At 46.4% G+C, this 117,781-nt stretch overlaps 2 protein-coding genes across 6 annotated transcripts; one reads left to right on the top strand and one right to left on the bottom strand.

The window, feature by feature from the left end:
- Positions 1–19,253: 19,253 nt before the first annotated feature.
- CCDC69 (coiled-coil domain containing 69) lies at positions 19,254–62,684 on the bottom strand. 5 transcript variants are annotated; one of them, XM_074379006.1, is made up of 11 exons: positions 62,549–62,636; positions 53,160–53,331; positions 41,172–41,241; positions 33,452–33,901; positions 31,874–31,980; positions 29,279–29,366; positions 23,523–23,596; positions 22,175–22,276; positions 21,571–21,690; positions 20,491–20,588; positions 19,607–19,784 (listed from the first exon to the last, which is right to left on the bottom strand). In XM_074379006.1, the coding sequence occupies exons 4-11, from the start codon at positions 33,576–33,578 to the stop codon at positions 19,607–19,609; spliced, it is 894 nt and encodes a 297-aa protein (XP_074235107.1). In that variant the 5' UTR covers positions 33,579–33,901; positions 41,172–41,241; positions 53,160–53,331; positions 62,549–62,636. The 5 variants fall into 5 exon arrangements, with proteins under 5 accessions (XP_003934090.3, XP_074235107.1, XP_074235109.1 ...); XM_074379008.1 differs by having other exon boundaries at positions 33,452–33,696; XM_003934041.4 differs by lacking the exons at positions 33,452–33,901; positions 53,160–53,331 and having other exon boundaries at positions 19,254–19,784; positions 62,549–62,684.
- Positions 62,685–92,721: 30,037 nt separating this feature from the next.
- GM2A (ganglioside GM2 activator) lies at positions 92,722–107,401 on the top strand. Its single transcript, XM_003934044.4, has 4 exons — positions 92,722–92,943; positions 99,655–99,807; positions 106,593–106,775; positions 107,156–107,401. The coding sequence occupies exons 1-4, from the start codon at positions 92,863–92,865 to the stop codon at positions 107,309–107,311; spliced, it is 573 nt and encodes a 190-aa protein (XP_003934093.1). The 5' UTR covers positions 92,722–92,862; the 3' UTR covers positions 107,312–107,401.
- Positions 107,402–117,781: the final 10,380 nt, after the last annotated feature.

Genomic DNA, 117,781 nt, shown 5'->3' with positions numbered 1-117,781 from the left:
TGACCAGGAAAAGTGTGAAAGTGAGAAGCAGTGGGAGCTGCTGTTGTACCAGTGAGGAGGACCTCAGCTCAGTGGGGCCCGGGGTCGCATGTCTGGTGGGCCAGGTGCATGCTGCCAGCAGCCAGCCTCCAAACCTGGGCGGTCCTTGTCTCTAAAGGACACAGGCTGAGGAGGCTCTCTGCCTGGGGAGGTATCGCAGCAGAAGGAGGGCTTGTGTGTGTGCCTTGGGATCGGAGGGCTATCCTGTGAGGTCAGCTGGAGAGGGGCCTCCACTCTTGCTAGAGGCACAGTTCGGGGGAAGTCTTTATAGGGGGTTTCCAGAGAACCCCAGGAGAGCCCGGTAGAGAAGCAGCCAGCCCTGGAGCGTCTGCCCCCAAAGAAGACACCGCCTCGGTCAGGTGTCACCTGGGCCTCTTTTGCTATCCTTCTCATCACCCTGGAGGAGCAGAAGTAATTAGGGGAGGAGGAGGGAGTGGAGGGGCCCCCGGGAGCACAGGATGGCACCGCTGGTCTGCGGCAGCTCCAGGCAGGCCTGGGCTCAGGGAGCCAGAGGTCTGAGAGGGTTGTGGGTTAGAATTCTGATTCAGAGACTGGGCCTGGATTCCTGAGAAAGGCTCAGGACAAATGCAGGTCTGCCTGGAACGGGGCTGGGGCCAGTAGGTGCTGAGGGTGAGGGCTGAGGAACTTCATGTTTGACCCCCAAGGGTGGCCTGCTTGGTTTACATTCACCCTGGCAGGAAGAGGCTGGGGCAGTGTCGGCCCTGCTGGGGAGCATGCTGGGCGGGGCTGGTGACTTGCGTAGTGCCTGTGCGGCCAGGTGAGTGGGGGGAGAGGTGAGCACCAGGCAGGTGAGTGTGGAAGAGGTGAGCATGGAACAGGGAACCTGAACAGGTGAGTGTGGACCCGGGGGCATGGGAGGGCTGAGTGGGAGACAGTGAGTGTGTATAGGTGAGTGGGGGAACAGGAGAGCACAGGGCAGGTAAGTGTGGAATAGGGAAGCTGGACAGGTGAGTGTGGAACAGGTGAGCATGGGATGGGTGAATGGGAGACAATGAGTGTGTACAGGTGAGTGGGGCAACATGGGCATGGGTCAGATGAGTTCGAGACAGCCGAGCAATACACAAGAAAGCTGGACAGTTGAGTGTGGAACAGGTGAGCATAAGATGGGTGAACACGAGTGTACAGGAGAGTGGGAGACAGGTGAGCATGGAAAAGGAGAGTGGGGCAGGTGAGCGGGGGACCAGCGGGCTGGGCAAGGGAATATGGAGAGGGACACAGATGTCATCTCCTTCACAGCATGATCTGCCTGCCCTTCTCCTGGTGTTAGAGCCTCTGGGGAAGGGGAGATGGAGTTTCTGCCCCCATCCTGGCAGGATGGGGCAAGTGTGCGGTGGAAGGATAAGGATGATTCCCTTTCCTGCAGGGTTGTGGTTATGAGTTAGGGATGTCACCAAGAGAGGCTCCTCCTAGGCTTCGGTGACCTCTGGACCCCCATGGAAGGTGGGAAAGAATTTAGGAAGACCCTGATTTCTCACTGGGCATTGGGGTGAAGCTGGTGGCCCTAACCGGTGGGAGACAGCTGGGGGAGGAGTGCTGGGCCCACCTGGCCACCCTCTTCTGGCCCTTAAGGGAACGCGAGACCCCAGGGAACAGGCATGCTTGCTGGGTACGGGTGTCCTATAGACGCAGGGATGTGACCCTCCCAGGTGTGAGCAGCTCAGGCGGCTGCGGTGGGCGTGAAGGTGTGTGTGTGGGTGCCCAGATCATCACCTGGCAGCCCCACGGCCTGCACCAGCTGGCGTGGGCGACTCAGGGTCTGAGTGGAGGGGGCGAGGGGCGGCAAGAGGGGAGTCCAGCCGTGCCGCCCATGAACGTGCGCGGGGGCGGGTATAGGGCGGGGAGCCCGGCGGGGGAGGGGAGAGTCTGGGTGGGCAGGGACTGGGGGTGCCCGCGGGGAGGTGTTGGTGAGGGGAGACTGGCTGCGGGCCTCCCTGGGCGGCGGGGGGGCGGCGCCGCTGCAGTGCCGGGACCCGCTCGCTCGCCCCGTAGTCCCCGCGCCCCGCGTACCTGCGCAGCCGCCTCCTGGCCTCGGGCGCCGCGCATCCAGGGACATGGGGCTGGGCTGGGGTCTGTGCCGGGATCCCCGGGCCTGGGAGGCCCCCCGGGCATGGGGGCATCTAGGAGGGTTCGGCCCCCCGGGAGTGGGTTGGGGGGGCGCGCGAGGCTGAGCCGGGCCCGGGGCGCCCAGTCAGGGGTTCCCGGGGGCTCTCACCGGTGCGGAGGCCGGGGCTGGGGCTCGGGGTGCGGGATCTTGGGTTGGAGGCCGCTTTCCCCGGGGGCGGCTGGGCTGGGCTGCGGTCCTGCGCTCTGCAGTGCGGGGCGGGCGCGGCCAGGCCTGGCCATGGTGACTTCGCCTGCGCGGCCGCCGCGTTTGTCTCCCCCGGTTCCCCCCGCCCGGCTCCCCTTGTTTACCTGCGTTTCTGCTTTTTTCTGTGAAGAGGCCCGCCCAGCCCAGCCCATCCACAGCCTCACCCTCCTCTCTCCCTCCCCTGAGGCCGCGCGCAGGGGCCCCCCAGCATTCACATTTCACACGAGTGCCCCCAGAAGGAGGGGATGGAGGAGCGCAAGGCCCTGTAACCCCCGGGATAGACCCACAGGGCGCCCGGCCCCCCTACTCCTCCCACTGCGGAATCCTCGGAGCCGCAGAAGGGGCTTCTCAGCCGCGTGCGCCTGTGTCCGAGCCCATCCACCCCTGCCCGGTGCGTTGAGAGGGAAAGCTCTGGGGGTCGTTACGTTTAACAACTCACCTGGCTCTGCGGAATGAAAGGGAAACAGTGACTTTCTTACCGGCTCCTTGGAGAAGCCTGATTCACGCCGCCTGCGTTTATGCGGCGCGCAGCCCCGGGCCGCTCTCAGGCCTCGGTGATCTGTTTTCTGGACAGGAAGGAAGCAGCAGCCCGCGCCATGGCCTCCCCGCCCACCTGCCCCTTGGAGGAGGACGAGAGCCTGAAGGGCTGCGAGCTGTACGTGCAGCTGCACGGGATCCAGCAGGTCCTCAAGGACGGCATCGTGCACCTCTGCATCTCCAAGCCCGAGCGCCCCATGAAGTTCCTCCGGGAGCACTTCGAGAAGCTGGAGAAGGTGAGTGGCCCCCACCGCCCCGCCGTTTCCCTTCGCAGGTGTCCTGGGGCAGAGGCAGCAGCCAGAGAAACCTTCCCTCCATCCTGTGGTTTTCCAAGGCTGGGTGCCCTAGAGAACGTCTGCCATCCTGCAGCTCCTTCCAGAAGCGCGGGCAGAGAGGCCAACCTGGGACCCACCCTCCCTTGTTCGAGCTCTTGAGAGTCATCCCTCCTAGGCTCGGTCCTCCGAGCCACAGAATTTTCCCTTCTGTTTCCAGTGGGTTCTAGGTCTTCAGCGCTCTTGGGGAAGGCGATTCGCGGTTTAGGTCCAGGTATTTTGTTAGCGTGTGGGACTTACCGACAGTTTTCAGCTTGAGGAACGAAGATGAGAGCCAGATCAGTTATAGATGCTGTCAACACTTGGGACAAAAGACAATAGCTCCCACAGGATAGCTCACGCCTGTAATCCCAGCGCTTTCGGAGGCGAGGCAGGTAGATCACCTGAGGTCAGGAGTTCGAGACCAGCCTGGCCAACATGGCGAAACTCCATCTCTACTGAAAATACAAAAATTAGCCTGGCATGTTGTTGGGCACCTGTAATCCCAGCTACTGGGGTGGTTGAGGCCAGAGAATCACTTGAACTGGGAGATGGAGGCTGCGATGAGCCGAGATTGCACCACTGCACTCCAGCCTGGGCAACAGAGCAAGACTCTATATGAAAAAAAGGAAAAAGGGGAGAGAGATCCAAGATGGCTGATCACTAGCAGCTCGGGATTGTAGCTCCCAGTGAAAGCGCAAAGAATGAGAGGACGCCACACCTTCACATGAATTCTTGTTGCTCACGCACCAGGAGATTCCCAGCGGAGGAGCCCCACAGGTCGCCAGCGCGACTCTTGTGACCGGCGAGGCGGTTTTGCCGGCGCCTTGGAGCGATGGTTCTTGGTGCAGAGTCAGAAAAGCACCATCATTCTTAACGCCGCTGATTTGGTCGGTGCAGTGGGTTGCTCAGATTTCGGCGCTGAGAATCAGTAAGTTGGACGTCCACTCAGAAACCTAATTACAAAGACGGTGAATACAAAGACCACAGATGGATAAATTTATAACGAAGGGAGGAAAACGGCCAAAAAAGGCTGAGAATGCCCAAGATCAGAACGCCTCTCCCTCAGCGGGGGATCACAGTTCCTCATCAGCAACGGAACAAGGCTTGATGGAGAACGAGTGTGTTCCAATTACAGAAGCAGGCTTCAAAATGTGGATAATGAGAAACTTCTGTGAATTAAAAGAACTGGTTTTAACCCAATCTAAAGTAACTAAGAACTTTGAAAAAAGATTTGACGAAACGTTAACAAGAATACACAATTTAGAGAGGAATATAAGTGAATTGATGGAGCTGAAAAACACAATAGGAGAACTTCGTGAAGTATGCACAAGTTTTAACAGCCGAATTGATCAAGCAGAAGAAAGGATATCAGAGGTTGAAGACCAACTCAATGAAATAAAACAAGAAGACAAGATTAGAGAAAAAAGGATGAAAAGGAACGAGCAAAGTCTCCAAGAAATATGGGACTATGTGAAAAGACCTAATCTACGCTTGGTAGGAGTACCTGAATGTGACGAAGAGAATGAATCCAAGCTGGAAAATACGCTTCAGGACATTATTCAGGAAAATTTTCCCAGCCTCGTAAGGCAGGATAATATTCAACTCCAGGTAATACAGAGAACACCACAGAGATATTCCTCAAGAAGAGCAACTCCAAGGCACATAATCGTCAGATTCACCAGGGTTGAAATGAAGGAGAAAATACTAAGGGCAGCCAGAGAGAAAGGTCAGGTTACCCACAAAGGGAAGCCTATCAGACTTACAGCAGATCTCTCAGCAGAAACCCTACAAGCCAGAAGAGAGTGGGGGCCAATATTTAACATCCTTAAAGAAAAGAACTTTCAACCCAGAATTTCACATCCAGCCAAACTAAGCTTCACAAGTGAAGGAAAAATAAAGTTTTTTGTGAATAAGCAAGCACTCAGAGATTTCATCACCACCAGGCCTGCTTTACAAGAGCTTCTGAAAGAACCACTACACATAGAAAGGAACAAACAGTATCAGCCTTTCTAAAAAAATTATTAAAAAGAGCATCAATATAATGAAGAATTTACATCAACTAATCGGCAAAATAGCCAGCTAATGGCAGTATTAAACTCACATATATTATTATTAATTCTAAATTTAAATTGACTAAATCCCCCAATCCAAAGACAGGCAATTTGAATAAAAAACTAAAACCCATCAGTATGCTGCATCCAGACCCATCTCACATTCAAGGATACACAAAGACTCCAAACAAGAGATGGAGAAAGATTTACCAACCAAACAGAGAGCTAAAATAAATAAATAAAAAGCAGAAGTTACAATTAAGCAACAAAGATCAAAAGAAGCGAAGAAGGACATTATATAATGATAAAAGGATCAATGCAACAACAAGAAGAGCTAAAGATCCTAAATATATACGCACCCAATACAGGAATACGCAGACATACAAGACTTATAAAGAGACTTAGACTCCCACACAGTAATAGTGGGAGACTTCAACATTAATATTAGACAGATCAATGAGACAGAAAATTAACAACGATATTCAGGACTTGAACTCAGATCTGGAACAAGTAAATGTAATTAACATTTATAGAACTCTCCACTTTAAATATACAAAATATACACTGTTATCAGTACCACATCATATCAACTTAGAAGTTTAAAAGAAATTTTGGTTGGCTCCTTGTTTGTTATTCTCTTCCCTCATTTTCTTTTATATCTCCATTATTAAGGACAATTATAGGCATACCCATATTTAGATTGCATTCTAGCCCGGGCAATAAAGCAATACCCCCATCCTCTCTCCCTCTTCCTCTTTCTCTTTCTTCCTCTTCTTTATTCTTTTTCTTATAAAAAAAAAAAAGAAACATTTGTAAAATTTCTAAACATTATTAGAAATTAACAATAGGGTCCCCCCCCAAAAAAAACAAAAAAAAAAAAACAAAAAAAAACATGCAATGATAAATAGTAAGGCTGTCTCCAGAACCTAAGCAGAGCCCAGCCCCATCAGACATGAAAAGAAAATAACACCTGTGGAAAAAAAAAAAAAAAAAAAAGGAAAAAGAAAATAGCTCCCATGGCTAAGGTGATGTGGGATGTTTCCATGTTAATGTGTGTGTCTGAGACCTTGTGGCGGTGGGAGAGGAAAGTGCCCTTCAGTGTGTGTGGTGGGAGAAGCCCAGGCCTGCTCCCGCTCTTCTCTACCCCATACCTCATTCCTCCGGGAGTGATGCCTCTCACCCGCTTCCTGGCCTCCTGCATCTGGGTTCTTTTCATAGAAGTACATGCCAGGGAAGTGGAGGCTGGGACAGGAGCCCTCGAGATGACCCAGCTGCGTCCCCTCCCCTCCCCTCGCTGCGGGCTTCTCCAGTCCTTGCTCTGGGCCCCACCCCAGGCTTTCTGGGTATCCCCTAAGGTTTCGCCTCTTGGTTCTTTAACACAAGTTAACTGTTCCCTGTGCCCATCTCTTCTGGGAGGCCAAAGGGGAACTTGGGAAGTCTGGTTCAGGCGAAGGTCGGCCTTTAAGCGCCTGTGAGCCACCTGGTCCCCATCCAGCGGTGTTGATGCGTTTGACAGGGCCTCTGGTGATCACGTGGCCTTAACCCAAAGAGATGAATTTAACTCTTCCCTTGGAAACAATCCTTGAAGAAACACTTTAAAGTTATGCATACCTGTTAAGGAAAATTTGAAAAGTTCTGAAGTGGAAAGAAAAAATAAAAATGCCCTGGACTCCTCTCCACCGAAGTTGTGGCAACTGCCTGTGGTCCCAGCTACCTGGAGGCTGAGGTGGGAGGATCACTTGATCTCAGGAGTTTGAGGCTGTGGTGAGCCATCATCACACCACTGCGTTCCAGCCTGGACGACAGAGCAAAACCCTGTCTCAGAAATACATACATACATACATACATACATGCACATATATGCATGTGTACACACATGCATAAGTCCTAGCTGCAGTCACCTTATAGATGCAATTTGTATTTTGTGTTTTTTTATACACTCTTTAAAGATCTCACTTTAAGTGACTGCATAATGTTCTGTGGAAGATATACTAAGGCTTTTCAACCTTTTCCCCGTAAGTGAGTGGACAATTGCTTCCTCTTTTTTTTTTTTTTTTTTTTTGTATTAAATATTGGGGCCAATGGGCATGGTACCTCATGCCTGTAATCTACTAAAAATACAAAAATTAGCCAGGCATAGTGGTGGCTGCCTGTAATCCCAGTTACTCGGGAGGCTGAGGCAGAAGAATCACTTGAACCTGGGAGGTGGAAGTTGCTGTGAGCTGAGATCATGCCGCTACACTCCAGCCTGGGCAACAGAGCAAGACTGTCTCAAAACAAAACAAAACAAAACAAAACAAACCTGGGGTCGAGTGTGGCGGCTCATGTTTTTAATCCCAGCACTTTGGGAAGCCCAGGTGGGTGGATCACTTGAGCCCAGGAGTTGGAGACCAGACTGGCCAAGATGGTGAAACCCCATCTCTACTAAAAATCCAAAAGTTAGCTGGGAGTGGTGGCATGCACCTGTATTCCCAGCTGCTCAAGAGGCTGAGGCAGGAAAATTGTTTGAACCAGGGAGGTGGAAGTTGCAGTGAACCGATTGCGAAACTGCACTCCAGTCTGGGTGACAGAGTGAGACTCTGTTTCAAAAATAAATAATTTTTAAAAAAAAGTATATGGGAGGATGTGTGTAGGTTACATGCAAATAGGACACCATTTTATATCAGGGACATTAGCATCCACAGGTTCTGGTACCCTTAGAGATTCTAGAGCCATCCCCCATGGATACCAGGGGATGAGTGTACCACACACCGGGCATCTTAAACAACAGAAACGTCTCTTCCCACAGTTCTGGAGGCTGGAAGTCCAAGATCAAGGTGTAGGGGAATGGCTTCTTCTGGGTCCATGTGGAAGAAAGTTCTGTGTCTCTCCGCCCCTAGCCACAGCTCTGGCTGGTGCTGGGGATCTTTGGTGGTCCAGGTTGGCAGGTGCATCACGGGTCTCTGCCTTCATCTTCACATGGTGTTGTGCCCCCGGTCCAAATCCTTCTTCCACCTCCTTTTTTTTTTTTTTTTTTTTTTGAGACGAAGTCTCACTCTGTCACCCAGGCTGGAGTGCAATGACGTGATCTTGCTCACTGTAATCTCCGCCTCCCGAGTTCAAGCGATTCTCCTGCCCCAGCCTCCCGAGTAGCTGGGGACTACAGGCACATGCCACCACACCCAGCTAGTTTTTGTATTTTTAATAGAGACGGGGTTTCACCATGTTGGCTAGAATGGACTCGATCTCTTGACCTCAAGATCCGCCTGCCTTAGCCTCCCAAGGTGCTAGGATTACAGACGTCAGCCCCTACGCCTGGTCCAAATTTCCCGTTTTTATAGGGACACCAGTCATTCCGGATCAAGGCCACCCTAATGACCTCATTGTAACTTCATCGCCTCCATCAAGACCCTGTCTCCAAATAAAGTCAACTTCTGAGCTTCTGAGGTTAGCACTCCAGAGTGTCTATTTTTGGGGACACGATTCACCGATCCCAGTGGCCTTCTTGGGCCTGGGCAGGGCAGTTTTTCTCAGGCCCTTCTCCAGCAGTGAGCCATTGCTGAGTGAAAATAGCAGGTTGCAAGATATGCTCTATGGTACAGTTCCCTTTTTCTCGAAAGTGATACCAATGCTAATGCGTCTGTATGCAAAGAAAAAAATCTGAGAGGCATCCACCAAAATGTGGATAAGAGTGGGGTCTCCGGGCACGATTACAGGTCATTTTTGTTTCTGTTTTCTGCAGTAGCTGATAGGGACAGACCTTTGGGGAGCTTTGGTGAAGTCTTTGAAATCGCATGCATGTTCTATGTGTGGGTGTGTTTAACTGGGAAGAATGCTCCTTCGCTTGCAGTGGCTTCTCAAATGGAGCTGACATCCCAAAATATAAACCACCTAACAGGGCCCTAAAATTCCACCGGAGTCTCATTTTCTGCTGCGTTCTCTTGACCAGTGAGGTGTTATGGAATGCTTGCAATAGAACCAGGAAGTGTGTCTCTGGGCAGGGCGGCAGCTCTGGTGAAGAGGGCCAGGGTCTGAGCCACCCCCTCGAGGCCAGCCAGGACTGAGTGGCAGGAAGAAGCCTCCCAGGGAGGGTTTTTCTCCACTTGTATCTCAATCAGGGTGCATGTTTGTGAGGCTTTCATAAAGCACCTGGGATAAACCCACACAGACCAGCAGGGATGGCCCAGCTTTGAGTGCCATCCTTGCCAACTGGGCTTGGCCTCTGGTGCCTTTGTGAATAAGTTCTTCTGTGGTGGTGACTTAAGCTGACAAACTATTCCTTATTTGATGGCAAAACACAGTGTGGGAGTTTCCTCAACAGGATGTGATCTTTCAGAAGATTATGCAAAATGACAACATCATCAATCTTTTTTTTTGAGACAGGATCTGGCTCTGTTGTCCAGGCTGGAGTACAGTGGCATGATTGCAGCTGACTGCAACCTCCACCTTTCAGGCTCAAGCCATCCTCCCACCTCAGCCTCCCGAGTAGCTGGGACTATAGGTGCACACCGCTATGCCTGGCTAATTTTTTTTTTTTTTTTTTTTGAGATGGAGTTTCGCTCTTGTTACCCAATGGTGCGATCTCAGCTCACCGCAACCTCTGCCTTCTGGGTTCAGGCAATTCTCCTGCCTCAGCCTCCTGAGTAGCTGGGATTACAGGCACAAGCCACCATGCCCAGCTAATTTTTTGTATTTTTAGTAGAGACGGGGTTTCACCATGTTGACCAGGATGGTCTCAATCTCTTGACGTTGTGATCCACCCGCCTCGGCCTCCCAAAGTGCTGGGATTACAGGTGTGAGCCACTGCGCCCAGCCCAATTTTTGTATTTTTTGTAGAGATGGGTTTTTGCTATGTTGCCCAGGCTTGTCTCAAACACTCCTGACTTCAAGCGATCCTCCCTGCTCGGCTTCCCAAAGTGCTGGGATTACAGATGTGAGCTACGGCACCTGGCTCATCTGTTTTTCTTTCTTTCTTTCTTTCTTTTTTTCTTTTTTGAGATGGAGTTTTGCTCTTGTTGCCCAGGCTAGAGGACAATGGTGTAATCTCAGCTCACTGCAACCTCCACCTCCTGGGTTCAAGCAAGTCTCTTGCCTCAGCCTCCCGAGTAGCTGGGATTACAGGCATGTGCCACCATATTTGGCTAATTTTGTATTTTCAGTAGAGAAGGGGTTTCACCATGTTGGCCAGGCTGGTCTTGAACTTCTAACCTCAGGTGATCCGCCCGTCTTGACCTCCCAAAATGTTGAGATTACAGACATGAGCCACCGTGCCCGGTTCATCTGTGTTTTTTTTAGCATCAACGGGTCCTGTGTTTTTATTGCTGGACAGTGGTCTGTTATATAGATGGATTGCAGCTTGTCTAGCCTGTGCCCAGTCTAGGAACCTTTCCAGTTTTTGCCAACTACAAATAAAGGTGCTATAAATAGTCATCTTACAGGTTTTCAGTGTGGAACTAGGTTTTTATTTCACTTGAGTAAATGTTTAGTAGTGAAATTCCTGGGTCATAGGGTAAGTGTATGTTTATAAGAAACTGCCAAGCTGTTTTCCAGAATGTCTGTCCTATCTCGTGTTCCAAGCAGCCGTGGTTCTTGTTCCTCAGTATTGGCACCCTTTAATATTGTCAATTTAAAAAAATGTTTAGCCATTTCTAATAGATATATGGTGGCACTTCTTTTTAAGATTAACACACAGTAAAATTAACTCTTGCGAGTTTTAACATGTGGAGTTTCAGCTCCAGCACATTTAGCACACAGAACGGTTCCACCACTCCCAAAACTCCCAAGTGCTGCCCCTCTGAAGTCACGCAGTCTCCCACCTCAGTCCCTGGCAATCACTCATCTGTTCTTCAACAATATGGCTTTGGCTTTTTGAGAATGTAATAACAAATGTAATTATACTTTATATAACCTTGAGACTGGCTTTTTCTCAGAAGAATGTCTTTGAGATCAGTCCAAGTCTCCGTGTATATTAATGGTTCATTCCTTTTTTTTTTTTCTCCCTTTCATTCCTTTTGACGGCTGAGCCGTATTTCACTGAACAGATGTGCCAGTTTGTTTATCCACTCACCTGGTGCAGAAGGTGGGAAAAGATAGCATGGGGAGAAATGACAGATACAGGTGAGAGGACGGAAGGCAGCAAACCACACTGCCATGTGTGTACCTATGCAACAATCTTGCATATTCATCACATGAAACCGTAGCTGTTCTAACAGATGTGTGGTGGGATTGGGTCGCTCTTTTCTCTTTTTCTTTCTTTCTTTTTTTTTTTTTTTTTTTTTTTTTGAGACAGAGTTTCTCTCTGTTGCCCAGTCTGTAGTGCAGTAGCATGATCTCGGCTCACTGCAACCTCTGCCTCCTGGGTTCAAATGATTCTTCTGCCTCAGCCTCCCGAGTAGCTGGGACTACATACAAGCTTGTGCCATAACACCTGGCTAATTTTTTTTTTTTTTTGTATTTTTAGTAGAGATGGGGTTTCACTATGTTAGTCAGGCTGGATTTGAACTCCTGACCTCGTGATCCACCTGCCTCGGCTTTCCAAAGTGCTGGGATTACAGGTGTGAGCCACTGTGCCTGGCCAAATTTCATTTTCTGGCATATAGAATAGCTAGTTGCTCCAACATCATTTTTTTAGGACAGGGTCTCCCAGGCTGGTCTTGGACTCCTGACCTCCAGTGATCCTCTCACCTCAGCCTCCCAAAGTGCTGGAGTTACAGGCATGAGCCACTGTGCCCAGCCCCCAACATCATTTATTGACATGATTTATTGACAAGACTATCCTTTGTCCACTGAACTGCCTTGGCAACTTTGTAGAAAGAAGTTGGTCTAATTTGTCTGGGTCTATTTTTAAACTTTATCCTGATCCATTGCTGACCTGGTATTTAAATGTAATAGTGACAAGGAGTTCACAGTACAGTTCTTATGCACTAACAGGAGCATCTGATGCAGTGGCCAAAAGGTTGATTAAAAGCTCGTCAACTTTTAACTTTATTGCAGCCCCTAGTTCTCCAAACCCTAAGTCCCTGGCTGCTGAGGTCTCCTGCTGGGGCTCACGGTGCTTCTGACACCATCCAAGACCAATATAGCCCCTGCCCTCACTTAGACCATTCTGTGGAGAGGAGGTGCTTTTAGCTGCATGAGGACAGAACCCATCCTTCCCAGAAGGGCACAGCCTTGGGGAACACTTCCATCTCTTGGTGGGGAACAGTGCCCAGGCCCCTCAGTCCGTCCTGTGGCGTCATCCCACTCATGGGCTGGGTTCCGAGGAGCCAGCAGCTCTCCTGGTTTCAAGTGCTATCATTTTCCTGTGCATTCTCAGGAGGCCAGTACCACCCTGGGACCAGGCTGCCTGCATCCTGAGGCCACCAGCAGAGCTCTGGGATATGGGACATCTGCATTCTCTTGGAAAAATGAAGCAGGCTGAGAAGTCAGTTACAGGTGGGCGTGGAATCTGCTCTGGCAGGAATTGGCCCTGACACAGCTCAGGGTGAAGTGAAACCATGGGCACAGGGAAGCATGCCACGTACCATTGCCTTTGTCTGAGTGCTGAGGGTGGCTGTTGGCAGCACTGGGGACCCCGTGGGTGGCCCAGCGTGTGTGGGCAATGCCAAAGTGTGCCTCAAACTCCACTTTTAAGTCCATGCTGTCTTGTTCTAAATGAAAGGAAAATCAGTTTTCTGCACTTTAACAATAATCCTTCATTGGGGACTTGCTGAAGGCGACCTGGTGTCATTACACCGAGTCACATCAACCACACAGACCACACCTCCTCACCAAGTCCCACCCCGGGAGTCTGGGCAGGCCCATGAACCACCTGTTTTGAGGACTATTTACTACTTCTCTGTAACTTAGCTCACTTCTTCACAGAAATAAACTCACTAAAGGAAAATTATTATATCTCTACCACAAACAGAAAAGCGGTATCATTTGCCAGAATAATTAAAATAACTACTGCATGTAACTATTCACACTTAAAAAAAATTATCTGGCCAGGCATGGTGGTCCACGCCTGTTACTGCAGCACTTTGGGAGGCCTAGGCGGGCTGATCAGAAGGTCAGGAGATCGAGACCATCCTGGCTTCCATGGTGAAACCCGTCTCTACTAAAAATACAAAAAATTAGCTGGGCATGGTGGCAAGTGCCTGTAATCCCAGCTACTCAGGAGGCTGAGGCAGAAGAATTGCTTGAACCTGGGAGGCGGAGGTTGCAGTGAGCCAAGATGGCACCATTGCACTCCAGCCTGGGCGACAGAGAGAGACTCTTTCTCAAAAAAATAAAATAAAAAGCCCCTTGATAGAGTTGATAAATGTTTATTTCTTATGGGCTTCATGCTAATAGCCAACATCTCATTTGCTTCTTATCAGTTCTACAAAGGAGGCCAGGTGGGATTATTGCTCCCAACTGACATTTGAGAAGAACCGAGGTCCTACAGCTAGCGGGTAGTAGGATCGGGAATCAAACCTTGACTTCAAGTTCAGTGTTTCCTACAACCTCTTTCACATTTTTGACATTCAAGGGCTCTTAAAAATCAAGCAGTCTGAATCCTTGCATGGTGCATGATTGCATGTGGTGAAAGGAAAAGATTTCTTTAATACACACAGTCAACTAATGACAGAGCTAGAACTAGGAGGCTTGTCTTTAGCATCCTCAGTCTAGGACCCCTTCCTTACAAGAGAGGAAGGAGCATAGAGAATGGGGATGGGAAGAAAAAGTGAGTTTTCGGATCCCCAGTAAAGACCTCATGCTCCTGGGTGGTGGTAGAACCACTGGGAAGCAACAAGTCTTTCTCCCTCATTCCCAGACCCTGAGGAGCTTTTTATCCCTACAGAGAACTACTCTGAGGTGGTCATCATCCAGCCCTGCTTCCCTGCCAAGTGACCAACCCCCTGGCCCAAGTGACAATGCACCGGGAGTTCCCTGTTGAGGAAGTCCCAGTGGATGAGACCGACATCTCCTTTGATGTGAGGAAGGGCTTCACCATTCACAGGCCCCAGGGCTCCTTGGCTGGCTCCCTCTTCTGCTTGGCCAGAAGGCATGAGACAAATCTCTACCAAGTACATGCTGGTCAACATCAATTATGTGTGGGTCTAGGGCTCTGGGTGGGCAGGGAAGGGGAGGAAATGGGAAGAGATACCTTTTTCAGGAACCTCCGGTTTCAGCTCTGTGGATTATGGAGCTCTAAACAACATCAGCTTTCAATAATACTCCATGTAGTCAACCATGTTCTCCAGCCAGCCGATCAGCCATGGAGCCAGCCAGCACCAGCTCAGCCTTTCTATCCACTGACCTATTCACAATCAAGTCAAACTATTCCATGCATATATCCTCCATCACTCAATCATTCCATCATCCACCCATACTCCATTAGTTTGTTCTACTCATTCATACATCTACACACCCTCTATCAATTTAACCACCTCAACCAATCACCCTCTATCCATTTTGCCCATGCATCCCATTCACCCATCTCTCCATCCCTCTACCTGCCATCAATTCAACAATTTGAACAATCAAGTCAACATGTTTGTCTCTAACTTCTCTACCCTCTTAACCATGGCAGAGCCATCTTCCTCCCCGAAACCTGCCAACCAACCTTCAACAACATCAGTCCAACTAGGAGAAAACTTCGATGTGACCTGCACACTTCTGGGTGAGCCAGGGATTGCTATGGACTTTGGCTGGAGATATCCAGGGCAGAAGGTAAGCAGCAGGTCGTGGAGGCTGTGTGTGTGGTGGAGAGTGTTGGGGCAGGGAGCTGGGAGGGAGGGATTAGTTAGGATCAAGAGTGATCGTGGTGGGATGAAGCTACTGCTTGACTGGGAATCTGATGAACCTGGATTCTGGTCCCAACTCTGATGCTGCTTCTCTGAGTGACCTGGGGCAAATCACTTTCCTTTTCTGGGCCCCAGTTTCCTCATCTGTCGAACAGTAACTTCTCAGATTACTGCGTGAGAATGTATAATTTGTTCCTTTTTTAATTTAACAAAAAATGAGCGCTTGCCACATGCCAGACACTGGAATAGGTACTAAGGTTATAAGGATGAGTCTAAGAGATGGATTCTGGTGTTTGCAAGCTTATCACCTAAGCAGGGAGGAGGAAGTGGAATATGGACAAACGCCACCATGTAGACAATCCAAATGCTGTAACGAGAATAAAACAGGGCAACGTGATAGGGTCTACATAAGATATAGTTGTTAAGGAGTCATCTTTGAGGTGACATTCAAGCCGAGACCAGACTGGCCTCAGCCACACGAAGATGGGACTAGAGCAAAAGCTCAGGCCCTGTGGCTGGGTGTGTGTGTGTAACAGGAGATGAACCAAATACCTTAGCAACTGTTTCCCTGGCGTCTGCTGTGAGCTCAGATCTTCCCAGGTGGTGTGGGAGAGGTGGTGGTTCTTTCTTCTCAAAGAACTTACTCCCATGAAGTTCAAACATCTGGAGAACAGCTGTGCGAAAAGGTATGTTACCAACATGGAGGACCTTAGGAATGTGTAAAAGGACTTCCTGGAAGAGCTGGAATTTGGTCAGAGCCCTGTGGAGGGGGAGAAGGATGATCTAGACCCGTGGTAGCAGGAGAAAGGGTAAGGGCGAACATGTCATACCCACATGAGACCCAGAGACTCATCTGTCCCAACACTGCCTCCTGTGCAGAATTCAGGGGAGTATATGGGCTCAGGAACTCAAGCATCGTTCTTGAGACTCCCAGGAGCCATCAATGACGTCTGAGTGGTGAGCTGATCTTGTACGGGTCCTAGGGAAAGAGTGGGGCAGAAATTCCCATGAGGGGGCTATCACCCAGCTGGAGGCCATTTAAGAAAATTATAGGATGGGGAGACAAGGTGCTCTGCAAGCTGTGGCTTGATAAGATCACCTCTTTCAGTAGCCTCCTCTTCCCTCTGAACTTAAAATGCACGGGCTCCACTTCGCTCCAGTCATCTGTGTAGCCTGAGCTAGCGCATGGCTACTTCTGGAGTTCATCTCTCCATTTCCTGCAGTGGCTGCAGAGATGTGATAAAGGTGAACTCCACAGAGGCTTTAGGAGGTGGAAAAGGTAAGGGATCATCCTCCCACTTGTCAGAAGAGGAAACTGAGACCAAGAAGGGGAAAGGAGCACACAGATGGTTGGGAGACACTGGCTTGGCTTTACCAGGATTTCCTCAATACATTCTTCAGAATGATGGAATATCAGGAAGTTCCTTACCCCCTACCCCACTTCCTCTTATAACCATTACCTGCCTTGGAGATTCAAAACATACGTGTACATGTAACAGACTCAGTGGTCGGAGTCTCCCCAGTTTCACTTTGCTTTTCTCAATGTTTCCCAAACACTTCAGGTAATGATATTATTTTCCTTCCTCTCCTGCAAGGAGGTAGCACCTAGTAGCACCCCTACGGAAGCAGAGGGCCACAAAGCCCACACTGGGAAGTGCTGCCCTGGAATGAGTTACCTCTGGATACTCTTTGAGGAAGGGAGGGAACCCCAGTTTCCCTCTGCAGACTTAAGAAACTTAAAGTTTTTCACAAAGAGCCTGGCTTTTAAGGTGCTCTAACATCAAGCCGAAGTGTGACCCTGGGTAAGTCACTTCCCCTTTCCTCAAAGGGATAAATAGTACCTCTTACTTGACCCTGGTGTGTGTCAGAGATGCACCTGGGGCAGCTGATAGTCACTTTTTATCCCCTACCAATGGGCCAGCCACTCTACATCAGTGAGCAGCCCCACGTGGTAACACTGGCAGGGCCAGGTACAGCAGGAGGCAGAGAGCACCTCGTATGTGGAGGAGACCTGGGCCAGGGACACTGGTGTCTATACCTGCCGGGCCACCAACCTTAGGGCACTGGTTTGGACACCACCCATGTCCATGTGACTCGAGGGCCTCATGTCTTCTTCCTAGCTCCCTCCCTGGCTGCAGGCATCTGGATATGGAGCAATAGGCAGAATCAGGGGTAGGTACCTGTGGGAATCTCAGTGCTTCCGACACCAGTGAGGGGCCTCGCAGTGCAGAAGGCACCTTCTCATTCATTCTTTGCACTGTCCCATTCTGTCACTCAGTTTTTGCCGCTCGCTTCAACCTCAGCCTCACTCCAAGCCTTGGCCTATTCAGAAGGCCATCCTTCAATCCAGCCTTCACCCTAGCCCCAGGCCCCACATCCACAGCTGGGCAAAGCAAGGGCCAGTGGGTTTTTGGTACTTGAGAAGGGTGCCCAGAACCAGGAATAGGCCACCCAGGCCCCAGGATTTATTCTTCAGAGATCCCCGCCACTGGCAGAAGTCCTCAGCGAAGACCCACCTTCCTTCTCTCCCAGAAAAACACAGAAGCCATGTAAATAAAGTGCTGCATGTTCTTTTTAGTTTCCATACATTGTCTGCCCCAGAGGGAGAGGCTGATCTCCTTGCACATTCACCACAGGCTGCAGAAGGGAAGCCTGGCTCCCCACCACGTGCTCCTTCCCCAGCCCTGCCCCTCTCAATTAAAACAATGCTTTCTAAAGTACATTCTGCAGCCTGACGTGCCTGTGAGGCGAGAGGTGTGAGAGGAACAGACGCTTGGTCAAAGAGGTTTGGGAGATGCTGGATACTTAGCTCCCTTCTTTGAAAGGCTCTGAGAAGTCACGCAGGTCACTGATCTGCTTAGGTGTCCCCAAAGAAGTTGGCAACCAATCGTGCCCACTCTTGGACATTAGTCCAATAAACTAATGTATCTCAGCCGTGCTTTGCAAAAAAGCTTCACGAAAAAGTACACATACGATTCCCTCCAGAGCTTTTCTCGAGGCTCCCGGGTGGCCTGTCTGACCAGGGCTGAAGAATCAGCACAGCACTGCCCTAGCCTCCCCTCTTCCCCTGCTTGGCTGCGGAATGGAGAAACACAGTCACCTTTGAACTTCTAAAACTAGAGAAGGAAGGAGACTGTACACAGCGGAATACAGAAGGCAGTCTGGATGATGTCACTGTAGGATGACTGATGAAAAATGCAGACTGACTGTTCTGACACTGGCTTAGGGCCTGGGCTGAAGGTGGGGACCTTGGGCAAGGCCCTTTGACTCCCGCGATCTGTTTTCCCTGTTGCCAATGAGGAAGAGGAACCTGCTTCAAGGACCTTATGAGGACCAGGGGAGGGAAGGATATGAAAAGCCTTTGATGCAAACGCTCTATGCAGGAGAGGAGTTATAATGATACTCTCCAGTAGACCTGAAGCTTCCTGAGAAGAATCTGAAATCCACCGACTACCAGGGCTGGACGGACTGCTGAGGCTGGTTCTCTGGCCACACCTTGTCACCGATGGGGAAGCTGAGGGCCAGGTAGTAAAAGCCTGGGCCTGGGATCAGGGGTGGTAGGAGGAGGAGTTAAGGCAGAGAGCAGGAGTGAAAAAGAAATTAAGCGGGTGAGGGCCAGGGAGAGGAAGATTAAGTCAGGAAGATTACATCACAGACCTGATCTTCCCAGAGCCTGAGGAGAGAAACAGAGCAAAGGATGACAGATGAGATCTAGCTTTGACTCTGGGAGCTGCTCTGTGCCTCAGTTTCCCATGTGTTCAGGGATGAGGTTCCAGCTCTGACAGATGAATGGACTCCAACCACCAAGCTGGCCCCTGGGCCCAGATGGCACCACGACTGAAGGGCTAGGAGGGCTGAGGGGATGCGCCTTGCCTGGTGAAGGAGGAGGAGCTCTGGCTACTGCCCTGGGTGGACCTGACTCTGGCCCAGGAACGATGCCTCAGCTTGGGAGGCTGCCTGGCCCTGTCACCCTCAAGGGCCTTCAGAGACCGCTTCCCTGCCACTCACCTTTCCCACTCTGATTTGCAGGGTTTGTCCACACTCCCCTCAATCCCTACTCTGGCCTTCAGACAATCCTAGAATGGGACAGTGCAGGGACTAAGAGTCCTTTGACCAGTCCCCACACCCTGTTAGTGCAGGAGCACAGTGAGGCTGTGAGCAGGCCAGTGTTGAGTTAGAACACCTAGAGGAAGTTGACAAGTCGGCGAGTTGACAGCAGAGCTGCCAAGCTGAGACCAGGGGCTGTCTCCTTTTTGTCAAGTGGCCATCGTGACGCAGGCTGCCCCTGGGAAAGCCTCGGAGCTTCTCGGATTGGGACAGAGGCCGAGGGAGGGAGGAAAGGTCTTTTCTTGCTTATTCCCTGGGCCAACTCAGGGGAAGATGCTTCTCGGCGCCTCCAAAGCCTGGCGGGTGATTCTGTGTAACCCAAGGCCCCCGGGGCTGACCGGGCACACACCCCGGCTCCCCAGCTCGCTCTCTCCCTTGTTCCTTCCTGGAAAAGAACTGAGAGGCTCCTGCCATCTTCTCCGGAAAAACCTTGGAAGAAGCTGTGACTTCAGGTGTCGTGGCGGGCCCAGGCCCTGCACCCTATGTGGCGAGGAAGGAGACCTCAGTGGGAGTGACAGGGCCCAGGGGGAAGGCAGGCGACGCACTGGCCCCGAGGACCCGGTACAGCAGCTCCTCCTTCTCCTTCTGGAGCTGTTGTCGCAGCTGTGCCTCCTTCTCCAGGGCCTCACGCGTGAGAAGCAGGTCTTCCGAGAGCTGCCTGTGGATGCAGACAGAGCCCAGGGTGAGTAGCTGCCACAGAGACCAACCCATTCCTCCAGGAAACCTCCCTTAGGTGGACCGGCAGCCTGCTGCAGGGCCCCCACTACCCTCCTTGTTTGCCTGGATACAAGGGGCAATTCAGTTGATTGACCAAGGAGTGGGGGCCTCACAGACAGGCAGGCAGTGCTGAGCTGCTCCAGATCTCTGCTCCACTACTCAGCTGTACAATCCTGAACAAGTTATCCATTCTCCTTAAATTTTGTCTTCTCATTTGTAAAATGGGAAGAAGAAGAAGAATAGGACCCGGCTCTTAATTATGAGGATTAGATGAGAAAATAGATACAGTATTTAATAAATTATGTCTGACACACGATACTAGCTGTTATTTACTGAGCTCTAAGAACTGAGTCATTCCACTTAGGCCTGGTGCACGATGAACTTCCTGTTTCCTCTTCCCCATGTTGGGCTTTCCCACGGAGTTCGCTCAGCCAGGACAGAGACAAACAGATACTCATCATCAAGGCATTGGGACTTTGGTTTCCGGGCAGAGCTGCCCCCTTGGGTTTCCCGACTGTCAGGGAAAGGAGGAGCCACGATCTTTAAATAGCTGTTTGTCATTCCTCAGGCCCCTCTAAGACTCTCCCAACTGGAAATTTTGGCAAAAACGGTGGGGACAGGAGGAAAGGAGGCAGGAAGACAGCTACCTTGACAGGACCACCTGGTTGCGGCTTCGGACATGGAGGTCCTCATTCTCCTGTTGCAGGGTTGTGATTTTTTCCTCCAATATCAGATTTTTCTCTTTCTGTAACAAATCACAGTGAGCTTAGAAAGCTGCCAAACTCGCAGTGTGATCTGTGCTATCATGTCCCTCTTATCTGTGGTCACTGAAAGCACTGATTCATTCTAAACTGGATGTTACATTTCATGGAGCCGTAAGGTAACTCAGCAAAAAATAAAACTAAAAAGTCAACAAAGGGCTGCTGACTTTTTGCCACAGGAGAATGCTAAAAAAAAATTACAGTCCTGACCATCTCATATCACCAAGAGTTCATGGAAGAAAGAATACTTTCTGTTCGCCAAAAGTCAGAAGGATATGATCTATATAAATAAAATTGAGATTGTTATGTGTTTCCACAAAAATGGTTGAACAAAACCTACAGGGAATGTTTGAGACGATCTGATTAAAATAAAGCCCCGGGTCATGTCATGTGAACATGTGGCCCAAGCCCCCAGGGCTCACTGGGCACCCACCCTGGCATCCCATCTCACTCTCACCCTCTTTCCTTCCTGAGAAAAGAACTGTTGGTGATATGGGATGGGATGATAGTGCCTGTAAGATTTTTTTTTTCTACATTTCCCTGTGGCAAAATTAAAAGTCAGCAGCTTTTGGTTAACTCCTTAGTTTTACTTTTTAAATTATAAGTGGTATGGCACACAGGGGGCCAGCGAGACGTCTTCCAGAGCAACATAATCTCCGCTTAGATTCAACCCTAGGGTTTCTGAGGCTTCTATCATCCTGTGACCTCAGTGCTACTGCCCTGTATCACCAAAGCTACAGCAACATCAGTAGCCACGAATGGCACAGGACTCTGATGATAAGGAGCCACTGCCTGACCCAGCCTGGCCACAGACCATGCTCAGTGGTCAGCGTAGGTGGCAAGTCAAAGCTGGAGTGGACCAGGCTGGGGCCTCTGCAAACCATCTCCCCTCTGAATGCTTTACAAAGGAAATGCCCAGAACGCAGGACCTGAGGCTGCATCCCCCAGCCACTCCCAGCCACAGACCACTGTTTCCATGAGGATCAGCCGCTTGTCCAGCTCATGAATACGCTCATTCTTCATCTCGATGACAAAGTGTAAGCTCTCCAGCTCCTGCTCCCAGAACTGGTTGGGGCTCCCATAATCCTAGTCAGGGACAGAGTGACCCCATTAGGCCAGTAGGCTACATCCCTCCTCCCCATTCTTCCAGCAACTCACTGTTGGACTTCCACAAGTCACCCACCTTCCTCTCTTAGCCCATGTTAAGTGCTTAATATGCTTTATCTCCCTTTATCCGAATAACACCTTTTGACACATGGTCTAGCCCCTTCACAGATGAGGAGACTGTGGTTCAGACAGGTTGAGTCACTTGCACTAACTGGTAGGTCTGCTATATGCACCTAGTGCTCTCTGAATCCAGAACGTGAGTACTTTGCTACTCCGGATGCTGCTCTCTGAGTCTTAATTCTCCCATCAGAGAAACAGGAACCCTTGTATTTCCAGGCCCTTGTGTAGGTGAGAGTGTCAGGTCGGAGGCTTGTCTTTGAAGAGGAGCTGCTCTTTCCTGTTGTCTGGCCCTGACCTCCCTGGAGATTCGAGGAGGAAAGACCCCCAGGGTGCTGCTACCTACCTGAATATGCTTCTTATAGTTTTGACTCAGAATGGACTCCTCCACTCTCTTCATCTTAGCCTGGAAAGCCTCCAGCTGTGAGGTTAGTCTGGCTATGGTCTCCTGGAGCAAGGAGTGGGACAGAGACAATCAAAGCCTGCCTCATAAAGGCTGTAGGTGAACTTCACCACATCCCAGATGGAGAACAGTTTTGGATTCTTCAATCCGTCTTTGATTTACTCTACACAGCAATGCAAGAGCAACATTCTTTGACCACTCCTTGAAATCTACAAGCCCTTACAGTGCAGAATTGCATGCCAGAAAGAGAAAGAAAGAAAGACAGAAAGGAAGGAAGGAAGAAGGGAAAGAAGGAAGGAAGGAAGAAAAGGAAAAGAAAAGAAAAAGAAGGGAAGGGAAGGGAAAATAAAAGAGAAAGAAAAGAAAGAGGGGAGGTGATAGGGAGAGGGAGAGAGAGAGAAGCATACCAGCTCCATCTCTTGCTATAATGCCTTTAATGGCTCCCCATACTGTAGGGGACAATGTCCTGGTATAAAAGGTCATTGTTAGTGTGGCATTCAAAACCTATCCAAAAGCTCAGTGAATTTTTCCAAGCTCACCTCTCACTGCTCCTTCTAAATATCCTATCCTGCAGCCAGACATCACGACACTCCCCCAGCTGCAAGCTACATTCTTAGCTCCAAAATATTTCCCTGCCATATACTTCCTCCACCTGCACCTGACCACTACCATTAGAATAGAGCACAACCCCTTAAGATGGCTCACTGGCTCGCACTCTGGCCCTCGTTCACCTCCTTAGCCTTAGTCCCCTCTCCCACTCAAACCCATATCCCTGGCATCCTGGACATCTTTCAGTTCTTCAGATATTCCGTATTTTTCCTTTTTCCTCTATGTCTTTGAACACATTGCTTTTTTTCTGCCTGAGGCAGCCTTTCTACCCTTCTTTACCAAAGAATTCCAACCCATCCTTCGGATTCCAGCTTAGATCTCACCCTCTCTAGGAAATCTCTCCTGCATAGCCACATTGAGTCAGATGCTTCCCTTCATGCTTCCACAGGTCCCTGTACATCCACCCATGAAGCTAATCGCACTGTGACACCTGGCCCATGCCTCTCCAAGATCTTCCCAATAGTCCTTGGAAAAACAGACCCATCTCCATCTCAAACCCAGTCCTGTTGAGCTAATAGCCTGGTTACCACATCCAGGGGCCTGGATACACAAAAGACAATCACCTCAGCCCCTCACTTCTAGGTGCAGGTGGTCAGTTTTGGCTGCCTTGGGACTCCATGCTGCCTTCCCACTGGTCCTCCCTGACCCTCACCAGAGACTGACATGACCCAGCCCTGCTCACCTGTTGGGCAGCACTGGCCTCCTGGAAAGAGTGGGTGAGTGCTTCTTTCTCCTGTTCATATGAGGCCCGGAGGACTGTAGAGAAAAGAGAACTCCATAAACTCAGACATTTCTTCCCAAAGCCTTCTGGCAGGCCCCTTGATGGCCATAAAGGTCCAGATGATCACCTGGGGTCCACAGAGGCCAGGAGTCTGGGCATGGTCTTATTCATCCTTCTATCTCCTAGGCTTGCTTGGGGGCTGTGCCAGAAACGTACTAGGTATTTAATAAAAGCGCACGGAAATTGAAATAAAGTATACGTGGGGAGGAACCCTATCAGATCAGGTTCCTCGCCTCACTAAGGCTAGGATCCAAAGATCTTTCAGCAAGCGTGTTCACCTAAGGCCACCTCAGGCCATGGAAAATGCATAGGACAATGCTTTGTAAACTGGATTAGCCAAATCACAAAATCATTAAATCCTGAGTTGTCAAACCAAAGCACAAAACTGTGGTAACTACATTAGATACGTGGCTAGGAAATCCATCTGCTCCTGGTTCTGCTTCTCCAAAACTAAGAGACCTTGAGAAGATCACATCAAATATCTAAAAGTCCTGTTGCCTCAACTGTGAAATGGGATCAATAAACCGAGTCTGATTGTCTCAAAGGGGTCATCTGAGAATCACATGAGAAGAATGTGCAAGGGCTTTGCAGTCAGGGCAGTGCTGTACAGAGATGAAATTATCATCATTCCCCAAATCAATACAGTTGTATGTATCATCCCACCTCCTTTATAAAGTTCCTTTTGGAAAATTACAACCTTGTCTCAGCTAAAAAAGGACAATAGGGAACTGACAATCAATGGTCAGAATGAGAAAAAGAAATGAAGGGACAGGAAAGTTTAATACAGCCAAAGGGCCAGGTATATGGCAGTGATGCAGGAAATAATGTTTAAGGCTGGGCATGGTGGCTCATGCCTGTTATCCCAGCACTTTGGGAGGCTGAGGTGGGAGGATCATCTGAGGTCAGGAGTTCGAGACCAGCCTGGCCAACATGGCAAAACTCCGTCTCTCCTAAAAATACAAAAATTAGCCAGGTGTGGTGGTGCAAGCCTGTAGTCTCAGCTACTCGGGAGGCTGAGACAGGAGAATGGCCTGAGCCCAGGAGGTGGAAGTTGCAGTGAGCCGAGATCATGCCACTGCATTCCAATCTGGGTGACAGTCTCTGTCTCTGAAAAGAAAAAGAAAAAAGAAAAAAATGTTCAGCAATATAACTGTGGTAGAGTAGTAAAAAAATTGATAATAATAGTCTTATAAAAATTACAGCCTTAATTTTTTTAAATTATTGGCCTAATTTGTTAATTTGCCTATCAAGACAGGTTCTGGTTTCAGATAAGATGAAGGAAGCACACTCCACCCAGTTTTTCCCACTAAATATAGCTATGAAACGTGGACAGAATGAATTCTGCAGTTATTTGCAGACTGAAAAGTAAATGGTAGCAGCAGACTGAGCAGGAAGACCAGAATTTGAAGTACCACTGACCCAACAGATTTAAACAAACCCAGAATCTTGTGTATTTCAGTATTTAAAATGTCCAGGATACAACTCCAAATTTGTCAGGAAACAATACAAAATTACTCAGCATAAAAAGAAGCAGGACCCACCCCCTGCCCCGAGAAAAGATAGTCAACATATGCCTACACTGAGATGCTATAGATGTAGGAATTATTAGCAGCATTTCTATGGTAACCAGTATAAAAAGACTCCAAGAAGTGTGGGTGTACTGCCACTGACGGCAAGAAGGAAAAAAAAAATGGAATGAGATAAAAAGAAAGTAAGAGTGAATACACTCTTAGGAATAATAGAAAAATAGAAAGTCTTAGCAAATAGAGTTATTAAGAACAACCAAAAGAAAATTTTAGAACGAAAAAGTACAATAAGTGAAACAAAAACTCACTAGGTGGCAGAATAGGATGACATAAGAAAGAGCCAGTGAAGTTCAAGATAGATTAATAAAAATTATCTAATCTGGACAACAGAGAGGAAAAAAAGATTAGAAAAAAATAAGCAGAGCTTCAGAGATTTGTAAGATAATGCTCAAATATCTAACATTTCTATCATCACAGTAAAAGAATAAGAGGGAAAAGGGTACAGTACAAAAAAATAATAATTTTGAAGAAAGAATGATTGAATACTCCACAAACTTGCCAAAACATAAACCTACAGATTAAAGAAGATCACTGACCTTCAAAGTAAGCTCAAAGAAATCCACACCCAGACACGTCATTTCCAAAAGCTAATGACAAAAAAAAAAAAAAAAAAAAAAAAAGGTGTGTAATGGAACCAGATAAAAATGGTATACTACCTATAGGGAATGACAGCTTGAATAACTGTGTGTTTCTCATCAGAAATCTTAGAGACTAGAAGAATAAAATTTAAAAACTGCTGGAAAATACAAAACCAAAACAATAAGCCCAGATTCCCATATCCAGTGAAAATATTCTTCAGGAAGGAAGACTAAATCAAGACTTTCTCCGATGAAGGAAACTTACAATTCATCATCAGCAAACCTGCCCTAAAAGAATTGCTAAAGAAGATTTTTCAAATGAAACCAGAGGGAAACTTGAAACTTCAAGAACGTAGGAAGAGTAAAAGAACGGGTAAAAACCTAGGTAAATATAATAGACTATTCTTCTTCTCTTAAGTTCTTTAAAATATGATTGATGATTCAATGCAAAAATGATGACCTTGTCTGATGGGGAATTAGATGTATGTAGATGTAATGTATGAGATAAATATAACAAAAACGGGGGAGAACAGATGGGCCTACATGATGGCAAGCTTTCTACAGTCCATTTGATGTGGTAAAATAGCAATTCTAGGCCAGGCGTGGTGGCTCACACCTGTAATCCCAGTACTTTGGGAGGCCAAGGTGGGCAGATCACTTGAGGTCTGGAGCTTGAGACCAGACTGGCCAACATGGCAAAACCTGGTCTTTATGAAAAATAAAAAAATTAGGCCTGCTGGCAGGTGCCTGTAATCACAGCTACTCGGGAGGCTGAGGCAGGAGAATTGCTTGAATCCAGAAGGCAGAGTTTGCAATGAGCCGAGCTCACACCATTGCACTCCAGCCTGGGTGACAGAGTGAGATTCCATCTCAAAAAAAAAAAAAAAAGCAATTCTAAGTAGATTGTTAAGTAATTGTAATTCTTAGAGTAACCATTTAAAAAAATACAGCGATACAGTAAGAAAGATAATAAATAAGTTAAAATGGAATACTAAAAAATGTTCAAATACTCCAAAAGAAAGCAGAAACGGAAAACAGAGATCAGTGAGAACAAACAGAAAGCACATCCTAATATAGTAGAACTCAACCGAACATTATCAATAACAACATTAAATCAAATGGCTTAAACATACCAAATAAAACAGTGTGTCAGAAAGAATTTTAAAAAACCCACCTGATGGCATCATTTATATCCAAAACTCAGCATCATGTACTATACCCATGTAACAAACCTGGATGTGTACCCCTGAATCTAAAATTAAAGTTAAATTTTAAAAAACCACCCACCATGTGCAATAGCATGCTCACCTGATGGCATCGTTCATGCCCCAAACCTCAGCATCAGGTATTATGCCCATGTAACAAACCTGCATGTGTGCCCTGAATCTAAAATTAAAGTCTAAATATAAAAAATACCATCCACCAACTATGTACTATTTACAAGAAACCCACTTTAAATATATGTTGTAGGTAGGTTAAAAATAAAAGGGTGGAAAAAGAAACAGTAATCAAAAGAAAGTCATAGTAGCTATATTGTAATGCAATCAAACTGGAAATCAAATAACAGAAAGAGAACCAGAAAACCTCCCAACACTTGAAAATACACTTCTATATATTCAATACCAGAGAGGAAGTCTCAAGGAAAGTAAGACTGAAAATACTTTGAACTCAACAAAATGAAAGTAAAAACATCAATTTGTGGGATGCAGGTAAAGCGGAGTTTAGGAGAAAATTTATAACTTTAAATGTTTATATTAGAAAAGGAGAAAGTTCTCAAATCAATAATCTAAGCTGAAGAAATCAGGAAAAGGGGTCAGGCCCAGTGGCTCACATCTGTAATCCCAGTACTTTGAGAGGCTAAGTCACTTTGGGAGGCTGAGGTGGGCAAATCACTTGAGCCCAGGAATTTGAGACCCTCCTGAGAAACATGGCAAAACCCTATCTCTACAAAAAAATATAAAAATTAGCCAAGAATGTTGGCAAGTGCCTGTAGCTACTCAGAAGGCTGAGGTGGGAGGGTTGCTTGAGCCCAAGAGGTGGAGGTTGCAGTGAGTGAAGATCATGCCACTACACACCAACCTGGGCAACAGAGCAAGACCCTGTCTCAAAAAAAAAAAAAAAAAAAAAAAAAAAAAGTGACTGCTTGGTGGGTGTGGAGTTTCCTTTTGGAGTGATGGCACTGTGAATGTACTAAATGTCTCTAAAGGTAAATCTTATGCCTAGTTTACCGAAATAAAAAATATATATACATAAACTTTGCCACACCTGTTTTACTAAGATGTTATTCTAAAGCTGAAATCATGAATGTGACAGAGATTCTACAAAATGGGGTTCATTATGTAAGTATCATTGCTGTTGTAAACAATGACAAAAATCTTGAAATTATGTAAATGCCTAACAAAGGGACACATTGGAATGCTATGTAGTTACTAAAGCTCATGTTATAGAAGAGTTTAATGACTGGATGCTAATGCAACTTAAAGTGAAAAAAGTAATTTACCTCTCCTCTCCAAAGTGTGTGTGTACAGATATATATTCTATGCATATCTATAGAAAAAGAAATGGAAGGAATCTATATCAAAGGGGGAACAGTAGCTAACTCTGGGTGGAATTATGATTTAAATTTTTTCAATAATAAAATTAGTGCTAAGAATTATTGCTAAGTAACTTGCACTGTTCTAAATTCTGTCTCTGTCTATCTATCATTGAATTGTTTAATTCTTACAAAGATCCTATTAGGGAGGTAAAGTAAGTTCTTCAAGGTTACAGAGCTGGTAAGCAGTGCGACTAAAGTTTAGACCCAGGGGCTGGAGCTCTAGAGAATGAGATCTATTTATCTATCCATCCATCCATCCATCTATCTATTATCTATCTAACATATATTTATTTATTTTTAATAGTGACAGCATCTTGTTATATTGCCCAGGTTGGTCTTGAACTCCTCAGCTTAAGCAGTCCACCCACCTTGGCCTCCCAAAGGGCTGGGAATACAGGTGTGAGCTACCATACCCAACCAAGAATGAGATCTTAACCACTGTGCTGTAAGACCTTTTTGTCTAATCTACAGTTTCCAAATTTTCTATGACGATCATATTTGGTGATATAAGAGGAAAGCAAGTTATTTTTAAAAAATAATTCATCTAACAATAAATAAGAGCTACCATCGTCATTTGGGATGGAATATGTGTATTTAAAAATTCTTCTATTTGTTTGGATTTTCCAAATTTCCTCTAATGAATATGCATTGCTTTTAAAATGGAAAGAAAAAAAATACCTCTCAAGGAAAAAGAAAGCTTGATGCCAGCCTCTTAAAGCTCTGCCCCAAAGGAAAAGTCCATCACCCCTCTAGGGGCAAGGACCTGTAGATTTAAGTTAATTGCTTATGGACCAGAGAGAGAGGAAGGGACCAGTGGGAGTGCTCAGGTGAACTCGGCAGGTGGGGCCAGAAGGAAGTGCCTCCCACACCCCGGCCAGTGGAACATCTCTACGTTACCTTGCAGGGCCTCTTCATGCTTTCCTTCCAGGACACTCTGCTGCTCGTCCAGTCTCTCTCGAAGCTCTAGCTCCCTTTCCTTCTCCACCTGAGGGCAGAGAGTCCCGGGCAGGACTGAGGTTGAGCAGGTTCAGCAGGTTTGGCACAGCATCTCTTATCCACTCACCTGGGCCTGTGTGTAATTTGGTGACCAGAGTCCTAACTCTTCCTCTGAGGGACTGGAATGCTATACCCAATCCCTCCAATCTTGGAAGGCACAGGACTTCCAAGATACAGCAGGCATGGCAGGCTTTGCCTTCTTTAGGGGGTTCCCATAGAATTATCTGCATGGAAAAGGATTTAGGAGTATTCTAATCCTGATGCTTACTCAAGGCAGGAAACCTTCTATGGCGTTTCTCTGCTTGCATAAGGCTTACTGTTGCAAGTGACCTCTAACTTCTACCATCAGGTTCCAGATCTGCCCTCTGGGGTCACACAGAGCCAGGCTGCTCCCTAAACCCAGGCAGCAGCCCCTCAGAGATCTGAGCCTAGTGGCTGTGTTTCCAACATTTCTCTTCTTCGGGCTGAACCCTCCCAGCCGTTCTCACTGTCCCACACTTGAGATGTTTTCCAGTCCGTTTACCACCTGTAAGGTACAGCTGATGAGGCAAGACATGACTTAAAGGGGTTCTAACCCCAGCACACCACTGCATTCCTGCGTAAGGAGCTCCCTCCCCTGTATAATGAAGGGACTCAACTTGACGATTCCTGGGGCCCTTACAAGTCTGAAGGTTAAGGATTCCACAGGTAATGGTCAAGGCCAAATGATATTACCGTGGCAATCTACCAAAACAAAGTAAAGACCGGCAGATGCATGCAGTTAACCTACCTTTCATAAAAGGTGTCTTTCTAAAAATGTGTCTAAGCAAAGACCATTGTAATGTGTGTGGGGGCACTGGCTGCAGCCTTCCACCCAGGGAACCCCTGAGGGCAGGGTCTGGCCCTGATTTCTCCCTGTACCCCTAGCAGTGCCCAGGCTATACCCTCCATGCACCCAGTAATCTCTCCCATCAAGTCCACTGAGTGAATAAAATCTAGCAGAAAATCTTTTTGTAACAAATAACCATGCAATTTAATAGAGCAATTAGTTTATAACTACAGAGCCTTTTTTTTTTTTTTTTTTTTTTGAGTCTTGCTCTGCCGCCCAGGCTGGAGTGCAGTGGCGTGATCTCAGCTCATGGCAACCTCTGTCTCCCAGGTTCAAGCGATTCTCCTGCCTTAGCCTCCCAAGTAGCTGGGATTGCAGGCATGTGTCACCACACCTAGCTAATTTTTGTATTTTTTGTAGAGATGGGGGTCTTGCCATGTTGCCCAGGCTGGTCTCAAACTCCTAACCTCAGGTGATCCACCCGCCTCGACCTCCCAAAGTGATGGGATTATAGGCATGAGCCACCATGACCAACCCAGAGCCATTTTTAAAAAGTGACTTGAAATTTCAGAATTTTCAATATTTACCCTGAACATGTTTCATATTTATAATTTAAACTAAAGATAATTTAGAGGAAACTTTTGTATACCACCAGATCTTTCCTGCTGCTCCACCCACTCCCTCTCGTAAAGGAAGAAATGGAGGCAGAGAGAGAGGAAGCGTGAGTGACCAAGTTAGAATGAGAAAAAGGAAATCCCAGACTGTGGGTTACATTCAGCCGTCCCATCACTTAGTGTCCTTCAATCTACAACTGTTCCCCAGTCTTTCCTCATGTTTCGTGGCCTTGACATTTGACTGATATAGGCTGGAAATCTGTAGTATCCCTCAATTTTCATTTCTGGGTAATTTTAAAGCTTCAATGTCATCCCTTTGGAGAGGCCTCCTCTGATCCCACAGCCTTGGCTAAGGGTTCTGTTATGTCCTTTCAAGGCGCTGTAAACTTTTCATAGCACTTAACGGCTGCAGTATGTAGTTCTGTGTAGTTGTGTTTAGCATCTGACTTTCTGTCCCAGTCAGGATAGGCTAAATTATGCTACCATAACAAACAGTGGCAAAGTCTCAGTGGCTTAAGACAAAAGGTTTATTTTGCACTCACTACCTCCCCATTTTATACGGCAGGGAGCTCTGCTGCCCAGGGATTATCCATGATTATCCAGGGATAATCATCCAGGGATCATTCTGATAGAGCAGCCATTCAAACGGTGCTGTCACTTAGCTAGACAGAAAGACCTTAAGGGTCTTCAGCTGGCAACTAAATGCTTAGCCTAGAAGTGACACTGGTTCTTCTTTCTATAATGCATCAGCCAGAGTGAGTTTCACGGCCCCACCCAACCATGAGTGGGGTCCAGAAAGGCAATTCATCCAGCAGCATCAATGGCTTTTACTCTTCCCAAATAGACTCTTAGCTGCGTGAGAGCAGCTGCCAGCTCTACTTGCTTTAACCAATGTTCCCAGCACACAATAGCCTGATAAAAATATGTGTTTAACAGATAAAGGCCTCCCTTCTTGACAAGATGAATAAGGGACTCTTACAACAGCAACAAAAACCTAATGTAGGCCCTCACTCTGGGATTCACCAAAGTTAGCTGAGCAGGAGAAAGAGATTGGGTGGGTGCACCTGGACTTACCTGCTGTGCCCATTTCTTCTTTTCCTCTTCATGTTGCTGGAGAATTCTGGTTATATCCTTCTGGTGCTGCTCAGCCTCCTCTGATACACAGAGCTGGACAGTTATAGCTAGAGACGAAAAAGCAAAAAAAAAAAAAAAAAAAAAAAAAAAAAAAAATCTCACAGAGCGGAAGTGCAGTCAGGGCTGACAGAGACAGTGTGGGAAGTGGGGCTAAGGAATGAGAACCCTGGTCTCTGCCTCAAGAATGATTTCAGGTGGGACCAGTCTCCAGAGACAGACTGTTGTGTCTCTCTGGATTTGCAGATCCTCTTTCAAGGAATAAGCCAACGTCTCATTTTGTCCCCTGATCTCCATGTTCTACCCCATTTTAAATTTTTAAATTTATTATTATTATTATTTTAAATCCCCCCCAGCAAGGCAGTTTACTTCTATAGAAGGGTGTGGTGCATGGATGGAGCAATGATGGCGGCATGCTTGGACAAGGAGGGGAAGGGGTACTTATGCCTGATAGGGATTGTCCCTACTACTATGCCACCCCTATTGGCTAGGGTTAGATTGCACAAGCTAGACTAATCCTGATTGGCTATTTTAAAAAGAGCAGGGGTCCAAGCTGGAGTAGCAGGGTGGGTGTTTTGGCAAGAAGGATGGTTATGGGTGTGTCAGAGCAGACAGCCAGGAGTGATCAGGTGACCAGTGAGGATGGAGCTAAGGGGAGGAGGAACAGATGTGAACTACTGATTACAATAAGGAAGTTAAACTTGAAAATAGAGAATTAAAGAATAAGAGAGCTGAACATACTGACATACTGATTCTTTGCAGAGAAACTTGGGGTTGACTATAACAATCCCCCATCTTGAATTTTTACAGTTTTCTTTTTTTTTCTCTCTCTTCAAATTTCCTTGACATGTCTTGGCTTAGTGATTCTGGTTGTTCTTCTGAAAGAAGTAATCTATCTGAATAGGGTGGAGGAGGCGTTGGGGATAATTTAGTAAGAGTTATGTCTACTAGCCTCTGCACCAAGTCCTCGGATGCATGGTATGGCACAACATTTAACGAGAAGTATAATTATCACAATTGCTAGAGAGGTGAGAACTAAGGTTATGGTTTCTTTCCATTGACTGAAACAGCATTTGAACCGATTTGAAATGGGCTTATTGATGCAGCATTTTAGCCAGCTTATTTGATAAAGCAGTAGGTCCTTGGAGGGCTTTTGTTATGCTCCCATTGGGAACAGTGTTGTTTGGAATAAATACAACCTGGGTCTTAATTATAACACAAACACCATCTTTCTCCGCTAATATTATATTTAGGGCTTTATTTTCTTAGGCCATTTGGCTAGTGGATCCTAATTGTTCAGCTCTTCCTTTGACAGCATCTTTAGCATAATTAACAAACCGCTGGGGGTTGTAATAAATGCAGTTTATCTAATTTACTATTTTTTTAAAAAATTAATTGTTACCTACCAGAACAACATTGACTTAAATCTTGCAGCTATCTGATTTCGGGCTTTAAATGTATTTGGTACTCTTTAAGGAACACCAATTGTATCTAAATAGACATGAGAATCAAAAGACTTACAAGGAGTCGCTCTTATTTGCCGATGTTGTAATTTCTTTTTCTCCGGTTGATGAAATGCCAGGGTAAAAGGGATAGTCAATTGGACCAGAGCACAAGGGCCGCTCCAATGATTTGTCAGAGTGTCCATTAAAGGTCCTCCACAATCCCACCGTACATCCGCTCGGGGATGAGTGATGAGCCAGCTCTTGGAAGTGCCTGACTTCACTGCATCTTGTTAAGTTTCCAAGGAATGCTAAGTTCTCCCCCTGTCGTGAGAGACACAAGGCGAACTTCGCCTCGGGAGATGGAGGCTGTGTGGGTGTTGACTCTCAGAAATAGCAGCGAAAGAACTTGGCATGACTCGTTATTCCAGGCATTGGAATCCTGAGAAAGAGCTGCTATGCATTCCATGTCCACTTGATTTGGGGACCATCCAAGTGGAAAGGGGACAACATAGGCCTCTGGTCTACCCTGCACACAAGTGTAACAGTGGCATTTATTTAAGGGGCGAATGGAATACTTAATCCATTCTAACCATGCGTTTGCATGCTAATATCCTGTTTTAATGGCTATAGTTTGCCTTAGGTCCTCTACTTCTACCACTGAGACTTTGGTTTTGTCATTGTGTCTAGGGCAGGCGTCCCCAAACTATGGCCCGCAGGCTGCATGCGGCCCCCTGAGGCCATTTATCCGCCCCCCCGCCGCACTTCAGGAAGGGGCACCTCTTTCGTTGGTGGTCAGTGAGAGGAGCACAGTATGTGGCGGCCCTCCAACGGTCTGAGGGACAGTGAACTGGCCCCCTGTGTAAAAAGTTTGGGGACACCTGGTCTAGGGGGAGTGATTGATAAAGAGGTTGATGGAGCAATAAAGTGCATTTAAAAAGTTTCTTTAGGATCCTTTTCTGAAATGTCAGCTCCTATACCATAAAAACGACTTAATGAAGGGGAAGATTTTTCAGATGTTGCAATAACAATAGTAAGCTGCATAGGATTGTATTGGTTATATTGACAGCTAGGAGTCATTCCTTTGGTGAAGTGAAGTGGAGATACAGTTTCAAGGACTGACAAAGACCTGTGGACACAGTCTATCTTAAACCTTTAGTGTTCCATATGACATTAGACTAAGCAGAACATAGATATTCTGTTTTTGAGGGACAAGAGCTTGATTTGTACCAATTACAAAAACAGTATTTCTTGGATTACTAGTATCCTTAGAAAAACTCATTGTGTTTTCCTAGTTTGAGGAAGTCTGAGAGGGACAGAGATATTCTTCTGGAAGCAGCGAGCTATCCTTGGTTATACAAATCTCCACAAGATATAACTAGACAGAAATTAAAGCAACAACACGAGGTGAGCCAGATCTAATCAATTTAAGAACAAGATGGGGAGTAGTTAAAAGAAAGAAAAGATAGACTAAGCTTTTCTTAACTTTAACTTGGTAGGATCTGATCCCAGAACAATAGCCCATGATTTTAATGGCGATGGTGCTTCCTTGACTCGGATGTAATGTATTCATCTGTTTTCTGCTGCATGAATGGCAGTCTTGGTGGCTAGCAGCATGAGGGAGGGTGATCTTCAAGCTGGTGCTGGTGTACAGAAACTTCAGGGTAGCACCTTGGTCCTAACCACTAAGGAAATACTTTACTGGCTCCTGCAGCATCTTTTTCTTGGTCTGTGCACAGAGTTGCTTAGTTGCCGCAGTATTCATAGGCCTTTTTCCCCCCTGCACTGCTGAGAGGTAGGGCTTGCTTGTTACATTGGGTAGGTCTCAGTCCCTTACCCACGAGGCTGTTGCAATGAAGCAGCAGGACACGTCTTCTTACGAGAGAGGGCCTGAGACTGCCGGAGGAGAACAATGAATCCCAGGTGAGCCCCCAGGATTGTTATAAGTAAAATTTTGATGCCGCAGAAGAAATAGCACTCAAAGATAAATCCACCCAGCAAGGCAGTTTACTTCTATAGAAGGGTGCAGTGAATGGATGGAGCAGTGATGGCCAGCACATCGCCCTATTTTTAAAAAAGTTAGTTGTTGACCAGACATGGTGGCTCACACCTGTAGTCCCAGCACTTTGAAAGGCTGAAGTGGGAGGATCACTTGAGACCAGGAGTTTGAGACCAGACTGGGCAACATAGTGAGACCCTATCTCTAAAAAAAAAAAAAAAAACAACAACAACAACAACAACAAAAAAAAAAAAACACTGAGTAGGATGGCATGCACCTGTGATTCCAGCTACTAGGGAGACCGGAGCAGGAAAATGTTTTGAGCACAGGAGTTAGAGGCTGCAGTAAACTGTGACTGCACCACTGCAGTCCAGTCTGGGTAACACAGCAACACCCTGACTCTGAAATAATAAGTTAAAAATTAGTTATCGATACTTAACTAATCGATGGGGAAGCTTTTACTTAATAATTCAGATTTCCCATTTTTCTTGAAGAATCCAAAGAAGAACTAGCAACATATGCCTTCCTGTCAACCAGGGGCTGGAGCCAGAAGCAGCTGCCTCCTCTTTGGCTGGCCAGGATGTGGTTCTGCAGTTGGCTACGGTCTTTAACTCCCGTTACTAAAAATGTCCATAAAGGCTTTACCCATGAGCATCTGGATGTGCAGCTCCTTACCTTCAGCTTTTCCCAAGCTGGTAGCAGAGGGCGCTACTTGAGAGCAGGAAGGAAACAACCAGGAAATCCAGCCCTTGCTTAGGGAACCTCCAAAACAGGCCCTGCCAATCCATGCTGAGTCTATCGAATGCTAGGTATGACCTAAGCCTATGGCCATCCTCTCTGTGCCTCAGTTACCTAATATATGAAATCACAATAATTATGGCACTTACCACATGAGGCTGGGGTGATTAAATCAGAAAACAATGGCAATAAAAATAATAAAAGCAGGGTAGGAGGACTGAGAGCTTACCATGCCTGCAACATACCCGGCACTGTTTCAAGTGTCTCAAAGGGATGACTCACCTGCTTCTCAGTGCTACCAATAGTTGTGAGTACTATTATTACCCCCATCTTACAGATGAGGCTCAGAGGAGTCATGCAGCTTGTTCAAGGTAACCCAGTTCAAAATTAAGGGAGCGGGAATATGAACCTACCCAATCTGATTCCATGAGAAACACTCCTAACTACCACCTTATTCTGCTTGCTTGTGCATAAAAGGAAAGGCAGGCCAGGCACGGTGGCTCATGCCTGTAATCCCAGCACTTTGGGAGGCTGAGTGGGCAAATCACTTGAGGCTAGGGGTTTGAGATCAGCCTGGTGACATCCTGTCTCTACTAAAGATACAAAAATTAGCCAGGCATGGTGGTGCACTCCAGTAATCCCAACTACTGGGGAGGTTGAGGCAAGAAAATCGCTTGAACCTGGGAGGCAGAGGTTGCAGTGAGCCAACATGGTGCCATTGCACTCCAGCCTGGGCCACAGAGAGAGACTCAGTCTCAAAAAAACAAAAAATACTTGGTACAGGCCAGTTGCAGTGGCTCACGCCTGTAATCCTAGCACTTTGGGAGGCCAAGCAGGCTGGATTGCTTGAGCCTAGGAGTTTGAGACCAGCCTGGGCAACATGGCACGATCCCATCTCTATTTAAAAAATAAAAAAGAAAATGCAGTGCCAGGCACTTTGGAAGTGCTCAATAAATGTTCCTTATTATTCATGAAATGTTCTCTAAATGTTTATCTGTGCTCATGACAAGCATTATAGCCTAATACTAGTGTTGTTGCCATTATTATTGTTAGCATTACTATTAGAAAATTCCATTAGCAAGATCTGACAATGAATATGGAAGAAATGTGAGGATGAGGGCAACGCCAGTGCTGGTCAGTTCCATCAGGACAGGAGGAGTGAGCTGGTACCCCTGAGTCCTGAGCTCCCAGAGGCCATGAGCAGATAGACACAGGTTAGGTGATAGCAACAGTTAAGGTCAGAGAGCCCTGGATTCTCACAATTCATCTGGCTCAAATTTTGGTCCACAAGATTAGTACCAGATTGACCCCAGCTGGAGAGAATCTTATTAGAAATACACATATATCTTTGCTTGGCACGGTAGTTCACACCTATAATCCCAGCACTTTGGGAGGTCGAGGTGGTTGGATCACTTGAGGTCAGGAGTTTGAGACCAGTTTGGCCAACATGGTGAAACCCCATTTCTACTAAAAATACGAAAAAATTTAGCTGGGCGTGGTGGCAGGCACCTGAAATCCCAGCTACTTGGGAGGCTGAGGCAAGAGAATTGCTTGACCCAGGTGATAGAGGTTGCAATGAGCTGGGATCCTGCCATTGCACTCTAACCTGGGCAACAAGAGAGAAATTCTGTGTCTGTATATACATACAGACACACATATATGTGTAAATATATATATATGTTTTTAGTAAATGTATATATATTTACTAAAAATGCAGCTTCTTCAGCCCTAATTCCTGATATTTTAATTTAGTTGGTCTGAGGTAGGTCCCCAGAATCTGCATCTTTGAAGTTTTCCAGGTAAATTTTCTTTTTTTTGAGACAGGGTCTTGCTCTGTTGCCCAAGTTGGAGTGCAGTAGTGCAATCACAGCTCACTGCAGCCTCAACCTCCCAGGCTCAGGTGATCCTCCCACCTAAGTAAGGTTCCCAAGTAGCTGGAACTACAGGCGCACCACCATGCCCAGCTAAGGTTTTGCGTGTGTGTTTTTGGTAGAGGCGGGGTTTCATCATGTTGCCCAGGCTGGTCTTGAACCCTTGGGCTCAAGCATTCCATCCACCTTGGCTTCCCAAAGTGCTGGAATTATAGGCAAGAGCCACCACACCTGGCCTGGATAATTCTTATATGCAATCAGATTGGGTTTTGTGGTTCAATTGCTTGTGCAGTACTTGGACTTCACCTACAATACACCCTCCAGGCTATAACTAAACACCTATAACTAAATAGGAGGATATAGGGAGCTCCTCCTATTACCAGGTAGCTCTGATGGTTTTAAATCAACAACCACATAAAAAATTCTTTGAGATTGAGCTGAATTCTGCCTGCATGTTGCTACTATCTTGAGGCCTTAATACTGACCTGGGGTCACACTAAACAAGGCTCATCTTTCTTCTCTATTAGGGCACTTCAGACACATGGAGAGAGTTGTTGTTTTATGGCAACATATAGTCTTTTCTGGATGTAGTAATTTTTATTTTCATATGATGGAAATTTCAAAGAAAAGAAAACAAAATAAATGTTATTTCACTGAATTTAGTTCTACTCATTTGAAAAAAAAATTTAGATATTCAAGTTAGAAGGTTCCCAGATGATCCATTAGAAATTAAAATTGATTTTAACTTATTTTATATGTATATATATATGTGTGTGTGTGTGTGTGTGTGTATACACACACACATATTTTCTTTTCTTTTTCAACTTTGGTTTAGATTTAGGGATATGCATGCAGATTCGTTATCTGGGTATATTGCATGATGCTGAGTTTGCGGTACAAATGATCCTGTCACCCAGGCACAAAGCATAGTACTCAACAGTTATTTATTTCTTTTTAAACCAGGAGTTTGGTTTTATTTTCTCTGTCCATCTGCAAAATACTCAGGACCAACATAAAAAAGTAATACTTCCTGTGGAAAAAGTTACATTAAAAAGGGAAATGGGGTGGGGTGGTGAAAGGGATTAGTGCCTTAGCCCCAAGGAGCTACGACATCTCTGATTGGTCCAGGGAATCGAAAAGATATTGGGAAGATGTAACAGAGGAAGGAAAATGTGAATGTACTGAGTTACAGGGCCCTGAAGCGGGCCTCGAGGGGGATCTGGTGGCTGGGCAGTGGGTCTGGGTGGAGGGAGAGACCCCTGTTGGTAGCCACAGATGGTGGTTGTGGAGGGCCATTATATCCATGGTGGGGCATCAGTGGAGGAGAGTCCATGCATACCGTGTGGAGGCACAAGACCTGGGTGACCTATGGGAGCTCCGAATGGAGGCCCTCGTGGGGGCATGCCCATTGGAGGAGGCCCAGGATGAGGCATTCCAGGTGGTGGTTGGGGCGGTGGCTGCCACCCCAGAGCCTGGGTATCCAGCATGAGGATGTCCTAAGCCATAAGGGCCATGGTGTGCCAGCTGCATCTGAGACATCCCTGGATGGGGCATCCCACCTGGTGGGAATGGATGAGGATGTGAGTGTCCATGACCAGAATGTCCTGCCCCTGTGGTTCCTGCCGATGGGGGAACCATGTCCTGCAGCCCCAGGAGGCATAGATGGTGGGGCATGGCTGGGGATATCCCAGGTGGGAGGGCTCCAGGAGGCGGCACTGGGGGTGGGAAGGAGCCAGGAGGAGGCATGCCTTGTGGGGGAAGCCCAGACCCCAATGATGATACCACAGGATTGGGGGCAGAGGGTGGAGGAGGTGCATCTACAAACAGCTGATGAGGACAGTCAGCCTGGGAGAATGGGTTCTGAGCTGCCAGAAGTCGTTCGGCTGCCGAGCCATGGCGCTCACCCTTGGAGTCCTTGAAGGCATAAGATATGGTGAGATAGGGCGGTTATAGAGGTACTGCCCATTCATGGCTTCAATTGCTGCATCCGAAGCATCAGATGAAATAAAATTAATAAAGGCATAACCTTTGGAGTTGCCTGTGTCAGGGTCCTGCATAATCTTAGGGGTTTGTAAGATGACCCCAAAGGCGCTAAAAGTATCATAAAGCAACTTCTCACCAATATCAGGGTCCAGGTTTCCAATGAAAATGTCAGCCCCTACATCCAAGTTTTTGTTGTGAGCTGATGCCTTGTTCTCCCGTATTGGCTTCCCATAGAGTTTGATCATGTTCATGATCCTGATGGCATAGTCAGCATCTTCTTCACTCAAGAATCCCACAAAACCATAGCCTTGGTGCTGACCAGTGACTCTGTCCTTTGGCATGTGGGTGTTGACTACTGGTCCAGCCTGGAGAAACAGTTCCCACAGCAGCGAGCGGTTCACTAACCTTCTCATCCAGGTCCCCCATGTACACGGTGGCATCCTGGTTCCTCTCTGTGATTGGCCGGCAGCCATGGTGAAAGAGCTCCCACTGTCTCCCAGCAGTGGTTCTGCTCTATCCCCAGCAGTTAGTTTTTTAACCCTTGCTTCCCTCCCCCCTCCCTATGGCGACATCTTCTTTCTAAATGAACACTCTCTGTTCCTTTTTTTTTTTTGAGACAGTTTCACAGTTGCTGCCCATCTTGTTGCCCAGGCTGGAGTGCAATGGCACAATCCTGGCTCACCAAAACCTCCACCTCCCGAGTTCAAGTGATTCTCCTGCCTTAGCCTTCCGAGTAGCTAGGATTACAGGCATGCACCACCATGCCCATCTAATTGTGTAATTCTAGTAGAGACGGGGTTTCTCCATGTTGGTCAGGCTGGTTTCCAACTCCCGACCTCAGGTGATCTGCCCGTCTTGGCCTCCCAAAGTGCTGGGATTTAAGGCGTGAGCCCCTGCGCCCGGTTCTGTTCCTTATAGGACACATTTTCGAGATTCTTCACTAGTCTGATCTTGCTCCATTGTACTCCCTCCAATTTTTTTCTGGATCCCTCTAAAAATTTACTTTCCAGGAACATATATAGCACTCTAGGTGTGTTATCAACAGTGTAGAATAGGGAAGCACAGGTCAGGACTATTACCTCCCTGATTTTAGACATGATACTCCTATTAGTGTAATCTATGTAAGATCCCGTGAGATATTTAAGTAGCTCTATCATCTGTGCTGATCATAGATGGCAGTTGGGGCCTTTGTGGTTCTGGCTACTCACCTGTGTCCCCATTGAGGGGACCTAATTCCTGGGACTCCGGTCTGGGTGGCTGTTCTGGTTCTTGGCGCTTCTGGAAGAAATGAGACAACAGTAAGGCACAAGTAGAGGGTGGGAGGTCAAAGCGAGGGTGGCTGCTACAGCGGGATTCTTCCAAAGGCAAGGCAGGACCTTCAGTTACACCAGACCCTGCCCCATGCCCGGTGCATTTAGGCTGCCTCACCAGCTCTAGGCAGCAGCCCCTCTACCTGGGGGGAGGGGCCCCAGAACAGGATTTCTCATCCCTATCAGGGAAACCCTTGGAGGAGTTTGATGGTGCTTGACCTATCCTTAGATCCTTGCAGCCTGGCTCCTGCTGCCATCCGTGGGGGCCTTCCAGGTGACCTCTTCCTTCTCTCAGGATTTGGCCAGGCCTGCTGTCACACTCCAGCTATGCACTTGAAGTGCCCTAAAAACCTCTCAACTCCCAATTCAGAGATGATTTTTGTTTAGAGAAAACTCAAACCCTTTCTCCTCTGCTCTCACACCACAATAATCATCCACACAGAAGAAGACTTCTGTGTGTGGTGGGGGAGGGATTCTCCCCACCACCAAGCGAGTAATCAGTTCTGCGGGACATCAACCAGGTGTCCTCTAATTCACCTCTGACACTATCTACCGGGAGACAGGGTCAGATCCCACAGGTGGAGGGCTCAGTCCCCAAAACTGCTTCCCTCCTTCCCCACAGTCACAAGTATGAGCCTCCACAACTTCTGACAGATGGGCTTCAAGTTGAGGTTTCCTTGACCTCCGCTTTGGGTTTGATTAATGTGTTGGAGTGGTTCACAGAACTCGGGGAAGCACTTACTTACAATTATTGGTTTATTATAAAGGAGAGTCCAAAGGATACAGATGACAAAATGCATAGAACAAGGTATGGGAGAAAGGGCGGGAGCTTCCATGCTCTCCCTGGGCACCACCATCCAGGAACCTCCACGAGTTCAGCTATGCGGAAGCTCCCCAAACCCAATCCTCTTGGGTTTTTCATGGAGACTTCATTATGTAGGCATGATTGATTAAACTATTGGCCATTGGTGATCAACTTGACATTCTAGCTCCTCTGTCCTCCCCAGAGGTTGCTGGGTGAGGCTGAAAGTCTCAAACCTCTAAGAGGAATAATTAATACAAAAGGGCTTTCTACATTACAAAGCAGTGTCAGTGGCTCCCAGATTTCATAAATGAGTAATTTTTTTGTTTTTTTGAGACAGAGTCTTGCTCTGTTGCCCAGGCTGGGGTGCAGATGCACAATTCTGGCTCACTGCAACCTCTGCCGCCTGGGTTCAAGCGATTCTCAGCCTCCTGAGTGACTGGGACTATAGGCGTGCACTACCACGCCCGGCTAATTTTTGTATTTTTAGTAGAGATGGGGTTTCACCATGTTGGCCAGGCTGGTCTCAAACTCCTGACCTCAGGTGATCCACCTGCCTCGGCCTCCCAAAGTGCTGGGATTACAGGTGTGAGCCACTGTGCCTGGCCAAATGAGTAATATTTTTTAATGGAAGAGTTGATATGGGCTGATAAGCAAGGATACTGAAAAAAACTATTTGTAGATTATCATTATTTTATAAAATAAAGGACATTTTATTCTTCCAAAATATAATAAGGAAAAGCTTGAGAACAGTCTTCCAGGAAAGGAAAACTGACATGCTTCCTCAACACTACACACTCGCTCACACCGTAATTTTCTCGTTTCATGCTGGAGAGGCAAAAAGTTGATTGAAGCCTGGCACTGGTCACTGGACCAGGATTTGGGTTAAAAAATATATATATATATATATATATATATATATATATATATATATATTTAAGTCCTTTTGTATGTTTTTCAAGATGCTTTTACAAAGAAGAGAAAGAAAGAGACAGGGAGAAGGAAGGGAATGGGCAGAAAGGAAGGAAAAAAGGAAGGAAGTAAGATGTTCTAGACTCAATTTTAAGAAACATTTTAAAAAACAAATCAGGCCTGGGTGCAGTGGCTCATGCCTGTAATCCTGGCACTCTGGGAGGCTAAGGTCAGTGGATCATTTGTGGTCAGGAGTTCAAGACCAGCCTGACCAACATGACAAAACCCCCTCTCCACTAAAAATACAGAAACTAGCTGGGTGTGGTGGTGCACACCTGTAATCCCAGCTACTCAGGGGGCTGAGGCAGGAGAATTGCTTGAACCCAGGAGGCGGAGGTTGCAGTAAGCTGAGATCCTGCCACTGTACTCCAGCCTGGGCAACCAAGCAAGCCTGTCTCAAAACAAAAACAAAAACAAAAACAAAAGTCAAACTATGAAGAGGCTGTAAAAATGTTCAATTATGAATTATTGCTATAAAAAACAAACTTTACTTTTTACTATGGTAAAAACATTTTTTAAAGGTAATTACTAGAATAAAATTTATTAAAAATGTCCTAAACTGGCCAGGTGTGGTGGCTCACACCTGTAATCCCAGCACTTTGGGAGGCCGAGGCAGGCAGATCACGAGGTCAGGAGTTTGAGACCAGTCTGGCCAACGTGGTGAAACCCTGTCTCTACTAAAAATACAAAAATTAGCCAGGCACAGTGGTGGGCATCTGTAATCCCAGCTACTCGGGAGGCTGAGGCAGGAGAATCATTTGAACCCAGGAGGCGGAGGCTGTTGTGGGCCAAGATCACACCACTGCACTCCAGCCTGGGCAACAAGAGCAAAACTCTGTCTAAACAAACAAACAAAAAAAGTCCTAGACTGAAAACCACTGAAATAGTTCTAGAAAGCAGACTTCTCACTGGGGAGAGAAGATGTATCAAGGGAAGTCTTCTAGAATAGTCTGCTTCTCCCCCACTTGCTGGGCATAGAAGCTGGCATGTGTAAGACCTGGCAGACTGAGTGAGGCACAGCGCCTCCCCAGGCCCTCCTACCCCAAATCTGCAGAGTGCTGTGCAGACCTGACAACTTAGCTCCCCAACCACCCTGGTGAAGACTCAGTCCTCGCTTTCCACGGAAGAGGAGGAAGCCTGTTCCAGGCACGAGTCAGAGAAGCTGTCAATGCTGGAATCTGGGGAAGTGACAGCAGCCAGACTCCCCACCCTGAGCTGGAGGAAGGAGGGAGAAAAACACAAATGGTTGTCTCTTCCTTGTTGCCATGACTGATTAGATGAACTCAGACAATGTTTTTATGGGAGCCAGAAGGCCTAGATTCTAGTCCCAGCTCTGTTATAAACTTGGACAAATCCCTTCACCCTCTGGGCTTCTGTTTCCTCCTCTGTGAGATGGGGGTGAGGAGGTCTAGTGGTTTAACTAGATGATCCCATCATGTTGAAACTCTAAGCTCTCATATCAGCTCCTCTCAACAGAACTGTGAGGCAAAGGTCACTACAGGTGAGGAAACTGAGGCTCAGGGTGGTTTAAGACACGGTCACACTGTGCCTTAATGTTCAAATCGGCATTAGAACCGGGTGTCAGAATGTTAGAGACTGCAGAGCAGAGTGGGTAAAAACTTTCGAATTCTAGAATCACATGGTCTGGATTCAAATACTAAATCCAACACTGTGTGACTGCATGACCTCTCCATGTCTCGGATTCCTCATGAGGCTCTTTTAGGATGAGATGAAAGGATGCACCTGCGGTGTCTGGCATACACCAAGAGCTGAAATATTGCGCATGACGATTGCCATGTTTCAGAAACATGGCAAGAACAAAGATCCCACATGATCTGCTTTGGCAGATCTCTTAGGCTGCCCCTGGGTCTCAGGTGTTGTCATCTGAAATAAGATCATAAGCTCATGAAACACTGCCTTCTTTCAGATAACCACCACCAGAGACTGGTGGCAAACACTTCTCCACAAACAGCTTTCAGACCACAGGCAGTATGTGGCCTTGTACTTGAGTCCCCAGCTCTTGACAAAACAAGATAACTCCTTCAGAATGGCAATCAAGACTATCACCATCTGTCCCCAGTCAATCCACACTCCAATTTGTTTTCTCTTTTTTCTGTTTTCTTTCTTTCTTTCTTTTTTTTTTTTTTTTTTTGAGATGGAGTCTTGCACTGTTGTCCCAGCTAGGGTACAGTGGTGTGATCAGGACTCACTGCAACTTCTACCTCCCAGGCTCAAGCGGTTCTCCTGCCTCAGTCTCCCAAGTAGCTGGCACCACAGGCATACACTACCACACCTGGCCAATTTTTGTATTTTTGGTAGAAATGGGGTTTCATCATGTTGCCCAGGATGGTCTTGAACTCCTAGGCTCAAGTGATTTGTCTGCCTTGGCCTTCCAAAGTGTTGGGATTACAGGTGTGAGCCACAGCACCCAGCCCCAATTTCTTAATACTTAAATATTTACAAACATCTTCTTCCAGTTACAGCAGTAGTAGGCAGTTGATGTAGAAAGTACAGAAAATACCTGAAAATATGAAAAGAAAATCTCGCTACCTAGAGAGAATCCCATAACCTGGTGGCATATATTGTTCATCTACATACACATATTCAATATTGGGATTATTATATATATTTCCTCATATCTTACTTTTTCAAATATATTATGAACATTTACTACACAGCATTAACTATTCTGCAAATGTGTTAATTTTAATGATCAGCACAACCTCCTGATGGATGAGTTTAGTCATTTGCTATTGAGTGTTTAAATTGTTTCTACTTTTTAAAGTGTAGATTATGCTTTAATAAACATATTTATTTAGGCCAGATGTGGCAGCTCATGCCTGTAATCCCAGCACTTTGGGAGGTCAAGGTAGGTGGATCATTTGAGGTCAGGAGTTCGAGCCTGGCCAACATGGTGAAACCCCATCTCTACTAAAAACACAAAATTTAACTGGGCAATAGTGGCACACACCTGTAATCCCAGCTACTTGGGAAGCTGAGGCAGGAGAATCACTTGAGCTTGGGAGATGGAGGTTGTAGTGAGCCGAGATCGCACCACTGCACTCAGGTCTGGGTGACAGAGAGAGACCCGGTCTCAAAAAATAAAAAAATAAAAAAACTTTGATTTATAAAATTTTTTACACATCTAGTATAACATGTCTAACATCGGAAGGGTCTACCAATTTACTCACCCTCAAATGGTACACAAAAAGACCAGTTTCAGCTAGTTCTGGTAGCTCACACCAGTAATCCCAGGACTTTAGGAGGCTGAGGTGGGAGGATCTTTTGAGGCCAGGAGTTTGGGACCAGCTTGGCTAACATGACAAAACCCCATCTCTACTAAAAATAAAAAAATTTGCAAGGCACGGTGGCACATGCCTATAATCCCAGCTTGGTAGGCTGAGCTATGAGAATTGTTTGAACCTGGGAGGCAAAGTTTGCAGTGAACTGAGATTGGGCCACTGCACTCCAGCCTGGGTGACAGAGCAAGACTCTGTTTCAGAAAAAAACAAAAACAAAAACAAAAAACAGCTTCACTGCAACTTTGCCAATGTGGAATATTATCACTTCAAAAAAATGTTGGCACATTTGCTAGGTCAAAGCCAAACCAAAATAACCTAGTGCTACCTATTACACACCTGCCCCCAGCACAGGCCTCTGTGTGACTGAGACATCCTATGTTGCTCAAGAACATCCCACTGTGACACATGGTCAGGTCTACCTTGGGCCCCCAGGCTCCGTGCACACACCATTTCTCTGCTTTTCTCCTGACCTACCCCAGGGCGGAGTCAGTTCCTGTCTTCTCTATGTTTCAGGGACCCCTTAGAGTACCTGTACCTGGTTAGCTGTTTGTCTCTCCTGCTAGCCAAGGGGGCGCTTGAGGAGAGGAGTTTGAAATCTGCACTGGACTTGCTTCAGTATGTTACCATGCCCCGAACAGTATTTCTTAGGAATGTGGTCTAGAGCCACATGGAAAGCCTGCTTAACATGAATGTCCAGGCTGCATTCTAGACCTATAGTATGCGTGAGGGGCATCTCCATCTCTTTTTTTTGGAGATGGAGTCTGGCTCTGTCGTCCAGGCTGGGGTACAGTGGTGTGAACTCTGCTCAATTGCGACCTTTGCCTCCTGGGTTCAAGTGATTCTCCTGCCTCAGCATTCAGAGTAGCTGGGATTAGACAGGCACATGTCACCGCACCTGGCTCATTTTCATATTTTTAGTAGAGACAAAGTTTCACCATGTTGGCCAGGCAGGTCTTGAACTCCTGACCTCAAGTGGTCCACCCACCTCAGCCTCCTGAAGTACTGGGATTACAGGCATGAGCCACTGCACCCAGCTGGAATCTCCACCTTTAGCAGTCTAGTCAGGTGATTCCAGTGCCTGCAAAAGCCTGAGGCCATGTGACCCTGAGCTGGGTAGGTCTCAACAAACAGCTACTAAGTGGAAAATCCCCAGGTTGGGGTCCTGACCACTTCCTCCTCAGAGGTCATGAAGCAGAGGGTACCTGCAGTGGAGGAGGACAGGAACTGGGAAGGGGACACAAGAATTTTCCCTTCCAAAAGATGGGTGGGGAGCGTAGGGCTGGGGTGGGGTATCCGGATTGCACTCTGGAAGAGGGATGACAGCTTCCTGAGTCAACGGAAACTTGGGAGCAAGAAAGCTGCAGAGGAGGCTGCCAGCAGCACAGGATGCAGGGAGAACCCAGGCCTGGGGGAGAGGCCAGGAAACTCCACTCCAGCTTTAATGTGTGACTTCAGGTAAGTCATATCCCTTCTCATCTGTGAAGGGTCAGGGCTGGACCAGATGCTCTCTTCAGTCCTCCTGAGCTCCAGGGCAGCCCTTCTCCTAAGAAGGCTGGAGATAGAGCCCCTATACCCAGGTGACACTGGCAGCTCTGGTGCCCAGATCCTTGCTGTCAAGTAGACTAGAGCCCTGCGGTAGATTCACTGTGAAGCAAACCTGAGATAGCAGGACACAGCTGTCAAAAACAGACACAGTCAGGGTAGAATGAGAAGACAGTGTCCAGAGCCGTGCCGTGGAGAAGCCATGCGAGCTCAGATTGGGGCTGGTGACATGCCCTAGCGTATGCTCACATTTTAGAAGGTAAACTGACAAACTGGAAGATGTCCCAAAGAAACCCACAGGATGTAGGAGGGAACGCAAAACCAAATTATAAGAGGGACTGTTAACAGAACAAGAGTTGGTCAGCCTTGAGAAGAGGCAAGAAGACCCGACCACTGTCTTCAAATCTCAGCACGACTGTCATGGGTAGAAGCCGCTGGTGTGTCATCTACAGCCTTGGAGGACAGGACTGTGGCCAAGCACAAGGAAGTTCAAGAAGTTTCAGTTCAATATGAAGAAAAATGTCAGAACCATCACAAATAGGTAGGCTGCCTTATTAGAGGGTGGGGCAGGGTGGTGGAAGTCAGCACTCCATCACTAGTAGCATGCAAAAAGAGGTTGGAGAGTCAAACTTCATGTTGTTGATTGGACTGAGTGATCTTTGAGAACCCTGAACTCTAACAGTCTATAATTCTAAAAAGCATCACTGATGTTCAGCAAGTGACGGTCTCCAGTAACCATAAAGAATTTTTCTACTACAGGTACCACATAAAGGCCACCAGCAGTAATGGAACCTCAGGGAGCTCTGTTGAATGCTATTCAGGGAGAGGCATTTTGGAGTGAATGGCTATAGCCACATACTCAAGCCTTTGTGATAGACTCCTAGACTTCCCTCAAATTCTGAACCTCACCAGGCAAGAGTGAATTAGGCAGAAGCAACTTGAATAGAAGCCACCCAGCTATTCCCTACCTTGGGAATCCTAGTAGGATGGAAGGCAAGTGTAGCCCTGAGGGAAGTTCAGCCTGTCCTGCAAACACCTGACCTGGCTACTCTTTTGGAACCATCACTACATTCTGTTATTCAGCCTTCAAGGCTTGTATATTTCTGATTAAGTGCTTTGTGTCCTCATTGTTGCTGCTTAACTTAGAGAATTTAGTAATTAAAGATGACCCCTAAGAGTTCACCCAGCTCCTCCATGTCCCATAAATCACAGGCCTGGCTTCCTTTGGGCATGCGGTTCTGTCACACCTATCCTGGCTGAGGAAGGCTTACGGGGACTGAGAACAGGGTTGGAAGGCCTCAGGAGGCAGCTGATTCCAATCCCCAACTCCTTTTTCCAGATAGAAAAGCTGAGGCCCCTGACACTTTGCTGAAGTTGCTTATCAGCTTAAGGAGATTTTGGGCTGAGATGATGGGGTCTTCTAAATATACAATCATGTCATCTTCAAATAGAGACAAATTGACTTCCTCCTTTCCTAATTGAATACCTTTTATTGCTTTTTCTTGCCTGATTGCTCTGGCTAGAGCTTCCAATACTATATTAAATAGGAGTGGTGAGAGAGGGCATCCTTGTCTAGTGCCAGATTTCGGAGGGAATGCTTCCAGTTTTTGCCCATTCAGTATGATACTGGATGTGGGTTTGTCGTAAATAGCTTTTATTATTTTGAGACATGTTCCAAATGTGTATTGAGAGTTTTTAGTATAGAAGGCTGTTGAATTTTATTGAAGGCCTTCTCTGCATCTATTGAGATAATTGTGGTTTTTGTCTTTGGTTCTGTTTATGCAGTGGATTACATTTATAGACTTGTATATGTTGAACCAGCCTTGCCTCCCTGGAATGAAGCCTATTTGATCGTGATGGAGAAGTTTTTCTGATGTGCTGTTGCAATCAGTTTGCCAATATGAAGATTTTTGCATCTATATTCATCATGGATATTGGCCTGAAGTTTTCTTTTTTTGTTGAGTCTCTCCTGGGTTTTGGTATCAGGATGATGTTGGTCTCATAAAATGATTTGGGAAGGATTTCCTCTTTTTTCATTGTTTGGAATAGTTTCAGAAGGAGTGGTACCAGCTCTTCTTTGTATGTCTGATAGAATTCGGCTGTGAACCCATCTGAACCTGGGCTTTTTTTGGTTGGTAGGCTATTCATTGCTGCCTCAACTTCAGCCCTCATTATTGGTCTATTCAAGTTTTCAACTTCTTCCTGGTTTGGATAGAAAAACAATGTGCAGAAATGACAAGCCTTCCTATATACCAATAACAGACTAAAAGAGAGCAAAATCAAGAGCAAACTCCCATTCACAGTTGCTACAAAGAGAATAAAATACCTAGGAATACAACAACAAAGGCTGTAAAGGACCTCTTCAAGGAGAACTATGAACCACTGCTCAAGGAAATAAGAGAGGACACAAACAGATGGAAAAACATTCCATGCTCATGGTTAGGAAGAATCAATATTGAGAAAATGGCCATACTGCTCAAAGTAATTTACAGACTCAACACTATCCCCATCAAGCTACCTATGACCCTCTTCACAGAACTGGAAAAAAACACCTTAAACTTCTTATGGAACCAAAAGAGAGCCCACATAGCCAAGACAATACTAAGCAAAAAGAACGAAGCTGGAGGCATCACACTACCGGACTTCAAACTATACTACAAGGCTACAGTAATCAAAACAGCATGGTACTGGTATCAAAACAGAGATAAAGACCAATGGAACAGAACAGAGGCCTGAGAGGCAATGCCACACATGTACAACCATCTGATCTTTGACAAATCTCACAAAAACAAGCAATGGAGAAAGGATTCCCTGTTTAATAAATGGTGTTGGGAAAACTGGCTAGCCACGTGCAGAAAGTAGAAACTGGACCCCTTTCTGACACCTTACACTAAAATTAACTCTAGATGGATTAAAGACTTAAACATAAGACCTAACACCATAAAAACCCTAGAAGAAAATCTAGGCAAAACCATTCAGGACATAGGCGTAGGCAAGGACTTCATGACTAAAACACCAAAAGCATTGGCAACAAAAGCTAAAATAGATAAATGGGATCTAATTGAACTCCAGAGCTTCTGCACAGCAAAAGAAACAATCATTAGAGTAAACCAACAACCAGCAGAATGGGAAAACATTTTTGCAATCTACCCCTCTGACAAAGGACTTATATCCAGAATTTACAAAGAACTAAAATGGATTTACAAGAAAAAAGCAAACCCATTCAAAAGTGGGTGAAGGACATGAACAGATACTTTTCAAAAGAAGACATCTATGAGGCCAAAAAACATATGAAAAAATGCTCATCATCACTGGTCATTAGAGAAATGCAAATCAAAACCACATTGAGATACCATCTCACACCAGTTAGAATGGAAATCATTAAAAAGTCTGGAGACAACAGATGCTGGAGAGGATGTGGAGAAATAGGAACACTTTGACACTGTTGGTGGGAGTGTAAATTAGTTCAACCATTGTGGAAGACAGTACAGTGATTCCTCAAGGACCTAGAAATAGAAATTCCATTTGACCCAGCAATCCCATTACTGGGTATGTATCCAAAGGATTATGAATCATTCTATTATAAAGACACATGCACACGTATGTTCATTGTGGCACTGTTTTCAATAGCAAAGATCTGGAACCAACCCAAATGCCCATCGATGGTAGGCTGGACAGGGAAAATGTGGCACATATACACCATGTAATACTAGGCAGCCATAAAAAATGATGAGTTCCTGTCCTTTGTAGGGACATGAATGAACCTGGAAACCATCATTGTCAGCAAACTGACAAGAACAGAAAATCAAACACCGTGTGTTCTCACTCATAGGTGGGTGTTGAACAATGAGAACACATGGACTTGGGGAAGGGAGCATCACACACTGGGGTCTGCTGGAGGGGGGGAACTAGCGGAGGGACATTGGGGGCTAGGGAGGTTGGGGAGGAATAACATGGGGAGAAATGCCAGATATAGTTGACGGGGGGATGGAGGCAGCAAACCACATTCATTGCCATGTATGTATCTATGCAACAATCCTGCATGATCTGCACATGTACCCTGGAACCTAAAATACAATAAAATATTTTTTAAAAAAAGAAAGAAAGAAAAGCTGAGGCCCAGAGTTGGGTGGGCAGATAACTTGTCAGAGGCTGCAAAGCAGGGAAGCACAACCCTGAGGAGAATCCAGACTCATAGCTGAGGCTGTAGTTGTTTCCATCCCCCGATGCCAGGGCCAGCTTTATCCGAGTAGCTGAGCCTGCAGGGCAAAGGTGATTCTGAGTCTCAAAGGGCTCTGGCCACACCCTCCTCAATATCAGAGCTGCCTTTCCGGTGTCTGGCCCAGCACCACTAGTTTTGGGATCTAAGCAACCACAGAGAGAGCCCATTGGCTGTGAGAAGAGGCAGGAAGGAGGTGGGGGTGGAGGTGGAGGCCCAAGGGGCCCCAGTCCAGGGCTTTCAGGGAGGAAGGGCGGGGTCTAAACCTTTAGGGCTGTTGAGAAACGTCAGTGTTCACACCCGAATTACAGAAGCTCAGAGGGAAGAACACCATAAATACAGGCCTCAGCCTCCCCATCTCTAAGATGGGCAGAGATAATTCTGCCAAAGTAATGCCTGAATTTGGTTTCACTGAAAATCAAACTCTGCCAGGGATATTAAAGATTTAATTCATCCTCTTCATATTGTATAGTGTGTGGTCAACATTTTCCCACTGGCTGGAGGACAGTCCTCTGTGACTACACAACCAACTGACAGTTAGAGGTACCAGGCTGCCCCAGTCAGCTGCACCAGGGACACAGCCTATACTCTGAACACCTGCAGGACACCCCGAGCACACAAGGCAGGGGCGGATGTGGTCTCCACTGCTCCTCTCTGACCAACTGATGGATGACGTGTCTCAGAGGACGAAAGGACCACTTCCTTCTTAAACACCCCTGCACCTGCTGAGCCACACCGCAGCAGACAAGCATCAGAAAGGTCTCGAGTGCAAGGCCTCACTGCAGACGGTGATGCTGAGGCCTGGAGAAAGCCTTTCGCCTTGTTCGTTTTCTTTCTTCCTATAGCTCCCCTGTTCTTGTCTCATATCAGCCTCCCAAGGTGTCTGCTAGTTCTGATTGCCTCAGAGGGCCTGGAGCTGGCAAAAGCACTAGACATTATTTCTAGCATTTGGGTCAGCCTGGCAGGTAGGACCCTGAAGAAGCTGGACAGAAAATGGTGTCAGTGGCTGGGAGGGGAGGGGGAAAGAGACAGGCTGAGCACCCAGATACCCGTCTCCTAGTCCAACGGCGAACTGGGAGTCCAGAGTCAAGGTCCTAGCTTGCCATCTGCTTGCTGTGTGACCTCGGGTGGGCACCCTTCCTTTTCTGTGCTTCTATTTCCTCTTCTGCATGGCATGGAATTGTGCAATGGGATACGTAAGAGCCCTCTGGTTTTGACATGCTGTGGATGGGGAAGAAGGGGCAGAGTGAGGTCATCTTGCTATCTCATCTTCTATCGATCCTGTCCTGCTTGTTTGCTCTGGGCAGGGCAGGGCCAGTTTGACACACTTGGCTGTCAGCTCTGGTCATGGGCCCTTGCTCAGGAGGTGTGGGTGAGAACCCGGAGCCCTTCACACCATTGCCTGTTCTTCGGCAGTCAATGTGAAGGTAGTTGAAAAACAGAGCAGAAGTGCCTGAAAGCAGAGAATGACAGAGCTCAGCCACCTCCCAAGCTGGATGCAGCATGCTCCCAATCCGACAGTGGCACTGCCAGCACAAAGAAGTACTTATTAGTGAGGGTGAGGAGGAGGCACGGGATTATCAGGGCAGGACCATTGGCAGTAGGGAAACCTGTAAACTGGGGACTGGCTGGATACACTCAGGGACATAATACCATGTCACATCATTCGTATGTTTAAGAGACTGAAGTAGACCTTTATGTACAAAGATGGAAAGCCATTTGGTAGAATACCAATATCCAAACTAAACTGTTTTTTTAGATAGAGTCTCACTCTGTTGTCCAGGCTGGAGAACTGTGGCATGTTCCTGGCTCACTGCAGCCTCTGCTTCCCACGTTCAAGTGATCCTCTTGCCTCAGCCTCCCCAGTAGCTGGGATTACAGGCATGTACCACCACGTTCAGCTAAGTTTTGTATTTTTAGTAGAGACAGTGTTTCACCATGTTGACCAGGCTGGTTTTGAACTTCTGACGTCAGGTGATCTGCCCACTCAGCCTCCCAAAGTGCTGGCATGAGCCACCGTGCTGGGCCGACTATTTTTATTGATTAAAAAAAAAATGCACAGGAAAAAGTACCTAGAAAAGCACAAACTGATAACAGCTGTCATCTCCAGAGAATGGACTAAAATTACTGTAGCTTCTGTTTTACCTAAATTATTAGAACTTTTAAAGCAATAATGCATTCAAAAATTACTTGTATACAAAGAAATTAATAACAACAAGAAAAAAAATACCTCTCTTAGAACCTGAAAGCCTCCAATGGAGTCATGGTACAGATGGAGAAATCAAGGCAGGGGAGGAGAACAGTTTTAGTAAAAGAGGCAGAAGTGGGTCCCATTCTTAGAATGATGACTAGCAGAGGTTGGGAAGGATGTGTGCGGTGGGTGGAGGGGATGAAGAGAGGCTAGTCAAAGGATACGAACATACAGCCAGATAGAAAGACGACATGCTAATGTTCCATAGCGACCATGTCCTGTATATTTCAAAATAGCTAGAGAGGACTTGAAACGTTCCCAACACATAGAGCTGATAAATACTCAAGGTGATGGAAACTCCAGATACCCTGACTTGATCATTACACAGTCTATGCATATAAAGTATCATATGTACCTAATAAATAGGCAAAATATTATATATCAATGAAAAATATAAAGAAGTAGGCCCCATTCTTGACTCCCAGTTCAGTGCTCTTTCCTCTACAGATGCAGCTGCTGGTATCCAAAAGCAATAGGCCCTGCCCAAGCACCCCCCTGTTTACAGTGCTGCCTCCTCTGCTGCCATCCAAAGGGGAGGTACTGGGTTCTTGCTGTCCTTATTGATTGCTGGCAAGATGGGAACAGGGGGTGGGAGGGTGAGTAAGGGGGGCAGCGGGTACTGGGTTCTTGCTGTCCTTTTTGATTGCTGGCAAGATGGGAACAGGGGGTGGGAGGGTGAGTAAGGGGGGCAGCCTCCTGCGTAACCTGCTGGCCCCCCAACTGCCTACCCCCCACCCCCTTTCCTTGTGATATGAAAGTTTCCTAAAGCTGTCTGGGAGTGGTGGCTCACGCCTGTAATCCCAGCACTTTGGGAGGCTGAGGCAGGCGGAACACTTGAGGTCAGGAGTTCAAGACCAGCCTGACCAACGTGGAGAAACCCCGTCTCTACTAAAAATACAAAATTAGCCGGGCAGGGTGGCACATGCCTGTAATCTCAGCTATTCGGGAGACTGAGGCAGGAGAATCGCTTGAACCTAAGAGGTAGAGGTTGTGGTGAGCCAAGATAGTCCAGCCTGGGCAACAAGAGCGAAACTCCATCTCAAAAAAAAAAAAAAGAAAAAGAAAAAAAGAAAGAAGAAAAGGTTTCCTAAAGCTGCTGTAACAAATTACCACACACATGGTAGCTGAAAACAACAGAAATTTATTCTCTCACAGTTCTGGACGTTGGAAGTCCAAATCTGAGGTGTCAGCTGAGCTGGCTCTTCTGGAGGCTCTAAGGAAGGATCTGTTCCCTCCCTCTCTCCCAGCTCCTGGTGGGTGCCGGCAATCCTTGGTCCTCTAGCTTAGAAGATGCAAAATTCCACTCCCCACTCTTCTCCCTGTGTGTCTATGTCCAAATGTCCCTCTTCTTGTTAGGACATAATCACTGGATTAGGGCCTATCTAGTGTGACCTCATTTTGACTTGATTGTCCCTGCAAAGACCCTATTACAAATAACGTCACATTTATAGGTTCTAGATGAACATAAATGTAGGAGGGAATGCTACTGAACCCCGTAAAGGTAACAGCTTTTCTGATGTCCAGGCCATCTGCTTAAGAAAGAGACAGGGGCAGGGTTGCATGGGGCAGTGGAAAATGGCCAGGAAGGCCACAAAGGTCATTGCACACTCAGTGAAAAAGAACTCCATTGCAGAGAGAGGAGGAAAACTGGAAGTAGGTCAGACTGCGTATCACTTGTCTTGAGGGGGAAGCATGGACGTGGATGGCTGTTTTAGGTATCGTTCAGTGTTTGGCCTAGATGTTCTGGAAGGTTCAGATTTGAAAATAAGGTGACACGAGATAAACTATTTTTAGGGATTAAGATTCACCTGGCAAGACAAATAGGATGGCTTGTCTTCAGGTAATGGATGGATTTAGATCTGCTCAAGATGGATGGATCTTCTCTCGCTCCTTCTCTCTGCCAAAATGAGGCGGCAGGAGGTCCCTCCCCACTGCCAGTCCTGCTGCAGTGGGGCTCCCAGCCTGGCTCTCTCCCCTGGTCACTGGGGACAGCTCACAGTGCTGAGGGTGGAGGATGCAGAGGACAGGGTGCCAGCCTTGCAGAGAGAAACCCAAGCACACCCTGAGGCATCAGAACCAGAACTGGGGGCATCTGAGAGACTTCTCCTTTCATTAGGAGGGTCCCTTACGCTCTTCAAGTTTAGTTTTTTAATATGAATTTCATACTGAGACCACTTAGAGCTCTTTTTCCAGGCAGGTCTCAGGCTCTTGTTCACTGGCTGATCTACACACAATACATGTCAGGGGGCAACCCCTCCAACCCAGAGTTTCACCATCTTGATATATATACCAGTTTGCTTCTGTGCAATTAACTTAAAATTTGATCTTTTCTGCCCTTTTATGACAAAAAAGCAGCACAGTGCTGACATGAAGCATAAGTCCCAAACCTAACACCCAACTGAAGCAAAAATGGGAGTCCTTAGGTATCTGGGAATTCATCATGTTCTCAGGGGACCTATATTAGCCATCCATGAATTCAATAAAGGAAAAGAATTAAAAATATGTACCTGTGCAGAAAAGATCTCACCAAAGGTTGTATCTCAAAGGCAGAGATGTTTAGGCATTATTCTAATGTGCTTTAGGTTGTCCAACACAATAATCTGGTATTTAATCTCACAGGTCTTCCAGAGTGCCTCGTGATGAAAGCCTGTACTGGCTTTAGCTAGGAAGATCGGCGGGGCATTCGCTTCTGGATTGGGCAGAATCACCGGCTCGGAGACCATGTACACGCCAACATCCCTGTGATGGTTGGGGCTGGGGACTGAGGGCTGCACAGGCAGCTCTCCTTCATGCTCCCGGACTGTACTGCCCTTGCTAACTGACCTAGAAGATCAGATTTGCCCACTCCTCATGACCAGGTCTTAAGGGCTGCTCCCGTATTCCTTCTGCCTAGGATGCCTCCTGCGTAACCTGCTGGCCCCCCAACTGCCTACCCCCCACCCACCTTCAAAACCCAACTTAGAAAGATGCCATCTCTCTAAGGGACCTTCCTTGACCCCCTCTAAGTCCAAAGTCACGCTGGCCTCAGGTAGGAGGAAAACACAAGTATGTTCATTGATTACCAGGGTAGGAGTGTAGACTGTAAGGAACCACGTGTCCAAACTGATTAAGCCATGGAACAGCCATGGGACATTCGGTAGCCACTAAAACGTCCATGTTTCCATGGACTACTTAACATGGGAAAATGTCCCCGGAAGAATACTAAGTAACTGGAATATAGCCATATAAAACATATTCTTAGCTTGATACAGATAGTCATACTCACATCTATAATACACATAGTAAAAAACCGTATAACAAATGCCACTGAAATGTACACAATGGCTATCTCTTAACTGTGAGACTAAAAGATTTTAAAATTTCTTATTCCTTCCCAAATTTTGAAATTTCAACTAAAAACATAATCAGACTCATTCCTTTTTTTGAATGGAATTGTAAATATTTGCTGGTCATAGGCTTGTACCCCTCTAATATTCTTGTCAAGATGCCACCTGACCCCTGCCTGTACCCCTCCAATGATGGGGAACTCACTACCCTTTGAGGCCTTTTTTTGGCCGCTTCTTCCTCATGAGAAGTAGAAATCTGGCTCACTTCAGCCTCCCCCCACTGGCCACAGTGTTGCCTTCTGGAACAACAGAGAACAAATCTGCCTTCAATGCCCCTTGACAAGATTTCGGAGATTTGAAGGCAGAGGCCAGACGCTAGGCTGCATCCTCCCCGCCCTGCACGGGTCAGCCTTCCAAGGACAGTAACGTTCCTTACCTCCCACATCCCAGTGTACTTTCCTTGGGCACAATCTAGGCAGTGATGTCCTTAAAGCATAACATTAAGTCTCTTTCAAAGGCCTCTTTCTATTTTTTTTTTTTTTTTTTTTTTTTTGAGATGGAGTTTCGCTCTTGTTACCCAGACTGGAGTGCAATGGCGCGATCTCGGCTCACTGCAACCTCCGCCTCCTGAGTTCAGGCAATTCTCCTGCCTCAGCCTCCCAAGTAGCCGGGATTACAGGCACGCACCACCATGCCCAGCTAATTTTTTGTATTTTTAGTAGAGACGGGGTTTCACCATGTTGACCAGGATAGTCTCGATCTCTTGACCTCATGATCCACCCGCCTCGGCTTCCCAAAGTGCTGGGATTACAGGCTTGAGCCACCGCGCCCGGCCTCAAAGGCCTCTTTCAAAGGCATCCTTCCCGCTAGTCAGGGTATCAGGGGCTCTGTCACATACAGTCTTTCACCTAATCTTTTTTTTTTTTTTTTTTTTTTTGAGATGGAGTTTTGCTCTTGTTGCGCGGGCTAGAGTGCAATGGCGCGATCTCAGCTCACTGCAACCTCCGCCTACCATGTACAAGCAATTCTCCTGCCTCAGCCTCCTGAGTAGCTGGTATTACAGGCATGTGCCACCACGCCCGGCTAATTTTGTCTTTTTAGTAGAGACAGGGTTTCTCCATGTTGGTCAGACTGGTCTTGAATTCCTGAACTCAGGTGATCCATCCACCTCAGCTTCCCAAAGTGCTGGGATTACAGGTGGCCTCATCTAATCTTTAGAACAACCCTATGGCACAGGAGCTAATAGTGCGCCTGTCTTATAGATGAGGAAACTGAGGCATGTAGAAGCCAAGCCTCTTTTAAGGTCACTTAACAGATCTTTCATGTAATCAGGACTGAAGCAGCACCCAGCCCAGAGCCCAGTGTGGACGACACACAAATGTTTGCCAAGTTAATAAACAAATAGGTGAACTGAGTTTTAAAGTTCGTGCCCTTGGTGTCTACTGGTTGATTTCAGAATTACCCATGCCTGCACCGGCCTCTTCCATATCATTCATTTCTATCACCTGGCTTGCTACATGGATGTGCTCATGAAGGGCTGCTGAATGACTGATCCACCAAGTACCTGTCACCTGAGGCCCGCGTACTTGGCACTATGCTGAGCCCCTTCTCAGAGGCCCTGCTTGGAACTATGGACCCATAGCCATAGCCTTGGGGACTGGAGAGTTGAGACATCATGCCTGGCACTCTTCAGTGCCACACAAAGGGGGTTGGCCGTGAGGTGCCTTCTGCCCCCCTACCTTATTGCCCAAGGGAGGCTGGTAACCTGCCAGGGATAGGAAGGCCCCTCCTTACCCCCATGTCTGGCAAGCCCCCAGAAGGGGGGGCTTACTTGACCCCTACCCACTCTGCCTGGCCTTCTCCTGAGTCTTCCTGGGGGATGTGACTGCATTAGCCATGGTTTTTATTTTTACAGAGAATAAAGGTTTAGGAGGGACCACATGATCCAGACATTTCCTCAGCACCTACCCTCAGACTGCCAGGAACCCTATTCATTCATACCCAGCATTTCAACTTGTTCCAATAAGGCAGTGACCTAGGCCCAGGCCAGGCCTCTCAGGGTGGTCTAGAGCAGCTAGTCAGCCAAGCCCGACAGGCACCATAGACCACAGAACTCAGCAGATTCTCAGATCCTTGAACCTGGAGGGACCTTGAGAAGGCCTCATGATTAAGCTCCTGTCCCTAGCCAGGATAGTCCTTGCTAAAAGCACCCACCTCATTCCTTGCTGCCTGCCACCTCCATTCTCCACAAAGAACCCCCTCACACTGTGCCTTTGCCAAGTCTTGGCCATGAGTGGGCAACTCTTGCCATACCTTCCAAACCACCCTCCATCCAGAAACCCTTCCTGCATCTCTCAAGGCTGGACGTGATGCTTCTGCTGCTCCCTGGGCCAACCCCTAGCACGGCTCTTATTTGTCCCTCATTCACTCAAATATCTACTTAGCACCTGCTCCATGGTCTGCATAAAGCAATGAGCACCAGATGGGGAGTGCAGAAAGCCAGGCTCAACTGCACAGCTTTGCTACCAACTGGCGTTGTGACTTTGGACCCCTCACTCGTCCCTGAGCCTCAGTTTCCTCACCAGTAAAGTGGGAAAGATTCCATAGCTCAGCCTTGCTTCCAGGGCTTCTGTGAGGCTGGGCAGGATGTGAAAGCATTCTGCAAACATGAAGGGTGAGTCATGATTATCAGAACCTAACCCTTCTGTGGCCTGAGCTCATTTTTGTTCATCCCATCCCTGGAGTCCCCCTCTCTCCCAGGGGGCCAATAGCCTGTTGAAGATGAACTTGGGAGCTCATGCCTTCCAAGGGGTTTGCACCTGGGTGAGAAATTGGGCAGGAGCCTAGCCTAGAGGGATGGGAGCATTAAACAAAACCAGTCCATAAATCTTGCCATATAGGGGCAGGGGCCTGGCATGGCTGGGGCCAAGAAGGCATGCCAGGCTGTTCTGAGGCAACAAGAGTAAAACCTTTAATGCTAAAGGGTCTTGTTTGTAGTCATCAAGAAGCCACTGAAAGCACAGTGGGAGGGGGCGGAAACAGCACCGGGCTAGGGCACTAGACACCTGGGCTCTGCTCCATGTTGCTCTGTGATCTCAGTCATGCCCCTTCCCTCTTCTGGGCCTTAACCTCCTATCTGTATAGTGGGTGCATCAGCCTAGGTGGTACCCAAGGCTTTTTCCAACTCAGACATGCTGTGCCAGCTTTACTTGCCCTTCAGAGCTTTGGCTGTGCCAGGGACAGGCAGGGACAGCTGGTAAGTCTCTTGGAAGGAGCAGGAGCCAAAGGAGCTGTGCTTACTGTGACCTCCTCTTCCAGTTTGTGGAAGGGTCAGGCTCCTCCCCATTTCCTCCACCTCTGGGTAGCTGGAATTCACCCTTGGTCCACTTTGCAAGCTACAAGGTTGACACAGGTGCAGAGAATACAGACTCTGAGACTCTTAGGGATCATCTTGCTCACCACTCCCCGTATAGGGAGAAATTGAGACCCAGGGAGCCACAAAGGCTTGCTTGGGGTCACCTAGTATGTTTGTGGCACTACCAGGACTTACACCCAGGACTGCTGTCCGCCTACCACTTGCTCAGTTACAAGTCTCAGCCCAGGCTCAGGTCTCTCCACCTTGTCATCCCTGTCAGCCAGCCCCTTTCTTCTGCTGATAGCGCCAAGCCTCAGTTTCCCTGTTGGAATGAGGAAAGACATGAGGGTTTCTAGGTCAGGGGTTGGTGAGGATTTTCAATCCGGTAATAAAAGGAGAGCAAGGAAAGCTGGGAGGTAATGTACTTCAGACAGAGCAAGGAGTAGAACCCTCCAGGCTAGGACAGTACTTTAGGCAGAAAAACCTGTACCCAGGGCACAAGCAAAGCAAGAGCAGAGGGAGGACTGAAGTTCATTGCAAAACTATTAAATATTGTCATAGTTTGGAGCCCGTCAGGGTCTCAAGGGAGAATGACCATAAAGTTAATGGGATCATCTAGTCCCACCTGACTAGGGGCAGGCAGTGGTAGGAAAAGGGGCCAGAACTTGAGGATCCTCCTTCCCCTCTGCCTCACAGTGTCCCCTGAGGAGGCTGTCCTTCTAGCTCCAGGCTCTGACCTTCTGGGCTCGTCAGCCCCCGAGGGGCAGCTGGTCTCACCGCAAGAAACCTGAGTAGAGTCCCCTGGGCCCTAACCCAGCTCCAAGGCCCCTTGGGGGAAGGACAGGAAGGGAGGAGAGGGCCGCAGAAGGCAGTAGATCTCCTCCCTCTTTCGCCCCTCCCAGCTACCCCAAGGGCAGCCCACACTCGGTAGCTCCGGGGCCTGCAAAAGCCTTAAGACCAACGCCTCAAACTTTAAAGCTTCATCACCTGGGCATATGATTAAAACGCAGCTTCGGTCTTGGCAGGACTGGGCTAGAGCCTGAGATTCTGCATTTCTAACAGGTTCCCAGTGATGCTGATACTACCAGTCGGTAGAACACTCTGCGAGCAGCCATGAGATTATCAGCCTCTGACCCGGGGGGAGGAAGCCAAAGGCCCAGAGAGGTCAAGTCACTTGTCCATGACCACACAGCGAACAGCCCCAGACCGAAGGCAGAGGGCACCTGCCACAGACGCTCGACATCTCCCCACCGAGGCAGCGGAAATTAGCTGCCGTTCACTGGCCCGGGTGCCGTGTTTGTAAACTCGGCTGCTTGGTGCGGCTCGGGCCGGGGTAAAGAGCGCCTCCCAGCAGAGCCTCCCCCGTCTCGGAGCTGGCCTCTCTAGGTCCTCCGTCCGGTACCCCAGGCCGACCAGAGGGAGCCGGGGGCGCCGAGTGCCCTGCGGCGGGGCGATTCCGCACTCCCCTCTCCTGTGAAAGCAAACTTCTCCGCCGGCGCCCTTTACCTTTTTGGGGGGTTTGCAGTTGCTCAGCCTGCTGTGTCTGCAGCCCATCCTCCTCCGGGGGCTCCCTGACGCCGCTCCCCAACTCCGGGGCCCCCAGAGGAGCCTGCAGTCCGGGCCCCGCCCTCTGCTCCGCTCCCGCCGGCTGGGGCTGCCGGCGAGACCCTGAAACTGAACCTGGAAGCGCAGACTTGAGCCTGAGCTGGGGCGGCCGAGCGCCGTAAATACCCGAAGAGCGGGGCCTCCGCGTAGCCCGCAGGGCCAGTGGCGCCGCCGCCAGAGGCAGGTGACCAGAATCCTTCCAAATAATAGGAAGCTCCGGTCAGGGCTGGGGGGGGGGGGGCGCAGGGGGGAACCTTAAGGAGCAACAGATGCTTTTTCGACCCCTCAGCTAAGAAAGGGCTTGGGGGTGGGGGGGTGGAGTAATTAAACAGTTGTTCGATAAACATAACAGCTATCCTTTATCGAGGGCTGTTTAGTCCCAGTTGTTTTATACATTTTATTTCTATTTCTTGCCATATCCGTGCAACAAAGGTATTACTTCCTCCGTTTTACAAGTGAGGAATATGGTGCTCAGAGATGCAAAATGATTTATCTAAAGTCACATAGCTAGTAAGTTACCACAGCCCAGATAGAATCCATTTCATTTATTTATTTATTTATTTATTTATTGGCAAGATAATAACTCACTGCAGCCTCAAACGCCTAGGCTTAAGCCAGCCTCCCAGCTCAGCCTCCTGAGTAGCTCGGACTACAGACGCACACCACCACACCCAGCTAATTTCTTTTATTTTTTCCGGTCTGATTTTGAACTCCTGCCCTCAAGCAATCCTCCCGCCCTGGCTACCAAAAGCGTTGGGATTACATGCATGAGCCACTGCACAGAATACAATTCTAACTCCAGAACCTAAGCTTTGACTCAATTGCCTACAAATAAATAATAATAAGTTTAGTTAGTTTATTTATTTATTTAGAGACAGAGTCTCACTCTGTTGCCCAGGCTAGAGTGCAGTGACACAGTCTGGGCTCACTGCAACCTCCGCTTCCCGGATTCAAGTGATTCTCCTGCCTCAGCCTCCCAAGTAGCTAGCAGGATTGCAGGCGTACACTACCACCCCCAACTAATTTTTGTATTTTTAGTAGAGACCATGTTTCACCATTTTGACCAGGCTGATCTCGAACTCTTGACCTCAGGTAATCTGCCCACCTTGGCCTCCCAAAGTCCTGGGTCCCACGCCCAGCCAATAATACTAAGTTTAACTTTAATGCCTCCTCACTTCTGGGCTGATTGTTTTTCCCACCTCACAAGCATCTGTGATACTTGACTCTATCCTTCTTGGATAGGTATTATTCATCACAACAACCTCAGGAGGCGGGCCAGGTCTGGTGAGAATATGGGACATAAAATATCAGTGTCTAGGAAAAGGAACTTTTGTTTACCTTCACTTTTTTATTAGCTGAGGTTTCTGGAGTGGCAAGGCAGGAAAAAGATAATTAATTTTGAAAGTCAGTGTGTATGCCTATTTGCATGTATATGGGAATATTAGGGTCAGGCCCAAAAACTCTTGGAAAGGTGTGCTGTGAAAGGCTTAGAGTCATGAATGGGGAAAGAATATGAGACCTCAAAAAATTGCTCCCTCCATAGAGTACAAAACCAGTTGCAAAAGTGTGTAAGAAAGAAAAGTAAGGAAACATGGTATTAGGTTCTCAAAAGCAAGTATAATAGAGAATGGTGGCTTACAAAGTGTGATTCCCAAATTAGCAGTGTCAGCGCTACCAGCTGCCTTTGTTGGAAATGCAAATTCTCAAGCCCCACCCCTGGCCTAAACTCTGGGGATGGGGCTTAGGAATCTACAGCTTCATAAGGATTCCAGGCATTTCTGGCCGGGGCTAAAGTTTGACAACCCCTGCTATAGGATGTGCTCCACAGGCACTGAAGAAACAGGGTATGCCTAAATTATACTTAAATTAACAATGTTTATTGGCACAGTGCTCATGATTAAAAACAAAGAACCCAAAACAACCTAAATAGCCAAGAAAAGAAGCTTGGGTAAATAAATTATGCTGTATCCATAAAAATAGAATGCCATATAACCAGCAAAAATACTGATGAAGATGAATTTTTTGTATTACAAAACATAACAAATTCATTTTCAGTAAAAAAAAAAAAAGTAAGTATTGAGTGACTACCCTGTATTGATGAGATTTTGAAATTTTAAAACTGTTCTTTTTTTGAGACAGGATCTTGCAATGTCACCCAGGTTGGAGTGCAGTGGAGTGATCATGGCTCACCGCAGCCTCAACTTTCCAGGCTTAAGTGATCCTCCCACCTCAGCCTCCCAAGTAGCTGGGTTCACAGGTGCATGCCACCATGCCTAGCTAATTTTTTTAAATACTTTTTTTTTTTGTAGGCCAGTCACAGCGGGTCACACCTGTAATCTCAGCACCTTGGGAGGCCGAGGCAGGTGAATCACCTGAGGTCAGGAGTTCGAGACTAGCCTGACCAATCTGGTAAAACCCCATCTCTACTAAAAATACAAAAATTAGCTGGGTGTGGTGGTGTATGCCTGTAGTCCCAGCACTCGGGAGGCTGAGACAGGAGAATTGCTTGAACTTGGGAGGAGGAGGTTGTGGTGAGCCTAGATCATGCCATTGCACTCCAGCCTGGGTGACAGAGCAAGACTCCCTCTCAAAAACAAAAACATTTTTGTAGACCAGGCACAGGCTGGCTCATGCCTATAATCCCAGCACCTTGGGAAGCTGAGGCAGATGGATCACCTGAAGTCAGGAGTTTGAGACCAGCCTGGCCAACATGGTGAAAACCATCTCTACTAAAAATATAAAAATTAGCCGAGCATGGTGGTGCATGCCTGTGACCCCAGCTACGGGGCAGGCTGAGGCAGGAGAATCACTTGAACCTGGGAGGCGGAGGTTGCAGTGAGCTGAGATCACACCACTACACTCCAGCCTTGGCAACAAAGCGAGACTCCGTCTCAAAAAATAAATAAATAAATTGTAGCGAGAGGGTCTCACTATATTGGCCAAGCAGGTCTAGAACTCCCAGCCTCAAGCAATTCTCTCACCTCAGCCTCCCAAAGTTCTGGGATTACATGCATGAGCCACTGAGCCTGGCTTCATTTTCTTATATTAAAAAATGAGTATGCATTTATTACTATTATAATAAAAATACTATTTAATATGAAAAATTTTTCTTTTAAAATGTGTTTAAACTTATGCATGAAATTATCATTAGTTCTTCATCATCAAGCTATGGGCAGATCTGTGAAATTGTAAAGAAATGGACAATGACTGTGATTAATTAGGTTGAAAAGCAACATAAAGGGCAAAGATGGCTAAACTGGGATCGTGAGAATCCAGACTCCTAAAGTGATCCTGAACCAGTCATTTCTCCTTTCTGAGATTTTTCTCATCTATGTGTTGAAGAGTTGAACGCTCTAAAATTGATCTCAAATTTTAATGTCAACAATTAAAATTAATAACTTGGGACCAGGTATGGTGGGGTGGCTCACACTTGTAATCTCAGCATTTTGAGAGGCCGAGGCAAGAACTTTGAGACAGCCTGGGCAACATAATGAGACCTTGTAAAAAAAAAGAAAATTTCCTGGGCGCGGTGGCTCACGCCTGTAATCCCAGCACTTTGGGAGGCCAAGGCAGGCGGATCACAAGGTCAGGAGATGGAGACCATCCTGGACAACATGGTGAAACCCCGTCTCTTCTAAAATACAAAAAATTAGCCAGGCATGGTGGCACGAACGTGTAGTCTTAGCTACTTGGAAGGCTGACCCAGGGGAATCAATTGAACCCAGGAGGCAGAGGTTGCAGTGAGCTGAGATTGCCGCTGCACTCCGGCCTGGCGACAGAGGGAGACTCTATCTCAAAAATAAAATAAAATAAAATAATAAAATAAAATATTAGCTGGGCATGGTAGTGTGAGCCTGTTGTTCCAGCTACTCAGGAGCCTGAGGCAGAAGGATTGTTTGCGCCCTGGAGTTTCTTATTACAGTGAGCTATGATCATGCCACTGCACTCCAGCCTGGGTGACAGAGCAAGATGCTGTCTCTAAAAATAAATAAAGTAAAAGAAAATAAAATGAATAGCTTGGAGTGGTGGGTGGGAACCGGGAGGTAAGTTCTTTCCCTGGAGCCTCTGCTCTCAAGACGTCTTGCCTCCAGCCTCTCCAAGCCTCCTGGGAGAGTACGTTCCAATTTCCCATTTTCCCATTGTGGGATTTTTGGTTATGTGTTTTGAAGTTTGTGCCTGAGAAACTTGAGCAGCTTGAGTTTGACAAAGTTGCCAATGAGATTTTTGATGGCATACCAGTCAGTTTAGGAGAGGTTTTGCTGAGATAATAAAAAGCATAAAAATCTCAGTGACTTAACACAAGAGAAGATAGATTTTTGCTCACACTACATGTCCAGCATGGGCAGGCCGAGGGTTCTGCTTCACAGAGAAGTTCCATATCATCCTGTAGTGCAGCCTTCTCAGCATGATGACTTAAGAATTTGCTGAGCAAAGAGAAGGGAGCGTAGAGAGAATAGTGCATAGGGCCTTAACTGCTTCCACTTGGAAGGAACACACATGGACTCACATTTCATTGGCCAAAGCATGTCACACAATTATGCCCAACTTTAAGGGGGTGGGGAAGTGCAATGCGTGTCCAGAAGGAGAAGAGAATCACAAATATTGACAAATAGGATAATATCTACCATAGTTAGCAATCAACAAGCAGCTACTGCTCCTTGGGCAAGTAGGGTGACTCATCTTGATTTGCCTAGGATTTTCCCACTCTTAGTCCTGGAAGTCCCATGTCTCCAGAAACTCTTCAGCCCCAGGCAGGTTGGGATGGTTGTTCACCCTATGGCCAAGGCATAGTCAAAGCACGAGAGAAGACTCCATTCTTGTTTTTGAATTAGTTGATCTGGTTTGTTTGACATTAGATCTATACATAAGAAAAAATGGGAAATGATACAAAACAGGTTTTATGAAGCTAATGGCCAAGTCGTGTGATTCATGCGGGAGGTATTAGCATTAAAGGGAGATGGGGATAGTCGGGGAAGACTTCATGGGGGAATACTACAGCCAAAGGGTATTCACATCAAAAGGAATTCTAGAATATCAGATTGGGTCGGAATTTGATGCTTGGCTTCTATTGCTTGCAATTAAGAACACTGACTAATAGAAATCTCTTGTTATAATTTCCTTTCTAGGTGATCATGCAGCCTACATTTAATACTTTCAGTGAGGGGGAAATCACTACCTATCTTTTCATCTCTTGGGGGAGGGGAGAAGCAAGGCGGAGTGATTGTAAGAGGGAAGAGCAGCTTGAGTCAAGCTGGGTTAGACCATGGAGGCTGGTGAGCTAGGTAATGAGGAATTCACGTTGGTAGCTAGGTTGTGTGTGAAAGAACGAAAGTTGATGGGGTGGGCTCTTTGGGGGAAATTTGGAAACAACAATACGAGGATTATTCTGAGCATCTTTCATGAGAAAAAATATAATATACCCATATGTAAAAAGTTTTGCATAGAATTTCAGGGAGTTCAGGGACCCCACGCAGCCCATGCAGTGGGGCTAGGCGTGGAATCCCAGGTGAAGAATCTCTCAGCTCATGGTTTTTAAAGGTCTTTCTAGGCCTAAAGTTTTTTCTGTGCAGGTTTTTCTGATTGGGCTCAAATATTCCCCATGCATATGTCCTCTGCCTACAGTGACTTTTTTTTTTTTTTTTTTTTTTTTTTTTTTTTTTTTTTTGGAGATGGAGTCTTGCTCTTGCTCAGGCTGAAGTGCAATGGTGAGATCTCGGCTCACTGCAGCTTCCGCCTCCCAGATTCCTGCTTCAGCCTCTTGAGTAGCTGGGATTACAGACATCCACCATGCTCGGCTAATTTTGTATTTTTAGTTTCTCCATGTTGGTCAGGCTGGTCTTGAACTCCTGACCTCAGGTGACCAACCCTCCTTAGCCTCCCTAAGTGCTGGGATTACAGGCATAAGCCACCGTGCCTGGCCCAGAGTGACTTTCTTCACAGTCCACATCTCTGGGTTTAATTCTATCTGTATATCAAGGAGCAGCTCCAGTGCTCTCTCCTTCCGAGAGCCTGGCAGCACTTGTTCTGTGGCTCTCTTAGCACAGTGGCAGTTTCCCTCTGAGCTGGCCTTGTTTGTGTGTTCTGGGTGTCCTCCCTAATGGATGAAGGGTTATGCAGCTCTGCCTCCTCCCTCCTCACCCATCCCATCTCACCGAGAGATTGCCAGTTGCCTTACTCAACTTCCATTCTTCACTCTTCCGTTATTACAGAATCCTGATTGTTCTTTGGGCTGGCAAAGTACTGGGCAAACAGACTACTTACCCAGCTTCCCTTGCATCTGGGGGTGGCCAGGGATATTTAAGGCGAAATTACAGGTTGAGGCTTCCAGGAAAACTTTTCATAGGAGGATGACTCAGCTGGGAGCAGGGCTCCCCTGTTTTGTGCTCCCCCTTTTCCTGCCTGGAATACAGACCGGATGGCTGAATCCTGGCAGCCATCTTATTACCTGGTGCAAAAATAAGGGAGAAGTCTTGATCTCTGATTAATTTACGGTGCCTCGATACAAGCCTCGATCAACTACTGCCAAATCTTTTCACATAATAAACAACAAATTAGTTTAAGCCATAAGGAAATTATAGTTAACAGTAATTAATTGTATTTTTTCAAAACAGCTGGAAGAGAATTGTAATGTTCCCAACACAAAGAAGGTATAGATGTTTGAGGTGATGAATATCCGAATTACCCTGATTTGATCATTGCACATTGTGTACTTGTATGAAATGTCACATGTATGCCCCAAGTATGTACCACCATTATATATATACCAATGTACAAATTCTTTTAAAAAATTGTTTTAGCTAGTGCTGTTGAGATTTTGTTACTTGCAGCAGAATGCAATTTCTAACCAACACATAGTTTACTAATTAAGTTTGATTATATTGAATTTAATTAGAATCATTTACTCTTAGGGACATTCTGCAAAGCCCCATCTTAGATCTGGAGATGGGAAATGAAGCTGTGTTGATTATGGTGTCCTGGGTGTTTTGGACTCTGGATAGAAAGGTTCGTTTTGGCCAGGCACGGAGGCTCATGTTTGTAATCCTGGCACTTTGGGAGGCCAAGGCAAGTGGACCACATGAGGTCAGGAGTTTGAGACCAGCCTGGCCAACATGGCAAAACCCTGTCTCTACCAAAAATACAAAAATTAGTCAGGCGTGGTGGCATGTGTCTGTAATCCCAGCTACTTGGGAGGCTAAGGCATGAGAATCGCTTGAACCCATGAGGTGGAGGTTGCAGGGAACTGAGAGCATGCCACTGCACTCCAGCCTGAAAAGAAAGGTTGGTTTTTGACAGGCTCCTCTTGGAATATACTTGAAGAAAATGAGAGAACAGCTACAATTGTTGAGTCTTTAGAGTTCTAGGTATGGGTGGCTCGTTTGCTTCAGTTAATTTAGGTTAACTCATCTGGTCAAAGAGCAGTTTCTCTGGAGTTCCCCCTCTTTTGCCCATCCACTGCATCGGGACTGGGAGGACTGAGTCCGAGGAATCTTCACAGTCAGGGGTGTTGAGCTTTATTGCTCCAAAGGTTCTGTGGGTCACCTCGCTGGGGAACTGAATCGCTACACTGATTGGATTGGATTGTGTTGAATTGAATTAAAGGATAAGTCCTTGGAAAAGGAGAATTGAATCTGAGTAACACTAATTAGCAAGAAGCCATCCTTGCCTATTTTCCCAGGAGAACTGTGGTTTGGGATTTGGGCTGCCTTGGGAGAGGCATCAAGATTCACTTTACCACTTTCTTTACCAAGAATCAGTTCATGCAAATCATGGTTGATAGTGCTTTCTGGTTAGCGAAGTTCAGTTAAAGATCCTTAAGGAGCTTGTGTGATAAGAGAAGGAGGAGCACAGAACATCATATAGAAATATGCTCTCTTTTTCTTTTTCTTTTCTTTTCTTTCTTTCTTTCTTTGTTTTTTTTTTTTTTTTTTTTTTTTTTTTTTTTTTTTTTTTGAGATGAAGTCTCGCCCTGTTGCCCTGTTGCCCAGGCTGGAGTGCAGTGGTGCAATCACAGCTCACTGCAGCCTCAACCTCCCGGGCTCAAGTGATCCTCCCACCTCAGCATCCTGAGTAGCTGGGACTATGGGTATGTACCACTATGCTTGGCTAATTTTAGTATTTTTTTGCAGAGACAGGGTTTTGCCATGTTGTCCAGGGTTGTCTTGGATTCCTGGGCTCAAGTGATCCATGTGTTTTGGCCTCCCAAAGTGCTGGGATTACAGGTGTGAGCCACTGTGTCCAGCTACCTGGGAATGTTCTCTAGAAGAAACTGTACCTACTTTCCTTAAGTGAGCTGTAGGGTCTGAAGGCCACTAGGAATGAACAGGAGTGAACATTTCATTACATTAATGACTCTCAAAATGTGGACCAGGGTTTAACAGCATCATCATCTCTTGGGAAATTGTTAGAAAAGCATCAGAGAGCCTGGGTGTGGGCCTCAGCAATATGTGTTTTAACATCTCCTCCCTATAATTGTGATCTATGCTTATGTTTGAGAACCACTGCTTTAGATCGTCATGTCCTCCTCATGTCTGATAGATCTCTGATAAACTTAAAACATGCGCACAGAGATGAGGGACAAAGTAGGGTCCAGGGCTCAGTGAGTCGATGGGTATGCACCATTTTCTAGGTTTGAGGCATCCTTGGCAGCACTGGGTGTCTAGTGTCTCGACCACCCCTACCTGTGTCCTTCGTGTGAAACATGGTGGACTGTTCCATGGGCTACGAGCCAGGCTCTGAGCCGCCCCACATCTGGAGATCATAGGAGAATCCTTCCTTCCTTTGGAGATTCTGAGGTTCCCTTTTGGATACAGTCTTCTAATGAGCAGCGTGTTGATTTACATGTAATTGAGTGAGCAGGACTCCAACATTACCTTTGGTCTTTCCAGGCTCACAGCAGAGCTGGATATTCACTTGCCTGGCTGCACGCAGCCAGCAAACTCTGTACCCCTCTCTGCCTTGCCTCCCCTATACACATCTCATCAGGGGACATATTCCCACTGACATCACACTCTCAGTTCTATCCAACTGCAAACACATTAACTGTACAGCCTTATTTAGTGGATCCTCATTTCCAACAGCCCACTTCATTCTTTGATTTGAAAAGTGAATATTTTTGAACCTATATAACCTGCCATGTAGTCATGATGTAAGAAACCCTTTTACAACAGACAACTATGCCTTGACTTCTCCTTTCTGGAAAACCTGGTATTTCCTGGCCCTGGGTCCTGATGCATAGTCCCTGTTCTACTCTAGTGGGAGGGTCTTACCCACATAAAACAATAGGAATGAGAGTTGAAGGATGGTGAGGTGAGTGACTGGGTTGTCCAAATTTAAAATTGGATCACATGAGTTAGCAAAGAAATTTTGTGACTTATGTATATTTTTATTGATCTGATTCTATTCATGCATTACTCTTTGCGAAAATATTGGAATTTCTGGGACATTTAGAGGGACAAGGAGGTAGAATAATATTCGTAAATGGGACTGGCCTAGAATATATGGGAGATATACCTAGGTCTGCAGCTTAAAACCCAAATGTCTACAGGGCTAGGTGAGTACCTTAATGAGAAAAAGACTGGTATAAGTTGGGGACAGGTGCAAACTAGGGGCCATATGCCCATCCAAAAGGAGCACAGGTGGCTGCACTGCAGTGGGTTGGTGTTAGAAGGAAATGGAGGCCCCGACTGGCCTGACCTTCTAATTTTATTTATTTATTTATTTATTTATTTTAAGAGGAGTTTCGCTCTTGTTACCCAGGCTGGAGTGCAATGGCGCGATCTCGGCTCACCGCAACCTCCGTCTCCTGGGTTCAGGCAATTCTCCTGCCTCAGCCTCCTGAGTAGCTGGGATTACAGGCACTCACCACCATGCCCAGCTAATTTTTTGTAATTTTAGTAGAGACGGGGTTTCATCATGTTGACCAGGATGGTCTTGATCTCTTGACCTCGTGATCCACCTGCCTCGGCCTCCCAAAGTGTTGGGATTACAGGCGTGAGCCACCCCGCCCGGCCTGACCTCCTAATTTTCTAAGTGATACTGGAAATCTTTTTTCTTTCTTTTTAAGAGATAGGGTTTTGATATATTGCCCAGGCTAAAGTGCAGTGGCTATTCACAGGCATCATCATGGTGCACAGCAGCCTCAAACTCCAGGGCTCAAGTGATCTTCTGCCTCAGCCTCCCAAGTAGCTGGGACTATAGGTGCATGCCACTATGTCTGTCTCGATCGTTTTTATTTTTATTTTTGGCAAGGTCTCACTTTGTTGCCCAAGCTGGAGGGAAGTAGCACAATCATGGCTCACTGTAGTCTCAACCTGCTAGGCACAAGCGATCCTCCCCCCTCAGCCTCCTGAGTAGCTGGAACTACAGGTCCATGCTACCACACCCAGCTCATTTTCATATTTTTTGTAGAGATAAGGTTTTGCCATGTTGATCAGGCTGGTCTTGAACTCCTGGGCTCAAATGACCCTCCTGCCTCAGCCTCCCAAAGTGCTGGATTACACATGTGAGCCGCTGTGCCCAGCACCCTCCCTTTTTTAAAATGTAAAATCTCTCTCTTTTACACAAACACACACACACAAATTACCATGCAAGCTAAACAAAATATTTTCAGGAGGTTACATTGCCTGTATTCCAGGTAGACAAATAATGCAACAAGGGTTATGGAAAAATACCACGGAAGCAAAAGCAGTCATTAACTCTGCCTAGGAGAGTGAAGGTCGGGGTAGGCTTCACCAAGGATGTGATGTCTGAGCTGAGCTGTGGAGATTAAGCAGGGGTTCTGCTTGTCCACAAAGTGGGAAGAGCATTTTATGCCCAACAGCACCTTTGTGGGGGCCTCAGAGGCTCCTGCTCCGTGCAGCTGGAATGCTGGGGAAATGCAGGGAGTGAGGAAGATACAGATAGGCAGAGGCCTTGAAGGCCTCGCCAGGACATTTTTACTTTATCTTGTAGGAGTGGGAGTGGCGTGGTCAGACTGGTGTTATCCAAGGTCACTCTGGGGCTCACGTGGAGAATGGAGAGGAAGTGCTGTCCTGGAGCAGTCAAGCATCTACTGGAATGTTCATGAGAGTGTGCGTGAGGATCCCAAAGGCACTTTGGTGCAAAAGGACTGCAGCCTTGGGGTCCAGCTCCGGCCCTGTCCTCACAGAGCTCCTGGACTGATATAATAAGGTAACTACGGTGCTCAGCAGTGTAGTCTGCCTTTGGGTAGGCGGAGAGCAGTTTCCTCTACTCTTAGCCTGAGAGGCAGCAGCTAGCAGCCGGCAGTGTTGTGGTTACCAGGGCCTTGGGTTACAACACATGTTTGTTTTTTAAAACGTTGCGATACGTTTTAAATCAGGGCCCTGGACAGGATCCAAGGACAGTAGTAAGGACCAGCCCACATGGTGCTTCTTAAAGAAGCAGCTGCAGAGAGAGGGAACCTTTGGAACCTGGATTTCTGGGGGAGCCCAAGTTCAGGCAGGGCTTGGAAGCTGGACAAGGCTGGATGCAGCCTCCAGTTCACCCCATTTCTCCTTTTCCTTCCTCAAGGTGCTTTTGGATCAGGAGCACTTGGAGAAGATGAACAGTCTTCCAAGCTGTCTTGGAAAGTTATGAGTGGTATGTAGAGGCACCCAGGGGTGTAGGGTCCAGGTCCTTGAAAGGAAGAAAGCTCTTCCAATGGGTAAAAGATTCAGGGGTCTGGCTTGACAGGGACCGAGTGCCCCATTGCGAGAGGTGTGCAAGCAGAAGCTAGCATTGATCAAGTGTGTTGGAGAAAGCATAAAAGGGTCTGCTGGAGGAAGGGTCTGAGGGAATGGACTCTCAGATTTGATTGGGGCTGGAAGAGATCTTTGTTGTAGTCCCTTTTCAGAGGCAAAAGTTATTCTTTAAAGGAGTCAAGATTAGGTAGAATTCAAGAGACTTTCACTCTTGTGCAGTGTTGGTGAGAATGTAAATGGTGCAGCCACCATGGAAAACAGTATGGAGATTTCTGAAAAAATTAAAAATAGAACTCCCATACGATCCAGCTATCCCCTAAAAAGAGATCTGCTTTACTGTGTTCCTTGCAGTGATATTCACTATAGCCAAGATATGGAAACAACCTAAATGCCCATCAACAGACAAATGGATAAAGGGAATGTGGTGTGCACATGCAATGAAAGAGTACTCAGGCCGGGCATGGGAGCTCACACCTGTAATCCCAGCATTTCGGGAGGCCAAGGTGGGCAGATCACTTGAGGTCAGGAGTTTGAGGCCAGCCTGGCCAATATGGTGAAACCTCATCTCTACTAAAAATACAAAAATTAGCTGGATGCGGCAAGGTGCACCTGTAGCCCCAGCTACTTGGGAGGCTGAGGCAGGAGAATCGCTTGAACCTAGGAGGTGGAGGTTGCAGCGAGCCAAGATCGTGCCACTGCACTCCAGCCTGGGTGACAGAGGGAGACTCCATCTCAAATAATAATAATAATATTCAGCCTTAAAAAGAAGGAAATCCTGCCTTTTGTGAAAACATGGATGAACCTGGAAGATGTTATGCTCAGTGAAATGAGCCAGCCATGATGCCATTTATGTGAAATATCTAAAATCATCAATCTCATAGAAGCAGAAAATTGAATGATGGTTTCCAGGAGCTGAGTGGAGAGGGCACTGGGGAGTTGTTGCTCAGTGGGTACAAAGTTTCTGTTATGCAAGATAAAGAAGTGCTAAACACCTGCTATACAGCAGAGTGCCTGTGGTTAATAATACTTTACTACACACTTAAGAATTTGTTAAGAGGGTAGATCTCATGTTAAGTGTTCTTACCATAAAAATCAAAATGAAAACAAACAAACAAAAAAACAAAGGGGCACAGGAAACTTTTGGAAGTGATGACTATGTCTATTACCTTCATTGTGGTGATGGTTTCATGCAGATATGCATATGTCCAAACTCACCAAATCGTTTACATTAACTATGTGCAGGGTTTTTATTTTTAATCAATTATACCTCAATAAAGCTGTTGTTTGTTTGTTTTTTTAAATAGAGACTTCCATTCCGATGCTTGGTTTGCTATTGACTTGCATTGAGACCTTGGATAATTCCCATACGTTCACATTCCCCACCCCATATTTTGCCTAATGACTGGCTTCCAGTAAGCACTAGCAACGATTTGTTGCACAGATGGGTCAATGAATGAATTAGTTGGACTGAATATGAAGTTTGCATTCACAATTGTGCATGTATGAGTAATTCCTTTTTTTTTTTTTTTTTCTGGGTAAGGGTCTAGATCTTGATGAATTGCCATCACCATCATTTATCGAGAATTTACTACAACGTGCTAAGGTCTTCGTATACTTACCACATTCAATCTTCAGAGACTGGGAGGGACACTTGATGGGCTACCACTTCCATTAATGAAGAAACTTGGATTTGGGGAGGGTAGGTCTCTTGCCCAGAGCCCTACTCTGGGATTTGAACCCAGGCCTATCTGACTACACAATCTGAGCTCTAAAGCACCGTGATAAATTACTTCAGCTTCTCAAAGAGATCTGTGACCCCAGCAGGGTGAAGAGAAAACGCTCTACTGCCCTAGATTCTAATGATCAGAGAGACTTTGGGGGAACGGGTCGGGGGGATTGCTGGGGCGGGAGTGGAGGAGGAAGCAAGTAAGTAGGACCACAGGAGGGCAGAGCCCAGGCCAGCAGGGGCTGCTATTTACAGCAGCCCCAGAGCTCCCGGAGAGGATGATGAGGGGGCGGGCGGGGAAGAGCTCTTGTAAGAGGAGCCAGGGAGCTGGAGGGGGCGATCTCCTCCCCCGGGCCCTGCTGCCTCCAGCTCACCCTGTCGCCTGATGTCTAAATAAGGCGCAGAGGCACACTCCAAGGAGCTAAAAATAAAGTTCCGCTCCCCCTCCTGCCCTTGGGCTCTGGCGACCTCCCCAGCCCCATCGGGGCTCCCCCTTGGCCTGACCGGCTCCCGGGAGCACGCCCTCACCCGAGCTGTAGAATCGCCTCCCCTGAACCCTGACTGCGGGAACATCTGGACCAGAAGGCAGGGCGCCCGAGTCCTACGCTTGGCTCTGCCTTCACAAACCTGGGCAAATCTCTTCTTCTCCCTGCCTCATCCTCCTCACACGTTAAATGAAGGCATTAGAATAGCTATGTAATGCTCCAGCATTTTTGGACGAAGCCAAGATCCCACACTCTGGGGTCACATTTCACCAGAGTTTGCCCACTGGAGTTTTGTAGGTCTGGCAAACTCCCCCTCCCCCCACCCTTTTTTTGAGACGGAGTTTCGCTAAGTCGCCCAGGCTGGAGTGCAGGGGCACGATCTCGGCTCACTGCAACCTCCGCCTCCCAGGTTCAAGCGATTCTCCTGCCTCAGCCTGGCGAGTAGCTGGGATTACAGGTGCGTGCCACCACACCTGGCCAATTTTTAATGCTTTTTGGAAATGACGAGGTTTCACCATGTTGGCCAGGCTGGTCTAGAACTCCTGACCTCAAGTGATACACCCGCCTAGGCCTCCCAAGGTGCTGGGATTACAGGCGTGGTCCACCACACCCAGCTCCACTCGGAGATTTTTTCCTTCTGTCGGAGATTTTTTCCTTCTGTCTCTCTCCTTCTTTCTTTCCTTCCTTCTTTCTTTCTTTCTCTCTTTCTTTTATAAATATCGGAATTATCCGCCCACTATTAAATATTTGGAGAGTTCACATGAAATTGGATTTCCAACTTTTTTTTTTTTTTTTTTTTTTTTGAGACTGAGTTTCGCTCTTGTTGCCCAGGCTGGAGTGCAATGGCGAGATCTCGGCTCACCGCAACCTCCGCCCCCTGAGTTCAGGCAATTCTCCTGCCTCAGCCTCCTGAGTAGCTCGGATTACAGTCACGCGCCACCATGCCCAGCTAATTTTTTGTATTTTTAGCAGAGACGGGGTTTCACCATGTTGACCAGCATGGTCTCGATCTCTTGACCTTGTGATCCGCCCGCCTCGGCCTCCCAAAGTGATTTCCAGCTTTTCTTGAAAAATCAGATCTGGCCACACTTGGCCGGCGTGTGTCCGACAACAGTGAGCCTGAGTCGGGTAGCGGCCGCCCCCTCTTGGCGACATGGATGTTCTACAGGTGGTTGGAGGCATGCTTGGGTTTCGTCCAGCCCTGCAGTCAATGGCGTGCGAGGCGCCCAGCGTGACTGCAGTTGCGTATTCTGAGTGCAAGCAGATTCTGTTTGCGTCCCAGAGCCTGGGACCCTGGTATTGCTCTGCCCTGCAAATGTTTGCTGAATTAACCAGCTAATGGAATGCTTCGGAAACTGTAAAGGGCCCATGACAATGGTGCCTCCTGCCTGAAATCTGGTGCCAGTGCACTGCTAGTCCCTGTACTGGAATCCAGATCCTGAGCCCTAAGGGACAAGATCCTCATACCCTCACTGCGAACCCAACCCAGTCCCCCGCTGGGAGGCATCAGACTTTTAGGTACTGTCTGGACCGTCCAAGACATTGGTGGGATTATCCTTGGTTGGAAAACCGCTGGCATAAGCCAGGGTCTGTTAAACTGCAATAATCCTTGACAGCCACTTTGGAGGGGCAAAGGAAGAGGGAAGGAGGGGAGGTAGGAAGAGTAGAGCAGAACTGATAAGAGAACCGATTTCTGGTCAGCCTGCTTGGATTCACCCAGCTTCTCTTGGGCAACTCATCTGAGATAAACACTTCACTGAATTAAAGAGTACTGAATTTGGGCCGAATGCGGTGGCTCACACTTGTTATCTCAGTCTCTACTGAATATACAAAAATTAGCTGGGTATGGTGGCCGGGGCCTGTAATCCCAGCTACCTGGGAGGCTAAGACAGGAGAATGGCTTTAATCCAGGTGGTAGAGGTTGCAGTGAGCTGAGATCGCACCACTTCACTCCAGCCTGGGTGAAAGAGCAAAACTCCGTCTCAAAAAAAAAAAAAAAAAAAAAAAAGTACTGAATTTGAACTGGTCCTCGGACACTACGGAATCAACCAATCTCAACAACCAATCCCGAGTGACAGGGCATAATGAAGAGAATCCGGGAAGAACTGAGGCTCTGCCTTCCTGTCTTGTTTCAGTAAGGAGAAGGGGTGCAGGAGTTCCCCAGACACATTCCTTAGGAGGAAATAGTGACTCTATCTGTATCCCACTCTTCCACCCAGTGGTGGAGAAAGTCAGTCTAATCTGGACCCTAGCTATTCAAACTGTGGGCTCAGACTAGTATCTTTGGTCTCATGGGGAGCTAGTTAGAAATACAAATTCTCAAGCTCCACTCCAGACTTCCTGAATCATAATCTGCATTTTAGTGAGATCTCAGATATTCTGCATGCATGCGACTGTTAGCGAGCCCTTTAGAACAGTGGTTCTCAATGTACGCAGCATATTGGAATCCTCTGGGGGACTTTAAAAAATGTGAATACATAGGTCCCATCCTGGTGTGCAGCCTGCGCTTGGGGACGGTTTCATGCTCCCTGGTGACTCCAATGTGTAGCCAGCATCGATCAACACAGCTCTAGAAAAAAAACCTCTAATGAGATGAAAATCTCTGGCAATTAAAGCAATGCCTGCCTGCACAGAAGCCTCCCATCTTGGGCCCTCAGACTGAGGCTGGGCCGGGATGCTGCTTCCAAGCCTGCCTTCCCTAGCTCTACCCAGCCTGCTTGATGAGTCCAACGCCTGCTCCCCATGGTCCAGCCTCCAACTGCTCTCCAGATTCAGAACGGTGAGGTGAGATGGAGGTGATTCTCTTATCAGCTCTGCAGTCTTGTCCATACCCAGAGGTGTGGCCCTGAGCTGGGAGACTGGAAACCCGAGGACTTACCCTAGCTCTGCTGAGTGGCCTTGGGCACTCAGAGTACTGAAATAACATCTAGTGTTCCTTTCATTTTTATACACATGTACGTACAGAGACCCTCAAAGTTGAATGGGACCTTCTAGTTTGAACTTACCTTCTTACAAATGGGGAAACTGAGAAACAATAAAGTTAAAGACTGCCTATAGTCAGAAACAACATAATCATTTAGAGAGAAATTTTGATCAATGAAAAATTATTCATTGTCTAGAGCATACCCTTCTACATGCCTGTGAACCCTGAAAATCTGAGACAAGTATCAGTTAATTTAGAAAGTTGATTTTGCCAAGGTTGTGGATGCCTACCCATGACATAGCCTCAGGAAGTCCTGATGACATGTGCCCAAGGTGCTCAGGGCACAGCTTGGTATTACACATTTTAGGGAGACATGAGACATCAGTCAATATATTTAAGAAGTACTCCCAGCACTTTGGGAGGCCAAGGAGGGCAGATCACGAGGTCAGGAAATTGAGACCATCCTGGCTAACATGGGAAAACCCCATCTCTACAGAAAAAGAAAAAAAAAAATTACAAAAAGTTAGCCGCACACACCTGTAGTCCCAGCTACTCGGGAGGCTGACAGGCAGGAGAACCACTTGAACTCAGGAGGCAGAGTTTGCAGTGAGCCGAGATCACGCCACTGAACTCCAGCCTGGGCAACAGAGAGGCACTCCATCTCAAAAAAACAAACAAACAAACAAACAAAAAAAAAAACAAACAAAAAATAGTACATTGGTTCCATCCAGGAAGGTGGGGACAATTTGAAGTGGGGAGGGAGCTTCCAGGTCACAGGTAGGTGACAGACAAATGGTTGCATCCCTGAGTTTCTGATTGGCCTTTCCAAAGGAGGCAATCAGATATGCATTTATCTCAGCGAGCAGAGGGATGACTTTAAGCAGAATGGGAGGCAGGTTAGCTCTAAGCAGTTCTCAGTTTGGCTTTTCCCTTTAGCTTAGTGATTTGGGGACCTCAAAATTTATTTTCCACTCCCATACAATCCGTTTCTGATTGTATGGGGGCACTGTGTCTTTATTGCTCCTGAAGTTACAAATAGCTCATAACAATGAAAAATTATCTTTGCCTATACACATGTAAATTTTTGTCCCTTGGAGTTTAAATTGACCTCGTTCTCTCACTATGGAAGAAGCCAGTTTTCTCCTCCAATTTGCACATTTATTCCACTATTCCTGATCTATAAATGAATGTTGTTTGGATTTTCCTTGAACTGGTTACAGCGTCTTACAGGTTTCCTCCATCAATGAGTTAAATACAATCTTTAACACCTGTTCATTTTATATCTGTATGAGAGTTATTATATCCTCTTTTTGAAAATTGTCTTTTATTTTATTATTTATTTATTTATTTTTGAGACGGAGTTTTGCTCTTGTTACCCAGGCTGGAGTGCAATGGTGCGATCTCGGCTCACTGCAACCTTCACCTCCTGGGTTCAGGCAATTCTCCCGCCTCAGCCTCCTGAGTAGCTGGGATTACAGGCATGCACCACCATGCCCAGCTAATGTTTTGTATTTTTAGTAGAGACGGGGTTTCACCATGTTGACCGGGATGGTCTCGATCTCTTGACCTCGTGATCTGCCCACCTCGGCCTCCCAAAGTGCTGGGATTACAGGCGTGAGCCACCACGCCCGGCCCTGAAAATTGTCTTTTAATAACAAGAATAGCTGAGATGTAAAACCAGATACCCTGACTAAATTTGGGGTCAAAACCTCACAGAAACCAGGTGATACCAAAAATGGTAGCTGCACATGCTGTAGGTGCTGTGTAGGCTGCGGGGCCTGATCCCACCTAGAGGGCGATGGCAGCACAGCTTCAATGAACTGTTGCCCTGGTGGAACAAAAGCTGATTTTTCAGAAAAAGCTGGAAATATACGGTTTAATGAGAAACCACCTTTTAAGATTGGACATTAGCAATTAAGTCATGCTTTCTAAGAAACACCATGCAGACGAACAAATCATTTGAGGCTGGCATCACCTGTCTGTGATCTCTACATCTGATCCCGTGACTGCCGTACACATATTTGAGGTGTAAGTGTTACTGATTGGTGGTATCCAGGCTCTTGGCGTTTTGAACAAAGAACTGGACAACATGCACAAACAAAGGAAGGAAAGAATGAAGCAACAAAAACAGAGATTTATTGAAAATGAAAGTGCACTCCACAGGGTGGGAGGGGGTCCAAGCAAACAGCTCAAGGGCCAGGTTACAGAATTTTCTAGGGTTTAAATACCCTCTAGAGGTTTCCATCAGATACATAGTGTATGCCTAAAAGGAAAAGGCTAAAAAGTGAAGTTACAAAGTTATTTACTTGGTGTATACCCTATGCAAATGAAGAGGATGAAGTAAAGTTACAAAGAAACTTACTGTGTAAATAAAGAGGCTATTTCTTGTCAAAGCTACAATGTTTCAATTTGATTTAGTTCTAGGAAGTTTTTAGGTTCCCTGCCTCCAGGCCCTATTCTCCAGCCTCACATGCATTTGTAACACACAGGTGTGCTCTTGTGCGCGCGTGCGCACACATACACACACACACACACACACACACACACACACACACACACACACCAGCCTTTAGATACGTGGCTGGTCCCCAACAGCACCCGCACCCACCACACACAAGCGTGGTTGGTAGGCTGTACTGGGCCATATTATTTCAAGACCAAGATCCTTGACATTAATAGTAAGGTGGCAGTATTTTCCAGTTTTTACTATTTTTTTTTTTTTTTTTTTTTGAGACAGGGTCTCACTCTATCGCCCAGGCTGAAGTGCAGTGGTATGCTCACAGCTCATGGCAACATCCACCTCCTGGACTATGGCAATTCTCCCATCTCAGCCTCCTGAGTAACTTAAATTACAGATGTGTGCCACCTAATTTTTTGTAGAGGTGGGGTCTCGCCGTGTTGCCCAGGCTGGTCTCACACTCCTGGACTCAAGTAAGCGAACACCCACCTCTGCCTCCCAAAGTTCTGGGATTACAGGCATGAGCCACTGCACCCACCCTAATTTCCAGTTTTCTAACCAATCACTCCTGGAAAGTGAGTTCTTCAAGGACAGAGGTCTTGCTTTTAATAATTGCTGCTTCTATGTATGTGCCAGATAACTTTACACCACTGCAACCTTGGCTGCACATTTTAGTCACCTGAGTTTTTTTTGTTGTTGTTTTTTGTTTTGTTTTTGTTTTTAAAGTAGCAGTGGTTAGGTCCCAACTCAAGAGATTTAGATGTCTACAGGGTTGCCTGGGGGTTGGGATTTTTTAGAAGCTCCTAGAGGACTACACTGTGAGGTCCTGGCTGGGAACCATGGCCTGATGGTCTTGACCACATTTAATTTTTCCATTGGCTCTTTTCCCAAGTGTTTCTCATTTCTCCCAAGGTCAGTCAAAGCCCACCTCCTCAGAGAGTTCTTATCAGACTCCAAAAGGCAACTGTTGGAAATAGATGCTGGAAATAGATGCTCAGTGCTGCAAAGAAAAATTAGCACTGAGACTAAGGATCTTTCAGCAACACAATTTTTACTTCCTGGACTGCAGGAAGGGTACTCTCGCTAACCATTTTGCCACAGGAGTACAACAAACAAAGGGAAACACACAAATTTATTCCCTGTGCATTTGGGGTCGTCCTCACTGCTGTGTCTGATCTCTGTCAGCTGGAGCCAGATCTCACAATCTAAACTAAAACCGGATTGGCTAACAACTTAAAACTTTTCTAAACAGGTAAAAGCAATGGAGGGCTGGGACATGCCTTTGAGCACGTCCAGCACAGATATCTTGGTTAAAGTACAAGGACATAGAATGTACTAGGTGCCTGTAAGCATGGCATATCTAACAGCTACATAGGATAGGGCTTAACAAAGTTATTAGCACGCTTATTCTTTAACAAGAAAGGACACCATCAAAAGAAACTTTTCTACTTCCCACAGCAACCCAGTACAATTTGTGTTACTTTAACCTGATTTTTTTTTTTTTTTTTTTTTTTGTCATCTGGTATTATCACTTGATGTTGTCATCTTGTTTCTTTTTTTGCTGGTTGCCCTTCAGTAAGACTGTAGTCCTAGGGGCATGGGGTGTGCCTGTGGGGTAGGGGCAGGGCCTTTACCTTGTTCAGTAGTTGAATCAATGAGTCAATCAATGAGTGAATAGTTTATCGCTGAGAGGCAGTTTCATTATTATCATCTTAAATCTTCATTTTGCAAATGAGAAAACTGAAGCTAGAGAGGTTAAGGCCCCTGCCCGGGTTCTCTCAGCTGGAGGCGGCAGGGCCAGGTTGCAAGCCGGGGTCTACCTGACTGGGAACATGTCCCGTCCCTTCTTCCATCTTGGTTATGGCTTGGTTTCCAGTCTGTGACCTTCCAAAATCTCCTCCAAATTCCTTTATGTGGAGAGGCCAGGAACTCTCATCTGAAAGGAATATGCCACCGAGGTGGCTGGGAGAGTTAACCTTTCACTGCCTGAGGGCAGGCAGTGACCTCTTGCATGATGGTGGCGTGTGTCTGTATTTAGGTGTTGAAAGGAAGTTGGTAATGGGGTTGAGGGGACTTGGCTAGAAAGACAGACAAGGAATGATGCTGGAAGGGTCTGTGCAGCCCCTTCCTATTTCCCAGTGGTGCTTGCAGGGCATACTTTGCTGGCATTGTGGTGAGCAACCACCCAAACCTCCACCAAGGAGCAGAGCCACAGGGGTGTCTGTCACCCACATGCACCAAGGAGTGGAGCGACAGGGGCATCCATTACCTACACAACCACCAAAGAGCAGAGACACGTGGGCATCTCTCATCTACACATGTACCAAGGAGCAGAGCTACATGGGCATCTCTCACCCACAAGTACTAAGGAGCAGAGCCACAGCGGCATCCATCACCCATGTTCACCTGGAGCAGAGCTGCATGGCCATCTCTCATCCAATCTATGGTTCAGGCTTAGGAGAAATGATGTCTAATTTCACTTCTGTGTACCACTGGGCAAGTCCTCTTCCTTCATGGATCTCATGAAGAGGTTGTGTTACTGGTAGAGGTGCTTGACTGCAAGTTGTCCAGATTCTTGGCATTTTGAACAACAACAACAAAAAGACAAAATGCACAGCAAAGCAAGGAAAGAATGAAGCAATAAAAGAATGCAGCTGGGTGTGGTGGCTCAAGCCTGTAATCCCAGCACTTTGGGAGGCCAAAGCAGGTGGATCACCTGAGGTTAGGAGTTCAAGACCAGCCTGGCCAACTTATTGAAACCCCGTCTCTACTAAAAATACAAAAAATTAGCAGGGCATGGTGGTGGGTTCCTGTAATCCCAGTGACTCAGGAGGCTGAGGCAGGAGAAGTGCTTGAACCCAGGAGGTGGAGGTTACAGTGAGTGGAGGTGGCACCATTGCACTCCAGCCTGGACAACAGAGAGACTTTGTGTAAAAAAAAAAAAAATGAAAACGGAGATTTATTGAAAATGAAAGTATAATCCACAGTGTGAGAACAGCCTGAGCAACTCAAGGGTCCCAATACAGAATCTTCTGGGGTCCAAATATCCTCTAGAAATTTTCCATTGGCTAGTTGGTGTTCACCTCCTGTAAACAAAGTGTTGGCCCACAACCAATCTGAAAGCAACCAATCAGAGGCTGAAACTACAAAGGTCATACTTCTGTGCAAACATTGGATTGGTTGTGGAAAGCAGCCAATCAGAGGGTAAAGTGAACTTATCAAGTTAAACTTCTATACAACAGTCTAATTGGTTGCATAAAGCAACCAGTCAGCCAGGTGCAGTGGTTCAAGCCTGTAATCCCAGCACTTTGGGAGGCCAAGATGGGTGAATCACCTGAGGCCAGGAGTTTGAGACCAGCCTGGCCAACATGGTGAAACTCGTCTCTACTGAAAATACAAAACAAATTACCCAGCTATGGTGGCAGGTGCCTGTAATCCCAGCTACTTGGGAGGCTGAGACAGGTGAATCACTTGAACCCTGGAGGCAGAGGTTGCAGTGAGCCGAGACTGCACCATTGCACTCCAGCCTGGGCAATAGAGACTCTGCCTCAAAAAAAAAAAAAAAAAAAAGCAACCAGTCAGAGGTACTTTCAATTTTCCATCTGCTGCACAGACAAGGTGCAGGGGTGGGGGTGGGGGTGGGGTTGCAAAGGGAGTAGCCTCTGGTCCTTTTGTTATGTAGGTGTGGAAAGATAGGGTTGTGTTTCAATTTAGTTCTAGGAAGTCAGTGTGAAACAACCTTAGGTTCCCTGCTTCCAGACCCTGTTCTGCCTCATCTCATCCCTGAGAGATGTGATCCCCATAAATCTTTATTGGAGGCAGAGGGACTGACGGACTTTCTTCTGTAACTGCTTCATGCTGACTTGGGGCATAGTCCCTTCCTGTTGGAAATTACAGAACTCTCTCCCTATTCTGTCTAATGGAGACAGGGTGGCTTCTTGATGGTCGGGGGTGTTGTCTTCACTGGTTGTGTGACCATCTGAAGCTTGATAGTCTCCATGAGAGAGGAAATGAATTCGGTTAAAAGATTTAATGAGTACTTTGGGGGTGCACACCTATGCTGTCAGGAATGTTTGTTATAAAAATGTATTAAAACATTCTGCTTAATGTTTTAAAGGAAGTGATTCCATCTATTTGGAAGAAGGCAATTAAACTGCAAAAATAAAATAAATTACTACTATTATACAGCCTACAGTAATTATGCAACAAAGACACCAAGGAAAGTTGGTAGGCATTTACTTGTCTTTTGGCTTCTTTTAACAGGTACTTCAGGTCTTACATAGGTTCATAGGTGCAGTGGCTGATGGGAACTTCAAGTTCCTGGTCTGGAGCTTCTGGTATCGCTGGCTTCATCCTTGAAAGACGTATCCAACTATCTAATCCTTGAACTTTGATGGCAAAAGGCGTGGCTGGTATTACTGAACATGGCCCCTTCCATTTGGGTTGTAATTGTTGAGCAAGTGATTCTCTCCTTCGTGTTTTAACAAGCACCTTATCTCCTGGCCTGATTTGGGATTGCTGGTTAGTTCCCGGTATGGGGAGACTTTGAATTCCAAACTTTTGTAAAGCCTGCTGAAATTGTCCTAGGTTGACTAGGTATTTTATTAAACTGGCTGTATCTGGATCAGTAATTATTAGTTAAGAATGGCCTTCTGGGCTGGGCATGGTGGCTTATGCCTGTAATTCCAGCACTTTGGGAGGCCAAGGCGGGTGGATCATGAAGTCAGGAGTTTAAGATCAGCCTGGCCAACATGGTGAAACCCCGTCTCCACTAAAAATACAAAAATTAGCCAGGCGTGGCAGCGGGAGCCTGTAATCCCAGCTACTCAGGAGGCTGAGGTAGGAGAATCACTTGAACCTGGGAGGTGGAGGTTGCAGTGAGCCAAGACTGCACCATTGCACTCCAGCCTGGGCGACAGAGTGAGACTCTATCTCAAAAGAAAAAAAAATGGCCTTCTGTATAACATTTCATATGAGCTTATATTAATTTTTGCTCTAGGGCTATTATGGATCCTTAAGAGGCCTATGGGCAGTAAGCTGACCCAAGTTTCTGATGTTTCCTGACATAGCTTGGCTAACACCTGTTTTAGAGTTTGGTTACCCCTTTCTGCTTTTCTGGAGGATTGAGGTCTCCAGGCTGAGTATTAATAGTATTTGATTCCAAGAGCCTTAGAAACCGCTCAAGTTATTTGAGAGATAAAGGACAGGCCATTATCATTTTGGAGGCTCTGAGGTAACCCAAACCAGGGGATTATTTCTTTTAAGAGAAACTTTATAACCTCATTAGCCTTCGGTGTTCTGGTAGGATAAGCTTCGACCCAACCAGTAAAGACATCTACTGGTACTAACAAGATCTTGCGTCCTCTGCAAGCCGGCATTTAGGTGAAGGGTAATTGCCAGTCTTCCCTGGATAAGTTCCTCTCCTCTGGACTGGTTCTATTAGAGGAGGCATTTTGTTTCCTGGGTTAAAGGCACATAGTGAGCAGGCTGGATAGACTTGCTTAGCCACTGAAGTTAGCCCCAGTAAAGAGCTTGTTTACCATGAGCAGAGAGTTGCATCCCTCCCAACATGGAAAGAGTCACGCAGAGCTTTTATAACTTTCCACCAGGCTGTTGGAGAGATATATTTTTGACCCCATACACCACTAGGATCCTTCTTTTTATCCCCCTTATTTCTTTACTAAATATTCTTACTAACCTGTATTCCCCTGAAGGCTTTGGAAGAGGTAAGATGGGGGAATTCCAGGGAGAATTACAGAGTTTTAAGAGCCCATGGGTAAGTAACACCTCAATTATGGGTACTGTGTCCTTTCTTGCTTCCTGCTTAACTGGGTATTATTTTTGATTGGGAAAACAGCTGGGGTCTTCAAGCTGTATTTTGTCTGGCACTGCTGTTTTAGCCTTCCCCAGTTTTCTAGTTTACCATGCCAGTGGGTTAACCTGTTTATTAATGTGGTCTTGGACATTGTCTGTATTTTTGACTGTTAACAATTTCGTTAGGTGATCCTTAAATTGTAGTAGTGCTCTTATTTCAACCATAATATCTCTTCCCAACAGGGGGATTGGGTAGCTTGATACTACTAGGAAGGAATTCCTGTTAGAAGATTTGTTTCTCAAACTGACAAATCGAAGGAGGAGCAAAAAATCTGGTTTGTGGCTTCCTTTCCATTCCCATAACACTTGTGGACTGGGAGGAAAGTTTCTCTGCATAAGCAGTAAGAATAGGATAATTTGCCCCTGTATGGAAAAGAATCTGAATTTGAGTGCTCATGACATCCAGAGTCACTAGGGGCTCTTCTGTAGTAATTACAATCTTTCTCGACAGGGGCAGTGAGAAGGACCCCGGGCCACTTCATTCTTCATGTGATTCCTCCTTTCGCACTGCTAGGTGTGTTTTGCCTAACCCAGCCCCTCAGTGGGAGCGGGGCAGTCAATTCTCCAGTACCTGGGGTCACGACTGGTGCTTTTGCATTGATGACAGGAGGCTGGAGAGGGCTTAGTGCATTCCTTTGCCCAATGCTCACTTTTCTTGCATTTGAAGCAAGACTTGCCTTTGCTGGCAGTATCTTTATGACCCTTCGGGTTTCCCTTAGATGCTCTTGGGGCATTCAGGGCATCACCAATGATGGCTGCCGTGATTTTGACTTGCCGCCTTTTTTTACTCTGTTCCCTTTTTCCTTCTTCCAGGTCATGATTGCTATACACCATAAGGCAGTATCAAGAATCTGGTTTTGATTAGTTTGTGGTCCCATCTGTAGCTTTTGGAGTTTATATCTAATTTCTGGGGCAAACTGGCTAATGAAATGCTGTGCCATTAATATTTTGCCCTCGGAAGAGGAAGGGTCCAGATTAGTATATCTTTAAAGGCTTGCTCCAGCCTACCATAATGTATGGCTGGATTTTGCTCCTTGCCTTGTGTAATCTCCCTTACTTTATCATAATTTACTGCCTTAGTTATTCCCTTTCTCATTCCTCCAAATACAGCCTCAAGAAATTTAGCCCAGTGATTCATTCCCATGGGGGCGTTATAGTCCCAATTAGGATCAGTAGTGGGAACTGTGTCTGGGCTTTGGTAATCACCCTGAGGGTTTCGGGCGGATAATTCATCCACTTCCCTGCTGGCAGCCTCAAATGTTTGTTCCTTTTCTGACGGAGTGCCAACAGGTTGCTAAAATGAATTGACCATCTCTCCATGAGAGATCAAAGGCTAAGGTCAAAGTGTGGAATCCATCTGCAAATTTCCCAGATTCTTGGAATAGCTTCCTAGCTTTTCCTTACATTGTTATATGTTAGTTATAGAGAAGGGGGCCTGCACTAGGACTGGCCCCTCAGCTCCTGCCACTTCCCTAAGATGAGCAGGGCTGGAAATAGTTGAATATGGGGACTTAGTAGGGCCTCTAGTGTTTGCTCCTGGGTTTTAGCCTCAGGAGCACTTGGCAAGAGGCCATATGAGGGTGGTTGCTGTTCACCCTGAGAGACAGGTGGCCCTTGTAAGAGGGGGTCATCTATAATATGTAGTTCTCCCTTAGAACTTTCCTTTGCGAGGTGGGTTCTGAGCGTTTTGCAGATTGTTAGGTTTTGGCATAGGGTCATGAACATCTGTATGTACAAGATTCCTGACCATATGCCCTGCCTCTTGCAAAATAAGTCTAATTGCAGGATGGTGTCAGAATTGAGGATACCATTGATTACCCATTTTTCCCAGGCTGGGTAGCTCATTATGGAGCCAGAAAGCACTGCAGAAAAAATATATATATATATATATGTCTTCTCCTTAGATTGTCAGGATCAAATTGATTCTGATGGTGGAAGATGTAGCCAAACAGGAATCAGGTGGAGAGTTGCCCATAGTGGTCTGGGAAAGAGGAGAGGACTTTGAAAAGTGGAGGGCTCAACAGGTGACCCAAAGTTTACCCAGGGCATACCCCTGGAAAAATTCTGGGCCCAGACTGGGGTCCCTGGGAGCATCCCCCCATTCGGGCCCTGACGTAGTCTGTCAGACGTCTCTGACCTTGGATGGGTGCCAGCACTGCTTTGGAATGGTTCCCTCTGCCACTGAAGACCTACTATGAACTTTCCTTAAGGTTTTCCCATGCTGCTTAAAGCAACCCTTTAACTCTCTCAATTTAGGCAATGATAGATTCCCTTTCATGGATTCCCCCTCCTCCCCTCCTCATGCACCACACAGACCATCTACGACATGCTCGAACTCTCTGAGTCATACAACCTTTTTGCATAGCTAGGTGGGTTTTCTGCCCTTAGCCAGTTGAGTGGGGGAAGAGAAGGGAAGAATTTAGCCTAAGAAGGTTTATGTCACCTGAATTATGTGTGAGTTTGCTCTGAATGAGCTGCTGCTGCAACTGAGACATATGTAAGCATCAGGGACAATAATCAGAAAGGATAGAAAAGAATCTTTCTCCCTTCAGGGCAGGGCAATCATTCCTGTTTACTAGTTGGCTTCAGAAAACACTGGAGAGTGTTGCTGGCCAGTTCCCCTCAATTACTAAGGAACTACTAGGAAACGACCACTGAAAGACTGAAAAAGCAAAAAAGGAAAAGAACCCGGTGGGGAGGAAAGGAATAGGATTCAGAAAAAACGAAAACAAGAAAAAAGACTCAGGCCCCTCATCCTAACCAGGCGGTGGCGGTCAAGTGCTTCCACATGGAAGCCTTTCAGTTTCGCTAGAGAGTGGCCCGGGCCAGAAACTTGCAGTTTCCTGTGCTTAGGCGCTGGCCACCGGGGGTTCCGCGCTGGAAAGGCAAAGAGAGAGGGAGAGAAAGATTCCCCTGCATTAAAAGGAAAAAAGAGAAAAATAAATCCCAAGCGTTGGGCCTACCTTCTCTCCTGGCTGGCTTGCCAAAATGTTAACAGTGGAGGGTTTTGACTGAAAGTTATCTAGGTTCTTGGAGTTTTTGAACAAAGAATTGGACAAAACACACAGCAAAACAGGGCAAGAATGGAGCAATGAAAGAACAACAGCAAGGATTTATTGAAGATGAAAGTACACTCCACAGTGTGGGAGCAGGCCAAGCAGCAGCTCAAGGGCCCGGATACAAAATCTTCTTGGGTCCAAATACCCCCTAGAGCCTTCCCATTGGCCACTTGGTGCTGACCTCATGTAAATGAAGTGGTGGCCCACAATCAGTCTGATTGGTTGCAAAAAGCAACCAATCAGAGACTGAAGTGAAGTCGCAAAGGTCACACTCCCGTGCAAATGTCTGATTGGTTGTGGAATGCAACCAATAAGGCTGAAGTTACAAAGTTACACTACTATGCAATTTTAACATAGAAATTAAAATTTAGCATAGAAATTAAAATGTACTTTCAATTTCCGAATTGCTGTGCAGAAAAAGTGGGGGTTTGCAACGGGAGTAGCCTCTGGTCCTTTTGTTACTTATGTGTGGAGAGTTAGGGTTTTCCTTTCAATTTTGTTCTAGGAAGTCAGAGTGAAATGGCCTTAGTTTCTCTGCCTCCAGACCCTGTTCTCCTACTCCAACTGGGCTAGATGCAAGGGAAGAGTTGATCAGAATGGGAGAATCATTAGGTAAAGTGTGGAGCGTGGTTAATGATAGTGTACCAATGTCATGCTCTCAGCTTTAAAAAAAAAATAATAATAATTTTTTATTCTTTTGCAACCTCCTTGTCGCTGGCAGTTGAAGGGGCCCCGGTGCGCGAGCAAAGCTCTCTGCCTGCAGCCTGAACCCTGGGCAGGCCACGGGGAGTCTTACTCAACAATAGAGGAACGAAGAGAACTTTGTGCTCTTTTTGCAACTTTTCCGTAAAACTAAAATTAATTTAAAAATAAAAAGTTTACTTTAAAAAAGATGATCAGGTGAGTTTTAAATTCTACACATGCATTCATGTACTCAACAGATTGTCTATTACGTGTCAGGCACTGGGTATAAATGAATGCCTAAGAGTCATGATGCCACCCCTTGTGGAGTTCACAATTTAGTGGTGAGTTGGCGGTCACGGTAACAACAGCCCTGTTATTTTCTAAAAGCAAATCTCCAACTCGTGTAGTAACCTGACAAAATCTTGGCTGATGGAGTGTCTAAAAAGAAGCCTTGCTCCATCCCTAGCTGTGCGACCTTGGCAGAGCTATCCTCCCTGTGTATCTGTTTTCTCAGTGCTAACATTGGGGAAGAAGAAAAAAGCATTCCCTCTTGAATCCTTAGCATCCTTTCAAGCACTTACTGTTAGTTTTTATAACGGTTATAATTAATAAAAACACACAAATATGGGGAAACGTAACATGGCAGAGGAAGTGACATTTTTGTCAAGAAGGACTTGTGGGTGAAAACACACAATCCGCGGTTTCCCCAAAGGTCCTTCCGGAGGTGACGGTCCAGGCAGGAGTTCAGAAGCCACAGCTCCGCCCCATCACCCGCCCCGCCCCGCCTCTCCCAGGAGCTCGGCTCCGCCCCGCCCCGTCCCGCCTCTCCCAGGAGCTCGGCTCCGCCCCGCCCCGCCTCTCCCAGGAGCTCGGCTCGACTCCGCCCCGCCCCCGCACTCCACTCGGCCCCTCCTCGACCCACGGCCTCGCCCCTCCCGCGCGTGCAGCTCCGCTTCGTCCTCGTGATCCCGCACCACCCTCGCGCTAAGCTCCCTTCCGTTCCAGCCGCACTCAGCTCCGTTGCACTCAGCTCCGCCCCCTTTCTCTTCCAGCTCCGCCTACGGCCCGCAGAGGGAAGGTCTTGACATGTATGTTAGAGAGACAGGCTCCAATGAAAAGAGCGAGAGGGCGGAGCCAAAGTCTCGCGGGGGCGGGGCGAGGCGGGGCGAAATTGCCAGTGTCTGGACTCAGCTTTGCATAACAATACGTAGCTTTGTGTAACCAATGCAGGAAGGCATTTAAAGGCTTAAAGGCGACTCCGCCGCCACAGACCTTGCAGTTAACTCCGCCCGGACCCACCCTTCTCAATGCAATCCCTGATGCAGGCTCCGCTCCTGATCGCCCTGGGCTTGTTTCTCGCGGCCCCTGCACAAGCCCACCCGAAAAAGGTGAGTGCACCCTCCTTTAAGAGGCTGTTTGCAGCCTCCTGGCCCAGATACGGGTGTGCGGGTCTGGGTGAGTTATGGGGGTGGCCACTCCGTTCTCTACAGTTAGTTCTTTCCAGTATAGCCTCCCAAAGTAACGAATTATGGGATTCTGATCTGTACAGTGAGGGTGGCCTCTAAGGACTTGTTCTGCTCCAGGCCTTTTTTGGAGCGATTAATCTCAGTCTGCATTCTCCCGCCTTCTCTCCAAGCGCCGGTGTGAAAATGCAGAGAGCCTTAAAACTAAGGCATTGCTCACAGAGATTCAGTCCTGTTACCCTGCTCCTGACCCCTGACCCCCACTCCTGATGTCCCCATGATAAGGCCTGCTGCCTCATCTCATCCTCTACTCGAATGCCCTGAACCCTTCCTGAGAGGTGGGAGCGTTTGAGAGCTTCTCCAGGCCAGAGGATCCAAGTTTGCCCATCTGGTGACAACTACCAAGGCCTGTGACTCTGCTGCCTGTGGCTGTGAGCCACTGAGACAACAGTCCCCCTACCCTCTAAGGCAAGCTTCCTCCTTCACTTCTCATTCACACCATGCTGCAGATCCCTGGGATAGGGAAGTTCTGTAATCCCTAGATCTGAAAGAGCCTAGTTCCTGGCTTATTTCAACTAGCTCAATGTCTTCCAGATTTAGTCTATGTTGTTGCAAATGACAAGATTTTCCCCTTTTTAAAGGCTGAAATAGTATTCTGTTGTGTATCTATACCACATTTTCTTTATGCATTCAATTTGGCGGATAATTTCTTTATCCATCAAGTGTCTGTTGATGGACACTTAGGTTATTTCCATATCTTAGCTATTGTGAGTAATGCTGCAATGAATATGGGAGTGCAGATATCCCTTAGAAATATTGATTTCACTTCCTTTGGATATAAACCCAGAAGTGGGATTACTGGTTCATATAGTAGTTCTGTTTTATTATCTCACTTATATGTAGAGTCTAACCAAGTTGAACTTACTTACAGAAGTTGAGAGTAAAGGTGGGGTCTCACTCTGTCACCCAGGCTGGAGTGCAGTGGGGCAATCATAGCTCACTGCCACCTTGAACTCCTCAGCTCAAGCAATCCTCTCACCTCAGCCTCTTGAGTAGCTGGGACTACAGGTGTGGACCACTGAATTATGCTAAGGAATAGGCTTTGAGATTTATTTTACACCAGGGTGACTATAGTCAGTAATGTATTATATACAGAAGCTCCTTAATTTTTCATGAGCTTATGTTCCGATAAACCCATTGTAAGTTGAAAATACCATTAAATTGAAAATGCTGCCAATACAACTAACCTGAGCATTATAGCTTAGGCTAGCCTACCTTGAACATGCTCAGAACAATTACATTAGTCTACAGTTGGGCAACATCATCTAACACAAAGCCCATCTCATAATAAACTGTTGGATATCTTATGTAATTTATTGAAGACTGTACTGAAAGTGAAAAACAGTATGGATACTCAAAATACAGTTCTACTGAATATTTATCACTTAGGCACTATTGTAAAGTTGAAAAATTGTAGGCTGGGCATGGTGCCTCCAGCCTGTAATCTCAGCACTTTGGGAGGCCGAGGTGGGCAGATCGCCTGAGGTCAGGAGTTTGAGACCAGCCTGGCCAACATGGTGAAACCCTGTCTCTACTAAAAATACAAAAATTAGCCGCGCATGGTGGCCCATGCCTGTAATCCCAGCTCGGGAGATTGAGGCAGGAGAAGCACTTGAACCAGGGAGGTGGAAGTTGCAGTGAGCCGAGATCGCGCCACTGCACTCCAGCCTGGGTGACAGAGAGAGACTCAGTCTCAAAAAAAAAAAAAAAAAAAAAAAAAAAAAAAAAAAAAGAGAGAGAGGGGAGAGAAAAGTTGTATGTCAAACCTTTGTAAGTTGAGACCTGTGCATTTCAAAACAGCTAATACATTTCACATTGTACCCCACAAATGTATACAACTATGGTTTGTCAGTTTGAAAAAAAAAAAAGCAAGACCAGGCACAGTGGTGCACCCCTGTAATCCCAACACTTTGGGAGGCTGAGGTAGGCAGATTGCTTGAAGTCAGGAGTTCAAGACCAGCCTGGGCAACATGACGAAACCCTGTTTCTGCAAAAAATACAAAAATTAGCTAGGCTAAGGTGCAGAGATCGCTTGAGCCTGGGAGGTCGTGACTGCAGCTGAGATTGCACCACTGCATTCCAGTCTGGGTGACAGAGTGAGACCCTGTCTCACCAAAAAAACCTCCAAACGAAAAACCCAATTCCATTGCCTCTTGACTGCTAGCTGGGGGCAAGACATCAAACATTTCTGGTAGCAAAGGGATAGGTCTACCCTAGATCCCCACCCTTCTACCACTCTGCTAATGTTTGTCTGAGAGTGAGGAACAGTGCGGTGTAGGAGAAAGTGGGTGGTACTGAAAGCAGGCAGGCTTGGCTTCTGATCCTTCTCCTGTGTTAATCCACGGATTCCCTGAGTCTTGGTCTCCTCATCTGTAAGATGGATGTGATGGTGCCAACTTGCATCTCGTCTTGGAGAGTTGCCAGTGAAGGGAAATATATTCATTGATGGAAAAGTTCTAAAATTGGAAACAAATAAAGCCATGTAAATCTATAGGCTTGGCCTCACTGTGCCCCTGAGGCAGAAAGTCTATTTTGCTTGTTGAATGAAGGAACATGGACCTTTTGATTTCATTTGACTGGAGAATTTATACCTTGCTCCTGAATGTTGACTGTGAATGTTTCTCTTGGCTCCAGGGCTGGCCGCTTCATAGCGGAGTCTGGCTAGAGGCTGCTAGCTTACCCTACAAACTTGTTCTCCTATATGCTATGGGTATGGATGCCATCTCAAACTAGAAGGTCTTAGATTGGCAGTTTTGAAGAGGTCACTATAAAGGTCACTCAAAATCACACAGCATCTACATCTTCTCGGGGCTCATGTGATTCAGAGCCCTGACCTTAAATCCCTGGGCTAGATAAAGTCTGGGGGGGGTGACAGTGAGTGTTTGAACATCAGGAAACCTGAATTTCTGTTCCTCTTCTAGCATAGCTGGTCTTGTGACTCCAGGCTGTGAGGAGTATTAGACGGGGGAGGATATCTAGTCCCATGCTAATCATATAGCAGGTGCTTAATAGACTCTATGGTGCTGTATAGTGGCTGTTATTTGTTGTACATATGCTATGTGGTATGTACTGAGCTATGTGCTTTTTTCCTAAAAAATGTTCTTTGGAATAATTTTAGGTTTATAGAAAAGTTGCAGCAAGGCGTGATGGCCCACGCCTATAATCCGGCACTGTGGGAGGCCGAAGCAGGCAAATCACTTGAGGTCAGGAGTTCAAGACCAACCTGGCCAACAGGGTGAAACACTGTCTCTATGAAAAATACAAAAATTAGCCAAGCAGGGTGGCGTACACCTGTAGTCCCAGCTACCTGGGAGGCTGAGGCAGGAGTATCACTTGAACCCAGGAGGCAGAGGTTGCAGTGAGCCAAGATCTCACTGCTACACTCTAGCCTAGGTGACAGAGTGAGACTCCGTCTCAAGAAAAAAAGAGTTTCAGAGATAATATAGAGTTTCCATATACTCTTGACTCAGTTTCCCCTGTTAGGATCTTATATTATCATTGTACATACCTCAAAACTAAGAAAACAACATTAGTACATTATTGTTAACTGAATTCTAGACTTTATTTGGATTTCACCAGTTTTCCCATTAATGTTCTCTTTCTGAGCCAGGATCCAATTCAGGGTACTGTGTAGCCATTGTTGACACATGTCGTTGTAGTCCCCACTCTCCTCTGGCCTACGACAGCTTCTTAGTCTTTCCTTGTTTATTTATGAGCTTGACAGTCTCGAGGAGTCGTGCCCTGTGCTTTCTGTATACAAACATCATGCCCTCACAATAGCCCTGTGAGAAGATATCATTATGTCCACGTAGTAGATGAGGAAATTTTGAACCTCTAGGGGGTTAACTTACCCATGGTCTCAGCTAACAAGCCTGGCAGAGCTGGGATTTTAGTTCATACCTGTAGTGCCCATATCTCTGCCCCCAGAGCTGTGCCTTTCCCCTTTGCCTTGTGCTGCCCCTTCCCACTTGTTGCTTAGGCTGGGATGGCAGATATCTGGTGCCAAGCCTGGTCTTGGTAGGGAATGCTAATCCATTACATCTCCCTTCCCTGATGATCCTGGACTCAGCAGCAGAATATGTCACCATAGAGGCAGCTAGCTGGACATTACCGCCAGGAAGCCATCTTGTTACATCTCCCCCAGGGCCTGGGGAATGCAGAGCTTAGAAGAGGGGAGGGGATTCTTCTCCAGTACGCACTCTGGATACCCTGCCTCCACCCCCAGCCTGGATTCAATCCTCGGTGTGGATCAGGCTGCCTTAGAATCTATGAACGCATCCCTACCCAGAAAACGGCTAGTCCTGCTCCTACGTAGCCCTCCAGCCTGACTTTTCATTCCAGGTATTCTTTCCCTTGACCATCTTCAGTCTGTTCACACGCACAGATCACAGTGTAGTACTGTCCTTTAGTGGGGTTCCACTGCACCTGTAGTTAATGCAACCTCCTGAGTATGGCTTGTGGGGACCTACATTAAATGACCTGCCGCCCCTCCAACCTCATCTGGGTCCCTCGTCCTTGACATTTAGCCGATGGCCTTCCCCCAGTGCCTACAGCAGCCAAGCTTCTTTGTGCCTCGGGGCCTTTGCCAGAGTTCCCTTGGCCTGGAACATTCTTTCTGCACTTACATGTCTGCCTCCTCATCCTGTAAGAGTCCAGCTTAAGTATCACTTCCCCACCACCCTATGTAAGTGAGTCCTTTGTTGCTGTCAGCATTACCTTCTGCACATTTCTTTGTGGCACTCACAAATCATAGTGAGTGATATTTATTTGCATTAGACGGTAAGCTCCTCAAGGCAGGGCAGGAGCCGTGTCTGATTGTTTACCTCTCTTGCCACAGTGCTTAGCCCAAGGCCTGCCATCATTGCTCCATAAATATTTGTGGAATGAATGTTGAAGGAAACATTCATTGGCAACTACCCGGTCCTGCCTTTCTTAGTCATGACATGAGCTTTCATTCCAAGGGGTAGGAACTCATTCCTAAAAGCTCGGGTAAAGGGGAAGTTTATTACAGAGTTACAAGACATCTCATGGCGCTGCCGGCAGGAAGCGGAGGCTAGGATGCTAATGGCTCCCATTTGGCTCTCAAGTTGTGACTGGCATTGGGTTATGAACTTTACATACACGCTCTTGCCCTTGCAACATCCTGGAGAGGAAGGTAGAAATGCCTCCAGTTAAAAGATGTGGAAATTGAGACACCGGAGGGGAAACTGACCGGTAAAATCACATAGTAAGTGTGGCAGAGCTATGATTTCCACCCAGGGTTGTTTGGCTAGAATCGTCCTTCACCCACGTCTCTCCGAAGCCATACCCTTCACTACTCCCTGCTGCTTTTATAGACAGGGAAGTGGGACTTCATCTGTTCCTTTTTCCACAGACCAGCAGAGCCCTTAGTTCTTATCCCTTCATTAGCTTCCACTTGGTCATGGGTCACAGATCTAGATGGTCTGGCCTCAATCCAAAATTGAGGATCCAGTGACAGTACAAAGCCCCCGTATCCCCAGACTTTTATGCCTTAATTCCAAAACTGGGCAGAGAGAATCCATCAGCTTAGCTGAGGTTAGGTGATCCCGCTGGGTCTGGTCAGTGACGGGAGTGTTGAAGGTGGGGGTCAGCTTGGGGGTATGGGACTGGCAGGTTTTCTCTCTGAGGCAGGGTGTGGATTCAGGGCATGCCAACAGTCTCTCATACGTGGCCCCTAGGGGGCTGGGGGAGGTGAGAGTGGGTGGGCAGAGAGTCTGCACAGTGGGGGAGGTGTTCAAGATTGTCAGACAGGGTACTGTTGGAGTGGGGAGTGGCGGTCACATGCAGTCACATGCAGATGTAGTGGTGGCAGAATCAGGAGACCTGGGGGATGTGGAGGAAAAACAGGAGGAACAGCTCAGCAGAGTGGTGGTGGTTGACCCCACTGGGCACGTGGCATGAGAGGTGGGATGAGAAGAAGAAACCACTGGTTAGGACTGGGGAAGTCCATTCACTGGGGATTATTCATCAGGAAGTGATCCTTGGGGATCTTTTCATGGTGTCCTATTCCTTCCTGAGTTAGTCACCTTCCTCCTTGAGAGTGGGATTTCAGATGCTGTTATCTGTGTTCTGTATTTCCCATTGTTCCTGGCTCTGGGTTGGGTGTGGGGTGTGACATGAACAAGGTCCTGGATGTGGGCTGCAGGGGTGAATCCTCCAGGAGGCTGCCCTCTGCTGGGATCCCAAGGCTGGCTGGAGAGCAGCGGGCAGCAGGGAGGTGGGAAAGCAGAGAAGGCGTCCACCGAAGGCCAGTTAGGTCAGTCTCCTGTTTTGAAGTTCCAGGTCCATCATATTCTGCCTTATAGTTTACAATATGCTTTTGTGAGATAATGTCTTTTGAGTCTTTTAGTTTAGTCCTGTCTATAGAATGAGTAGGGCAAGTATTATCCCAGGTTCATAGGTGTGGAGCCTCATAGATGAGGCTCAAAGATAGAGGTGCCTCACCCAAGGTCACACTGCCAGGAGCTCGTTTTTCCTACGATCTGTGATAGTTTCTTTTGTTAACCTTTTTCTTCTCCTCCTTCCTTGCTGCCTGATTGTCCCTGGCCCTTCCAGCTACGTAAGTTTTCCTGGGACAACTGCGATGAAGGGAAGGACCCTGCGGTGATCAGAAGCCTGACTCTGGAGCCTGACCCCATCATCATTCCTGGGAACGTAACCCTCAGTGTCGTGGGCAGCACCAGTGTCGCCCTGAGTTCTCCTTTGAAGGTGAGCCTGGGGGTGGGTGGGGAAGGGGAGGTGCCAGAGGCTGGCTAGCAGGGGCACTGGGGCACGTATGCGGGGGGAACTGTGAAGAATGTCAGAATCCTGGATTTCCAGAATAGTATAGGACGTGTAGATTCAGATACTCATTCACAAGTTCATGGAATCTCAGGATCATCGGATTGAAAGGAATCTCTGATGTCAGCGCCAGCAACGTCCTGGTAAGGGCAGGAGTGACAGATGCCTTGAGCCTGGCAGGAGCGTCCTGGCCTTCTCTGGGCCAGATGGCCAACTGCCGATTATTGTCTGACAGCTCTGGTTGGGCAATTTGGTTTTGTTGTTCATTATAAAATCGATGCATCAATTAGCCAGTAACACATAGTCACTTTAGAAAACACAAGCGGTCAAAAAATAAATAAAATAGGCCAGGTGCGGTGGCTCATGCCTGTAATCCCAGCACTTTGGGAGACTGAAGTGGGAAGATCATTTGAGGTCAGGAGTTCGAGACCAGCCTGGCCAACACGGTAAAACCCCATCTTTACTAAAAATAGAAAAATTAGCTGGGTGTGGTGGCATGTGCCTGTAATCCCAGCTACTTGGGTGGCTGAGGTGGGAGAATCACTTGAACCCAAGAGGCAGAGGTTGTAGGGAGCCGAGATCGCACCACTGCACTCCAGCCTGGGTGGCAGAGCAAAACTCAGTCTCAAAAATAAATCAATAAACAAATAAAATAAATCACTAGAAATCTCACTACCTAGTGATAGGGGATAAGCACTTTTAACATCATATAGGACATTCTTTGCAACTTTCCCCCATACAATTACATGTGTAACATACATATTTATTTTTAATGGATATGTATGATAATAGGCAGTGCTCATTGTAAATGTCCTCCAGCAACCTAAATCCTAGAGATAGCCAGTGTTTTCTCTTTATATATCCCGTCAGAATTTTTATGTGTTTGTAAATACAGACACAGTTATACTCCTGGGAGTATATGATATGTGCTATTATACTTGATTTTTTTTGCACAATACTCTATGTTCCATATCTCTTTCCAAGGATTAGGTGGCTCTACATAGTCATATTTTTTACCCAAATGTTATTTTATTATTTTAATTTATTATAATTTTAGAGACAATGTCTCACTCTGTTGCTCAGGCTGGAGTGCAGTGGTATGATCATGGCTTACTGCAGTCTTGACTTCATGGGCTTAAGTGATCCTCCTGCCTCAGCCTCCTGAGTAGCTGGGACCACAGGCACATGTCACCATGCTTACCTAATTTTTTAATTTTTTATGGAGATGGAGCCTCCCTATGTTGCCCAGGCTGGTCTCGAAGTCCTGGGCTCAAGCAGTCCTCCTGCCTCAGACTCCTAAAATGTTGGAATTATAGGTGTGAGCCACCCCGCTCAGCCCATCCAGTCATTTTTAATAGCAGAAATATTCGGATGTGTATCTTTCATAATTTATATAACAAGTCTATCGGTGAACATTTAGTTTGTTTCCAGGGTGGTGCTTTTTTTTTTTTTTTTGAGACAGGGTCTTACTCTGTTGCCTCAGCTGGAGTGCAGTGGCACCATCTTGGCTCCTTGAAACCTTTGCCTCCCGGGTTCAAGCAGTTCTCCTGCCTCAGCCTCCCAAGTAGCAGTGGCACCTGCCACTGTGCCCTGCTCATTTTGTGTCTGTATTGGAGATAGGGTTTCACCATGTTGGCCAAGCTGGTCTTGAACCCCTGACTTCAGGCAATCTACCTGCCTCGGCCTTCCAAAGAGCTGAGATTATAGGCTTGAGTCACTGCACCCTGCCAGTGGGTTATTATTATTTTTTTTCCTGTAATAACCACCTTTGTAGAAATTATTATTATAGTACATCTTTTTAATAATTTTCTGATTATCTAGATAGACACTTTCTAGGTCTTTCGATACATACTACCTAAGTGCCTCCTAATGTTTGAACCATCTTGCATCATTCCTAGTGAGCACAGATGTCCATTCATGCGTTTATTTGCCTTTTTTGTATTTACTCTGGGAATAACCTGTTTGTTTCCATCCATTGACTATTTTAGGAGCGGATGTTTTTATATTTTCTTACAGAATAATGAAGACTTTTCATATATCCATTGCAAAACCATTTATTATGGTCCTTTACTCTGTAGCTAAAATTGCTACCTTTATATGATGTTCCTCTATGCCCTTCAGTCTGTTCCTGATCCAGATCTATTCTGGTACCAGTTTTGTGTTAATCCTTTAAAAGAGTACTGATTTGCAATCTGTGTTTCCATCATTACCCTTAGACCTGGCTTAATCACAGCTCCTACCTTATGGGCTTTCCTTGAGCAATACCTGAGTTAGTAAATAATGCACAGGGCCTGGCGGCCAGGACATGCTCAGTACTTGTTAGATCTTGTGAACATTTCAATTAGTATCTGTCTTATCCTGCAGCCTCTTGACCCAGACACAAGTCCTGGATATGTGGCAGTTTTCAGCTCCCCTGCACCTCACACTAAGTCTTTTCCTAGCGGAGTCATTATGTTCCTTTACTGTCCCTCAGGTGGTAAGGGATCAAGCCCTGTACCCTTGGATCGGGGCCAAGGGATGGAATTATTTCCCACGTATGGACACGGGACTGTTTCTCTGCCGGGGTCACACACATTTATTTGTGTGGTCCCTCTGCTGAATCTGGAGTGGGGGCTGTCCTGGTAGACCTGCCACCATGCTCCGTTTCCCGCCATCACTGTTCAACCACTGGCGTTTCTAGGGAGGCCCCGCGTAGCTGACTTGGAAACAAGAAGATGACAACCCCCCTCTTCTGCCCTCACCCTGCTTTTCCTGGCTCCTTCACAGACCATTGAGATGGATTTTACCCCCTACCCTCTTTTTCCATTGTTTTATTACCTGTCATAAATTTGGGCCTAAATAATCTCCTCAGTCTTGACTGTCACTTGTGCTTAGTAAAAATTGGCCTCAGATCTACTCTGCTCCTTCTGTTTCCTCATTTTTTTTTTGAGATGGAGTTTCGCTGTGTTGTCTAAACTGGAGTATAGTGGCACAATCTTGGCTCATTGCAACCTCTGCCTCCCAGGTTCAAGGGATTCTCCTGTCTCAGCTTCTGGAGTAGCTGGGATTACAGGTATGCACCACCACGTCCAGCTAATTTCTCTACTTTTAGTAGAGATGAGGTTTCGCCATGTTGGCCAGGCTGGTCTCGAACTCCTGACCTCCCAAAGTGCTGGGATTACAGGCATCAGACACTGCGCCTGGCTGCCAGTATTTCTCGTGTGTGTGTGTGTGTGTGTGTCTGTGTCTGTGTCTGTGTCTGTGTGTGTGTGTGTGTGTGTGTGTATTTAGTTCAGTTCTTTTCTCTTTTTAGAGTATGTGCATATCGACTATTAGATGAAAGCTCTTCTGACCACTTGCTAGGGAGAAGAAATGATGAGGGACAGAGGCTCTCAGGGAAGGTTGCCACTTGCCCCAGATCACAAAGCTAGTTGTTAGCATGGGCAAGCCTGGTGTGTTGATCTTGGGGCTTGGTTCCTGAGCTTTTACTGGCAGGTAGGTAGACTTAGTGCTTGGTGTATTTGCAGGGGAGGGGAGAGGAGTGTTGCAGATTCAGTTCCAGACCTCTACCCTTGCCCAGCAGACCCGCTTTTGAGAGCTGCCCAGAACCAAGCTCTAGATGAGCCTGGAGCACTCTTGAGGCCACAGGGCTTCAACCCCTTGTTACGCTAAGGCCCAAAGGAGAGTGACTGCCCAAACCCAAGAAAGCAACGGCCATCCTCTCTTCCCCTGACCTTGCTGTAGTGAAATATCTTTAATCAAAAGTCAAATCTGGGATCTGGATAGATTTGACCTTAGCTGCAATTTTTAAAAGTTAAATGTCCCACGTTTCCATGGCCCTGGGTAAGATTGGGGCCTGCTCAGGAGCTCCCTTTTCTCTTTTGACTTGCTCCACGAGATTTGGCAAAGTTAGTAACTCCCACTGCCCAGCCTCCCTCAAGTTTCAGCCTGTGGGACTCTGGTTTCCCCGTCCTTGAGAATTGTAAATTGTCATTGTATTTGTCATATTTACTTATTCCAGCCTTTCAAGCCTGATCACTTGGTTCTCCAAGCCCCTGGGCTCATTACTCCGCCCTGCTTCCTTTTCTGAGTCATAGTTGCAGATAGATTGAGAATAAGAAATGAGCCATAGTTTGTAATTTCCAAATGGCAGGCGTGACTGCTGCCTTAGAACCCTCTGTTGACTTCAGTTCAGTACACTTCTTGTGTCGTGCTTGTCCTGTGCTGGGGATAGAAGCAGAGATCAGAGAGGCACTGTCCCTTCTGTAGATGCACCCCTACAGGTTCCAGCCTGGTGGGAGGACTTTGGCCCCTTACTGGCCTCCTCAGTTGGGCATTCTTGCTCAGGGCATAACTGGCTCCAACATTTTCACTAGGGTATTGGAGACGCAGGAGAGAGTATTGGCAGAGGGAAAAGGTAGGGCAGAAGTCACGGAGGAGGCAGCTTTTGATTTCAGGCACTATGCGAAGTGCCGGTATTTTCCTCTCAATGGGACCTGTGAGAGAGGTAGACACTAAAATATCCCACTTTTGAAGATGAAGTGAGGCCAGGTGCAGTGGTTCACTCCTGTAATCCCAGCACCCTGGGAGGCTGAGGCAGGTGGATGGTTTGAAGTCAGGAGTTCGAGACCAGCCTGACCAACACGGTGAAACCCCATCTCTACTAAAAATACAGAAACATTAGCCAGGAATGGTGGCACATGCCTGTAATCTGAGCTACTCGGAGGGTGAGATAGGAGAATCACTTGAACTTGACAGGTAGAGTTTGCAGTGAGCCAAAATCACACCACTACACTATAGCTTGGGTGACAAAGCGAGACTCTATCTCAAAAAAAAAAAACAAAAAACAAAAAACCAAGAACGTAAGGGAATGGCCACTGAGATAAGAGAGATTAAGTAACTTCCCCAAGGGTACAGTAATACTGGGAAGTGGCAGAACCAGCATTCTAACCTAGGCCATCTGACTTTTCCTAGGCCGCAGGGTAGAAGCAGTTTTGATAAGAGAGGAGGGCTGAGAGGATGCTATGTGGCCAGTGGTGGAGACAATGGATATATGTCTCAGCAGCAGGTGAGGCCAGTGAGAGGAGCAATTTGAATTTGTCCTCTCAGAACACAGGATGTGCTGATTTCTTTTTTCTTTCTGGGCCTGGAGGAAGGCAGCTAATATCTTGACATCTGGGCATCTGGAAGTCTTGAGTCCATGGCCTGGGAGCCAGCATGAGCCCAGCCAGCTCTGAGGACATACATACCTATCCAGGGTTTATCTCTTAGAAACAGAGCCCCAAATAAAATGCTAGAATGTCAGCGCTGAAAGGGATCCTAAAAACGTGATTTCCTGCCATCACACCCGCAAGGAATCAGATATTTGAGAAAGCTAATTTCCGATTGCACTTCCCTTAGAGTTTTTCCTTGATACTTTTGGTGGGTGATGGACATGGTTCTAAGGGACACCTCATTTGGCTCTAGAGGCAATACATGGTGACTATTCAGCACAAGCCCGGGACAACCGGGACTGTCCACTGTGAAGTTCTGGCCACCTCCTCCTGGTCAGCGTCCACCTCCAAAATAGGAGCAGGGTCATGACAGCATGGAGGTGTGAAGCGTATTCTAGATCTTCTCACCCAGTTCTACTCCAGGCACAAGAGTCTTTGTAGCTTTCCCAGCTGAGTCAGGGAGCCCACTACTCCTTGAAGTAGTTGTAACCTAGCTGTGATTTTATACCAGTCCCAAGGTGATCTTTCTCTACATTCCTACTGTTCTTAATTCTGTGTCTTCTGTGGCTGTACAGAGAAAATGTGACCCAAGAACAACCAGTTGGGTTTATTTTGGTAACCAGTTCATCAGTTGGTAGTAACTACCTGAAGTCCTATGCAGAAAAGGATTCTGGGGCCAAGACTGAGCTCAGAAGGAAAGCCTAGGAAGCAATGCCACAGTTAACCAATTAGCAGTTAGATGACAAGTGCATTTCAATGCATGTGTTAGAACCAATCAATGGGTAGTGAGTACATACAGAATTCTAAGACTATGGGCTGTGCATGATGGCTCACGCCTGTAATCCCAGCACTTTGGGAGGATTGCTAGAGCCCAGGAGCTTGAACCCAGCTTGGATAACAAAGTGAGCTCCTGTTGCTACAAAAAAAATACGAAATGAGCTGGGTGTGGTGGCATGTGCCTGCCTGTGTTTCCTAGCTACATAGGAGGTTGAGGCAGGAGGACCGTCTGAGCTCAGGAGGTTGAGGCTACAGTGAGTGCAATAAGCCATGACAAAAAAAAAAAAAAAAAGAAAGAAAGAAAAAAAATTCGAAGTTTATGTATACTTTAATGTGGGGAAAAAATTCACGTTTGATTATTAATGCCTGCCAAGGGCACAAGTGTGGGGATTCACTCAGGGTCGTGGCAAAAATACTAAGGGAAACGTATTAGAGAAAGTTACAGAATATCGGCTGAAACCCTTTTGGAAGGCCTAAGGGTTTTTTCTATAGTTCTTGGCTGAAGGCAGCCGGGAGTCTCTGTTTTTGCAGGAGCCAGAGAGTTTAGCATGCAAATACAAAGGAATGTGAGTCATTTACCTAGCTAGCTCATTAAAAATTCTATGATTAAAGTATACTGCTGCTTTTTTGAAGACACAGAAGAGCTGGTATGTTTGCCCTGAAATTTATATAACCTTTTTCAAAACTCACCCCCCAATTTTTTCTTTTTTTTTCTTTTTTCTTTTTTTTTTTTTTTTTTACCAGTTGGATTTACTTTTGGAGAAGGAAGTGGCCGGCCTCTGGATCAAGATTCCGTGCACAGACCAGATTGGCAGCTGTACCTTTGAAGACTTCTGTGATGTGCTTGACATGTTATTTCCTACTGGGGAGCCCTGCCCAGAGCCCCTACATACCTATGGGCTTCCTTGCCACTGTCCTTTCAAAGAAGTAAGTACTTAGGGAGAAGAGAGCGGTGCCCCCGCGGCTAAAGAGGTGGGGTTTGGAGAGAAGGGTCTTTGCATTCTCGTCTTGCAGGGCTGGATGTCTCTGGATCTGTAATTCAGGGTCATCTATCTGGAATGACTTGTCTTTTGGGAGCCTCAGTTATCATCTATGAAGTGGGAGACTTGAACTTAGATGTGATCTTCAGGGCCCTTTATCTATAATAATCTATGCTCCACAGTGCTATGGCGGTCTCTCATCTTGTGTGGCCAGTTTGAGAATGGGAAGAGGGGTAGTAGTTCATGGCTACAATCCTAGCAGTGGCTCAGGAGAGAGAGACCATCAGTAGGCTCCCACTGACTGGCGGTCCGCTGGCTTTCCCACAGGGAACCTACTCACTGCCCAAGAGCGAATTCACTGTGCCTTCCCTGGAGTTGCCCAGCTGGCTCACCACCGGGAACTACCGCATACAGAGCGTCCTGAGCAGCAGCGAGAAGCGTCTGGGCTGCATCAAGATCGCTGTCTCTCTGAAGGGCCTATAACATGGCATCTGCTACAGCAGAATGGAGGGGTATGAAGAAGGTTCCTTTTCCTCTGTCTCGTGTTTGCCAAGGCCAAATTCCTACCCTCTGCCCACCTTTAATCCCCTTTCTGCAATGAGTCCCCTACCCTAACTGAAAATCGTTTTGTGCCACTTATATTTTAGGCTGGGGAAAGCAGCCCTGACCCAAGGGAGGATGAGTTGGACAGTTCTTGATAGCCCAGGGCATATGGGCTGACCACGTGACCCATCCCCATTAACATTCTCTCTAAAGAGCCTCTTGTTCAGTCACGGAATGGGAACCAGCGTGTTTCAGGAGCTGAAGAGTCTTTATGACTTTCTCCTTTTTTTTTTTGTCACTAAGTTAAAAGCAAAGTGACAGTATGAATGTTTTTGTTCTACTCCAGCCCCTGTTAGAATGAAGGGGTGGAATGAAAGTAGTTGCTCTTAATCTATTCCTTCCCTAACTTCTGTGACTAATTTTGATTTCCTTTTTAGATTTGCCCAGTTAATACTAGGGTACGATGTCTCCTGGAGAGGCAGGGTGTGTCGGGGAGGGATCCCTTGGGGGAGATATGAGGAGTGCTCTGTTGTTTACAAACTCAGGTACCCGCAGGGCCTAGCAAGAGACTTAAATGAGTGACAAGGACCATGAGAAACATGTTGTTTCCATGCTTGATTTCAATTTTTCCTTTTTGATTAAAGATAATACTACTGTGTAAAAATTTCTTATACTATACAGAAAGTCACAGCACACGTGCATTGATTGATACAAGGCCGCTGAGGCCTGGTCTTCAGCTGGAAATATTATTAAGGGCGGCAAGGACTGGCGTAGGCTGGAGAGTGCATGGCTAGTCTGTGAAGACAACTGCCACCTCGCTATGATCAGTCACTGCCACATAAGAGTGGTGTGGGCCCAGTATTGCCAGATAGTTTCAATGTTTGCTCGTAGGGGAGCCAAAAATCCAGATTTGTATATGAAAGCTTACCATTTTAAAAGATCGGCAACTAATTATTTTTTTTTTAAAACACTGTGCAGTGTGATGTGTCCCAAACGGACATATCAGTGGGGCAGGCTGGCTCGTGGCGGCCACTTCGAAAGCTCTGATCTCATACCGTGCATACCTTGTCCTTTTTTTTTTTTTTTTTTTTTTTTTTTTCTGAGACAGAATTTTACTTAGTCACCAAGGCTGGAGTGCAGTGGCACGATCTTGGCTCACTGAAACCTCCGCCTCCTGGATTCAAGCAATCCTCCTGCCTCAGCCTCCCAAGTAACTGGGATTACAGGTGTGTGCCACCATGCCCAGCTAATTTTTTGTGTTTTTAGTAGAGACAGGGTTTCACCCTGTTGGCCAGGCTGATCTTGAACTCCTGACCTCTAGTGATCTGCCCACCTCGGCCTCCCAAAGTGATGGGACTACAGGTGTGAGCCACCGTCCCTGGCCACCTTGTCCTCTTAAGATAACTCCTGTGGCACTGCTTCTCCCTCCACAGGGCCAAAGCAATAGTGTCTTTCCCAAGGAAAAGTCCCTTCCAGTGCTAGGAGAGGTCTGGGCAGCCTCTTAGCTGTGAGCTGCGGGGATCACAAGGCTGCCTGCCTCAGTCTTGGAGTCCAGTTGGCTGAATGAGGCAGATGGGAAAGGGTGGCCTCAACATCAGACTGCCTGGATTTGTCCACCACCCTGTTATGCCGTGACAACTTCTGAACCACACACCAGCCCTGAGTTCTGGGCTCATTTGAAGCCTGGAATAGCAATAAATCGTTTTAACTTGTTGACAGTTTCTCCTTTGTCTTGGCTGCAGATTTCACTGATCACATCTTGGGATTTCAAAAGCGTGTTTGGGATGGGGCTCTTTTGTTTGCAAGGGTTTGTTGGAATGGTACAGGTGAGCCAGGTGATTCCAGGGATGGGCCTTCTGCTTCTGTCACAGGAGCTGCTTGTCATCTCTGGTTTATCGCCATCCAGCTCCCTTGTTTGCTATTTTGCTTTCTATCACCTCGTGACCGAGAAGAGTGAAAATCACCTGGTGACCGTTGAACAGGTCCCAGAGACAAAATCTTATCTGAGGAATTTAGAAGGGAGCAAAGACCACCTGGTGACTATCAAACAGGCCATCAGAGGCAGAGGCAAAATTCCTTATCTGGGGAAAATTAGAAGTAATTAGGCTTTTCTGTTATCTAAAGCAGGCATTGGGTTCCAGATTTCTTTCCCCCCATAAAAAACTTATAAGTAACTAACATTTCTACACATCTCTGGAATGCCATGCCGAAACTCACTGTGCAACCCTAACGTCCTGCTTTAAGGTCCATAAGTATCCCTAAGGAAAAATCCACCATGATGCACTCAGTCCTGTCACCGAGGCACCCTGTCACACTCTGCTGCAGTATTCTTCCTTTCTCATACCTTTCCTTTTTCAAACCGATACTGTTGTTGGTTAATTCTTTTTACCAATCCGTGAGCTGACCACTTCCCAGTGCCGGGGGTCTGACACTCTGGCAATAACTTCCACAGCCGTTTCCCTCTGTTGGATCTTCCAGCCTTGTTCTCAGCAGTTGCTTTTTAGTTCACATTCTTGAATGAATCTCAGCAGCTCAGTGTTAGAAATAAAACTCAGATAAGGAAAAGTAAGCATTGAGATAAAGGATTTCTCAGCAAAGCAAATTTACGTCTACACAGAAGGGTGCCTCTGATAGGGCTGGTTGCCACGAGAGCACCCCAAGCAAAGGACAGTAGAAGCTTTTATTCCTAACGTGACTCCTGCCTCTGTGTTCTTTCCCCATTGGCTGGGGTCAGACCATACAATCTAATCTAGACCCCATTGGCTGAACATTTAAACTTTCTTAGATAAGGTGGACATGTGATGGGAGACCGGGAGAGGAGGAAGGGGTCATCTGTGGCAGACTAGAGAGCCAGTCCTTTCCCAAATAAGGAAAGGAATGTGAGCTGGTGCTGTGACATGCCTGGGCATGTAGTAAAATCAAAGAGAAGAAAAGGAGAAGAGAAGCGGGGAGCGGGGCGGTGGTGGGGAGGTACTTGAAATTAAAGAATAAAAAGTTGAGCAGGCTGTTTGAAGAGAAACCTTGCCATATTTCACACTCAGTTAATCTTTGTATGCCTGCTCTGCTCTTGGGCCATATGTTCCTTGAGGTTTCTTAGGGGTGGGGGATGAGGAGTTAAAGGTGGTATCTCCAGTCGCAGGTCAAAGCGGATTTCTTAATAAATGGTGCTGAGCCAACTGGAAAGCCGCCTAGAAAAAGTTGAAATTAGACCTGTTCTTCACACCATCTGCAAGAATGAACTCCAAGTGTATCCAGGATCCAAGTGTAAAACAAGAGCAGAAAATCAAACACCGCATGTTCTCACGCGTGTTGAACAGTGAGAACACATGGGCACAGGGAGGGGAGCCCTACACGCTGGGGTCCATTGGGGGGAAATGGGGGAGGGACGGGGAGGTGGGGAGGTGGGAAGAGATAGCATGGGGAAAAGTGACAGATACAGATGAGGGGAAGGAAGGCAGCAAACCACACTGCCATGTGTGTACCTATGCAACAATCTTGCATGTTCTTCACATGTACCCCCAAACCTAAAATGCAATAAAAAATAAAATAAAATAAATAATAATAAATAAAAAATAAATAAAAAGAAAATGAAGCCATGTAAATATAGAAGGAAATGTGGTGGAAATATCCAGAGGTAATAAAATATTGACACATTTGACTACATAAAGAGAAAAAAAAAATGCTTGATAAAAACACAATAAAGTCAAATGGCTGGGAGAAAAATTTGCCCAGCATATATCACAGACAAACAATTAATGTTCTTACTATATGAAAAATTAAACATTTAAGGACAAAGAACCAAAAACTTGATAGAAAAACTGGGAAAAGACATGAACATCCACACGCATGTAAAGATATAAAAATCGTGGCTGGGCGTGGTGGCTCACGCCTGTAATCCCAGCACTTTGGGAGGCCGAGGTGGGCAGATCGTGAGGTCAAGAGATCAAGACCATCCTGGCCAACATGGTGAAACCCAACTCTACTAAAAAACACAAAAATTACCTGGGTGTGGTGGCGTGCGCCTGTAGTCCCAGCTACTTGGGAGGCTGAGGCAGGAGAATTGCTTGAACACAGGAGGCGGAGGTTGCAGTGAGCCAAGATTGTGCCACTGCACTCCAGCCTGGCGCCTGGTGACAGAGCAAGACTCTGTCTCATAAAAAATATATATATATATCTAAAAAATATATAAAAATGGCTCTTTAAAATGAAATGTTCAAACTAACTCATTAGAGGAATGTAAATTGAGATAACACTGAGATGCCATTTATCATCTCTCAGATTGATGAAAGAAAGAACAACACATTCTGTTAGGCAAGGCTCTAGGGAAACACACTGTCATCACTGTTGGTGGGAATGCAAACTAGTATGATTTTTTCTGGAGGGGAGTTTTTTTGTACTTAACCTAATTGCGGAAGCATTTACCCTGTGACAACCGTTTCCGCTTGTGGGAATTTCCCTTGAAGATGTGCCTCCAACAGTACAAACATGCAGATGCACAAGATGATTCATTGCAGCACTGCGACTGCGAATATTGGAAGCAAAGTCATGTTCATATGCAAAAGAAAGGCTGAGTAAACTATGGCATACCCACATGATGGAATATTATTGAGCTGTAAAAAAAAAATGAGGAAGATCTCTATGAATCAGAATAGAGTTATTTTCAAGACATATTAAATTCAAAAACCAAAGCACAAAAAGTAGAATGTGGTACTTTTTAGGTAAGAAAGAAGGAGATATAAGAAAGTACATGTAGCTGCTTGTTTATGCAAAGTAAGGAAAGATTGCCCAGAAAGTAATGAGATCTCTCTGGATGGTAGGTGGGTGTAGAGTGGAGAGAAGGGAGAAATCCTGATGGTGTAAAGGAGGTAGGGATAGGACACTGCCGAATGTATCTTGAGTATATTTTGTATCACTGTGACTTTTAGAGCCATAGTAATGTTTCTCAAATCCCCCAAAATAATTAAAGTCAGTAATAAAACAACCACACTGAAGAAGGTGGACAAGAAAAATAAAGCCTTTTTATGGGATACTAGAGCAAGAGAAGGAGCCATACCAAATCCCGGAGTCTGGTTAGCCAGTTTTTCACAGGAGCAGGAATTAGCGGTTCAGAAAGTTTTTTTTTTTTTTTTTTTTTTTTTTTTTTTTGAGACGGAGTTTTGCTCTTGTTACCCAGGCTGGAGTGCAATGGCGCGATCTCGGCTCACCGCAACCTCCGCCTCCTGGGTTCAGGCAATTCTCCTGCCTCAGCCTCCTGAGTAGCTCGGATTATAGGCATGTGCCACCATGCCCAGCTACTTTTTTGTATTTTTAGTAGAGACGGGGTTTCACCACGTTTACCAGGATGGTCTCGATCTCTTGACCTTGTGATCCACCCGCCTCGGCCTCCCAAAGTGCTAGGATTACAGGCTTGAGCCACCGCGCCCGGCCCCTAGTATTTTATGTGTATATGTTGGGAAAATAAATATATTGTAGGTTACGAGAACATGGGGGCATATTGAAAGGGCACAGAAACCAGATTGAAGGTCCCTCAGTGGCCAAATCTTGGGCAATTTGAGCAATAAAATAATGACAATAATGGGTCATAATCCATTGAATAAAAATATACTATAGAATCCCATACACAATGGAATCATTCATGTAGAAGGAATGATAGAAATAGAAAAAAAAGCCAGGCGTGGTGGCTCACGCCTGTAATCCCAGCACTTTAGGAGGCCAAGACAGGTGGATCATCTGAGGTCAGGAGTTTGAGACCAACCTGGCCAACATGACAAAACCCTGTCTCTACTAAAATACAAAAATTAGCTGGGCGTCGTGGCAGGCACCTGTAATCCTAGCTACTTGGGAGGCTGAGGCAGGAGAATGGCTTGAATCTGAGAGGTGGAGGTTGCAGTGAGCTGAGACTGTCACTGCATTCCAGCCTGAGTGACAGAGAGTGAGACTCCAGCTCCAAAAAAAAAAAAAAAAAAAAAAAAATCACCATCAGGCAAACACCATAGGAATAGCTGTTGCAGGCAAGAAACACGTATGAATGCCGAATGAGTGAATAGAAGTATGATGGGAAACAGGATTTTGCCTGGTTTTAAGATCCCTTCACAAGGTACTAATTACAAAGGGGAAAAACAGTCACTATAGTGAAGAAACCTGACAGAAACCACCTTAACCGAGTGATCAAATTAAATCACCACTAGTAAGACACACTGATACCATGTACCTTCCAATACGATACACTGAGAAGGGCACAGCGCCACTTCCGTGGTATTGTCAGAAATGTGCAATCTCAGCGCAGTCATGAGAAAAGATCAGACAAGGCCAAACTGAGAGCCATTCTGCAATATAACTGGCCGGTACATTTTGAAAGTGTGAAGGCCGTGAACAATAAGGAAAGACTGAGAAACAGTCAGGTACTGGAAGAGAATAAAGAAATATGATGACCAAATGCATTGTGAGATCCCAATTTGGATGCTGGATTGGAAAAAGGACCAGAAATAGGATTACACAAATGTCAATTATTTGGTTTTGGATAATTGTACTGTGGTTACGTAAGATGTTAACATTAGTAAGAGCTGGGTGAAAGGTACTTGGAAACTCTATTATTTTTGCCAACCTTGAAAGTCTAACAATTTTCAAAATAAAAAGTTAAAAACATATATTGCTGAAGTTTTCCTTTTGAGAAAAAGATATGAACCTTGTATTAGGGTTCTGTAAAGGGACAGAACTAATGGAACTGATACATATGTATATAAAGGGGAGTTTATTAAGTATTAACTCACTTGATCACAAGGTCCTACAACAGGCCATCTGCAGGCTGAAGAGTAAGGAGGGCTGGTTTGAGTTCCAGAACTGAAGACGTTCGAGTTCCAAAACGAGTCCGATGTTCAAGGGCAGGAGGCATCCGGCACGGGAGAAATATTCTTGCATATATCTTCTCTGCCCCCACATTGTGAGCTTTCCTGGGAGACCGATGCCGAGTTTTCTCTGTAAGCAGCTTATTAAACATCGGATGAAGGAAAGCTGGGGACCGCCCATCGGAGGCGTGGTGAACTCCTAGCCATGAGAGACTACGAATCTCTCTCATGCTCTGATTGGATGTGTCAGAGCAATTTCAGAAAGAGGTATTTTTTAAAAGATCCTGCAAGCTTGTATGGATGCTTTCCAGAACAGACTTTCTCTATTTTGTTCATAGGAAAATTATATGATTGGAATATTTAAAGTAATGGATATCCCAAGTATAACGATTTGATCTTTAATAATTATATGAGTATATTGAATTATCACATACACCCCAAAACTATGTACATATATTATACATCAATGTAATAATTGTTTTAAAATAAGAAATTTGCATAAAATTAAGTCATATAAATTATATATTTGCTCAAACATTATTGAAATTTGACTCCCTTGGAAAATCTATGATACTATATGTTTATAGTATCCTAAATGTGTATAAGAGATGAAAATTCAGGAGTGTGAAGAGAAAGGAAGAATGGCGGTTGGATAGCTAGTCTCTCTTTTCACATTTTTTCAGCCTGCTTATATTGTAGCCTCGCTGGCAGCTGATTAGATGGTGCCCACCCAGATTAAGGGTAGGTCTGTCTTTTCCAGCCCACTGACTCAAATGTTAAGCTCCTTTGGCAGCACCCTCACAGACATACCCAGGATCAATACTTTGTATTCAGTCAAGTTGACACTCACAGTATTAACCACCACAAACCATCACATCATGTAACTGCAGTACGGGAGGAGGGGGTGAACATTTATGCAGAATCTGGGTTAATGGCTGAAGTCAGAAAGGGTTTTCCTGAGGAAGTGATAGCTGAGATCTGGAAAATGAGGAGGAATTAAGCAGATGAAGAGAGGGGAGAAAAGCATAGATGGAGGCCCAGCAGCAATGGGAAGTGTGGTGCATTTGGGGAACTAGACAAAGGCTGGCTGGTGTGGCTGGAAGCAGAAGGTGTAATTGGGGCAAGAAGAAGCTGGAGAAGTGGGGAGAAGCCTTTTGGTTCGCCTACGTCTCCCTGACCAGCTTCCTAAGTTTACATCCTCCTGAGAATTTCCCCTTGAGAGAGTCTATCACCAAAGCAGTTTCACTTCGAAATGGGGTTGGCATGCCAGGGAGATGTTCTGCTCTCCAGCCCCTTTTTTCCCCTTTTGAACTCAGATCCGGAAATTGCTTGAGGGGCTCCTTTGTGAGTTTGAGTCAGGCAGAGCCTGAACACGGCAGATAACAAGTCTTGCAGATCCTTAAAGAGCTGCCTGTCAGGGCACTGTGGCTTATAAACCACGGCTCTTGTGCACTGACTTATGTCACTTGGTAGCCAACCCTTAATGCTTCACTTTCACGTGGGTGACTTCCCCAGCCCCATACATGCAGAGCTTATGTGCTTAGCAATCTCAGTTTGTGTTCCTTAGCAATCTCAACTCCTCAACTTTCCCATTTCTGTTTTGTCCAATGACCTTGTTTTGTTTACCCTTCCTTCCTTCCTTCCTTCCTTCCTTCTTTCCTTTCTTTTTCTTTCTTCTTTCTTTCTTTCTTTTTTTGAGACAGAGTCTCACTCTTTTGCTTAGGCTGGAGTGCAGTGGCATGATCTTGGCTCACTGCAGCCTCTGCCTCCTGGGTTCAAGCAATTCTCCTGCCTCAGCCTCCTGACTAGCTGGGATTACAGGTGCCTGCCACCGTGCCTGGTTCATATTTGTATTTTTAGTAGAGATGGGGTCACACCATGTTGGCCAGGCTGGTCTCAAACTCCTGACCTCAGGTGATCCACCTGCCTCAGCCTTTCAGAGTGCTCGGATTACAGGCGTGAGCCACCATGCCCAGCCTCCAATGACCTTGTTGAAGATCTGAATTCAGCTTCTTCTTAAACTGATTGATTTTACATATCATTCCCTTTTATGCCCCAACTATTGTCCAGCTCATTCATGTTAAGTTAAATCACCTTTGTCCAGTAGAGAATTACAGTGGGAAATGATTCTGAAGGTCCTGGAGGACTTTCTCACGTTCTTTGTATCCTTCTTGATCTCTCTGTTCCAACTACTGGGTACTAGTTTTTGCTAAAGAAGCACGTGGCAGCAGAGAATTCAACCTATGTCGTCACAACTGGAATGACCAATTTGGGTCCTATCAGTGCTGGCTGCCATCAGAAGGTGCTTTCTATACCAGTTACATGGTAACCTGAGTCTCCTTATCTGATAGCTTACCTCCCATATCTGATTTTTGTATATTGCCCTATTCTGCATCCAAACCTTAGTTCCAAGGTTGGCCATCTGTCATCTGCAAATAATTTCATGTATGAGAAGCAGAAATCCTTGCATTCCTTTTTTTCCCAGAGGTTCTTTTGCAACCCAGGGTCTATTCACTCATGAGGTTTGTGATTGTTTCTGAAATTGCATGCCAAACTTATGCATATATATGAATTTTATAGAAGGAGGAGCCACAGCTTTTATTAAAATGTCAGTAAGCTGCATGAGTCCCCCAAATTCATAAACCACTGCCTTACCTCCATTCAATTGCTCCATATTCTGTAGTAAGTTTTCCATATGCTCCTCAAATCTTTCACTTCTCCAGGTTCACGATATGGATCCCAAAAGAGCAAAGACTTTATTATTAGCTGATATCTTTCTATCTAATCATAGGATGTTCTTCCCTACCTCTCCCTTGGGATACCACAGCTACCTCACATCTCCTCTGAGAGGTTGTTGTTTGGCATCTGACCAGTGAATGATACGTTACAGAGGGGGAAGCCTGCTAACTCCAGCTGGAATGCCTGTTATTCAAGCCATAATATCAATCATCTAATAGAAGATGAAGTTGAAAATTGATATTCTCTGCAAATATTCATTACATTGTAGATTTATACTTTCATTGGTGGTATAGTTCACAATAAAAAGCTTTTTAAAGGTGGCATTTCTTCCCTTTAAATTCCTCTCAAAAAAGAAAATAAAGGTGACTCTACTAGAGTGAAACAAATCATCATTAATACTTTCCCCTTCAAATGAATTTTCTTTAGTTATAAAATCAATACATTTTTTAAAAAAAAATGCAACAACACAGGCAAGCAAAAGAAAAAGTATAATATTATGGCTGGGCATGGTGGCTCACACCTGTAATCTCAGCACTCTGGGAGGATGAAGCAGGTGAATCACTTGAGCCCAGGGGCTTGAGACCAGCCTGGGCAGCATAGTGAGACCCTGTCTCTCTTTTTAAAAATATATAAATAAATAATAGAAAAAGTGTAAAATTTTACTCATAATTCAACCCACTTGGTGGACATTCCTATGACAATATGCTGAATATTCTAAAATTATTTGACTGTACGCATATAACTGATTTTAAAAAATAAAAATGTATTTTATATTCTATTTTTAGCAGTTTTATTGAGATATAATTAACATTTAATAAACAACACA

This window comes from Saimiri boliviensis, chromosome 1 (genome assembly GCF_048565385.1).
Source record: "Saimiri boliviensis isolate mSaiBol1 chromosome 1, mSaiBol1.pri, whole genome shotgun sequence".
Lineage (NCBI taxonomy): Eukaryota > Metazoa > Chordata > Mammalia > Primates > Cebidae > Saimiri > Saimiri boliviensis.
This window is presented reverse-complemented; position numbering and strand designations above follow the sequence as displayed.

Bases quoted from the DNA above. Each gene is read 5' to 3' on its own strand.
- CCDC69 (XM_074379002.1), bottom strand. From the start codon at position 40,436: ATGGCTGCCGGCCAATCACAGAGAGGAACCAGGATGCCACCGTGTACA. The intron at 29,367-31,873 runs GTAAGTCCAGGT...CTCTGCCCTCAG, and splicing joins AGAAGAAATGGGCACAGCAG to GTGGAGAAGGAAAGGGAGCT. The intron at 20,589-21,570 runs GTCTGTGGCTGG...GATTTGTTACAG, and splicing joins TGATCCTCATGGAAACAGTG to AAAGAGAAAAATCTGATATT.
- GM2A (XM_003934044.4), top strand. From the start codon at position 92,863: ATGCAATCCCTGATGCAGGCTCCGCTCCTGATCGCCCTGGGCTTGTTT. The intron at 99,808-106,592 runs GTGAGCCTGGGG...TTTTTTTACCAG, and splicing joins CCCTGAGTTCTCCTTTGAAG to TTGGATTTACTTTTGGAGAA. The intron at 106,776-107,155 runs GTAAGTACTTAG...GCTTTCCCACAG, and splicing joins GCCACTGTCCTTTCAAAGAA to GGAACCTACTCACTGCCCAA.